Below are 140,662 nucleotides of genomic sequence, written 5' to 3'. Positions count from 1 at the left end.
CAGATGCAAAACCCCTAGACATATCTCCATTGCTACGATGATCCACAGACCATACCACACATCTTTCAGGATTCATGGGGCCTACACATGCCTATCACAAGATGGGGTATATCTCATCCAGTGTACTAAATGCCCCAATAACAACAGTGTGAGTGAAACCACACAATCACTACTCTCTCAAACAGAGGTGCTGTCATAAACAGATAAGAAAAGTTAATAGCACAGAAGTGCTTTATATCTCTTTTGCCTGGAAAGGGTTAACAAGAACAGTGAGCCTGGCTGGCACCTGACCAGAGGACCAATCAGAGGACAGGATACTTTCGAATCTTGAGGGAGGGAAGTTTTTGTGTGTGCTGTTAGTTTTGGTGGTTGTTCTCTCTGGGTTCTGAGAGTGACCAGATGTGCAACCAGGTTTCTCTCCAATCTCCCTGATACAGGCTCTTATAGATTCAAAATAGTGAGTACTAGGTAGATAAAGCGAGTAGGCTTATGTTTGTTTTCTTTATTTGCAAATGTGTATTTGGCTGAAAGGAGTTCAAATTGGTATTTTGCTGAAAAGATTTTAATTTGTACTTGTATACTTAGACTGGGAGGGTATTCCCAGTGTCTATAGCTGAAAGACCCTGTACCTATTCCATTTTTTTTTAAATTTACAAAGATATTTTTTACTGTTTTTTCTTTCTTTAATTAAAAGCTTTTCTTGATTAAGAACCTAATTGTTTTTTCATTCTGGTGAGACCCCAGGGGACTGGGTCTGGATTCACCAGGGAATTGGTGGGGAGAAAGGAGGGAAGAGGAAGAGAGAGGCTGATTTCTCTCTGTGCCAGGATTACTTTCTCTCAGGAAAAGTCTGGGAGGGGGAAAGAGACGGAGGGAGGAAGGTGAATTGTCCTCTCTGTTTTGTGATTCAAGGAGTTTGAATCACACAGTGATCTTCCAGGGTAACCCAGGGAGGGGAAGCCTGGGAGAGGCAACGGTGAGGGAAAGGGTTTACTTTCCTTGTGTTAAGATCCAGAGGGTCTGGGTCTTGAGGGTCCCCGGGCAAGGTTTTGTGGGGACCAGAGTGTACCAGGCACTGGAATTCCTGGTTGGTGGCAGCGCTACAGGTTCTAAGGTGGTAATTGAGCTTAGAGGAATTCATGCTGGTACCCCATCTTTTGGACTCTAAGGTTCAGAGTGGGGAATTGTACCATGACAGGTGCCAACTTCCTGAGTTCCCGGGGGGCGTTCAACCTCCGCCTTAGGCCCCACTCCCATCCATCCATTTTTTTCCTGTGGGTGCTCCACCCCTGGAGCACCCACAGAGTCAGCGTCTATGCTCTCAAATGAACTTGCACAGAAAAATGATAAAAGACAAAAACACCCAGTCACACTTTTCACAGATCAATCACTCAATATCTGATCTCTCTGTCCCTGTCCTCAAAGAAAATCTGCAGAAGACCTTCAAAAAACAAGCCCGGGAGCTTAAATTCATCAAATTTGCTAAACAGGAAAAATCATGGATTTAACAAAGGGTATGTCTACACTACAAAATTAGGTTGATTTTATAGAAGTCGATTTTTAGAAATCGCTTTTATCCAGTCAATTGTGTACGTCCACACTAAGCGCATTAAGTCGGCAGAGTGCATCCTCACTACCGTGGCTAGCATTGACTTACGGAGCAGTGCACTGTGGGTAGCTATCCCACAGTCCCCACAGTCTTCGCCACCCATTGGAATTCTGGGTTAAGCTCCCAATGCCTGATGGGGCAAAAACATTGTGGGTGGTTTAGGGTATGTCGTCAGTCACTCCTCCCTCCATGAAAGCAATGGCAGACAATCGTTTCACGCCTTTTTTCCCGGGTTACCCATGCACACGCCATACCACAGCAAGCATGGAGCCCACTCAGCTCACCCTCACTGCTGCTGTTGTGGGCAAGTCTACTGTGGGGTCTGCTGTGATCCAAGTAGCCAATGCAATCACTGATGTTCTGTTATCAAGAGTAGTGACTCTGGGAAATGTGTGGCCCTTTTTAGATTTTAAGTGCATCATATTCCTGTCCTTTGTTGCTGGTGAAGAAGTCTTGCAGCCATACGTTCCAGTCCAGTCGGCACTGTAATACCCCATAGCACTTCTGTGGTTGACACATGTAACAGCTCCAAGGCTCTTGCTCTTTTGCCTTGGCCGAGGTACCTTGCCCTGCCCGGATCTCCAAGCATTCGACACAGAAGCACCTGGCATTGCTACACAGCAGCAGCCCCTTGGCTTCACAGCAGACAGTGCAGTAGGACTGCTAACCGTCCTCATCAGACATGTAGCTTGGCCGGGGGTTCTGGGAATGTCTTCCCTGCCCAGCTCCTAGCAACCTCCAGGACGTGGTGTTCGGGTCCACTGCTTCCGCTGCAACTCTGCTCCCCTGCTCCCTGGCAACAACTTCGGGGGATCCATTCTGGTCCTCCTGGGTGCTGCTGGCAGCAGACTGTGCAGTAGGACTGCTAACCGTCCTCGTCCAATGCTTCTGCTGCAACTCTGCTCTCCTGCTCAGGGGATCCGTTCATGAATCCTGGATAGTAGTAAGGAGCAGTTCAACTATAGGCTGAGCAAGTGCAGAATGGTGGTAGAATGTGCCTTTGGATGTTTAAAAGCTAGCTGGCACTGTTGATCAGATCTCAGCGCAACAAACATTCCCACTGTTATTGCTGCTTGCTATGTGCTCCATAATATCTGGGAGAGTAAGGGGGAGACATTTATGGCAGAGTGGGAGGTTGAGGCAACTTGCCTGGCATTCGATTTTGAGCAGCCAGACACCTGGTGATTAGAAAAGCACAGCAAGGCGCGCTGTGCATCAGAGAGGCTTTGAAAACCAGTTTCATGACTGGCCAGGCTTTGGTGTGACAGTTGTGTGTGTTTCTCCTTGATGCAAACCTGCCCCCTTTGTTGATTTTAATTCCCTGTAAACCAACCATCCTCCCCTCTTTGAAATAAAGTAACTATTGTTTTGAAACCATGCATTCTTTCTTTATTAATTAAAAAAAAAGAGAGAGCGATAACAGACAAAGTAGCCCGGGTGGGGTGGGGGAGGAGAGAAGGACAAGGCCACATTACTTATTGTAGCCACACTAAAAATCAAACTGTTTGAATGACAATCTTCTGTTGCTTGGGCCATCCTCTGGAGTGGAGTGGCTCGGTGCCCGGAGTCTCTCCCCCCAACCTTTTTGGGTGTCTGAGTGAGAAGGCTATGGAACATGGGGAGGAGGATAGGCGGTTATACAGTGGATGCAACAGGGGTCTGTACTATTGTTGGCTTTCCTGCAGCTCCAACAGACGCTTCATCATGTCTGTTTGCTCCCCCAACAGATGCTTCATTATGTCCATTTGCTCCCCCATTAGCCTCAGCATCAGGTCCTGCCTCTGCTCTTCTCGCTCACTTAATTCTTTCCTGGCCTCTGCCACTGAATGCCTCCATGCATTAAGCTGTGCCCTATCAGTGCAGGAGGACTGCATGAGCTTGGAAAACATGTCATCACGAGTGCATTTCTTTTGCCTTTTAATCTGCAATAACTTCAGGGACAGAGATGATGAGGGAGCGTAGAAACATTCTACACTCTACAATTCTGGGGGGACAGCATGGTCATCTCTGCTTCTGAGTTTGCCACGCTGACCAAACAGGAAATGAAATTCAAAAGTTCTTGGGGCTTTTCCTGTGTAGCTGGCTAGTGCATCAGAGTTCAAAGTGCTGTCCAGAGCAGTCACAATGGAGCACTCTGGGATAGCTCTCAGAGGTCAATAACATGGATTTGCGTCCTCACTACCGCAAACTCAACCCAGCAAAGTCGATTTTAGCGCTACTTCCCTCGCCGTGGAGGAGTACAGAAGTCGATTTTAAGAGCCCTTTAGGTCGATGGAACGGGGTTGGTTGTGTGGATGCATACATTTTTAAATCAACGCGGCTAAATTCGACCTAACCCCGTAGTGTAGACCAGGCCAAAGACACTGGATTTATGGTTTATTACACCAATCTGTAACCCACTAATCCCCTTTTTGTCCTTTGACTGCAGAGGTGTGAACTGGCCACTTCACCTTGAATGGTCCTTTACAATATGAGTAAACTCCTTATGCTAAACATTCTGTTCCACCTTGTATGTTGCTGTGTCCCTGGCAGTACCTTTCCCAGGCTTGAAGAAGAGCTGTGTAGCTGGAAAGCTTGTTTCTTCCACCAGCAAAAGTTGGTCCAGTAAAAGATGTTACATCATCCACTTTGTCTCTATAATAATTGAAGTCAGGGGCAAAGGCCCCTGGCTCTTCTACCCCTCACATGGTTATCCTAACCACCAGGCTACAGAGTTATTCTCACAGTCATACCACAAGCACTAGAAGCTTAGTTCATTAAATGAAAGCTGAGATTTCCATGACAGCACATCACTTCTGGAGCTGAGCCTTTAAGCTAAACACCAAATATCATGAGGGGTGGTTACAGCATATTCCGAAGTACAGAGGGACAGCCAGTTGGTGGAGTCCCTCCCAGCCTTCTCAGTTCCCAGTCTGCACAGACAAGGTGGAGAGGGGAGGTGACTTGGCCAAGCACACAGCAGGTCAGTAGCAGAGCCAGGAATAAAGCCAGGGCTCCTAAGTCCCAGCCCAATGCACAAGTCACCAGACTAGACTGTCTCCTGCTCTGAAATGAGTGAGACTTGCAGGTTAGTTCCATTGCTGCACAAATAGCCCCTCGCCTCCATGCTCACACTATTCCCCCAAACACACACCCCACACTCTCCTCTAACCCTGGACACTGTGTTAGATTCCTGAGGGCAGGAAGTACAGTAGCTTTTACCCTGAGTCCCTAGCCCTCTCCCCTTGGGGCTGGCCCACGACTTCAGTGTATGAACACATGAGACCGTCTGCTCCTCCACCAGCGTCAGCCCCACACCCACCCAGGCCTGGGAGTGCCAGGGAGGGGCTGTGTGTCCCTGTGCCCATCCTACATGGAGACGTGTCCAAGGTTGCAGTCAGGGAAAGGTGGAGCAGTGGGACTCCAGAGCCCTGGGTTCTAACCATGGATCCAGCTTGCTAACCTGCACATATCCTTGGCGTGTGCCCCCCTTGTATCCAAAGCCCCTCAGGGTGAGGACATTCACCCAGGTTAGCACACACCATTTTGAACACTTCTCCTTTACACACTCTGTTACTCTTCCCATGTCCCCGCTTGGGCAGCCCACTCCCCTGTCATGGACCCACAGGGTTGGTGCTATGGCCCCGGCTTTGGAGAAACCCCTCAGTGTGCCAATGACCCACTTTGTCCCACATGGCTCAGCTTCATTTACACCTGTGTCTTAACTGCCAACAGTCCCTTTCCACCCACTGGGTAACAATGCAGCATACTGGGGAAACTGAGGCATACATAGGCTTTATAAAACTACAAAACTCCCACTTTGTCCCATGTCACCTCCACAGCAAGGCTGCTCCCCCTGCAGTAGTCATGGGTAGCTCTGGCTATTGGGACTCAGGACTTAGAGGTGGGCCAGGTGCTGGCTGCAGCAAGGGGCCAGGAGGGACTGGGGGAAGGGAACAGGAGGGGCACTGATTAAAGTCAGTTGCATCCAGCTGGCACGATGGCTCTGCAGTGTTCTGGTTAGGATGACACTGAAATGCTGAGCTGTGCTGCCCCTGCCAGGGCTCAGGGACCCTGAGCTGGCCCTGCATGATGAGCTGGGGGGGCTCAGTTTACGGTGAAGTCAGGCCTGTCCCAAAAAGCACAGGCTGGCCCTGGTCTGTTAGAATACACAGGTCCAGAGCTAGGGGAGCAGCCGCCTAGATCCAGGGCCTGCAATGGCTCTTAGGGTTTGGCTACTCTCAAAACTCCAAAGCGCTGCCATGGGAGCGCTCCCGCGGCAGCGCTTTGAAGTGTGAGTGTGGCCGCAGCGCCAGCACTGGGAGAGAGCTCTCCCAGCTCTGCACGTACTCCACCTCCCCAAGGGGATAGACTTGCAGCGCTGGGAGCCACGCTCCCAGTGCTGGGGCACTGTTTACACTGGCACTTTGCAGCGCTGTAACTTGCTGTGCTCAGGGGGGTGTTTTTTCACACCCCTGAGTGAGAAAGTTGCAGCGCTGTAAAGCGCCAGCGTAGCCAAGGCCTTAGTCTTGCCTGAGAAATCTACTGAATCAAGTGCAGCTGGGCCACCCTCCAAAGCTGCCCACACACCAGAGCCATGAGAGCTCGCGCAGAGGATGTCTGCTGCACAGAGAGTGCTGCGCTGGGCCGGGCCAGGGCAGTGGGAACCCAGGCCCTGGGACTCCGCATGCATGGATTCAGCATACGCCCCAGGCACAGGCCAGTTAACAAACAGGGACGAATGTCACATCCTGGCTACTGTGTTACCCCGCCCCCCGGCACCTGGCAGCAAATCCCAGCTGCACGGACTCTAGCTGAGTAACTAGCTGATGTGGACTGTTGTGAGTGCTGGGCCTCAGGGCCTTGCAGGGTCCCCACTGAGTTGAGAAGCCTGCCCAGCAACTTGTGAAGCCCAGTTCTGTTGAGATCCTGGGATCTCAGGAAATCTGCAAAGCCTGATTATCACCATCATCACTGCATTAAATACCGCCCCACCCTGCCCTGTTCCAGGGTGCTCCCAGCCCCCGCCAATGGCAGGGCACTGTCTGGCTTTGCAAGGGAGTCCATGAGTTATGCATTAGTGATACTGAGCTGCTGAGATAAAAGGCCTGTCCTGCTGGAACACCAAAGCACTTTCATGGATGGTGCCCACACAGTACAGCACAGGGGAGCAGCTGCTCATCTCCACTGCCCTCCCCCAGCTCATGATCCCCAGTCAGTGCCATGGCCCCAGGCAGGCTCTGCTAGGCATGAAGGGGAGAAGGGCTCATGCTCCGAGAGGAGAGTCAGGTGCTGGCCAGAGTGCTATGCTGTGCGCCCAACTCTGAGCTGGTCCCTAGTGCAGCAGAGGGTGCTCTAGTGCAGCATTGGCTGGGACACTGGCCGCACATGAGCATACACACCAACCACGGCATGCTCGGGGGCTGCCAGCGTTCCAAGAGTCACATGGATGCTTGGAGCCCACAGCAGGCTGCCACAGTGAGATCCCCACTGGCAGCATTTCCCTCCTGTGGGACTGGCCTGAGCCCAACCACAGCGAGCCCTGGAAGTGGAACTAGTATGAAGCGCAAGCATTTTAGAGTAGCCGGGAAGGCCCCCGGGGGTTAACTAGCCAGCAAGGGCAGGGTGTTCCCAGAAGCGTGTTTATCCCCAGGGGGAGGGTCATTTGGACTGCTCTGCTCCAGTTGGGGCTGCGCGGATTTTGCAGCCTGCCTTGTGGTCAGCAATGGCTTGTGGGAGAGTCTGGTGACGCTCCCGGGGGCTATTCGGGGTAATAACAGAAAATGCATTGAGTTCTGTAGAAGAGCAGTTGCTCTGCATCTTCTGCAGCCAGGGCAGCAGGAGAGTGGCCCTGCCATTGGTGAGGTCACCAGGTCAGAGCTAGCTCCATGGCACAGCTGCCATGCCATGTCTGTAGCACAGGGACTGTCAAAGGCATCAGAACATCACCTGGGGAGACCGACACAGGAAGTTTCTGATGCCGGGTAGACAGGTACACAGTCAGAAGCAGCAGAAGGGTTGATAGCTGGCACTGTCGGCAGCACAGGTCCCATGGGTGGAGCAGGGGGGATAGCAGTAACATACTAGTGGGTAGGAAAGGAAAGGGAATTTAAAAATTGCTAATTGCCTATTAATGGTACAAACCAAATCCTTCATCTTCCATTTGTTACTCATTCCTCCACACCCCACCCCGCACCAAGTGTCACAACAGGGGGGTACCCTCCCACAGGGGCCCTGTGTATCACAGCATGAGGGTACCCTCCTCACAGGGGTACCTGCCCCACGGGGCCCTGAGTATCCCCACACAGGGGTACTTGCCCCACAGAGGCCCTGGATATCACCACACAGGGGTACCCCCCCCTCAGGACCCCTGGGTATCCCCACACAGGGATACTTGCCCCACAGGGGCCCTGGGTATCACAGCACGGGGCTACCTGCCCCACAGGTGCCTGGGTATTGCCACATGGGGATACCCCCCACAGGGTGCCTGGGTATCTCCGTACAGGGGTATCTGCCCCACAGGGGCCTGAGTATCTCTGCATGGGGGTACCTGCTGTACAGGGGACATTCCTAACTATGCATGCTTTTACCATCTCTCCTGCCTGCTGGGCTAGCTCTCCTGCACTGCTCATGTGTGATGTGCAGCCATCAGGCAGGTTGTCAGAGGGGCAGAAAACAATACACCAGCCATGGGCTCCAGTGGTGTCTGGCCCAGTGCATTATGGGCCAGTGCTAGCTGGGGACATTCATTGAGATTCAATATTGACTTCTTGAGGTACCTCTATATGCACTGATTGCCCAGTCTGTGGTATGTGGGACAGCTGCTCCCACTCCTGAGCCAGGCAGAGTGCACTGTGCCCTCCCCCACTCACGCTCCAGACCTGACCCCCACACACACACTCCCCATTGTGGGGCTAGCCCTGCAGCACAGAGGGAGGAAATTGTTCCTCTGCCACTGAAATGGAGCTGGGGCCACACGGAGCTGAGCTGAAGGTGGCTTAGACCATGTACAGCTTCGCCCCTATCCAGAACATGTACAGGCTGTGTGAACATGGGCAGGTGAAGAGTCTCTTTAGGCAAATGGCCACACAGTGTGTGCCCTCTGGTGGGTGTGTAACTGTGCATGGAAACATGGGGGGGGTGATTGATTCTGTGTGTGGGTGCATGCACAGACATATGCTGGGGATGGCAGAATGACCAAGTGCTTAGGCATCAGCTCGGGCCTTGGAAGACGTGGATTCAGGTCTCTGCCACAGTATCCCTGTGTGACCTTGGGCCAGTCATTCAGCCTGCCTGGGCCTCAGTTTCCCCCCATTAAATGAGGCTGATGGTGCTGCCCGGCCTTTCCGAGGTGGCTATCAATGGGGGGCTCAGAGACTACAAAAATGGGACAGGTACATGGCATAACTATTGCAACTGCTTTAGAAAACTTGCACTGAATGCTCAGCCCATCGTAACTCAGCATCTTGCAGCCACGACCAAGGAGTGAGGCAGTGTGATGCAGTAGGGACTGTCTGTGTGGGGAGTGGGAGAGCAGGGGAGGACTTTAGGGGATGGACGATGCCAGAGCCTGTAACCTGAGCTAGGTAAGGGAGGGGAAAGGTCAACACCTTTGCCCGGGAAGGGGACAAAGGAAGGGAGTGGCAGGAGGGAAGCAGTTTGAGTTTGGGCTTGGGGCTGGAGGGGCGGAATTCAGGGTATCCTAGCTAGGATCCAAGCACCCTGAAAGCCCAGAGGGACTCGGTGGAGGGGTCCTGACTGTGCCTGCAAGCTCTGCTGTAACCTGTGTTCCTGTTGTCCAATAAACCTTCTGTTTTACTGGCTGGCTGAGAGTCACTGTGGGTCCCAGGAAGAGGGGTGCAGGGCTGGACTCCCCCACACTCCGTAACAACTGGTGGCAGCGGCGGGAGATACTGCACCCCGTGAACGGCGCTTCCTGCAGTAAGTGACTGGGGAGCAGTAAAACGAAGGGGTGATTAACCCCTGGGAGTGTGTGCCCAGTGAGAAGGACTTTGCAGTAACAGGGTCCCCCGGGGGATTGCAGCGAGCGGTCCCAGGTGTGAAGGAGTCTGCAGCTTGACCCTGGCAGAGAGGTGGTGACCTCAAGAAGGGCTGGTGCACTAGGGGTCCCCCTGGAAACCGTGGGGAGCGGCGAGCACCCCGGCTTGTGAGTGGCCAGCAGGAAGATGTATGCCAAGCGGCGCAAGTGTGACCTGCTGGAGCTGTGCAAGCAGAGGGGGTTGCGCCCGGGGAGGCTCACCAAGGACCAGCTGATTGCCCAGCTGGAGCAGGGAGACCGCATGAATGAACGGAGCCCTGTCTCTGAGGGAAGCAGCCGGGCAGATGCAGCGCAGGCACCAGTGTCTGTCCCCGCTGGGAGTGGTCAGCCGGCGGACGAGGGCTTCCCGAGACTCCCCCTTCCTAGGCCTAGGGGAAGGGCGGGGAGGAGCCCAGTGTATACCGAGGGCACCGTGACCCCCCCGGCCAGCAGGGGAGCCTCACGGCGAAGCTCACTGCCCAGCAGGGGATCCTCCCGGCAACGCTCGGCATCTGTGGAGTGGAGGCGGCTGGAATATGAAAGGGAGCTGAGATGGGAGGAGCTCGAGTTAAAGAGGCGAGAGCTGGAGGAGAAGGCGAAACAGCGTGAACATGAGGAGAACCAGCGTAAACATGAGGAGAACCAGCGCCAGCGTGAGTGGGAGTAGAAGGAGAAACAGCGTGAACATGAGCGGGAGGAGAAGGAGAAACAGCGTAAACATGAGCTGGACTTGGCCCAGCTGAGGAGCAGTGAGGCTCCGGCTGCGGTGAGTGAGGGGGGGCCCAAGCCTACAAAGAGCTTTGATAAGCACTTGCTGCCCCGGCGTAAGGAGGGGGAGGACATAGATACCTTCCTGACGGCCTTTGAGAATGCCTGCGAGCTGCACAGGGTTGACCCTGCAGACAGGATCGCAGTTCTCACCCCCTTACTGGACTCCACAGCCGTGGAGGTGTACAGCCGACTGAAAGGGGCGGAGGCAGGGGACTACGAACTGTTCAAACAGGCCCTGCTCCGCGAGTTTGGGCTGACTCCTGAGATGTACCGGAAAAAGTTCCGGAGCCAGCGTAAAACCCGTGAGGTCACATACCTACAACTGGTCAACCGGGCGCAGGGGTATGCCCGCAAGTGGACAGCTGGGGCCCAAACTAAAGAGGACCTGCTTGACCTATTCATACTGGAGCACCTGTACGAGCAGTGCCCGTCCGACCTGAGGCTGTGGTTGATGGACCAGAAGCCGGAGAACCCGCAGCATGCAGGCCAGCTGGCCGACCAATTTGTGGACAGTCGGGCAGGGGATGGCAGGGAGCAGTCTCGAAGGAGCAGGCCTGCCTCAACGCAGAGAGAGAGTCATCATGGGACCTCCCAAAGGGGGCCTATGCAGAACCCCCCCAAAAGGGGAACATCCAGCGGCAGGTCCCTCCGACCCACTCAAGGGGACCCACGAGATATGGGCTGCTATCGCTGTGGCCAACGAGGTCACATACGGACGCAGTGCCCCAAGCTCAGGGACAGACCAAGCAGACCCAACCCGCAGAGGGTGGACTGGATAAAAACCCAATCGGAGGAGGGGCTACATTCCCAGGAAAGGGGGGTTGGCAACATACCACCTGTGGATGCTCCAGGTTCCGGGTTTTTGGTTTACCGGGTGGGCGCGGGACTGCCCCTCCGGAAAGAGTGCATTGTTTCCCTGGAAGTGGATGGGAGGAAGGTCACTGGGTACTGGGACACGGGCGCAGAGGTGACGCTGGCCCGGCCCGAGGTGGTGGCCTCAGATCGGATGGTGCCCGACACCTACCTGACCCTGATGGGCGTGGGCGGGACCCCATTCAAGGTACCTGTGGCAAGAGTACACCTGAAATGGGGGGCCAAGAAGGGCCCCAAGGATGTGGGGGTACACCAATATTTGCCCACTGACGTGTTAATGGGAGGGGACCTTGAGGACTGGCCTAGTAACACCCAGAGTGCCCTGGTCGTGACTCGTAGTCAGAGTCGGCAAATGGCACTGCTCCCCGACAACGGGGAAGGTACTCGACCTGAGGTGCAGGACCTTAACCCAGAGAGCGGGGAACGCCCAGGGGCACGGTGCAGAGAGGCTGCGGCCTCAGACCCAGCCAGCAAGAGAGAGCCGGTCCCCATTCCTGTCCCAGCTGCTGAGTTCCAGGCCGAGTTGCAGAAAGATCCCTCCTTGCGGAAGCAGAGGGACCGGGCTGACCTTAGTGCGGTACAGACCATGAGGAGAGGTTGCAAGGAGAGGTTCCTGTGGGAGAAGGGGTTCCTGTACCGAGAATGGGCTCCCCCAGGGGAAGTAGAGTCATGGGGGATCAGGAGGCAGCTGGTGGTTCCCCAGAAGTTCCGTCACAAGCTGTTGTACCTGGCCCATGACATCCCTCTCGCAGGGCACCAGGGAATCCGGCGCACCAGGCAGAGGCTGCTACAGAACTTTTACTGGCCTGGGGTCTTTACTCATGTCCGACAGTACTGCCAATCCTGTGACCCCTGCCAGAGAGTGGGGAAGGCCCAGGACAAGGGGAAAGCGGCTTTGAGGCCTTTACCCATCATAGAAGAACCTTTCCAGAAGGTGGCCATGGACATAGTGGGACCCCTCAGCAAGACGACCCGGTCAGGGAAGAAATACATCCTGGTGGTGGTGGATTTTGCCACTCGCTACCCCGAGGCGGTGGCCTTGTCCTCTATTGAAGCAGACACAGTGGCAGATGCGCTGCTGACAATTTTCAGCCGGGTGGGGTTCCCCAAGGAGGTCTTAACGGACCAGGGGTCCAACTTCATGTCGGCCCTGCTCCGGTCCTTATGGCAGAAATGTGGGGTCCAGCACAACTGGGCCTCAGCGTATCACCCCCAGTCCAATGGGCTGGTAGAAAGGTTCAACGGGACGCTGAAGAGGATGCTAAAAACATTTATGAACCAGCATCTGCAAGATTGGGACAAGTACTTACCTCATCTGCTGTTTGCGTACAGGGAGGTACCCCAGGAATCTACCGGGTTTTCACCTTTCGAACTGTTGTATGGAAGGCGGGTGAGGGGGCCCCTAGACCTGATGAGGGACGAATGGGAGGGGAAGGCCGCTCCCGAGGGAGAGTCAGTGGTGGAGTATGTCCTGACCTTCCGGGAAAGACTGGCCGAGCTCATGGGCCTGGCCGGGAAGAATCTGGCCCGAGCCCAGAGGAGGCAGAAGGTCTGGTATGACCGCACGGCACGGGCCCGTGCCTTCGCCACCGGAGATCAGGTGATGGTTCTCATCCCCGTGAGGAGAAACAAACTCCAGGCCGCCTGGGAAGGGCCCTTCAAGGTTATCAAGCAACTGAATGAGGTAAACTATGTGGTGGAGCTGTCAAACCGGGCACATCACCGTCGGGTGTACCATGTGAACATGATGAAACCATACTATGACAGGGGGAATGTGGTGTTGGCCGTGTGTGGACATTGGGAGGGGCAGGGAGATGACCCCTTAGTAGATCTATTCCCTGGGACCAAAGCGGGTTCCCCGGTGGAGGCGATTCCCCTCTCTGATCAGCTGACCCCGGGCCAGCATGCTGAGATCATGGGGGTGCTGCATCTATACCGACAGCTGTTTTCCAACCAGCCTGGACGCACTAATTTGACTGTCCACCGGGTGGAGACCGGGTCACATCCCCCTATAAGATGCTCCCCTTTTCGAGTCACGGGTAAAACTGCCCAGGACCTAGAAAGAGAGGTCAGGGACATGCTGGCTTTGGGGGTGATCCAGCCGTCTTCCAGCCCTTGGGCCTCGCCAGTGGTGCTGGTCCCCAAGAAGGATGGGTCAATCCGGTTCTGTGTGGACTATCGAAAGCTCAATGCCATCACTGTATCTGATGCCTACCCTATGCCCAGGCCTGACGAGCTCCTAGACAAGCTGGGAGGTGCTCGGTACCTCACCACCATGGATCTTACCAAAGGCTACTGGCAAGTGCCGCTGGACGCAGATGCCAGGCTGAAATCGGCCTTTATCACCCCTCTGGGGCTCTATGAGTTTCTGACCCTGCCCTTCGGCCTCAAGGGAGCGCCGGCCACCTTCCAGCGCCTGGTGGATCAGCTACTGAGGGGGATGGAGAGTTTTGCCGTGGCGTATATTGACGACATCTGCGTCTTCAGCCAGACCTGGGAGGACCACATGTCCCAGGTTAAACAAGTCCTGGACCAACTCCGAAAGGCTGGGTTAACAGTAAAGGCTGAGAAGTGCAAGGTGGGAATGGCTGAAGTATCTTACCTGGGCCATCGGGTGGGGAGTGGCTGCCTGAAGCCGGAACCAGCCAAGGTGGAGGTAATCAGAGACTGGCCTGCCCCCCAAACCAAAAAGCAGGTCCAGGCCTTTATTGGGATGGCGGGGTACTATCGAAGGTTTTTGCCCCACTTTAGTGCCATAGCCGGCCCCATCACTGAACTGTGCAAAAAGGGGAAGCCAGACAAGGTGATCTGGACTGAGCAGTGCCAGGAGGCTTTCCGGGCGCTGAAGGAGGCTCTGGTTAGTGGCCCAGTTCTGGCAAACCCAGATTTTGACAAACCCTTTATGGTGTTCACCGATGCCTCAGACACAGGACTGGGGGCGGTGTTAATGCAAGAGGATGAAAAGGGGGAGAGACACCCCATCGTGTACCTGAGTAAGAAGCTGCTACCCCGGGAACAAAGCTACGCGGCCATCGAGAAGGAATGCCTGGCCATGGTGTGGGCCCTTAAGAAGCTAGAGCCATATCTCTTTGGGCGACACTTCACCGTGTACACCGACCACTCTCCCCTGACCTGGCTGCACCAGATGAAAGGAGCCAACGCCAAGCTCCTGAGGTGGAGCCTGCTCCTGCAGGACTATGACATGGACGTGGTCCATGTGAAGGGAAGTGCCAACCTGACAGCGGATGCGTTGTCCCGGAGAGGGGACCCTGAACTTCCCCAGGTCACTGGGCAGAGTGACCCTGCTCAGTTCAGTCTCGAAGGGGGGAGAGATGTGATGCAGTAGGGACTCTCTGTGTGGGGAGTGGGAGAGCAGGGGAGGACTTTAGGGGATGGACGATGCCAGAGCCTGTAACCTGAGCTAGGTAAGGGAGGGGAAAGGTCAACACCTTTGCCCGGGAAGGGGACAAAGGAAGGGAGTGGCAGGAGGGAAGCAGTTTGAGTTTGGGCTTGGGGCTGGAGGAGCGGAATTCAGGGTATCCTAGCTAGGATCCAAGCACCCTGAAAGCCCAGAGGGACTCGGTGGAGGGGTCCTGACTGTGCCTGCAAGCTCTGCTGTAACCTGTGTTCCTGTTGTCCAATAAACCTTCTGTTTTACTGGCTGGCTGAGAGTCACTGTGGGTCCCAGGAAGAGGGGTGCAGGGCTGGACTCCCCCACACTCCGTAACAGGCAGTCTGGAACTCACATTCTGTTCTGAACCCTCACTCAGATCCACCCAGAAGGCTGGTGACGGGGAGTGAGAGGGCAGACTCTGCAATCAGTCTGGCAGTGCATTATGGTCCATCAGTGCCACTCAGTGCATGCGCCTTGAAGGCAGAACTTGCACTGTTGTCACCAAGGGCCTGGCTTGGCTGCAGAATCACTGTGGCAGGCGATGCACAGGAGGAGGGAGCCCGACCTGCTGCCCAGAGCTCAGGCTGGCAGTCAGAACAAGCCTGTGGAGCAAGCACGTCTGAGCTGAAGTTGCTGGGGGAGCTGCACCCACGGCTTACTGGGCTGTTTACAGAGGCACATTCGGTTCAACAGAACACAGGCGCTCTTAAAACTCCACATGTCTGCAATCCAGCCCCGCTACCCAGGGCTCATAGGGAGTCTGAGGAGCAGCGCAACTTCAGAAACATTCCACAACACGGCTCCCGCTGAAAGTGCCCCAATTCTGGCCATGGGCTTCAGTGTGTCTGTGACTGTGGGACCGCGGTGCTCGCTGGGCTGGGGGGTTGCAATGGAGCCTGTGAGCAGTTTGGGAACAAGGGGGTGCAGGCCAAGTGGGGTTTCCCATTTATGTGGCACAGTCTGGGGTCCCTGGATCGCTGGGGGCTGGGGAAGGACCTGTTTCTGTGGGGCAGGATGGTGTTTTGCAGAAGGGCTGCGTTGCAGAGGGGCTGAGTTGGGGACTTTGGCCTCTGTTGCAATTGCCATGGAGATCCACTGGCTGGGAGCTGGGGTGTTCCAAGTGGGCGGGGAAAGGGGAGCTGATACAGGGGGAAGCTGCAGAGTCGTACGCCCCAATTTCCCAGCTGTGAATCTCTAACCCTGGTGAGCTAGGGATGCTTTAATGCATGGAGTTCTTTAAGCGTCTTTCTGGCTGAGCTCTGCTAAGCTCCTCTCAACACCTCCAGTTAGCTGAGTCAAGCTGCAGAGCTGGGGGCATGGAACCTGTCCTCCCCAACCACACTTTTGCTCAGATACTCTTCAGCATTGTGCAGTTGGCCAAGTGCACTATGGGAGTATCCTCACTGGCCCCTGCACAGGCAGAACAGCAGAAGAAGCACAGCTCTCTGTCCTAGTCACAGCTTCACCATGCACCCAGCTGTGCCCATCAGGGCAGGGGCCAAAGGCTGCAGGCCTAGGAGATGGATGTGTGATGGGGGCAGTCAGCAGGCTGCCAGACATCCCAGTGCCTGCCCACAGAAGGAGAGGAAAGAGACTATAATGTTTCACCAGCGCCGTCACGAGGTATCTGCTTTGCAAACAAACCGGGCCACAAGGTGCCTGTGGGGGACTGCTGAGAGGAGCTGGACGGATAGTCTGAGATTAATGGGGTGTGGGGGAGTGACAATGGCAGCCTATAGAAAGGACTGGCAGCTGCAGAGCACCTCATCAAAAATGCAGGGCCTCTAATGAGGGGTCGCAGACGTCTCCATCAGCCCACCCGCTGCTGCAGCCATACAGCATTGAGGGGCACTCAGGCTGTGTGGTTTCATCAATAATGCACCCACGCTCTTGAGGATTTGATACCGTGCTGCAGCTTGGGTTACCAGTTAATAGCTTTGGTTACCACTGATCTCAAAGGCCCAGCCAGGGGCCGGGGAGAGAAACCCAACCCTGCTTGCTCTGGAGTGTGATTTGGATGGGACAATGCATGAGGATGGTTGGATCAATTTTCAGATGAGAGGGTTTGATTGGGGGGGAGCAGGGGGATATTGGCTGCCAGCAGCGTTCACAGCCCCAAGGCCCAGGAGCAGGGGTGGCTCTAGGTATTTTGCCACCCCAAGCACGGCAGACTTCTTGCTGGCTTTGTGGGGAGCAGTTCCAGAGCATCGCCCAGGGACTCCGTGACAGCCTCGGACCACATAAGGTGCCCTTTAACACTCCTGTATCCCCCCGTTTCCACTCCATTTCCACCCATGCTGGAAGGTAAAACTCTGCAGATAAACTTTTGAACTCTGGGGCTGCACTGACCAGGGATAGAAACATTTGGGTTGTTGGACTTTTGGGTGATTTTTTGGGTTGCTGGACTTAAGACCCTGAGGGAAAAAGGACACTGCCAAACTTATTTAGGGGTGGGTCTTTTGCTCATGATTTGTGTTATGAATCCTGTTTGTGGTATTTCCCCAGCATAATGCTGCATTGTTTCCCTCCTTTATTAAAAGGATTTTGCTACACTTAGACTCTGTGCTTGCAAGAGGGGAAGTATTGCCTCTTAGGGTATGTCTACACTACGGGATTATTCCAATTTTACAGAAATTGATTTTGGGCAACTGATTGTATAAACTCAAGTGCATGCGGCCACACTAAGCACATTAATTCGGTGGTGTGCATCCATGTACCGAGGCTAGTGTCGAATTCCAGAGCATTGCAGTGTGGGTAGCTATCTAATAGCTATCCTATAGTTCCCGCAGTCTCCCCCCGCCCATTGGAATTCTGGGTTGAGATCCCAATGCCTGATGGTACAAAAAACATTGTTGCTGGTGGTTCTGGGTACAGCCCCACCCCTCTCTCCATGAAAGCAATGGCAGACAACCATTTCGTGCCTTTTTTCCTGAGTGAACTGTGTAGACGCCATACCACAGCAAGCATGGAGCCCGCGCAACTCAAGACAGCAGTCACGAACATTGTAAATACCTCGCGTATTATCATGCAGTCTATGCTGAACCAGGACCTGCAAAACCAAGCGAGGAGGTGGCGGCTACGGCAAAGTGGCGACGAGAGTGATGAGGACATGGACACAGAATTCTCTCAAACCGTGGGCCCCGGCTCTTTGGAGATCGTGCTGTTAATGGGGCAGGTTCTAGCCATGGAACGCCGATTTTGGGCCCGGGAAATAAGCACAGACTGGTGGGACTGCATAGTGTTGCAGGTTTGGGACGATTCCCAGTGGCTGCAAAACTTTCGCATGCGTAAGGGCACTTTCATCGAACTTTGTGACTTCCTTTCCCCTGCCCTGAAGCACCAGAATACCAAAATGAGAGCAGCCCTCACAGTTCACAGGAGAGTGGTGATAGCCCTCTGGAAACTTGCAATGCCAGACAGCTAGCGGTCAGTCAGGAATCAATTTGGAGTGGGCAAATCTACTGTGGGGGCTGCTGTGATCCAGGTAGCCAAAGCAATCACTGAGCTGCTGCTACCAACGGTTGTGACTCTGGGAAATGTGCAGGTCATAGTGGATGGCTTTGCTGCAATGGGATTCCCTAACTGTGGTGGGACGATAGATGGAACCCATATCCCTATCTTGGCACCGGAGTATCAGGGCAGCCAGTACATAAACTGCAAGGGGTACTTTTCAATGGTGCTGCAAGCACTGGTGGATCACAAGGGATGTTTCACCAACATCAACATGGGATGGCCGGGAAGTGTTCATGACGCTCGCATCTTCAGAAATACTAGTCTGTTTAAAAATGGCTGCGGCAAGGAATTTACTTTCCAGACCAGAAAATAACAGTTGGGGATGTTGAAATGCCTATAGTTATCCTGGGGGACCCAGCCTACCCCTTAATGCCATGGCTCATGAAGCCATACACAGGCAGCCTGGACAGTAGCTGTTCAACTACAGGCTGAGCAAGTGCAGAATGGCGGTAGAATGTGCATTTGGATGTCTAAAGGGACGCTGGTGCACGTTACTGACTCACTCAGACCTCAGGCAAACCAATGTCCCCATTGTTATTGCTGCTTGCTGTGTGCTCCACAATCTCTGTGAGGGTAAGAGGGAGACCTTTATGGCGGGTTGGGAGGCTGAGTCAAATCACCCGGCTGCTGATTACGCGCAGCCAGACACCAGGGTAATTAGAAGAGCACAACAGGAAGCGCTGCGCATCACAGAAGCTTTGAAAACCAGTTTCATGACTGGCCAGGCTACGGTGTGAAAGTTCTGTTTGTTTCTCCTTAATGAAAAGCCACCCCCATGATTGACTCATTCTCTGTAAGCAACCCACCCTCCCCCTTCGATCACAGCTTGCTTTCTAAGGAAATAAACTCACTATCATTTAAAAATCATGTATTCTTTATTAATTGATTATAAAAAGAGGGAGAGAACTGACAAGGTAGCCCAGGTCGGGTTTGGGAGGAGGATAGGAGGAACGGAAAAGGCCACTTCAAAAGTTCAAAATAATGACAGCCTTTTTGCTTGGGCTGTCCACTGGGGTGGAGTGGGTGGGTGCACGGAGCCTCCCCCTGCATTCTTACACGTCTGGGTGAGGAGGCTATGGAACTTGGGGAGGTGGGAGGGCGGTTATACAGCGGCACTCTGTGATTCTGCTGCCATTCCTGAAGCTCCACCAGATGCTGAAGCATGTCAGTTTGATCATGCAGCAGCCCCAGCGTTGCATCATGCTTCCTCTGATCTTCCTGCTACCACCTCTCATCTTGAGCATCTCTCCGCTCCTCATGTTGGTTCTTTCTGTCCTCATATTGGTCCCTCATGCCCTCACGTTCACTGGCATCTTTCCTGTTCTTTGATACCGCATTCTTCCACTCATTCAGATGAGCGCTTTCATTGTGGGTTGATTCCATGATTTCAGAGAACATTTCGTCTCGCGTCCTTTTTTTCCGCCGCCTTATCTGAGATAGCCTTCAGGATGGAGGATGGAGGCTTGAAAAATTTGCAGCTGCAGGAGGGAGGGAAAAAAGGGAGAGAAGTATTTAAAAAGATACATTTTACAGAACAATGCTTATACTCTTTCTTGGTGAGCAACACTATTTATATTACATAGCACATGTGATTTCAGTACAAGGTCGAATTTTGCATCTTAATATTGAGTGTCTGCGGCTTTGGTGTTAGAGATCACAGACGCAGGTCCGGGCAACAGAATTCGGCTTGCATGCGGCCATGGTAAGCCATTGTCTTTTGACTTCTGCAGCCTTCATAAAAGCAGTGCCCTCCTTTCCCACATACCAAGCAAAGCCTGCTGAGTGCTGCAGTTTTCCTGTTAACGTGCAGCAGCAGAAACCAAACTAAGCCCCCCATCCAATTCTCTGGGATGATTGCTTTATCCCTCCCCACACTGCATGGCTGGTATTAGGGAAGATCCCTGCAGAAATCAAACTAATGCTCCCTCCCCAAGATGTCCCTGGAGGATTTCTGCTCCATCCTCAGACACGTTAACAGACTTTTCCAGTAGCTGTACTGGCCGCGAATGCATCCCAAGTCCTCAGGGAAAATTAATCATTAAAAAAAGCTTGCTTTTAAATCCTGTTTTATATTTACAAAGGTACACTCACCAGAGGTCCCTTTCATTGCTTCATAGTCTGGGATAATGCCTTGGGAGGGCTGGGATGGTACTTCAGTCAGGCTGAGAAAAAGATCCTGGCTGTTGGGGAGAATGGAGTGCTGTGTGCTCTCCACAAGCTCATTGTCCTCCCCATCATCATCATCTTCCCTGTCTTCAGAATCCTCAGCCATGGCTAAGATTACCCCCTCCTCGGAATCCACGATCAGGGGTGAGATAGTGGTGGCGGACCCCCCTAGGATTGCATGCAGCTCAGCATAGAAGCGGCATGTCTGCAGCTCTGCCCCGGACCTTCCATTTGCTTCTTTGGATTTCTGGTAGGCTTGTCTGAGCTCCTTAACTTTCACGCAGCACTGTAGTGAGTCCCTATTGTGGCCTCTCTTCATCATGCCCTTGGAGATTTTTTGGCATTTCGTCTTTTGGAACGTAGTTCTGCTAGCACAGAATCCTCTCCCCATATAGCAATCAGATCCAGTACTTTCCGTACAGTCCATGCTGGTGCTCTTTTTCGATTCCCAGACTGCATGGTTACTTGAGCTGATGAGCTCTGCGTGGTCGCCTGTGCTCCCCATGTTGAGAAAATAGGAAATGAAATTCAAAAGTTTGCAGGGCTTTTCTTGTCTACCTGGCCAGTGCATCCGAGTTCAGATTGCTGTCCAGAGTGGTCACAATGGTGCACTGTGGGATAGCTCTCGGAGGCCAATACCGTCAAATTGTGGCCACACTAACCCTAATTCAAAATGGCAATGTCGATTTCAGTGCTAATCCCCTCATCGGAGAGGGGTACAGAAATGGAATTTAAGAGCCCTTTATGTTGAAGTAAATGGCTTCGTTGTGTGGACGGGTGCAGGTTAATTCGATTTAATGCTGCTAAATTCGAACTAAACTCGTAGTGTAGACCAGGCCTTAGAGGCACCCAGGTCACTGGGTGGGGGCTCAAGCTGGTTTTGCATTGTGTTATTGAAATGGAACCCCTAGATACTGAACCTGGCCTTTGTTGCTGCCAACTCAGATGGGCAGAAGGGTTACATATGAATGAATTTTGGAGTGTGGTGAAGCACTGGAATGGGTTACCTACGGAGGCGGTGAAATCTCCTTCCTTAGAAGTTTTTAAGATCGGGCTTGACAAAGCTTTGGCTGGGATTATTTAATTGGGGATTGGTCCTGCTTTGAGCAGGGGGTTGGACTAGCTGACCTCCTGAGGTCCCTTCCAACTCTGATATTCTATGATTCTATGATTCCCTGAGTGCCCTCTGTGGCTGGGGCTGGGCTCAGTTGTGGCATTTGGCTTGCCTTGGCATTTTTAATATGCATTTAATTCCAGCCTCTGCCAGGTGCCAGAGGCAGCCCCTTGGGATCCCTGGCCCAGGTCATGTGACTGGGGCAAGGGAACAAAGCCAGCATCCCTGGGTGTCACATATTAATTCCCCAGGCCCCTCCCCCTGCTCTCAGGCTCCCATAAGCCCACTGCATTGCCAGCCGGCTGCACACCCAGCGAAATCCACCCCAACCTGGCTCTGTGTATCTGAACAGTGGGCTTGGGAGCTGAGGCAGAGCTAGGCAGGCAGGCAGGCACCCAGACTCAAGGAGATGTTAATGGCAGCGTGGTTACTGGGAGGGTCCCTTCAGCTGTCCTGGAAAGTCGGATGCTTGAAAACCCCGCTTTAGAAATCCATTACCTAGAGGAGGGGCAATTGGTTATTCTCCTTAGCAGTGGCGTAGCCAGGTTTTCAATGTAGAGGGAGCAAACATAAAAAAGGCATCCTCCCTTGGCACCTCCTCTGGCCATGCCCCCCTTGGCTCCTCCTCTGGCAATGCCCCCTGACCGGACTACCCCCCTGCTCACCTTCCCTCCTGCACCGCCGCCTGTCCCCAACCTGCTCCCAGCGCTCGGCATGCTCCACGCGGGGCTCGCCAGCCAGGCAGCCTTAAAGGCACAGAGGCTCTTTCACCAACCCCGGCCCGCCGCATTAGCAAGGGAAGCGGGGGCCAGGGAGCACTTGGCCTCCAAGCTCTGACCTGAGGAGCTGGCCCCCTCGCTCCTCCGGCCGTGTCTGTCGCCCCTGCATGGCACCTCCGGTTGTGCTGCTGGCAGTGCCAGCTGGCAGGCACCACTTCCACGCCTGCCACCCCATGGCTCCTCTGGCTGTGCTGCTGGTAGCGCCGGCTGGCAGGCGCCGCTTCCATACCTGCCGCCCCATGGCTCCTCCGGCTGTGGTGCTGGCAGGCGCCACTTCTGTGCCGGCTTGCCACTGCCGCCCCACGGCTCCTCTGCCATGCTGTTGGTGGTGCCGGCCGGCAGGTGCCGCTTTCGCACCTGCCGCCCTGAGGGGAAGCAGCTGCTTCCACTGAACCCCACTAGCTACACTACTGCTCCTTAGCCCCAGGATAGGATAAGAAGCAATCGGCTTCAATTGCAGCCTGTGTGGTTCAGGTTGGACATTTGGAAACATTCTCTACCAGTCAGGGTAGTTAAGCACTGGAATAAATTGCCCATGGAGGTTGTGGACTCTGCCAATGGGGATTTTAAAGAGCAGGTTAGACAAACACTCACCAGAGATGGTCATAAGAACAGACATACTGGGTCAGACCAAACGTCCACCTAGCCCAGTATCCTGTCTTCCCACAGTGGCCAATGCCAGGTGCCCCAGAGGGAAAGAACAGAAAAGGTAATCATCAAGTCATCCATTCCCTGTAGCCAATTCCCAGCTTCTGGCAAACAGAGGCTAGGGACACCATCCCTGCCCATCCTGGCTAATAGCCATTTATGGACCTATCCTCCATGAACTTATCTAGTTCTTTTTTGAACCCTGTTATATTCTTGGCCTTCACAACATCCTCTGGCAAGGAGTTCCACAAGTTGACTGTGCGTTGTGTGAAGAAATACTTCCTTTTGTTTGTTTTAAACCTGCTGCCTATTAATTTCATTTGGTGACCCCTAGTTCTTGTGTTATGAGAAGCAGGAAATAACACTTCCTTATTTACTTTCTCCGCACCAGTCATGATTTTATAGACCTCTATCATATCCCCCTTAGTTGTCTCTTTTCCAAACTGAAAAGTCCCAGTCTTATAGACTCATAGACTCATAGGTCAGAAGGGACCAATATGATCATCTAGTCTGACCTCCTGCACAAGGCAGGCCACAGAACCCTACCCATCCACTTTTATACAACCCCTAATCCAGGATTGAGTTACTGAAATCTTCAAAACTGGTTTGAAGACCTCAAACTGCAGAGAATCCACCAGCAAGCGACCCATGCCCCAGGCTGCAGAGGAAGGCGAAAAACCTCCAGGGCCCCTGCCAATCTGCCCTGGAGGAAAATTCCTTCCCGACCCCAAATATGGCAATCAGCTAAACCCTGAGCATGTGGGCAAGACCCACCAGCCAGCACCCAAGAAGGAATTCTCTGCAGTAACTCAGTTCCCATCCCATCCAACATCTCCCCGCAGACCATTGAGCAGACTTATCTGGTGATAATCCAAGATCAATTGCCCAAATTAAACTATCCTATCATAACATCCCCTCCATATACTTATCCAGCTTAGTCTTGAAGCCAGATAAGTCTTTTGCCCCCACTACTTCCCTCGGAAGGCTGTTCCAAAACGTCACTCCCCTAATGGTTAGAAACCTTCGTCTAATTTCAAGTCTAAACTTCCTAATATCCAGTTTGTACCCATTCGTCCTCGAGCCTACATTAGAACTAAACTTAAATAATTCCTCTCCCTCCCTAACGTTAACCCCCCTGATATATTTATATAGAGCAAGCATATCCCCCCGCAGCCTTTTTTGGCCAGGCTAAACAAGCCAAGCTCTTTGAGTCTCCTTTCATAAGGCAGTTTTTCCATTCCTCGGATCATCCTAGTAGCCCGTCTCTGGGCCTGTTCCAGTTTGAATTCAACCTTCTTGAACATGGGACACCAGAACTGCACACAATATTCCAGATGGGGTCTCACCAGCGCCTTATATAACGGTACTAACACCTCCTTATCCTTGCTGGAAATACCTTGCCTAATGCATCCTAAAATCGCATTTGCTTTTTTAACAGCCGTATCACATTGGCGGCTCATAGTCATCCCGCTATCGACCAATACCCCAAGGTCCTTCTCCTCCTCCGTCACTTCCAACTGATGCGTCCCCAACGTATATCTAAAATTCTTATTATTAATCCCTAAGTGCATGACCTTGCACTTTTCACTATTGTATTTCATCCTATTACTCTTACTCCAGTTTACAAGGTGGTCCAGATCTCCCTGAATAGTATCCCTGTCCTTCTCCGTGTTAGCAATACCCCCCAACTTTGTGTCATCCGCAAACTTTATTAGCACATTCCCGCTCTTTGTGCCAAGGTCAGTAATAAAAAGGTTAAATAAGATCGGTCCCAAAACCGATCCTTGAGGGACTCCACTAGTAACCTCCTTCCAGCCTGACAGTTCACCCTTCAATACGACCCGCTGGAGTCTCCCCTTTAACCAGTTCCTTATCCACCTTACAACTTTCATATTCATCCCCATCTTTTCCAATTTAACTAACAGTTCCCCATGCGGAACCGTGTCAAACGCCTTACTGAAATCGAGGTAAATTAGATCTACTGCATTTCCTTTATCTAAGTAATCCATCACCTTCTCAAAGAAGGAGATCAGATTGGTTTGGCACGATCTACCTTTAGTAAATCCATGTTGCAATTCATCCCAATTACCATTGACCTCTATGTCCTTGACTACTTTCTCCCTTAAAATTTTTTCCAAGACCTTACATACTACAGACGTCAAGCTAACAGGCCTATAATTACCCAGATCACTTTTATTCCCTTTCTTAAAAATAGGGACTACGTTAGCAATCCTCCAGTCGTACGGCACAACCCCCGAGTTTATCGACTGCTTAAAAATTCTCGCTAACGGGCTCACAATTTCACGCGCCAGTTCCTTTAATATCCTCGGATGGAGATTGTCCGGGCCCTCCGATTTTGTCCCATCAAGCTGTTCAAGTTTGGCCTCTACCTCAGTTGCGGTAATATCCACCTCCATATCCACATTCCCGTTTATCATCCCTCCATCATCGCTAAACTCCTCACTAGTCTTATTAAAAACTGAAGCAAAGTACTTATTTAGATATTGGGCCATGCCTAGGTTGTCCTTAACCTCCATTCCATCCTCAGTGTATAGTGGCCCCATTTCTTCTTTCTTTGTTTTCTTCTTATTTATGTGGCTGTAGAACCTTTTACTATTGGTTTTGATTCCCTTTGCAAGGTCCAGTTCAATGCGGCTTTTAGCCTTCCTCACTTTATCCCTACATGTTCTGACCTCACCAAGGTAGCTTCCCTTGCTAATCCCGCCTTTCTTCCACTCCCAGTAAGCTTTCTGCTTTCTCCTAATCCCCTCTCTGAGTTGCTTGCTCATCCAGCTTGGCCTACAACTCCTGCCCATGGTTTTTTTCCCCTTTCTTGGGATGCAGGCTTCCGACAATTTCCGCAGCTGCGACTTAAACTAATTCCAGGCCTCCTCCGCATTTAAATCCGCAAGTTCCTCTGTCCAATCCACTTCCCTAACTAATTTCCTTAACTCTTTAAAATTAGCCCTCGAGAAATCGAAAACCCTAATCCGAGATCTACATTTGTTTATCCTTCCATCCAGTTTGAACTGAATCAGCTCATGATCACTCGAACCAAGGTTATCCCCTACCACCATTTCTTCTACGAGGTCCTCACTGCTCACGAAAACCAAATCTAAAATGGCATCCCCTCTCGTAGGTACTTCAACTACTTGATGAAGAAATCCATCCGCTATCACATCCAGAAAAATCTGACCCCTATTATTCTTGCAAGCAGTCGTCCTCCAGTCTATATCCGGGAAGTTGAAGTCTCCCATAATCACACATTTCCCCTTTGTGTTTACTTCATTAAAGACATTAAAGAGGTCTCTATCCATATCCAAATCAGATCCCTGTGGTCTATAGCACACCCCAAGCACTATCTCAGGGGAAGCTCTAGTTGCTTTTTTACCCAGTGTGATTTTTGCCCAGACAGACTCTGTCTTATCCATTCCATCACTTCTTATTTCATTACAGTTAATCTCATCGTTGATGTACAAGGCTACTCCACCACCTTTGCCTTTCTTCCTATCTTTTCTAAACAGTACATAGCCTTCAATACCTGTACTCCAGTCATGAGTACTATTCCACCAGGTTTCTGTTATCCCTATAATATCCGGTTTCACTTCCTGCACCAGTAGCTCCAGTTCCTCCATCTTGTTACCTAGGCTCCTCGCATTAGTGTACAGACATTTTAATTTTTGGCATTTAGCGTCAATGACATTCTTTCCCCTGTCGTGCACAGATCTTCTACCACCAGCATCACCCGTTAATCTGGTTTCTACTCCACTATTCCTCCTTGGGTCAATTCTTTGGTCCGCAAGGGTATCCCCTCTCACTTTGTTTACTTCCCTGTCCAGGTTATATTCCGGCGTGGAGATCTCCTGAACATCTCCCAACCATCTCCCCCAACTTCCTAGTTTAAAGCTCTCTTGATGAGGTCGGCGAGCCTCCATCCTAGAATTCTATTTCCCTCCTTACTTAGATGAAGTCCATCCTGAGCGAACAGTTGTCTGTCCGTAAACGCTTCCCAATGACCGTACATCCCAAAGCCCTCCTTGTAACACCAATGCCTGAGCCATCTGTTGATCGCCATAATCTTGTCACTCCTCCGTCGCCCTGCTCTAGGAACCGGCAGAATCCCACTGAAGATCACCTGAGCCTCGATTTCTTTGAGCGTCTTCCCCAGTCTGGCATAATCCTCCTTGATACAGTCCAGCGAGTAACTAGCAGTATCATTCGTTCCCACATGAAGGACAATCAACGGATTCTTTCTCGCTCCCGCTAGGATCCTATTCAGCCTCAGGTCCACATCCTGTATCTTAGCCCCTGGCAGACAGCACACCCTTCTGTTCTCCCGATCAGGTCTAGTTACAGGCCTGTCTATTCTTCTCAGTAAAGAGTCTCCAATCACGTAGACTTGCCTTTTCCTGGCAACAGTGTGATTCTCCGGTCTATCCCCCACACCAGCTTGCTGCAAGTCCTCTCAATTTGTATTCGCCCTTACAATCCTCCTAGGGCTCATACTTGGTGCCGCCTCCATTGACTCCTCCCCTCCTTCTGCAGGACTAGCTGCTCGTCTCTTTTTCCTTGCCCTCTCTCCTTCAGCAGCCTGCTGTGCTCCATCTTCATTTTCCAACTCAGCAAACCTGTTCCTGAGTTCTATGTCTCCATCACTGGCCCGTCTTTTCCTCTGCCTGGTTCTCCTAGTCACATGCTTCCACCGTCCACTTTCCTCACCCAGCAGCCCCTCCTCAGAGTTCTTTGGTCCTGCTTCTATCCGCTCGTCTGAGCTTATCCCCTGCGCCTCATCATGTCTGTGTTCCATCATCTGCTCAAACCCCCTTCTAAACTCAGCCAGAGTTTCCACCTGCATCTCCAGTCCTCTTTTCTTCCAGCAGCTCCATCAGGCGGCACTTCATGCAGACAAAACTCCTTTCAGGTGCCCCCTCCAGGACCATGTACATGCCACAGCTACTGCATCCAGTCATCCTCAGCACGTCTCTACCTGCTGCCTCTGCCTCCATCATGCCGTTCCACCTCTGTGCCTGGCAGTCCACGCCTCACACCGTACCACAGGCCACCAACGAGCACTGGACCCCTGCCCCTTCCCTTGTCTGACTTCCTGGTTTCTCTGCCTTGGTCTCCCCTGTGAACTCCCACTGGAACTCCCCTGTTAGCAGCTCTGTTGGCTGGCTCCTGTGCCGCTGCAGCTGTCTGTGCCACTGCCTGAGTGCCTGGCTCCTTATATAGGACCCCTAATCAGGTAAGCCCCGCCTCCAACTCAGGGCTCAGCCTCGCTCCCAGCACACAGCCCCTAGCAGCCTGCACACACACTCACTCACACACAAACTCCACAATACAATCCACAAACTACAAAAACCTGCTCCTCCGACAGAATTCCCACTGGAACTGTTATTAATCTCTCTTCATACAGAAGCCGTTCCATACCCCTAATCATTTTTGTTGCCCTTTTCTGAACCTTTTCCAATTCTAATATATCTTTTTTGAGTTTGGGTGGCCGCATCTGCATGCAAGATGCAAGATGTGGGCATATCATGGATTTATATAGAAGCAATATGATATTTTCTCTTATTATCAATCCCTTTCTTAATGATTCCCAACATTCTGTTCTCTTTTTTGACTGTTGCTGCACGTTGAGTGGATGTTTTCAAAGAGCTATCCACAATGACTCCAAGATCTCTTTCTTGAGTGGTAACAGCTAATTTAGACCCCATCATTTTATATGTATAGTTAGTCCTGTCTCAGTGCCAGGTGTCTGGAGGGCCCTTCCAACCCTAGGTTGCTGTTATCCTAGCATGCACTCTGCTGGGCCACCCCCCATACATATCCGCACACTAGCCGCGATGAGCCACACTACTCCGTTGTGCCAATAAGCCTGACATGCCCGGGCAGACGGCTGCTGTCACACACGTGCCCCTCTCACACACTTGCCCCTGGCACACCCTGCCCATGCTCCCAGGCCTGTGTGGGCATGCTTGGCTCCTGTCAGTGCCTCGCTGACTGCAAGCCGTCCCTCCATCCTCCCCTTGCAGCTGCGCATCACCTGCAAGGATGTGCCAGCCACGACACTCTATGATGTGCTGCACGACACCCAGTACCGCAAGAAATGGGACTCCAACGTCATCGAGACCTATGACATCGGGCGCCTGACGGCCAACGCCGATGTGGGATACTATGCCTGTGAGTGGGGGCAGTGGGGGGCTTCCCTCCCCTCCCCTGGGCCCCTCACCTGCCACTCTTCACGTCAGGGAGGCCTCGGCCCTTGTGTTGCCAGGCATCTGGTTTTCGAGCACAAAAGGGACCCTGGTGCCTCCGATTGGCATCAGTGACCGGGCCATTGAAAGTCCAGTTGGCAGGGCTAAGGCAGGCTCCCTGCCTGCCCTGGCTCCACGCTGCTCTGGGAAGCAGCCACCAGATTTCTGCGGCTCATAGGCAGCCAGGGAGGCTCCATGTGCTGCCCCCGCCAAAGTGCCAGCTCCCCAGCTCCCATTGGCTGGGAGTCGCGACCAATGGGAGCTGTGGGGGGTGGTGCCTGAGGGTTCGAAGGCAGCGCGCAGAGCTGCCTGGCAGCCCATGCACCTAGAGGCCACAGGGACCTAGCAGCTACTTCCTCGGAGCCACAGTAAGTGCCACTAGGACCCCAAATGCCCTCCCACACCCCAACCCCCTGCCCCAGCCCGGAGCCCCCTCCTGCTCCCCAAACCCCTTATCCCCAGCCCCACCCCAAGTCTGCACCCCAACCCTTTGGCCCAGCCCAGAGTCCCCTCGCACACCCCAAGCCCCTCATTCCCAGCCACACCCCAGAGCCTGCACCCCCAGCCCAGAACCCAAATCCCCTCCTGCTCTCCAGCCCCAGCCCAGTGAAAGTGAGTGAGGGTGGGGAAGAGTAGCAATGGAGGGAGGGGGGATGGAGCGAGTGGGGGGGGCAGGCCTTTGAGAAGGGGCGGGGCAGGATTATTCAGTTTTGTGTGATTAGAAATTTGGGAACCATACTTGGCCCTGCACAAGGGGTGTTCCTGGGAGGCAATCAGGGGATGTGCCGGCAGGTGTTTGGGGGATAACAGACTCTCTCCCTTGCAGGGAAGTGCCCGAGTCCCCTGAAGAACAGGGACTTTGTCACCCTGCGCTCCTGGCTGCCCCTAGGCAATGACTACATGATCATCAACTACAGCGTCAAGCACCCGGTGAGACCCCACTTTGCTGACCTCAGCTCTGCTTCTGCTGCCTGGCACAACGCAGAAGTGCCAGGCCTTTACCGAGCTCCCCAGCGGGGTGGGAAAGGCCAAGCCAGGCCAAGCCTTGGTGCCGGACCTGGCCTCCCAGCCGCAGGTGGCACAACTTGTGGCAGAGAGGGCTGGAGCACAGCTCCTGTGTGGCGTGGCTGCCCGGTGAGCAGGTGCACAGCAGGCACTGATCTGTGTGTGGTGTCTCTACAGAAGTACCCACCACGGAAGGACTTCGTGAGGGCCGTGTCCCTGCAGACGGGCTACCTGGTCAAGGCCAATGGCCCCCTAGCCTGCACCCTCTACTACCTCACCCAGGTGGACCCCCGAGGTGAGCACCCAGCATGGCACATGAGCCGGGGGAATGCTGCAGCTCCTCCTGGCAGGGCAGAGGTGACTTGGGGGGCAGTGGTAGCGCCGTGCAGGAGGAACTATTGCTTGACATGCTGTACCTAGGGGGTGAGACACCCCCCAAAGGGATGGGGCCAATTTCCCAGTACCCCCCCAAATACAAAGCTGGTGATGAACAGTGGGGAAAGAACATGGACCATCCCCAGCGGGACCTGTCCCCAAGGAAGCAGCCAGCCCTTTACTTCCCTTTCCTTCTAAGCTGGGGCAGGGCAGCTCAGGGGACATCAGTAGGAGAGCAGAAGACTATGTGAGAGCCAGACAGATGGACACACCCAGCCCCACCTGTCTGTCTAGTGCACACGGGCTGGTGGGCTTGCTGCCCACTCCCCCTGCCCCCACATCACCTTTCTCCACTGGATTCCCTCGGGGACACTGCTGCACTCCCGTGCCTATATTAGGTGGCCTGGCCCATTGGTTAGTGTTTACCAGCTGCTGTGCCCTGTGCCCGGCTTCACCCAGCTCGCACGCCGGTTATGTATTGTGTCTAGTTTTGGTGCCCCCACTACAGAAGGAATGTGGACAAACTGGAGAGAGTCCAGCGGAGGGCAGCTAAAATGATCAGGGGGCTGGGGCACATGACTTATGAGGAGAGGCTAAGGGCACTGGGGTTATTTAGTCTGCAGAAGAAAAGAGTGAGGAGCGATTTGATAGCAGCCTTCAACTACCTGAAGGGGAGTTCCAAAGAGGTTGGAGCTCGACTGTTCTCAGTGGTAGCAGATGACAGAACAAGGAACAATGGTCTCAAGTTGCAGTGGGGAGGTTTAGGTTGGATATTAGGAAACACTATTTCACTAGGAGGGTGATGAAGCACTGGAATGGATTACCTAGGGAGGTGGTGGAATCTCCTTCCTTAGAGCTTTTTAAGGCCCGGCTTGACAAAGCCCTGGCTGGGATGATTTAGTTCAAGGGTCTCAAACTCAAATGACGAGGGCTACATGAGGACTAGTTCATTGGCCTGAGGGCCGCATCACTGACACACACCCCCTTGCTGCCCCTGGCCCTGCCCCCATTCCACCCCTTCCATGAGGCTCCGCCTCTTCCCACCCCTTCCCTGCCCCTATTCCAACCTCTTTCCTGAAGTCCCCACTCCAACTCCACCCCCTCCGTGCCCCCAGAGGCTGCATGAGGGGTGTGGCGGGTGCTCAGGGCAGGGAGTTGAGATGCAGCAGGGGGCTGGGGTGCAGGCAGGGGGCTCAGAGAAGGAGACTGGGGTGCAGAAGGGGTATGGGATGCAGCAGGGGGCTCAGGGCCCAGGGTTGGGGTGTGGGGTGCAACAGGGGGCATAGGCAGGGGGTTGAGGTGCAGGCAGGGGGCTCAGGGCAGGCAGTTAGGGGGCGGGGTGCAGGAGGGCTTTGGGCTCCAAGGTGGCAGCGGCACACACCGGAGCTTGGGCAGGCTGCCGCCCCTGGCCGCACTCTGTTCTGGGAAGTAGCTGGAACCATGTCCCTGTGGCCCCTGGGGGAGGGGGAGGCAGGGCTCCACACACTGCTTGCTATGCCTCCAGGTACCTCCCCCGAAGCTCCCATTGGCCACAATTCCTTGTTCCCAGCCAATGGGAGCTGCAGGGGGGGGGGCAGAGCCTGGAAGCCAGGGCAAAACATGGAGGGAGCCCTCTGCTTCTCTCCTCCCCCACCCACCTTGGCTGCAGGGATATGATGCCAGCCACTTCAGGAAGCAGCGTGGGGCTCAAGGGGGCAATCCTGCAGCTGTAGTTTGTCCACCCCTGTCCTGGAGGTAGGCCGGAGGGGAGGTGTGGGCCGCTTGGCGGGACACAGGAAATAGCAGCCCGTGGGTCATGTGTTTGAGACCCCTGACTTAGTTGGTGTTGGTCCTGCTTTGAGCAGGGGGTTGGATTAGATGACCTCCTGAAGTCCCTTCCAACCCTGATATTCTATGATTCTATGTGCTGCAGCTTTCTCTTCCCTGCCGTCTCATCAGAACTAGCCCCTGGCTCCCCGCCCCGGGGCTCATCGCCAGGGCACTGCCAGCCCCACAGCCCTGCCCCCCAGGTTCTGTACCCAACCCTAGGGCACTGCCAGCCCCACAGCCCTGCTCCCCAAGCTTTGAACCCATCCCTAGGGCACTGCCAGCTCTACAGCCCGGTCGCCCGAGCTCCAAGCCCATCCCCAGGGCACTGCTGGCCACACAGCTCTGCCCTCCCAAGCTCTGAGCCCACCTCCAGGGCATTGCCAAGCTCCACAGCCCTATCCCCTTGAGCTCCAAGCCCATCCCCAGGACACTACTAGCCACACAGCTCTGCCCACCCAGGCTCTGAGCCCATCTCCAGGGCACTGCCAAGCCCCACAGCCCATCCCCAGGGCTCTGCCAGCCCCACAGCCCTGCCCCCCTGAGCTTTGAGCCCATCACCAAGGTACTGCCAGCCTCACAGCCCTGCCCCCCAAGCACTGGAGGCTGCTGTTGGGATCCAGACAGAGGCCAGGCAGTTTCCATGGGGTGGCACCAGGGAAATTCTCCTGTCGGTTTTATGCATAAGCCAATTTCCTGGTGTTGTCTGCAGCATTACTGACTTTTTGGGGTGGAGGAAGAGACCAAGCCAGCCCACTGTGTGGCAGGCAAGCCTAGGAGCCCCAGGGAGCACAGGCCTTGTCTACACTAGTGCTCCAGCCCTGCTGGTACAGGAGATTTAATAAGAAACTAAGTGCGGACAGGAGCTCAGAACCCTTGTGAGGGGGCATCGGCACCAGGGAGGGACTGGGCCCCATAGACTGTACACTACCTGCTGCCAAGCTGCCTTTCTGGTATTTACGGCATTGGACTGCCATACACAAGGACGGAGAGGGACAAACAGCCCCAGAGGAGCGCTGGGGCTGCCTCACTTGCTGTCTGAGTAACTCGGGTTTGTTCTAGGTTCGTTACCAAAGTGGGTGGTGAACAAAGTGTCCCAGTTTGTGGCGCCAAAGGTAAGCTGGGTGCGGAGGTGGCTGTGTTACTGCATGCTGGCAGGAGCAGCGAGCGCCAGCGGGTTCATTCGGCTAGCAGCACCGCTCCCCTTTAGTAGAGTGACAGCTACGTCTGGAGGCTGTTATCAGAGTAAGGCCTGGTGAATGGAGCAGCCTCCGACCTGGCCTGGCCGTGCCCCAAGGGGCTCCGCTTTCCCCAGGCTGCTCACCCAGGCCTCGGCTACACTAGAAAGAGTTTGCCGGGATAGCCACACCAGCTGCAGGCCCCTAGTGACAACAGCTTGCAATGGCAAAAAGGTCTTTTGTCTTCTCAGCACCAACTTGGCTAGTGTGGCCGTGGGGAGTGCCCTGTTGGGGCGCAGCATGACTGGTGAAAGGTGCTGTTCTGCCAGCATAGTCACACCCTGAGGGGCATGAGCTATCCCAGCAAAGGAGATTACAAAGACTGGAAAAGAGACGACTGACGGAGACTATGATAGAGGGCAATAAAATCATGACTGGTGTGGAGACAGTGGCTAGGGAAGTGCTATTCACCCCTTCGCATAGCACACAAACCAGGGATCGGCAGCAGGTTTAAAACAAACAGAGGGCAGTACTTCTTCACACAACACACAATTAACCTGTGGAACTCATTGCCAGGGGAAGTTGTGAAGACCAAAAGTATAACTGGGTTAAAAAAAGAATTAGGTAAGTTCATGGAGGATAGGCCCAAATCACTAGTAGCCAGATGGGCAGGGATGCAAAACCATGCTCTGGGTGTCCCCAGCCTCTGACTGCCAGAAGCTGGGAGTGGAAGACAGGGGATGGATCACTTGATTGCCTGTTCTGTTCATTCCCTCTGAAGTACCTGGCATTGGCCACTGTCAGAAGACAGGACACTGGGCTAGCTAGACCATTGCTCTGACCTAGTATAGCCGCTCTTATGACTCTTTTGCTGGTATAAGCTGCATTTACACACATAGGCGCCAACTTCTACTGGTACCGGTGGGTGCTTGACACCCCCTCTGCCCCTGGCCCTACCCCAGCTCCACCCCTGCCCTGCTCCCATTCCAACCCCTTCCCCAAAGTCCCCACCCCAACTCCACCCCTTCCCTGCCCCTACTCCGACTCTTTCCCCAAATCCCCACCTTGGCCCCGCCTCCTCCCCTGGGTGCGCCACTTTCCCGCTCCTCCCCCTCTCTCCCGGAGCTTGCTACGGCTATTTGGCAGCGGCAAGCACTGGGAGGTAGGAGGAGAAGCGGGGACACGGCACACTCAGGGGACAAAGCGGAGGAGGAGGTGAGGTAAGGTGGGGTGGGGCAGGGAGAGCTTGGCTGTTGGTAGGTGCAGAGCACCCACTAATTTTGCCCCGTGGGTGCTCCAGCCCCGGAGCACTCATGGAGTCAGCGCCTATATTTACACAGGGAGTTTTGCCAGCAGAGCTATACTAGCCCACAGAGCTAAGCCAGCAAAACTTCACAGTATAGACCTGGCCCCAGTCATTGTCTAGAACTCACACCAGGTTCATATCGGTGTCTCATAAGCAAATAGCCACCAGATGAGGGAATGGTCCCGTTATTGTGGGAACTTTCCTGGCTTATACACTACCCCAGTGAAATGGGCTAGCAGACGGATCTGAGTCCTCGCTCCCACTTCCTTTACCCAGAGACACTTCCACTCTCCTGTCTGGCAGAGTCCTTGTAACCCCAACAAGGCTGGACCCAGGATTCCTGGGATGCTCGACCCCCATTCTTGTTATGGTCACTTAGGGCAGGAGCTAGGGTTTCCCCACTCCGAGATGCTCTTTCTGCACTGGATGCTTCCCTGACCCACTGATCATTACATGCAGTTCAAAGCAAAAACAATTTATTAAGCAGCAAGCAATTTAAAAGATAAGGAAAAAATGGAAAAGGTTAAAGGAAAACACATCACCCCGCTCTGTGGTACAGGGACATCACAACCAGCCATGGCTGGAATGTCAGGGCAGCTCACAGTCTGCTCCTCACAAGTCCCAGGCCTCCTGCGCAGGCCCTGGCTGTGCTGCAGGGATGCTGCAGGTCGGACACTTGCTCTGGTGGTGGCCACACGCCCTCAGGCTCTAGGTGGCAGGACCCTTCTTTCTAGCATTGCCCCTGCCCTGTCAGGATTATGATTCTCTTCCAAGTCTGGCCTGTAGGGTCTCTTGGCTGGGGGCGTCTCCCTGCGCTGGGCCCGCTACCCAGGGTAGGGTCAGCAGACAGCAAGTGTGAAAAATCAGGACAGGGTATGCAGGGTAATAGGACCCTATATAAGAAAAAGACCCCAAAATCATGACTGTCCCTATAGAATCAGGACAGCTGGTCACCCTAACCTGGGTCACCCCTCACTCTCCCTAGCTGCTCACCGCACCCGACTCCAGACTGCTCCAGCTCCAGCTCCAGCTCCAGCTCCACTCTGTCTCAGCACTGCTGCTGCTCTGCTTCCAGCTCCTTGGGCTGCTTCCCTGGCTCCTCTGGCTCTGATTGCTGCAGTTCTCCCAGCACTGACCTGCTCTCTGGGCTGCTTCTCTGGATCTGGCACAGATCTGCTCCCCAGCTCAGCTCGGGCCCCTGCTCTCTCCTTAGCTCAGCCCCACTCTGTCTGACCCAGGCAATTCCTGCTCACAAGGAGGACGGGACCCCCCCCCCCCGGCCTCCTGACTCCCTGATTAGCCTGCCTAACCTGTCAGTCAGGCTGACCTAGAGAATTGGCCTCTCCCCATTGCCCCTGGGGACTGTCAGTCTCAGGGTCCTGATTTCCCATTGACCCTTCCCTTTCCTTTTGGCACTGGGAGCTAGTGCACCAAAAAATCCTCACTGACAGTCCCCTTAAGTTCCCCCTTGCTAAAATATTGCCACAGCCACAATATTCACACCAGTATATCCTGGTCTCATATTAACAACATATACCCACATCATGTCATATAAAAAGCCATTAACAATTAACAAAAGAACATTTAACATATTTAACATTCTACATCTACTTCTTCATACTATACATGATAATATCCTTTGAAACACTACACAGAACCAATAACAATCATCTCCAAGTTTAACAGTTGGTTCTCTGGGATCTTCTTAAGACTGATGGTTCATTATCCATTTTCACGGAGTCCCCGGGCGATGCTCTGGAACTGCTCCCCACAAAGCCAGGCAGGACTTTGGGGAGCCTCCTCTCCCTTGGAGCAGACAGTCTCCAGAGCAAGAAGCTCACACACCTTCACCTCCAGGGTCTCTCCATGAAGCATTCAGCATATGCCCCTCCATGCACTTCTCACAGCAAGTCCGCCCAGGAGGGGTCTTGGGGAAGCCAGAAGGTCCTGCATCCCCACTTCGCAGTCAGATGTAACTCTTAGCCAGCCAGTAAAACAGAGGTTTATTCGATGACAGGAACACAGTCTAAAACAGAGCTTGTAGGTACAGCTAATGGGACCCCTTAGCCGGGTCCATTCTGGGGCCCAGTGAGGCAGACAACCCCATCTGCCCTCACTCCTTGTCCCCAGCCAGCCCCAAACTGAAAACCCCTCCAGCCCCTCCTCTCTGGCCTTTGTCTCTTTCCCAGGCCAGGAGGTCACCTGATCTCTTTGTTCACCTTTAGCTATTTCCTTGCAGGGGGAAGGGCCCTGGCCATTTGTTGCCAGGGAGACAGAGTGCCAGTGATTTATTCACACTGGCCTCTATCCTACCACCTAGAGACTTAAGAAATGCATAGGGGAAACTGAGGCACCCACACAGTATTCAGAGAAAACATTAAGAACAGTCCCACTTGGTCACACTCATTTTTCTATTTCCCCTGTTCTCAGGTAACACCAGGTCAATTTGAGGGATCTAGCCATTTTCGTCAGGGTTTGGGTTTGCCCCATTGGTTTCAGTCTCCAAGGGAGTAGGGACATGCTGCTCTATGCCTCCTACGAGCCCTGGTCAGACTAAAAGTCCAACGTTTTTGCTGGTCCCTATATACCACTCTCTCAGGACCTCCTTGTTCAGGCTGGATAGTGTAAACGGGCAGTTCAGGATTGTTGTGGGTGACCACAGTACAGGGATTTGACTCCCACTTGTCCTGTATTTTATTATGCCTCCGGCATCTATGGCTATGAACTGGTACACAGACACCAGGTCTGATGAGAGCCCCACTGGACTTGAGATCATAAGTCCTTATCCTGCTTTGGGCTGTGTCTTTAGTTGTACTGAGAGCAACTTCTCTGGCTGTCTTTGGCCTGTCATGGACACCTTTGACCCAGTCATCAAAATTAGTCACTTCATCCTTAGAAAAGACTTCTTGATGCTTCTCTGGCAGCGCCCTTAAGTTAGCCACCTGTGCAGGAATCAGCCTTGGTGTGCCGCTTGAACTGGAACTGGCAACCTCTCACCACATCTTTCTTGAGGAAAGAGAACTCGTCCTCCCTTCTCCTTCCTTGTCACCCGCAGCTCATTTCCATTCTCTTCAAATGTTACCTTCACCTGAGGAGCCACTCCCTCAGGCCAGCGTACCTCTGCAGTTCTGTTTTGAGGATGCAACTCCACAACCTTCAAACTTGAGTTTAGAAGACTCACTGGTGCTCTTCCTTTGATGGCGTAGGCAACCTACGGCACGTGTGCTGAAGGCGGCACGTGAACTGATTTTCAGTGGCACTCACACTGCCTGGGTCCTGGCCACCAGTCCGGGGGGCTCTGCATTTTAATTTAATTTTAAATGAAGCTTCTTAAACATTTTAAAAACCTTATTTACTTTACATAAAACAATAGTTTAGATATATATTACAGACTTATAGAAAGAGACCTTCTAAAAATATTAAAATGCATTATTGGCATGTGAAACCTTAAATTAGAGTGACTAAATGATGATTTGGCACACTACTTCTGAAAGGTTGCCAACCCCTGGTACATTGGCTGGCTGGAGCCCATTAGGTAGGCTTGCCCCAGATGTAGGCTCTACAAGAGCTCGACATCTATTGGTATTTCCTGGTACCCAGCAGTGTTCATCAAGGATCTTCCCTTTCCGAGGAGGAATAACAGTCTTCTGTTTTCTGCCCACTTTAACATTTCCAATCTGCCTCGTAGGGCCCAGTGATTGGTTTTGCCTCTCCGCTTGAGTCAGTACTCTACTTAGCTTCTCTGACGCGCAGCACACCCTGCTGTGCTCTTCTAACCATCCTGGTGTCTTGCTGAGCGTAATCAGCAGCCAGGCGGTTTGCCTCGACCCCGCCATAAAAGTCTCCCCCTTACTCTCACAGATATTGTGGAGCACACAGCAAGCAGCAATAACACAACCCAGCCGTGGTTGCAATGTAAGGGCAGCTCACAGTCTGCTCCTCATACATCCCAGGCCAGGCCTCCTGCTCAGGCCCTGGCTGTGCTGCAGAGATGCTGCAGGTCAGATACGCCCTTCTTTCTAGCATCACCCCTGCCCCGTTGGGATTACAATCCCCCTCCAAGTCCGGCCTGCAGGGCCTCTTGGCTGGGGACATCTCCCCGTGCTAAGCCCACTGCCTAGGGTCCCCCATGGCCCTCCCCACCTGCTCACCACAACCGGCTCTGGACTACTCCAGCCCCAGCTCCACTCTGCTTCAGCACTGTTGCTGCTCTGCCTCCAGCTCCCTGGGCTGCTTCTCTGGCCCCTCTGGCTCTGGTTGGTGCAGCTGTCCTCCCAGCACGGTCTGCTCTCTGGGCTGCTTCTGTGGCTCTGCTCCCAGCACTGACCTGCTTCCTGGGCTGCTTTTCTAGCCCCGCTGGATCTGGCACAGCTCTGCTCCCCTGCTCATCTTGGGCCCCTGCTCATCTTGGGCCCCTGCTCTCTCCATACCTTGGCCCCACTCTGTGACCCGGCAGCTCCCGCTCACTCGGAGGACAGGACCCTCCTGGTCCTGATTTCCTATTGACCCTTCCCCTTACTTTTAGTACTGGGAGCTAGCCAACCAGAAAAACCCCACTGAGTTATAAATTGGACATTAGGAAGTTTAGACTTGAAATTAGATGAAGGTTTCTGACCATCAGAGGAGTGAAGTTCTGGAACAGCCTTCCAAGGGGAATAGTGGGGTCAAATTAAATAGCTGGCTTCAAGACTAAGCTTGAGGAGTTTATGGAGGGAATGGTATGATGGGATAGCCTAATTTTGGCAATTAATTGATCTTTGATTATTAGCGGTAAATATACCCAATGACCTGTGATGGGACACTAGACAGGGTGGGATCTTAGTTACTACAGAGAATTCTTTTCCTGGGTGCTGGCTGGTGAGTCTTGCCCACATGCTCAGGGTTTAGCTGATCACCATATTTGGGGTCGGGAAGGAATTTTCCTTCAGGGCAGATTGGCAGAGGCCCTGGTGGTTTTTCGCCTTCCTCTGCAGCATAGGGCACAGGTCACTTGCTGGACTATTCTCTGCACCTTGAAGTCTTTAAACCATGAGTTCAGGACTTCAGTAACTCAGACATAGGTTAGGAGTTAGTTATAGAAGTGGATGGATAGGATTCTGTGGCCTGCATTGTGCAGGAGGTCAGACTAGGTGATCATAATGGTCCCTTCTGACCTTAAAGTCTATGAGTCTGTGAGTTTTACTATGGGGACAACAGTCTCCTTATACACAGGTGCCTGCGGGCCCAGGGAGGAGCAGGGCAGTGTCAGGAAAATACAGCTGGACAAAGCAAGAAGAGACTAGGTTCAGCTAGGGCAGCCCTGTGCAGCCACCATATACCAATGGCATGGGTATGTCCACCAGATCCCCCCAGTGCAGCAGAGAATGGGGAATCACTCTGGGAAGTCCCTCCTCGTTCTGGTGGATCCAGTTACCCCATGCATAGAATGCAGCAACACTGTGCTGCAGCCTTGGAGATTAATTAGACCTCAGAGTGTCCAAGCCACTGCCCTGTGGTGCCTGCCAAGGTGCATTCTATGCAACACATGGTCAGTGGTGAGCAGCTGCCTAGGCCTGGGCCGCGGACCATCTATGTGTGGCTGTGCGTTCACGCAGCTCCCAACACTGTGGGCACAGCACATCTGTGACTCCATCCTGTGCACACGCCCCCACCCCACCCTGCTGGTGCAAGCTCTCTGGCCTCTTGTTGCAGCTAAGAGTCTCCAGAGCTTTGATTCGCTCCAGGACTTGCCCCTCCCTATGGAGCTGAGTTGTCTCTAAGGCCTTGGCTACACTGGTGCTTTACAGCGCTGCAACTTTCTCGCTCAGGGGTGTGAAAAAAACACACCCCTGAGCGCTGCAAGATACAGCGCTGTAAAGTGCCAGTGTAAACAGTGCCGCAGCGCTGGGAGCGCGTCTCCCAGCGCTGCAAGCTAAACCCCATGAGGATGTGGAGTACGTGCAGCGCTGGGAGAGCTGGCACTGCGACCACACTCGCACTTTAAAGCGCTGCTGCAGCAGCGCTGCCACTGCAGCACTTTGAAGTTTCAAGAGTAGCCATACCTTAAGTGGCCGCAGCAGCCCAGGCGGGGTGGGCACAGGGAGAAAGTTCAGAGACTGTGGTGCTGTGTGCACTACATGCCAGGACATTCTCGGAGCATGGGGCTGAGCCAGCCTGACACACCAACAGCAGGAATGCAAGGCAGAATATTTCCCCTGCTAGGGCAGCCCCAGGTCACCCCACACCCAGCCTTGGGGTGCCATGGCAGCAGCCCTCCAGGCCCCTCCCTCCTGGTTTCTGGGAAGGGGGTTGGGAATGCTATGCCTCATGGGTGATGCTGGAAGGGGCATTCCTGTCTCCTTGGCTGCTGCAGGGAGGTTTCCCCTTTCCCCTAGGGCACTCAGGGTCTCCTCTCCTCGCCCTCCAGTGTGTTGGTCCAACTCCTTCCCAGCTGTGTGTGCTGCAGGGGCAGGGGGAATGTTCCCCTGCTCTGGGATGGGGCTGGGTCTCTAATACTACAACAATGCCAGTCTGGCCAGCAGCATGAGAGCAGGGATGAGGCTTCCATGGCAAACTCAGCCTAGGACTCCTATCCTGCCTCTTGTGCGTGGGGCTGGAGCCAAGTCAATACCCTGCACGTGAGCATGGCTGTGAGGCCACAGGCTGGGGAGGGCTCCCACTCCCACCTCCACCCCCCACCCCAAGGCCCCCTTTAGGGGACCCTCAGCATGCCAGGGTAGCCTGAAGAGGGGATCAGGAGGAAAGCACCCAAGGACATTGCCCAGGCCTGGCAAGCTCCGGCCAACGGGAACAGACTGCAGGGCAGGCTCCAGCCCTGGGCCCCGGGGGGATGGGCAGACAGGTGATGGGGCTTGTTGACAGGCTGGGGCTGCTCTGCCCCTCCAGGCCATGAAGAAGATCTACAAGGCGGGGCTGAAGTACCAGGAGTGGAAGCAGAAGCACGAGCCTGGCTTTAAGCCCTGGGTGTACCCAGAGCAGAACACGCTGCCTAGCATCAGCCTGGCCGAGCTGTCCCTGCAGCACGCCGAGTCCCTGGAGAACATCGACGAGAGTGGCCTCGCTGAGGACAGGATGCACATCAGCGATGACGAGGCCTGAACGGGGCCTGCAGCCACCCCGCACCTGCCTGCAGGGCTAGGGAGAGGACGTGCCCCTGCCTCTCCACCGCATGCTCAGGGGCATTCAGTACCCACAGGAGCCTGGCAGTGGGTTGGGGACATAGCTACAAATTTGTCTCCAGTGCTCTTGGTGTGAATGTATCCTTCAGCATCTTTTCATCCTGCTCCCGGTACATGGAGCCCTCTGCTCGGGGGAAAGAGAACTGCCCCGACCCACCCACCTGGCACACAGAGCTCTCTGCTCAGGAGAGAGAGAACTGCCCCAACCCACCCACCTGGCACACAGAGCCCTCTGCTCGGGAGAGAGAGAACTACCCTGACCCACTCACCTGGCACACAGAGCCCTCTGCTCGGGGGAGAGAGAACTGCCCCGACCCACCCACCTGGCACACAGAGCCCTCTGCTCGGGAGAAATGCCCCTAATTTGCCTGACCAAAGGCTCTCTGGGCAGCCACCCAGCCCCCTGGGGATGCCTTGGCCAGAGATACAGAGCTGACTGTGTAAGAAGGAGCTCCAGTTCTGGAGTGTTTCAGGGCCTCTCGGGGGACTGGGATTGGCAGGGGCAGAGCAGGGATTAGGCAACAGCATTCCTACCCCTGGCTATTCCTCGGCTGCTGCAGGATGTAATGGGGCTCTAGGCAGCTGGATATCCCCTGAGGGGGATGGACTGGCCCCAGCAGCTCAGAGCAGGGCAGGCCCAAGCCGCCACCTTCTGTCCCTGCACCAGGCTTTGCAGCAGCACAGGGATGACTTGAGCCTGTATTTCCCCTCTGCTCCCATCCTCCCACTCAGCAGCTCACATAGACAGGATGGCCTCTCCCAGACCTCAGTGCTCCCAGTCCTGTGTCACCTGTTCATCTCAGGGGTGCCTCTCCAGCCCTACCCCCGGCATCTGGCCATCCCCTGGGAACTCAGTGGCGCTACTCCAGCCCAGCTCCATTCTGAGACCCTGAGAGCACATGCGGGGGGAGAGGAGGCTGGTCTGGTCTTTCCTTTGAGACCTGGAGCTGGACCCAGCAGGGTGGCTGCTCTCCAAACCACTGGGCTCCAACCAATGTTTCTCTCAGAGATCCTCCTCCAGTGTTTGCTGCTGCTGCTGTGATTTCTACAAAACCAATAAAGGAATTGGGGTGTGAGCGTGCTTCCTTTGGAGTGACACTCCGGGGTGCACAAGCAGCACCCAGATGTCTGTGGCCGCAGGTCATTGTGTTTAACGGGGGGGGGGGGTGTTTAAATGCATGAGGCACTGGGGGTGCTGTGGGGTAGGGAGAGCCTGTATGGGAGGGAGGGACTCTACCTTAGCCAGAGAGAACCAGGCTCCTGGCACAGAACATGACTGTCGTCTGGGGTTTTGTCACCCAGGAGCTGGAGGAAAGGCAGCTGACACTGAGGAGCACTCACGTCACACCAGCACAGCACACAGAGATGTCACTAATACAAAGGTATCTCTGCATCCAACAAAGGCTGGGACAGAAATCCCCACAGAAGTGGAGCAGGGCCAGGCTGAGATCACAGATCTCCAGTCCAGGAGAGGAAGAGGGTTTTCGGGGCAAGGCATTAGACACAAACAGGCCCATGATGAGAAATTAAAGCTATAAATGACTGTCTGCCATTGTGAGGAGCTGGAACCCCAACTAGTTGACCTGGAATATTTGCACCTGAGGAGGCTCCCAGCCCAGGTAGCCCTGCTGAGCCCTGGGGAAACAAAAAGCAGCAGGGGTTGTAACAGCTGGCTCTGAACTGTACAGGGAGGGAGACACAGTGTAGAAGTCAACGACTTAGATGATGGCATAGAAAGTACGTTTGTTAAGTTTGCAGATGATACCAAACTGGGAGGGATTGCAACTGCTTTGGAGGACAGGGTCATAATTCAAAATGATCTGGACAAATTGGAGAAATGATCTGAGGTAAACCAGATGAAGTTTAATAAAGACAAATGCAAAGTGCTCCACTTAGGAAGGAACAATCAGTTTCACACATACAAAATGGGAAGAGACTGTCTAGGAAGAAGTACGGCAGAAAGGGATCTAGGGGTTATAATGGACCACAAGCTAAATATGAGCCAACAGTATGATGCTGTTGAAAAAAAGCAAACGTGATTCTGGGATGCATTAACAGGTGTGTTGTGAGCAAAACACGAGAAGTCATTCTTCCACTCTACTCTGCGCTGTTTAGACCTTAACTGGAGTATTTTGTGTCCAGTTCTGGGCACCGCATTTCAAGAAAGATGTGGAGAAATTGGAGAGGGTCCAGAGAAGAGCAACAAGAATGATTAAAGGTCTTGAGAATTGGGTTTGTTTAGTTTGGAAAAGAGAAGACTGAGAGGGGAGATGATAGCAGTTTTCAGGTACCTAAAAGCATGTCATCAGAAGGAGGAAGAAAACTTGTTCACCTTAGCCTCTAATGATAGAACAAGAAGCAATGGGCTTAAACTGCAGCAAGGGAGATTTAGGTTGGACATTAGGAAAAAGTTCCTAACTGTCAGGGTAGTTAAACACTGGAATAAATTGCCTAGGGAGGTTGTGGAATCTCCATCTCTGGAGATATTTAAGAGTAGGTTAGATAAATGTCTATCAGGGATGGTCTAGACAGTATTTGGTCCTGCCATGAGGGCAGGGGACTGGACTCGATGACCTTTTGAGGTCCCTTCCAGTCCTAGAGTCTAGGAATCTAGGAATCTATAAGTGAATAGGGGGCCCCAGTGAACCCAGTAAGATCAGAACTCCAAGCAGAGGCAGCTCTCCAGAAGCATTGGTATGCAGGGCCGGCTTTAGGCCGATTCGCCTGATTCCTAGGAATCGCGCCCCGCGCCTAAGAGTGCCCCGCGCCTTAGACACTTTTTTTTTAAACTTACCCCAGGTCCCTGGCTGCGATCTGCTCCGGGGTCTTCCGGGTGGTCCTGCTCCCTTGAGCGAAGCGCAGGCTGGAGCCTGGCAAGCCCCGCGGCCCCGGCTGGAGCCTCGGCTGGAGCGCGGCAAGCCCCGCAGCCCCGCTCTCCTGGCTGGAGCCCCGGCTAGAGCGCAGCAAGCCCCATGGCCCCGCTCTCCCAGCTGGAGCCCCAGCCGGAGCGCAGCAAGCCCCACGGCCCCACTCTCCTGACTGGAGCCCCGGCCGGAGCACTGCAAGCCCCGCGGCCCTGCTCTCCTGGCTGGAGCCCCAGCCAGAGCGCAGCAAGCCCCACGGCCCCACTCTCCTGACTGGAACCCCGGCCGGAGCACGGCAAGGGCATGCACCTCTAGTCGGGGGCAGAGAAATATGCGGGGGGTAAGTGGCGACACAGCTTTGACTGGGGGAGGGGAAACAGGACTCCAGCAAGCAGCGACACCAGCCATGTGGGGGGACAGACAGGATTCAGGCAAGGAGCAACGCCAGCCCCATGCAGGGAGCAGGCTGGGCTCCAACGAGAGCCCTGTGCGGGGCCAGTCTCATGTACGGGGGGAGGGGGGCAGGGCTCAAGAGAGTGGCTCAGGCCAGCCCTGCGCAGTGTCCTGTTTTCCCTTTGAGGAAGATGCTCACCGTACATAGGAGAGGGATTGTTTCAAAAACGATCTCAGTGACAGTGAACTTTGGAAAGGGACATTTCATTCACTTAGGAAGTTTGTCTAAGGGGCCTAGAGTGAAAAGGGAGGCGCTAACATCCATCCAGGCAGCAGGAAGGTCCCAGGAGGCCTGGCTAGTGCTACACAGCAGGAAAGTAAGTGGGTAACTGTAGCTTAGCCAAACCAAATGCCTCCTTCTAGAAATGGAAACTGCCCATGCAAGGGTAACAGAGAGGGCATAGATCATGGCAGGAAACAGCCCAGGTGGAAATTGGGAGGGCAAAGAACCAACAGGGGTGGGGCAGGGGGGGCAACAGTGTTTGGTTTTCTGCAGATAGAAAGTTGGCAACCCTACTGACTGAGCCCCCTTTCCTCCACTCCCCCTTCCAGACCCCTGCCCAAACTGCTCCCCTCCTGACTCCTACCCACCCTACAGCTCTGCCCTGCCTCTTCCAACCAGGGCACAGCAGTCTCTAGCGGCCAAAGGAGGAACTGCAGGTTGCTTTGACAAAATTGCTGGACCACTTCTGGCTGGCCAGAGATCAACAGCCTCTAAACCAGGGGTGGACAAACTACGGCCCGAGGGCTGCATCTGGCCCTCCAGATGTTTTAATCTGGCCCTCGATTTCCCACTGGGGAGTGCGTTCAGGGGCTTGCCTCACTCCATGCGGCTCCTGGAAGCAGTGGCGTGTCCCATCTCTGGCTCCTATGCGTAGGGGCAGCCAGGGGGCTCCATGCACTGCCCCTGTCCCAAGTGCATTCCCCGCAGATCCCATTGGCTGGGAACTGCTGCCAATGGGGGCTGCAGGGGCGGTGCCTGCAGACAGAGAAGTGCACAGAGCTGCCTGGATGTGCATCCATGTAGGAGCTGGAGAGGGGACATGCCGCTGGTTCTGGGAGCTGCTTTAGATATGTGCCACCTAGAGCCTGCATCCCTGACCCCCTCCAGCACCCCAACCCCCTGCCCCAGCCCTGATCCCCCTCCCACGCTCTGAACTCCTCGGTCCCAGCGCAGAGCACTCTCCTGCACCACCAATCCCTCATCCCCAGCCCCACCTCAGTGTCCAAACCCCCAGCCAGAGCCCTCACCCCCTCAGCCCCTCCCACACCCCAACCCCCAATCCTGTGAGCATTCATGGCCTGCCATACAATTTACATAACCAGATGTGGCCCTTGAGCAAAAAAGTTTGCCCAACCCTGCTCTAAACTCTGCCCTGTGGAGTGAGGGGGGGGGCAGCAGCGAGTGGCAGGTGGCTGGGACTCGTCCCCACCTAGCTCAGCTTCCTCCACCCCCAATGGGCTAGGCCTTTCTCAGAATGCCCTTAGGGAGGGAGCAGGTGGCTGAGCAGCTATTCACCCCTAGAGCACCCTGCATGGGCACCCCATGCAACTCGCAGGGTGGGGGCAGGGCAGACCCCTGTTCTCATGCATCCTGGGCAATGACTCCCCTGACCTGGGGTAAGCCTGCACAGACTCTAGGGATTGCTGAATTATTTTGGGGGGTTAGAAAGTCTAGCCTGGCCCAAAGGCTACACTTCTCCCCATGGTCCCCTCCTGTCCCACCTAATCCAGTAAACTGTCCCACTGGACTCCCCCCTTTAATGTGCAAGCTCAACCCCAAACACTCCATGGAAACAAGAACCACGCTCATGCAGTGGGACCTAGATTCCCTGCTGCTCACACTCAGACCTGCCTCTGCTGGTGTGTTTTAGCATAGGGAGTATCAAAGCAGGACCCACAGATTCGGGACCTGAGCTGGCAGGGTGCCTATAGACCCACAAAGTTGGGACCCAGGAGGAGCAGCCAGCCCCAGAGCATGCTGGAGTCTGTCATGGGGCCTACGTGTCAGAGGGACAGTAGCCCTGGCAGGGCAGGGAACTAGGAGCACTTCTGCAAAGGGGCCTTGGGTTGGACTGGATGCAAGCCCCATGTGATCTTAACCCCCGCACTGTCCTTTCTCCGGTACAAAGAACATAAGAACATAAGAACAGCCGTACTGGGTCAGACAAAAGGTCCATCCAGCCCAGTATTCTGTCTACTGACAGTGGCCAATGCCAGGTGCCCCAGAGGGAGTGAACCTAACAGGTAATGATCAAGTGATCTCTCTCCTGTCGTCCATCACCATCCTCTGACAAACAGAGGCTAGGGACACCATTCCTTACCCATCGTGGCTAATAGCCATTAATGGACTTAAACTCCTTGAATTTATCCAGTTCTCTTTTAAACTCTGTTATAGTCCTAGCCTTCACAACCTCCTCAGGCAAGGAGTTCCACAAGTTGACTGTGCACTGTGTGAAGAAGAATTTCCTTTTATTTGTTTTAAACCTGCTGCCCATTAATTTCATTTGGTGGCCCCTGGTTCTTATATTATGGGAACAAGTAAATAACTTTTCCTTATTCACTTTCTCCATATCACTCATCATTTTATATACCTCTATAATATTCCCCCTTAGTCTCCTCTTTTCCAAACTGAAAGGTCCTAGCCTCTTTAATCTCTCTTCATATGGGACCTGTTCCAAAACACTAATCATTTTAGTTGCCCTTCTCTGAACCTTTTCTAACACCAGTACATCTTTTTTGAGACAAGGAGACCACATCTGTATGCAGTATTCAAGATGTGGGTGTACCATTTATTTGTGTAAGGGCAATAAGATATTCTCCATCTTATTCTATATCACTTTTTTAATGATTCCTAACATCCTGTTTGCTTTTTTGACTGCCACTCACACTGCGTTGACATCTTCAGAGAACTATCCACGATGACTCCAAGATCTTTTTCCTGATTCACTGTAGCTAAATTAGCCCTCATCATATTGTATGTATAGTTGGGGTTATTTTTTCCAATATGCATTACTTTACATTTATCCACATTAAATTTCATTTGCCATTTTGCTGCCCAATCACTTAGTTTTGTGAGATCTTTTTGAAGTTCTTCACAGTCTGCTTTGGTCTTAACTATCTTGAGCAGTTTACAGAGTAGCAGCCGTGTTAGTCTATATCCTCAAAAAGAACAGGAGTACTTCTGGCACCTTAGAGACTAACAAATTCATTTCAACATGAGCTTTCGTGAGCTACAGCTCACTTCCGAAGCTAAGGTGCCACAAGTACTCCTGTTCTTTTTGAGCAGTTTAGTACGTCTGCAAACTTTGCCACCTCACTGTTTACCCCTTTCTCCAGATCATTTATGAATAAGTTGAATAGGATTGGTCCTAGGACTGACCCTTGGGGAACACCACTAGTTACCCCTCTCCATTCTGAGAATTTACCATTTATTCCTACCCTTTGTTCCGTGTCTTTTAACAAGTTCTCGGTCCATGAAAGGATCTTCCCTCTTATCCCATGACAACTTAATTCCAAGGAATAGGGCTGTGCTGCTGCTGATGCTGCTGCTGCTAAGTGTGGGCCCAATCTGGCTAGCAAGAAATTCCGCAGGAGTATGACCACTGCCTTCCATAGGTGCAGGGCTGGGCTGGATGTCAGCTCTGTCCCTGCCCCCTCCACAAGCAGGGCTCTGGTCAGGAGCCATGGCCCCAGCTGATCTTTGCACTAGCTTCTCTCGAGGAAAAAGGAGGCAGATGGCACTTGTGTCAGATTCATTCACCCCAGCACCACGTGACTCCAGAGCCAAGGCAGGACTGGCATCCAAAGGAAATGTTCTGTGCTGTCACCAGGTGGCATGCAGAACTGCCAAGGGCACAGCCAGAGGGGTGAGCCTGGTGAGGTTAGCTCCATAGCACATGGGTCAGGCCATCCAGGGCTGCGCAGCAGCCTCGTCAGCCAGCTGCCCCCTGGGGCCTGAGCCACGTCCCATGACAGCCAGTGGCAGGGAACGCCCCGGGCTGGCGGCAATGATGGTTGGGACAGAACTAGCAGCCACAAGGTGGGAGACTCAGTGGGCATGCAGCAGAGAAAGCAGAGCCTCCTCCAGGGCACCTGTCCCCAGAGCACCTGCTGCGGGTGGTTTAGGTTTGAGCTCGCCTCGCACATGGCCTGAGGGAGCCGTGGCCATCTCCACTAGACAGGGGATCTTATTTACAGAGCTCCCACCCACTCCACCCCTGGCCCGGGGTCTCTAGGCGGGTAGGGCACAGTTGTTGCTAGGGTCAGGGCCTGTGCAACCTATTAGGAGACCTAGGGGTCACCTAGGGTGCTAGAATTTGAGGGGTGGCATTTTCTTTGGCAGTGACCGCGGCGGCTGGATCTTAGGCTGCCCCAGTCGCCGCCGGCATTTAGGCAGAGGGAGATGGGGGCTGCGAGAAGCGCCGCCTGCAGCAAGTAAGGGGGGGGTGGCACCCAGGGGAACTCCCCGCCACAGCTCACCCCTGCTCCGCCTCCACCCTGAGCACGCCATGGCTGCTTCACTTCTCCTGCCTCTCAGGCTTGCGGCGCCAATCAGCTTTGGCACCGCAAGCCTGTTAGGTGGGAGAAGTGAAGTAGCGACGGCGTGCTCGGGGTGAAGGCGGAGCAGGGGTGAGCTGGGGTGGGGGGCTGTCTCAGGGCGGGGGGGTGGGAAGATGCCATGGGGGGGGTGCCTCAGGGTGGAGGGGGGGAGCTGCCGTAGGGGAGGAGGTGCAAGGTGGAAGTTTCACCTAGGGTGCGAAACATCCTTGCACTGGCCCTGGCTAGGGGGTTGCCAGTTTCAGTGCGATGTAGTCCTGGAGGTTTCTTCACATGACAATCTTTAATTTAAGATTCAGCTTTAATTTCTGGATACTCCAGGCCAATCCTGGAGCACTGACAAGCCTAGTTGTTGCAGCTGCTCAGAGCTAAGGCTGGGCTGCCCCCCACAGAAGAAGTGCCAGGAGCCAAGTGACTATCTATCCCAAATTGGGCAGGACAGTCCCAAAATACAGAGTTCAAGTCCCGGTTCCAGGCATTTGTCCAGATTCCCTGGAGCGTCACTCCATGCCAGTCCAAGGCTCAGGGGTAGCACCAGCCTCTTCCCAATGGGGCGCCTGAGGTGAGCCTTAACCCCACATCACCATGATACCCCGCCCCCTGCTCCTCCTCTCCCCCCACAAACCCCATCCCATAGCCAGGCTGGAAGCCAGAACCAGGCCATGGAAAGAGCCACCCAGGGAGCCTAGGCCACTGTGGAGTCCCTAGGATCCTCCACCTGTCCTGGGCGGTGCACCTGGGGGAGCGGGACATGGGTTGGGGGCTTCTCTCAGGCACCCTAGTCCCTTGCCCAGGACAGGTGGAGGGTCCAGGGCCCCCCCTTACCATGGCCCAGTTCAGGCTTCCGGCCTAGCCTGGAGGCAGGGCCTCGGGGCAAGAGAAAGAGCAGGGGGGCAGGGCCACAGAGTGGAGTGGGGCTCCTGTGCGTGTCCTATTTTTGCATTCTGAAAAGGTGGTCACCAGAGAGCAAAGCTATGAGCACCACTCCCTGGCAGTGCCAGGCGTCAGCACAGGAGGAGGCAGCACCTCAACCTGCCTCCACGAGGGTCTCACTCACTGCTGGCCTGGGTTTGAGTTTGCTCGGCTGCAAAAATCCAGCTGTAAAGAGCCAAGGAGGGGAAATGGGGTTGTGTCCTTGAGTACTTCCTTAGGCCAGCAATGAAAGCAGGTGGAGCTGGGCTGGGCTAAGGGAGCAGCTACTGGTGTTTACCCTGTTAGATCCTGGGCTGCCATGCCCTGTGCTGCCTGTCTAGGTGTGGGCACCACAAGCTCTGTCGGCTGATGGATCTTTACCAAAAAAACCCTTTTCCCTGTGTTCCTTGGGCAGCTGAAAGACATGGTGGAAAGAGAGCAACCTCAAAACCAAGTGTTCCAAGCCAGCTCGGTCACTCACTTACCTGCTGGTGTCAAACCGCACCAGTGCCCTAATCCACCAGAGAGGTAACCAGGTGAAATGGGGCAAGCATGGCCAGAGATTATAATGTGAATCACTTGCCCTCCTCCCTTCCCCCCAGCTCCATAAAGGAACTCAAATGGCTCCTAGGCCCCCTCCCCCACTGGTTCAGATAAAGGCTGTTCTGCCGGGGGCTCAGGGGAAGAAGCCCAGTGCCCAGCCCCCACACCCCAGCAGCTGAGGGCAGAGCTAAGCTGGTGTTGAGGGTGTCCCTAACAATGCTTGGGGAGCTGCAGAGACTCAAGCAAGCCCTAGCCCCCGGGAGCATGGGGCCGATGGTGGTGGTGGTGTGGGGAAGCAGAAGTGGAGTTGGTGGAGGCAGGCTGCACATTCACTCTGTTATAGGAGGGGACAGTCAGTGCGGTGGATCTGGGATGCTGGCCCCTGCAGAAGGGTGGCAGGAAGGGCTGGTCGCTCCTTAGGGGCTGACCCTGCTCCTGGGCTTCCCAGAATGGTTACTGGACAGGGGAGCTCCGGCCTCAGCCTGGCCCTTTGCTGGGTGCTGTCCCCTTTCCTGCCCAGCTCTCTGCCCCACTGCTTGCAGGCTGGAGCGGGCACATCTGTCCAGGGGTATGTGACATGAAGTGAGATGTGATCTCACTCTGGAGCATGCCTCTATCCCTGGCAGCTCCTCCTTCCCCAGGAGCTGTTCCCGGGCTCTCGGCTTTAGGGGTTCTTTCCATGGGTGTAGTTTGGAGTGGCAAGGGATGTTGACCTGACTGGAGCTGCTCCCCCAAATATAGAAGTCAAACTAGGCCTATAGTTCTTTCTCCTGTGCCCCCTTTAGAGTATTTAGCATATTATATTTCAGGGGTCAGCAACCTTTCAGAAGTGGTGTGCCGAGTCTTCATTTATTCACTTTAATTTAAGGTTTCGCATGCTGGTGTCATGGAGTCCCCAGGCGATGCTCTGGAACTGCTCCCCACAAAGCCAGGCAGGATTTTGGGGAGCCTCCTCTCCCTTGGAGCAGACTGTCTTCAGGGCAAGAAGCTCACACGTCTTCACCTCCTGGGTCTCCCCTAGGAGCATTCAGAATGTGCCCCTCTGTGCACTTCCCACAGCGAGTCCGCCCAGGCAGGGTCCTGGGGAAGCCAGTGGGTCCTACACCCCCACTTCGCAGTCAGATGTGACTCTCAGCCAGCCAGTAAAACAGAGGTTTATTTAGATGACAGGAACAGAGTCCAAAACAGGTCTTGCCGGTACAGACAACAGGACCCCCTTTAGTTAGGTCTATCTGGGGCCCCAGGGAGGCCCCAGCCCCGTTGGGAGGCCCGAGCCTCGTTGGGGCTCCCTTCTGTCATAAACAGATAGCTAAGGGTTAATGTCTCTTTCACCTGGAAAGGGGTAACAAACAACACCTGACCAGAGGACCAATCAGGAAACAAGACTTTTTCAAATCTGGGTGGAGGGAAGTTTTGGGTTTGAGTCCTTTGTTCTTGGTCTGTTCTCTTTCTCAGCTCTGAGAGTGACCACAGGAATCTCCAGGCTTTCTAATCTTCTGTTTCCAAGTTGTAAGTACAAGGATAGTAAGACAATAGGTTTATATTGTTTTTTTTTGTATTTACATGTGTGTAGTTGCTGGAGTGTATTCTTTTTGGATAAGGCTGTTTATTCATTTTTTTTTAAGCAATTAACCCTGTATATTGTCACCTTGAACAGAGACCCTTTTATGTCCTTTTTCATTCTTTTTATATAAAGCTTTCTTTTTAAGACCTGTTTGAGTGTTTTTCACTGGTTAAGGCTAAGAAACGAAGGGAGGGGGGAAAAATCTCTTTGTGTTAGATTTACTAAGCCTGACTTTGCATACCCTCTGGATGAGGGGGGAGAGAGATTAGATCTCTCGGTACTTGTGTTTCAAGGACATGAAGCAGGGAGTATCCTAGGGTTCCCCCGGGTGGGGAAATCTGGGAGGAGGTAAAGAGGGTGGAATCCCTTTGTTTAGATTCACGGAGCTTGAATCTGTATATCTCTCCAGGAACCCAGAGAGGGAACACCTGGAGGGGAAGAGGGAGAAGGGAAGTGGGTTATTTCCCTTTGTGGTGAGACTCAAGGAATCGGGGTCTTGGGGTCCCCTGGGAAGGTTTGGGGGGACCAGAGGGTATCAGGCCCTAAAATTCCTGATTGGTGACAGCGATATCAGATCCAAGCTGGTAATTAGCATGAAACCTCCAAAGCTTAACTTCTCATGTTCTGAACTCTAAGGTTCAGATCTGAGTAGAAGAGTTATAACACCTTCCATTTCCCAGCCAGCTTCCAAGCTGAAAAACTCCCCCCAGCCTCTCACTCAGGGTATGGCTACACTTGAAATTTCAAAGCCCTGCCACGCAGTGTGAAGTGTGAGTGTGGTCGGAGCACACCCCTGAGCGCGAAAGTTGCAGCGCTGTAAAGTGCCAGTGTAGCCAAACCCTCAGCCTTTGTTCAGTTTCCCAGGCAAAGGTGTCACCTGGCCTCTAACCCCTTCTTGGGTCCTCATGTTACATGCTCAGGTATCCTCTCTCAAGGCCAGTCTCCCATCCCCAAAGCAGACCTTCCTCCCAGGCCAACACTCCCCACTCAGCATTCAAAGAGCACATTAAGAACAGTCCCAGTTCGTCACAGCTGGTAATGCATTTTAATGTCTTTTAGGTTTCTCTATATATAATATAGCTAAACTATTGTTGTATGTAAAGTAAATAAGGTTTTCAAAATGTTTAAGAAGCTTCATTTAAAATTAAATTAAAATGCTGATCTTAAGCCACCAGCCTGCTCAGCCCACTCCCGGCCTGGGGTTCCGTTCACCTAGGCCAGCAGCAGGCTGAGCAGGGCCTGCGGCCAGAACCCCAAGTTGGCAGCAGGCTAAGCGGGGCCGGCGGCTGGGACCCCAGCTGCCAAGGGGCCGGCAGCCAGAACCTCAGACTGGCGGTGGGCTGAGGGGGGCCAGCACCCCAGAACAGCAGCAGGCCGAACTGCTGAGCCCACTGCCGGTCTGGGGTTCTGTCCGCTGGCTCCTGCCAGCCAGGATCCCGGCTGCCAGCCCCACTCAGCCCGCTGCCAGTCTGGGGTTCTGGCTGCCGCTCCCTTGCCAGTTGCAGTCCCAGCCGCCAGCTCTATTCAGCCTGCTGCCAGCCTGGGGTCCTGGCCCTGCCCACATAGAGTGGGTACCTACCTTCTCCCTGGTTCTGGCCCTTTTTCTTCCACTCTCTCTCTGCACTGAGCTGAGGGTGGGGGTGCACTGAGCACAGGGCTGGGGGTGAAGGAGCAGGCTGGGGGTTGGGGTGTAGGGTCTGTCCAGGAGCTAGAATGAGGGAGGGAGCTCAGGGTTGGGGCAGGAGGTTTGTATGTGGAGCGCTTACCTGGGCAGCTCCCATTTGGTGCAAGGGGTGCAAAATGAGAATGGGGGGGCACAGGAGCTCCTATTTGGTGCTCAGGGTGGGGGGTGGGGATGTGGGGAGTGCAAGAGTCAGGGCATGGTGTGTGGGGGGTGCTGGGTATGTGTGAGGAGTGCAGGAGTCAGGGCAGGGGGTGTGGGGAGTGCAGAAGACAGGGCAGAGGGATGGGGGCGTGTGAGGGGGTGCACGAGTCAGGGCATGGGGTGTAGGGGGGCTGGATATGAATGGAAGGTGCAGGAGTCAGGGATGGGGTTGTGAGGGGGATGCAGGGAGCTGGGGTGCAAGGGGGCGCAGGGGTCAGGGCAGAGGTCTGGGGGCGTTTGAGGGGGTGCAGGAGACAGGGTATGGGGGTGAGGGGGCTGGGTATGTATGGAAGGTGCAGGAATCAGGGATGGGGTCATGTGGGGGTGCAGGGGGCTGGGGTGCAAGGGGGGTGCAGGGTCAGGGCAGAGGGCTGGTGGGGTGGGCTGGGATCAGGGGATGCTCCCAGACCCCTGCCCTGAATGGCTCATGGCAAAGGGCTGGAGGGATACGCCTCCCTCCTAACCCCCTTCCCCAAGGCCCTACTCCTGCCTCCCTTCCCCACCTCGTTACCGGTCTGAGCAGCGAGGGCCTGGGGCTCCTCTTCTCCACTCCCTCGCAAGGGCCATCGGTGGCAGGGAGGGAGAGGAGGTGAGGCTCAACGCAGCACGCTGGGGGAAGAGGCAGGGGAGGGGGAAGCTTGGCTGCCGGCGGAGCCTGCCCTACAGCAGCAGCCGGCAGGACCAAGCTTACTTCTGCCCTCTCCCCCGTCAGAGAGAGCAGTAGGCGAGGGGGCAGAGAAGAGCTGGCTGGGTCGGGCAGCATTTTTAATGGCACACTGCTGCCTGCTGGGGTCCGGCTCAGCCCACTGCTGGGGTTCAGCAACAGACTGAGCCGGACCCCAGCAGGCAGCAGTGTGCCATTAAAAATAGGCTCGCGTGCCGTCTTTGGCACACATGCCATAGGTTGCCGACCCCTGTTATATATCAACACTATGTCCAGTCTCCGCCTACTCCCCATCCAATAGGGAGACCTCTATTGCAGGTCTAACACCCTATTGGCTTCCCCTCAGCTCCTCTTGCCCGTAGGGCAGGTGCATGGGCTCTGTGGCCCTGGGCTGCCTGATCCCCTTCCATATTCACTTGGGGCATCTCACTCGCCCTCTCCTGGGAACATCCCGGGCAGCTCTGGTCGTTCTGGAGCGTCCTTAGCATTCTGCTGCTCCGCAGTCCTGCGCATGATCACAGCAGCTGCTGGATGGGAGAGGGAATCCAGGCATCCTTCCAGGCACTGCTGACCCAAAGGAAATCTCTGCTGGGGAAGTGGCAGCAGCCCGCCCATTCCAAGCCCCACCTGGGAGTGCTGGGGGAGCCAGTGAGCATCCACCTGGGGGCTTGCTAACAGTGGAGGTTGTAGAGATAGCCAGGGTCTCTGGGAGCCACAGCTCCAGATTCCTGCTGGCCCCACATGGGACATCCTGCAGCTGGGCAAGCAGTGAGGAAGAGTGACAGCTCCAGTAAGTAACTAGCTTTGCCTAAAGGAAATAGTATTGCAGATAAAACTGCTTCTGAATTGCTGCCTGGGGACAGCCCCAATGGCCTTCCCACCTGTCCCCTGCCTCTGTCAGTGCCTGGTGCACCCTGCTCCAGTGTGCGGAAGTCAGGGCCCTGCACCCCCCACTTCCTGTGATTCACCGTGGCTCTCAGCCAGCCAGTAAAATGGAAGGTTTATTAGACAACAGGAACATAGTCCCAAGCAGGGCTTGTAGGTACAACCAGGCCCCTCTGGGGAGCAAGGATCTTAAACCCCAGACTTGGGGTTCCCTGCCAGCCCAGAACTGAAACCAACAAACTCTCTTCCTTTGTCCAGCTTCCCAGGCAAAGGTGTCCAGTCCCTCCACCCTGGCTCAGGTACTGTCCATCACCTAAACTCATCCCCTGCTCTCATAGAATCATAGATCATTAGGGTTGGAAAGGACCCCTCAGGAGATCATCTAATCCAACCCCCTGCTCAAAGCAGGGCTAATCCCCAAATGGCCCTCTCAAGGACTGAACTCACAACCCTGGGTTTAGCAGGCCAATGCTCAAACCACTGAGCTATCCCTCTCCCATCCCCTAGGCAGATAGTCCCCACTGTCACACAGGGCAACCTGTAAAGCACTTCTAAACTACAGCCAACTCCCAGACTGGGCTGTAGGGGGCCTGCCTGACCCTGCCTTGTGAGCAGCCCATACCCTGCAGCATGGTCATTGGGAACCTTCCCCATCCTTATCCCAGCCACTGCACATGCAGATGTTGTGCACCATATAGAGACAGCAAATTCTTTCTTTCTTTCAGCTTGCTGAGCTCTGTTTGACCTGCCCAGCAGCTCCACTAGCTAACTGGCCCTGGCAGCAGGAGCTCTTCCTGGCCCTGGTAACTGGGCTGCCTCACCTTCCCTCCAGGCTCCCTTTGTTCCTGGGGACACTCGGCACCCCTTTTCTCACTTGGCACCTTCCTTTCCACAGCCATGTCCCCTGCCCGCTTCCCCCTTTGGCTGTAAGATCTGTAGTGGCGCCTGCAGGCTGAGGGTCGCCCTGTGCTGTGGTTGCACGCACTGTGGTCACACAGGGCCTGCTCTATGCCTGGTAATGCACTCTGGAGCTGGGATAGTGCCAGCCTCCAGGTCCTTGTTCACACTCTCTCCAAACCTCCCACAGAGCCCGCTGAGGTCACAACTTAGCCAGGGACTGTCCCCACAAGAAATCAAGGGGCCTCCCTGGCTGGCTCTTAGGCCTATCTCCATGAGGTGTCCATGTCAATCAGGACAGCCATGTCATTACAATTGGGCTTGTTACTCTGATCTAGCCCTTGCTCACGTTGGCCAGTGCCAGCTCAGAGGTTACGTCTTCACCATGGGTGACTGGCACCCAGGGATGAGCCCCAGGCTGGCCTGCTTCACAATCCTGGCCCCCTGGTAGGTAAACCAATCACAGGGCGCTTTGCTGCAACTCTTAGATTGTGCTTCACCCTTGGCATCCCGTGTGCCCTCTTCTGAAATGGCCACTATGCTTCTGAGCCCCCAGCCTCCTACCCTGCAAACCGCTTCCCCTGGCCCAGGCAGGCCACTCCCCAGAGCCACCCTGCCCTCTGGTAAGTGAAAGCGAGGGGGTGTTTGGCTGCTGATCCCCTTCAGTTGAGGCAGGGCAACCCCCCTGTGCTCAGTGCACCCCCCTCTTGGGGGACCCTCAGCACTGGGGAGGTGGAGAGCATGAGTCTAGTTCCCTGATTCCCTCCTGCTGCTGACTAAAGGGCACAGGAATCACACAGTGAAATCAGCAGGCAACAGAGGGAAGGGATCAGGAGCCCCTTGGGGCCCAGGACAGGGGGATCTCTGGAGGGTGCAAGGCAGGGGGTATCCCAGGCAGTCTGTCCAGTGCCATGCAGCACACACAACACTTGTGCATTTTGCAGCTGCCACAAGTAGCTGGCAAAATATGTCAGGTGTTTGTCAAGGGAGCAGATCCCTGTCCTATGCCCTGCAGCCAAGAGGAAGGTGCAGCGAGCTCCAAGCCCAGAAGTCCACCAATAGCTTGTCAATGTGGTCCAAAGGCCTATTACACAGCTGCCTCCTCAGCAACCTCAAGAGAGACTACAGTCCTCATAGATTATAGCTCAGGGTAATGGAGCAACTGCACAAAGGGGATGCAGGCAGAGCAGGCAGAGAACCCAGTTCTAGGGTCTGACAGCCATGGCTTATGCACTCTGCTGCCCCAGCGCTCAGGGGCTCTGCGCTGAGTTACGTGCTTTCCACACCCCATTAACCCTGCAGCTCCTTGTCCCGCCCTGTTGGCTAGTTGGGAGATGAAGGCTGATTGCTGCTGCTGCTGCTGAGCTGACAGAGAACACAGATAGTGCCTCCCACTGCCCACTTGAGAGCCTATGTCTGGTTCCTGCTGGCGACCCACCATAGGTGCTGTCCCTGGACAATGCTGTCTCTAGCCCTCCCACAAGGCTCAGTGCCCTAGCGCTAGCTCACTCCTGAGGGGTGCCTGCTGGCTGGAATGGCGCCTCTAGCTGCAACACCAGCATGGCCCAGTGTGTATCTGCAGGAGCAAACCCACCTGTGGGGGGATCTGTATATGCTAGGGTGAGGCTATTCTACTTCACCCCATTCTAGGTGGCAGTGACTGTCCAGGTGGTGATAAGGTTTGGTTATGTTAGGGCTGTAGCATTCGTCTTTGGGCTACAGGAGCTGTCCCTTTAAAAACAAGCTGGTGCTCCCATTTTAGGGCAGGAGGTCTCACAACAAATTCTTGGTGACCTCAGAGTGCAGCCACCAACTCTTGCTGGTGGTTACACTGACTATATTTCCTACAATATGTAATTAACCTTAGGAAAAACAAATTAATAAGCACAGATACAGATCCAAAAGAATGGGATTTATTTGTGTAGGGGTTTTTTTTGCAGACTCAGTCAAAATAACATGAAGTTGTCTCTATTCTTTAATGGACCTACACAGACTAGAAACACAAATAAGGTGCTTTGCACTTTCTTCTCTTTTTCGTTGTTGTTTCTTTTGGTTTTTTGGTTGCTTTTTCTTTGGACTTGTGGGCTAGTAAGTTTGCTGCTGTGAACAATGCTAGTTGTGTATTTGTTAACATCACTTTTCACAGCAGAATTGCTGGCTAGCAGAGAGGCTGGGAAAAGTAACATTAACAAATATACAAGTGTCACGTTTCACAGCAGGCTTGTATGGGATGAGTTTGGGAGTGCCTCAGTGCCAGCTCCCACACAATCTCCTCCTGTACTTTGCACTGATTGACTGACCCAGCAGAGTGGCCAGGAACAGCCTGGGCCAGGGGACTGAACTGCCCCATGGCCCCGAGATGCAGCTCCCAGAGGTGAGGCTGCTGGCAGCCTGTGGAGTAGGGGATGCTGTCTTGTTGCTGTCCAAGGATAATCAGAGGGCTCGTCCCCAGAGCTGCACAATTTGTTAAACCACAATTTACAATGATATGCAAATTACTTGCTAATATTCACATCAGATCGTTATATAATTTGCTTCCAGTCTCACTCATGGAGCTGCACTGACCCTGGCAGTGCTGGGGGGCGGGGGAGAGTAGGGCAGGCAGGCAAGCCCCGTGGGGTGCTCTGGGGGGCTGAGGAAGAAGTCCCATGCAGCTTTCTCTTACTGCCTGATGACTCATGGCTGGGCTTCCTGTTGTATAAACAGGAAGGCATTTGTGCTTCATGTCCCGATCAGAGTCCCATCCAGCTGTGAGCCCTGGGGCTCGGCCCAGGGGAGCCACGGGCAGCATCTAGGCAGAAGAGACGCCGGGGGGTCTGGGGCACTCAGTCCCCTTGGCCTGGGGCAGTCCCAGGGGAGCAGGGGTTGTGGCTGAGTGGGAAGGGTGCTCCTGCAGGGCACAGCTGGCCAGGTTTCCTGTTTGGAGCCCCCTCCCAGGCAGAGATTGGAGCGGAAACGGGAAGCAGTGCTGGGCCTGAGATTAGCCATGCAGCCCGGAAGCAAGGCCAGCAGGGACAGGTGACGTCAGCCTGCCCCGCACCACTGTGTCCTTCCCCAGCCCCCGCTGCCCTGTAGACAACTGCTTCTTGCCCAGCTCCTGCCTGGTGCTGTCTGGCTCCCTGAGGGACAGCCAGGCAGTGTCCTCCTGCTCCCTGGGGGCTTGTACAGAACAAACCAAAGCCCCTGCCCCCCTCCCTTGGGTCTCTAGGGTTCAGCAGCATCTACAAGAAAGGGGCATCTAGACCAGGGCCTCAGCTACCTGGGCTAAAGAACCCTTGTGGGCTGCCTGGGCTGCCAGCCAAGCCAGCTAGTTATCAAGGCCCAGCTGGCAGGCTAACACAGCGCCCCCTGCGGGTTAAACCCCATTCCACAGGCAGGGGCAGTGAAGTTTAGGGCTCACGGGCTGCTGGTACTGAACCGAAAAAGTACAATGCACCCCACCATGGGCAGCCAAGACCTTTCCTCAGTTCCCTATGCACCCCACAGCTGCACAGCCACATGTCCTGGATCCAGAAACTGCAGCTCCATGGCAATGCTGGGCCCACCTGGTGTCAGTGTGAGGTTGGCTGACTAGCCCTGCAAAAGACTCCTCCCCAGAGCTGGGCAGGGAGATAAACCCCAAGGCACAGGGCAAAGGTTTGCTGCGGAGGGAAATACAAGGCACAGAGCCCTTGTGATCGGGGCTGCTCAGCTGCTGAGTGGGAGGGGTCCCTGCAGGGAGCCCCTGGATAGTGCTAGGACCAGCGCTGAGTAGTCCATTCTGGCTGATGAGTCTGTCAGCCCAGACCCCTTTCTAGGCCATTCAGGCTGAAAAGTCTGGCCTGGCCTCAGCTCAAAGGGACATTGTGAGACCAAGTGCCAGTTGGAGAGGGAGGGTGCTAGCCCACCCGCCAGCCCTAGAATCCAGAGCTTACCTCCCAAAGCAGAGATCTTTGAAAATAACCTCTGTCAGATCTGTCTCTGCTGTCATGTCTCTGAGCTGGGGGGAGCCATGCTGTCTAGCTTCTCTCTGCAACAAGGCACTTGCTGTTGAAAATGCAGGTCAGGACTCCCCTAGTCACAGGGCTCTCGGAGCAGGAGCTTCAAGAAACACACCACCGAGCAAGAGAGTTAGCAGCGCTGCCCGAGGGAGGGCAGCTGAGCCCTGACCCCTGGCCCAAGGAGGGGTTGGCAGGTGGGATGCAGGGGAGGGGACGCAAAATGAAAAATTCTAACTGCTCCTCCTGCCATCACCACTAGCCCTGGCATAGCATTTACACCTGGCATTTACACCTAGTACCTATCCTGTGTATATCACACCTTGTATCTGTCCTGTGTAAATCACACCCAGTATCTCTCCGGTGTAAATCACAGATGGCATTTACACCTAGTATCTATCGCATGTATATCACACCTAGTATGTCTCCTGTGTAAATCACACCTGGCATTTACACCTAGTATCTGTCTTGAGTATATCACACCTAGTATCTATCCTGTGTAAATCACAGCTGGTATTTACCCCTCATGTATAGCATAACCTGTATCTCACACCTAGTATTGATTCATTAAATGCAGTTCCCTTTGGGGTGGGTGCACAAGCTCCTGCCCGGCACACATCAGCATGTGATGGGACAGGGAGTGGAGAGAAGCCTTTATCCAGCTGAAATTGGGGCTTCCAGAGCAGCCTTGAGACAAAGTGGAATCAGCCAAGCTGGCTTTAACCCTGCAGCCCATGTGATAAATGGCAGGGGGCTCTTCAATGACCACAGAGCAGTGCTGTGGCGGTACAGTGTCATTGCACATGCTGTGCTATACCAGTCTTTGCCCGGGGGCTGGTAGCAAGTGCTGGGCACCATAGGCAATGTTGCCAGCTCTCCACATGTTATTGTGCCTCATGAAGTTTGGTGTTTATTTTAAAGCCTGAACTCATGGAGTCCTGGGAGTAGGTGAGACTCTCAGCTTGCATTTAATGGTGTCTGATCCTTTGTGGACAAAAACCAGAAACTGTGACTGAGTGTGACCTCAGGGCTCAGAAAGCAGAAGACAAAGAAAAGACCCCAGTGAGGGTCTGGACTGAGCAGTTAACAGGTTTGGGGCCATGCAGGTTGCTTCCATTAGCAGGAGAAATTGGTGATATGAGTCAGGTATATTCTTTGATGCAATCCTGTTATTTACAAAGAGCATATACAGTCTTGTTTCCATGAACACAGCAGGAACAAATGAGAGCAGGCAGTTTCCTTGCTCACAATTTCCAGGTTTGCCTCAAGGAGTGCTGTCTCTGCTCCTTCTCATGCCCAGATGCTTTCTCCTGGCTTTCTAGTTGGTCTCTCACTCGCACACGCACACGCACACACACACACACACAATCAATGTCCCAGCCCCTGCATTTGCAATCAGTCCCAGGGAAATCAGTGGGCCTGTATAGCTTAGCTTCTGATGTGATTGCAGAGCCATTGGCCATTATCTTTGAAAACTCATGGCAATCGGGGGAGGTCCTGGACGATTGGAAAAAGGCAAATATAGTGCCCATCTTTAAAAAAAGGGAAGAAGGAGAACCTGGGGAACTACAGCTTCACCTCAGTCCCTGGAAAAATCATGGAGCAGGTCCTCAAGGAATCCATTTTGAAGCACTTGGAGGAGAGGAAGTTGATCAGGAACAGTCAGCATGGATTCACCAAGGGCAAGTCATGTCTGGCCAACCTGATTGCCTTCTATGATGAGACAACTGGCTCTGTGGATATATGGAAAGCAGTGGACATGCTATATCTTGACTTCAGCAAAGTTTTTGATACGGTCTCCCACAGTATTCTTGCCAGCAAGTTAAAAAAGTATGGATTGGATAGATGGACTATAAGGTGGATAGAAAGCTGGCTAGATTGTGGGGCTCAATGGGTAGTGCTCAACGGCTCGATGTCTAGTTGGCAGCTGGTATCAAAGTGGCGGTCCCCAGGGGTCGGTTCTGGGGCCGATTTTGTTCAACATCTTTATTAATGATCTGGATGATTGGATGGATTGCACCCTCAGCAAGTTTGCAGTTGACACTAAGATGGTGGGAGAGGTAGATATGCTGGAGGGTAGGAATAGGGTCGAGTGACCTAGACAAATTGGAGGATTGGGCCAAAAGAAATCTGATGAGGTTCAACAAAGACAAGTGCAGAGTTCTGCACTTAAGATGGAAAGATCCCATGCACCGCTACAGACTGGGGACCGACTGGCTAAGCAGCAGTTCTGCAGAAAAGGACCTGGGGATTAGTGGATGAGAAACTGGATATGAGTCAGCAGTGTGCCCTTGTTGCCAAGAAGGCTAACGGCATTTTGGGCTGCATTAGTAGGAGCACTGCCAGCAGATCGAGGGAAGTGATTATTCCCCTCTATTCAGCACTGGTGAGGCCACATCTGGAGTATTGCATCCAGTATTGGTCCGCCCACTACAGAAAGGAACTGGACAAATTGGAGAGAGTCCAGCGGAGGGCAACTAAAATGATCAGGGGGCTGGAGCACATGACTTAAGAGGAGAGTCTGAGGGAACTGACCTTGTTTAATCTGCAGAAGAGAATAGTGAGGGGGGATTTGATAGCAGCCTTCAACTACCTGAAGGGAGGTTCCAAAGAGGATGGAGCTCGGCTGTTCTCAGTGGTGACAGATGATAGAACAAGGAGCAATGGTCTCAAGTTGCAGTTGAGGAGGTCTTGGTAGGATATTAGGAAACACTATTTCACTAGGAGGGTAGTGAAGCACTGCAATGGGTTACCTAAGGAGGTGGTGGAATTTCCTTCCTTAGAGGTTTTTAAGGTCAGGCTTGACAAAGCCCTGGCTGGGAAGATTTAGTTGGGAATTGGTCCTGCTTTGAGCAGGAGTTTCGACTAGATGACCTCCTGAGGTCTCTTCCAACCCTAATCTTCTATGGTTCTATGATTCTGCTCAGGCCTTGCTATGCTGGCCAGTGTCTTGGGCAATGGCTTCTATTGCTTCAGCCATCACCACACAAAGGGATATTTAATTGCTCCTCCATTTAGCCTGAATGAAGGATGTTTAGTACATCCATCATCTCCAGGTCGGTGATTGATGGCACCACTAGCAGCTTCCAGCATTAACAGCACTGGTTTTTAAATCTCATGATTTTAGGGAAACTGACTCATAATTTTGAATGCATAGGGGTGGAGACACTGAGGGTACTTCCAGCATAGATCTCTCCAGGCTCCAGTCCTTAGAGAGTCCCAGTGACTCTATCCTGTTCCCAGTAAGGGAAGAAGGATTTCCTACCGGAGCAGGCAGGCATCCAGGCAGCAGGCACATGTCCCAGCCCAGGCACACCTTAAGAACATAAGAATGACCATACTGGGTCAGACCAAAGGTCCATCTAGCCCAGTATTCTGTCTTCTGACAGTGGCCAATGCCTAGTGCCCCAGAGGGAATGAACAGAACAGGTAATCATCAAGTGATCCATCCCTTATCAGCCATTCCCAGCTTCTGGCAAACAGAGGCTAGGGACAACATCCCTGCCCATCCTGGCTAATAGCCATTGATGGACCGATCCTCCATGAATTTATCTAGTTCTTTTTTTAACACTGTTATTTTCTTGGCCTTCACAACATCCCTGGCAAGGAGTTCCACAGGTTGACTGTGCATTGTGTGAAAAAAATATTTCCTTTTTTTTGTTTTAAACCTGCTGCCTATTAATTTCATTTGGTGGCCCTTAGTTCTTGTTTTATGAGAAGTAAATAACTCTTCCTTATTTACTTTCTTCGCACCAGTCATGATTTTATAGACCTTTATCATATCCCCCCTTAGTTGTCTCTTTTGCAAGCTGAAAAGTCCTAGTCTTATTAATCTTTCCTCTTACAGCAGCCATTCCATACCCCTAATCATTTTTGTAATCCTTTTCTGAACCTTTTCCAATTCCAATATATCTTTTTTGAGATAGTGCAACCACATCTGCACGCAGTATTCAATATGTGGGCATACCATGGATTTATATAGAGGCAATATGCTATTTTCTGTCTTACTCTCTATCCCTTTCTTAATGATTCCCAACATTCTGTTTGCTTTTTTGACTGCCGCTGCACCTTGAGTGGATGTTTTCAGAGAACTATCCAAAATGACTCCAAGATCTTTCTTGAGTGGTAAGAGCTAATTTAGACCCCATCATTTTATATGTATTGTTGGGATTATCTTTTCCAATATGCATTACATCTCTGCCCTGATATAACGCGACCCGATATAACATGAATTCGGATATAACGCGGCAAAGCAGCGCTCCGGGCTGGGGGAGGGCTGTGCACTCCGGTGGATCAAAGCAAGTTTGATATAACGCGGTTTCACCTATAATGCGGAAAGATTTTTTGGCTCCCAGGGACAGCGTTATATCGAGGCAGAGGTGTACTTTGCATTTATCAACACTGAATTTCATCTATCATTTTGTTGCCCAGTCACCCAGTTTTGAGAGATCCCTTAGTAGCTCTTCGCAGTCTGCCTGGGACTTAACTATCTTGAGTAGTTTTGTATCATCTGCAAATTTTGTCACCTCATTCTTTACCCCTTTTTCCAGATCAATGAATATATCGAATAGGACTGGCCCCAGTACAGACCCCTGAGGGACATCACTATTTACCTCTCTCCATTCTGAAAATTGACTATTTATTCCTACCCTTTGTTTCCTATCTTTTAACCAGTTACCAATCAATGAGAGGACCTTCCCTCTTATCCCATGACTGAAAAATCCACACTCCTAAGCAATGCAGTGAACCCCCACATAGACAGCGCTACGTCAATGGAAGAGTTTCTTCCATTGACATAGATACCCCCTCCTAGGGAGGTGGATTAACTAGGTAGGTAGCGTAGGTAGCGTGTTCACTGAAGTGCTACACCAGTACAGCTGCACTGCTGCAGCATTTTAAGTGTAGACCTTCAGTAAGAGGGAGGTTTTAAAATATATTTGGAACAAAATGAATCCTGAGAGTGCTTTTGGTACTAGATGGAACTGGTAGAATTATCAGTAGTAATGCAGAAAAGGCAGAAGTGTTTCATGAATACTTCTGTTTTATATTTGAGGGAAAAAACAGATGATGCAGTCCCTTCATATAGTGGTGATAACACTTTTTCCATTCTACTAGTATCTCTGAAGGATATAAAACAGAATTTATTAAGGTTAGACATTTTAAAATCAGCCAGCCCAGATAACTTGCATCTAAGAGTTTTAAAACAGCTGGCTGAGGACTCGCTGGACCGTTAATGTTGGTTTTCAATGAGGCTTGGAGCACTGGGGAAGTTCCAGGAGACTGGAAGAAAGCTAATGTTAAGCCATTTTTTAAAAGCATAAATGAGATGACCTGGGTAATTATAGGCTTGTCACCCTGACATTGATCCTAAGCAAGATAATGGAGCGGCTAATACAGGACTCAGTTACAGGGCTGCCCGGGGATGGGGGACAAGTGGGGCAATTTGCCCCAGGCTCCGGGCCCCACAGGGGCCCCCACAAGAATATAGTATTCTATAGTATTGCAACTTATTTTTATGGAAGGGGCCCCCGGAATTGCTTTGCCCCAGGCCCCCTGAATCCTCTGGGCAGCCCTGCTCAGTTAATAAAGAATGAAATGAGGGTAGTGTAATTAATGAAAAGCAACATGGCATTATGGAAAATAGATCCCGTCATACTAACTTGATATCTTTTTTAATAAGCTTATAACTTCAGTTGATAAAGTTAATAGTGTTGATGTAATATACTTAGACTTCTGTAAGACATTTAACTTGGTGCCACATGACATCTTGATTTAAAAACTAGTGCAATATAAAATTAACAAGGCACACATTAAATGGATTAAAAATTGGCTAATTGATAGGTCTGAAAATGTAACTGTAAATGATGGATCATCATCAAGTGGGTCTGTTTCTAGTAGGGTCCTGCAGGGATCGGTTCTTAGCCCTATGCAATTGAACATCTTTACCCATTATCTAGAAGAAAATATAAAATCATCACTAATAAAGTCTGCAGATGACAGAAATTGGGAGAGTGGATAGGCCACTGATTCAGAGTGATGTGGATCACTTGGAAAGTGGGAGCCTTCAAACAATATGTATTTTAATATGGCTTTTTGTAAATGTGTACATCTAGGAACAAAGAATGTTGGCCACACTTACTGAATGGGGGACTCTCTCCTGGGAAGCAGTGACTCTGAAAACGATTTGGGGGTCGTGGTGGATAAGCAACAGAACATTAGCTCCCAGTGCTACACTGTGGCCAAAAGAGCTAATGTGATCCTAGGATGCATAAATAGGGAAATTTCAAATAGGAAAAGAGACGTTATTTTACCTCTGGATTTGGCACTGGTGTGACCACCGCTGGAATACAGTATCCAGTTCTGGTGCCCACAATTCAAGAAGGATGTTGATAGATTGGAGAAGGGTCAGAAAAGAGCCACAAGAATGATTAAAGGATTAAAAATTCTGCCTTATAATGATACACTCAAGGAGGTCAAACTATTTAGTCTGGCAAAGAGAAGGTTCAGGGGGACTTGATTACAGTTTGTGAGTATCTGCATGGGGAACAAATATTTGATAATGGCATAGGCATGACTCCATGGGTGTTCTGGGGCTGGAGCACCCACAGGAAAAAAATAGTGGGTGCTCAGCACACACTGGTGGGCCCTGCCGATGAGCTCCTTCCCCACCCTCCCAGTGCTTTCCACCCTCCTCAATCAGCTGTTCAGCGGCATGCAGGAGGAGCTGAGGTGGGACAGATGGCATGAGAGTAGGAAGAGGTGGGGCAGGGGCCAGAAGAGGCGGGCTGGGGGTGGGGTCTTGGGGGAAGGGGTTGAGTGGGGGCAGAGCATGGGGTGGAGCAGGGGTGGAGCACCCCCTGGGAAATGACAAAGTCGGTGCCTGTGGATAATAGGCTCTTCAGTCTAGCAGAGAAAGGATAACACGATCCAATGGCTGGAAGTTAAAAAGAGACATTCAGACTGGAAATAAAGTGAAAATGTTTAAAAGTGAGGGTAATTAACCATTGGAACAACTTACCCACAGTCTGGGGGATTCTCTGTCACTGGCCATTTTTAGGTGCAGATTGGCTCTTTTACTCAAAGCTCTGCTCTAGGAATGCTTCTGGGGTAGGTCTCTTGCCTGTGTGATGCAGAGGGTCAGATTGGCCCCTTCTGGCCTGGAATCTGTGACTAGATGCCTGCCCCATCCCTCAGTGAGCTTAGGACCCAAGATACCATCCAGTGTGGCTAGCTCTGACAGGGACCATATTGTGTCCTGATCTCACAGACCTGGCTCGTTCTGCCTCTGTTCTGGACGGAGGCTGGTGGTCCCCTCCTGATTTCCCCTCCACACCTCCCCTCTCGAGCTGCTGATCCCCCAAGCCCCTGTCTCTGCAGCACTCTGCCTGTCCTGTTGGCCTGCAGACATGCTGGAGCTACAGTGCCCCATTACTGTCTGCATTTACCCTGAAACTAGACAGCTGTGTCCAGGCTCCAACGCCCCTTACAGAACTTACAGTTTCGCCAACACCGCCATTACCCCTCTCCCTGATAGCCAATGCCCCCATTACCCTCTCCCCAATAGCCAGTGCCCCGCAGTCCCCACCAGATCCAGGCCTTGCCCTAGAAGTAGCCTCATCCCACCCTCTTCTGCCCGCCTTGCAGGGAGATGAGCCTGGCTGAGCATACTTGGGCTCCAGCTGAGCAATGGCACAAGCATGTCCCAGAGCCGGGTGGCTTCATGGAGGATGCCTGCTGGCAGCTCCCAGGGCCTGCAGCCTGGATACCTCTGCTGGGTGCAGCTGTGCCTGGGGAGAGCACGCTGCTTCCACAGGCAGGGCCCAGCTACTGGTGGAGACTCTAAAGCCACCACCTACCTGACAGCGCTGCCTGCAGAGCACTGGGATTGTCTGCCCCCGAAGTAGCCGGCACCTTCTGGAGGGGCAGCCCCAGGAAGTCGCCTGACTCTCACAGGCGACCAACTGTCCCAAGGCCATTCCAAGGGGAAAGGTCAATCTGAGACTAGCAAGTGTGAGGGAAGCCCTCTCCCTCTGGGGTCAGAGAGGAAGTCAGTCCCTATGGGCAATCAGCCCTGGGCTCCCTACACCACTCTTCTCCAAACAAGTGGGCCCCAGGCATCCCTGAAGGAATCTAGCACCCTATCCCTCCCCCCCTACACACACTATTTCTTCCTTCCATGACAGTCATGCTCTGCTATTTTATCTGCTCCTCTCAGCCAAAGATGACACCCTTCCCGTTCCCAGCCACACTGCACAGAAAGGGGCCACGTGGACGGCAGTCCCACAGGGACAGCAGGAGAAAGCTCTGGGCAGCCTCCCTTGTCTTGAAGAACAGGGATTCCTAGAAGGCATTTTGGGGGTCTCATCCCTAAACTGCTCTTTGCATCTCTGGAGGGATCCAGCCCCCTGCTCTTTCGCCTCACCCCCAATTTCTTCCTTCTGTGACATTCCTGCTCTGCCTGTTCATTATCTGCTCCTCTCAATCACTTCCTAGCCTGGGCTGGGCTGGGGACTGAGACATGAGGGAGGAGCCACCCCTGATATCAGGCTGCAAAGGGGAACTTGGGCTTAAACTGAGACTCAGGTTTGCTAAGGTCGGAGGGCTTGACTCTGAAACCTTGGCTATTGGTCCTCAGCCTGTGCACAACTGGCAGTTCTGCAAAGCGGCTGGGCTATGCACAAACACACCCAGGTCTATGAGTGCACACAGGGCTGGGTCCTCAGTCCAGGCACCAGATACCCCCAATAAGGGGAGCTAGCTCATTACTTCCTAGAACTGACACACCACAATGGGCATTGCAGCCACGCAGCAGCCAGCATGGCTGTATGGTGTTAACAGCGGCTAGCCCAACTGGCAGGTCACACAGCACACTGAGAATAAGAGCACGAAGGGCACTGCAGACAGGGCAGGCTTCTCCGACCTGCTACTGGTCCCCAGTGTTCAGCTTTGGTTCCTTATCAGCACTTTCTGCAGGCCCCTTGCAGAGACCAGGTGTCCAATATCCCCTCTGCTCCCAAATACATGTGCTATTGCCAGCCTCTGTCCTCCAACCAGGATGCACCCATAGAATGTTTGGGGATAGATAGATAAATAGATAAGAAGAGCTGCTCAGAGGATGACAACTCCATTTTGTGAAGCTTCAGAGATTTCACGTTGGAGCAAAACTAAACCCTTTTGTGTGTTATCACAAAAGTACTGTATAAAAACATATGTTTTTGGATCAAAAGGTCGTTTTCCTCTCTCTCTGGAACTGACTCCCCACTTGACCTCAGAGACCTTCCTGTCATCTTGGCCAAAATCCATACATCTCCAGGAAATGTTTCAGCATCAGCAAAACAGAAGATTTCTGTGAAAAGACATTTCATCAAAATTGTCCCACCAGCTCCCGCAGGCAGACAACCAGGCTGTAGGCAGCAGGCCTAACCCAGCACGCCCTCAAGTACATCAACAGGAAACAACAGAGGAAGGGCCCCAGTCACAACAGTCAGAAATAGCTTTGAATGACAGGTTTTCACTCACTCAGATTCCCTTCCCTGGGCTCCAGAACTGCAGAGCAAACCCCATCTGCACCCCCACTCTGTCTGAAGGCCCCATCTGCTCTCCCACCCCTCGCCGTGCCACTCCCCCCCCCCACCCTGTGCCCAGGGCACACCTAGTCGCCCACCATACCGTGGGGACGGGGTGGCTGGGGGGGATTTGGGAGTGTAACAATAAATCACTGGTGAATCTCAGGACACAGCACTAGCAAACATTCTGTGAAGACCAGACAGGAAGTGTGAAAAATCAGGACAGGGGCTGGGAGGTAATAGGAGCCTATTTAAGAAAAAGACCCAAATATCGGGACTGTCCCTATAAAATCGGGACATCTGGTCACCCTAGTCTGGGATCACCCCAATCCCTGTTCAGTCCCTCAGCATGTCTGTCCTGCTGAGAAGGGCGGCTCCTGCCTCTGCAAAGCCAAACTTTCCACCAGCCGGCTGAGCAGTTCCTATTCAGCCAGCAGTTGAACGGATGCAGCCGACAATAGAGACAGAGTGTTAGCTGCTAGCCTTATCTGATGGTATGATTGGCGGTCACCCAACTCAGGCTTTCCAGATGCTGCAGGTGGCCTGCTGCGATCCCTCCCTGGCAATGTTGGCCTGTGCAGGACTGCAGCTCCAGGGGGCTCAGGCTATGCCACAGTGGGCGGGCCAGTGAGGGAGATGGAGAAAGGGAGGGGCAGGGGCTCCGGTTAGACTGAGCTCTGAGCCCTTACAGAGAGTCCCGCTTCTGCTGCGTCCAAAGTGGAAACAAACCAGTGACAAGGAGAAGCTGAACCTCTGCCCCAGTGGCACAATTCAGACTTCCACATGGCAGGCCTCCTTCAGCTTCTCACCCGTAGCTGCAAACCCCACTCCCTGCTTGCTGGGCCTGAGCCCCTGGGCCAGGGAAACCCAGGGCTGCAGTGTGGGGAGCTGGGCACTTGAGCAATCCCGAATGGACGTAGAGTACTCCTCCACCTTGCTAGCAGCCTTAGGAGGGGCTGACGGATATTGTGAGACTGGCCGGAAACTCAGCCTCCATCCCCCCACCAACAGATAGCCTCTCCCTTCAGCACTCACCTCACCCTGTGGCTGGGGTTGGGTAACAGGGCGGCAGTGGTGCAATCCCCAGGCTGCACAGGGCTCTTGCAAGGGGCTGCATTTGAGCAGAGCCAGCTGGACTGTGTGAAAGCAGCTCTGGAGCTGGGCTGGGAGTGCTAGGGGACTCCTGTGCCCTAGGGGTGAAGGAGAAACCAGGCCCAGCCATGCTCCAGCTGCAACCCCTCGTCCGCCATGAGGGGCAGAGGCGGCACTAGCTAGCTCATCCCCTGCTTCCCATGGAGCTCACACAATGCAAGAGCTCCACCAGCAGCATGTACCTATTGGGTTTCTGGGAACTGGGCGGGCGGAAGCCCACCCAATACTAAAGGATCCCCCCCAGCCTAAGGGGAGGATCTACAAGACCTCAGAACCCAACTGATTTAGAGGGACAACTAATAAAAGAACAGGGACAGGAGTGCGGTCAGAGGGTCATAAGAAGGGAGCCTGATGGGGACACCGAGCAGAGAACCCCGGACAGAGTCCACTGCTTCTCGAAGGCGTCAAGGGAGCCAGTGAACACCACCCAGAGGAACTCCACCCGGATACGTAAATGGACTAAGGTTCTGAAACAAGCCCCACAGTCACAGGAGTCTCCACTGGCCAACCTCCTCTCCCTGGTTGCGTAGATGGCCATTTTAGCCAGGGTGAGGAGGAGGTTGACCAGGAGGTCCTGTGACTTTGTGGGGCCACAGATAGAGAGTGCCTAGAGCTGCTCTGTCAGCACCATCATACCCAAAGCTGAAGCCCCAGGGATCTGGCCAGCTCACGGGACCTCATTCCTCAAGCAGCCATAACCACTCAGCATCCAGCGAGAGGGAGGCCAGCACACTGCTCATGTTTGCATGGGGCTCAGCTTGGGGTAGTGTGTCATACACTGCGCAGCAGCAGCAAGTGCCTCAGCCCCAGTCTGAGCTCTCCCATGCCAAGGAGGCAGGAGCCCAGGCTGCACCAAGCTGGCAGGGGCCAGAGCACTGTGCTCAGTAGGACCCCGGCATGAGCTGGAACTGTCCCTGTGGCCTCTCTCTGTGGGGAAACCTGCCACCTGGGCTCCCTGGGCTGGCTGGATGGGCGAGTGAGTCACGCCTGTCAGGAGAGCAAGACTCAAAGCCAGGCCTTCCCAAGCTACAGCCTGGGAGGGACCCACTGATGAGTTTAGGGCTTCAGTGTAAACAATGGTTCCACTTCCATCTGCAACTGGCCCTCCCAGCACTGCATCGGCTCTGGCTCCCTCCTGCTGCCTGGGGGTCCCGGGACCCCCTCCAGCAGACCTCAGACTCCCATGCCCCACCAGCTCAGATCGATGGCCCTTCTAGCCCAGTAACTCTCCCCTCCCCTCACGCACCAGACCATGGTCCTGCTGAGCCCGGTATCCTCACCCCACAGCAGCTTATACTGAAGGCTTCAGAGATCGACTGCCAGAAACAGACTGAGAAGGAGAGAGAAGGGCCAGGGGAAAGTGGCAGGCCATGGACAGAGTGGGAGGCAGGGGCAGATCGGCAGATCCAATGCGGGGACAGGGCAGCGACAGATGAAGGGGCAGAGGCCGGTGGATATGAGAGGAAATGCAGGGGCAGGGATGGTGCCTGGGCAGCGGGGGTGGGGGCTGGAACAATGGCAGGGGATGATGGATGGGAGGGGAAGAGTAGGGGCAGTGCCTAGGGGCGTGGTGTCAAAGTGCAGTGGCAGGGGGCAGTGCCCAGGGAAAGAGGAGTCAGGGGCAATGCGAGGAGGGCAGAGGTGGAGATGGGCTGGTGGATGATAGAGGAAGGGCAGGGGATAGGGCAGCAAAGAGAGTGGAATGGAAGTGCAGGGACAGGCGCAGTGCCAGAGGAAGGAAGGAAAGGAGCAGTACTCAGGAGGGGAGGGGAGTGGGAGGGCAGAGACAATGTGGGAAGGGTGGGGGAAGGGGCAAGGGCAGGAACAGATAAATGTCTATCAGGGATGGTCTAGACAATATTTGCTCCTGCCATGAGGGCAGGGGACTGGACTCGATGACCTCTCGAGGTCCTTTCCAGTCCTAGAGTCTATGAATCTATGAACTGGTGAATGGGAGAGGAAGGACAGAGGCAGGGGGCAGTGCCAGGCAGGGAGGAGGCAGTGCTGCGGGGAGGGAAGGTCAGGGGCAATGCGGGGGGGGGGCAGTGCCCAGGGAGGGAGGGGGTAGGAGCAATGCAGGGGGGGCATGGGTAGTGGTCAGGGAGGGGGGGACAGGGCAGTGCCCGGAGAGGGAGGGGGAGGGACAATGCAGGGGAGGGCAGGGGTAGTGTCCAGGAGGGGGGGCAGGGGCAATGCGGGGGGGCGGGCAGGGGGCAGTGCCGTGGGACGGGGCAGGGGCAGTGCGGGGCGGGGACAAGAGTACAGCGGCCGGTGGATGGCGAGGAAGTGCCTGCGAGGGGAGGGGCCGGACGGCCGGGGGAGGGCGCTGGGTCCAGTCCTGCTGTCGAGCCGCAGCCGCAGTTCCTTTGAGCCCGGCGAGCATCGCAGAGCCCTGTGCCCGAGGGGCGGCCCGGACTGGCGGCTGCGCTGGGTTCCCCGGACGGCGCTGCAGGGCGAGAGGTGAGGGGCTCCGGGCTCCGGAGGGGGCGCAGGGCACCGCCCGCGGCAGCGGCTCTGCCAGGCAGGACTGGCGGCGCGGAGGGGTCGGCGGGGTTGGGCCGGGCCGGGCCGGCTCCTCCTTGGGGCTCGGCTGTGACAGCGCGAAGGGGGCGGCCATCCTCGGACTCGACATCGCTCGGCTCCAGAGTTAACGGCCGGGAGCGGTGACTGGCGCGGTTCGCTCCCCGTCTGGGTGTCTGTGGGCTCCGGCAGCCGGGCCAGGGGCGGGGGGTTCTGTTCTCCTGGTCTGCAGGAAACATTCTCATTCTGTTGGACGGTTGGCAGGGGCAGTCAGCTTCCACGCTCCCTCCGTCCCGCAGCCAATGCCCCCTGGCGCCTGGTACCAGGGATCTGAGAACCCGCCAGCCAATACCCCTTGGCACCTGGTCCGGGGGTGAGAAATCCCCCACCCCCCCAGTCTATGCATCCTGGGCCTGGTATTGGGGAGTTGCGAAACCCCTCCCCCTCAACAGTTAATGCCTCCTGGCATCTCCTACTAGGGAGCTGAGAAATCCCCACGCCAGCCAATACCCCCTGGTTGTGGGGAGCTGAGAAACCCCCACTCCCCTGCCAGCCAGTGCCCTCTGTTGCCTGGTACTGGCAGGGCCTGAGAACCCCCTCCTGCCAATCAATGCCTCCTAGCGCCTGGTACCGGGGGGCCTGAGAACCCCCTCCCGCCAGTCAAAGCCCACTGCTGCCTGGTACCGGGGGCTGAGAATCCCCCCTGCCAGCCAATGCCGCCTGGTGCCTGAGAATCCCCACCACCAGCCAATGCCCCCGGCACCTCGTACCAGGGGGCTGAGAATCCCCCCCCCCCGCTAGCCAATGCCCCCTGGCACCTCGTACCAGGGGGCTGAGAATCCCCCCCCCGCTAGCCAATGCCCCCTGGCACCTTGTACTGGGGGGCTGAGAATCCCCCCCCCACCAGCCAATACACCCTGGTGCCTGTACCAGGGGGCTGAGAATCAGTCCCCACCAGCCAATGCCCCCGGTACTGGGGGGCTGAGAAAGCCCCCAACCTGCCAGCCAATACTCTCTGGCAACTGATATGGCAGGGAGGCGGCTTCCTACAGGTAAATGTTTTTTTCCTGGCCTCCATGGCTGCTTGGCTGGTTCACCATTGCCCTGCACAGTCTCTGCCTAGTTGTTTGGGGCCCTCCTGTGCTGACAGAGGAGAGAGGGCCTGTTTTGGTAAGAAAGTGCGATTTATAAAACCACAGCCACAGGCAGGCTTGGGACCCAGCTTTGCTATTGCCTCCTCTCAGCAGACTAGGTTTCCCTTTCCATACTATAGAAATGGGCCTGCCAGAGAAGGTCCAGACGGTTGAATGCCAACACAGCCTTGGTTCTGGCAAATGTTCCCGCTGATGTAGAGGCCTGCTCTAGCCTGGGCACCTTTCCCTAACTGAATAGCATTAAAAACATTCATGGTATTTAGTGTAGGTCCTACACGTAAACAGCTGTGCTTCCTGCTATGAGGGGGAGAGCTCTCCAGGTTAATTGGCATACCAGGCTTTTTAGCTAATTAGTTCTGGACAAATTAATGTATCCTCTGTTCTCACCACATCTGCACATGCACAAATACATCTGCACAACAGCACCCACACTGAAACAGTGCCATACAGGCACGCATGCATGGCTACATGTTGCTTCAGACACCAACAGACTCTCACAGCCTCACACATCACACGCTCACAGACACACTAGCACACACTTGTGCACAGATGCACACCTACCCATTCCCAGTGCCGCACATTCCCTGTGCAGGGCCGACAGGGCTCCTGCAGGGAGGCGGGAAGGGGCTGCGTGGGAGAATGTGAGCAGCAGGAAGGAAGGAAGTCTGCCCTGAACAATAGGGGGAAATGGAGGAACTGGAAACCCTGCTGGTGGCCGTGGAGTCAGCGCAGCTGGCTTGGTGCAGAGCAGTGTGATTCATGGGAAAATGACCTCACAGCAGCTGCATGGTGCTGCAGACAGGGCTCCTGAGTTCTGTCCTGGGACTTGGGATAGAGGCAGCTTTGCTGGCAGCCCTGAGCTGGGAGCAGATGAGAGCTAGTGTTATTATGGTTTGCGTTACGGAAGCCTCAAGCAGGATCAAGACCCTGTCATGCTGGGTGCTGCACAGACACACAGGGAGAGACAGCCCCTGCCTTGCAGAGTCCCAAGGTATCTGAGAGAGGCCTTATTCGAAGGGACAGGGGCTGCCCCTCCAAGCTGCGTGGGCAATCTCCCCAGGCAGTGTGGGGAGCACAGCTGGGAGCCTGTCTGTCCTGGAATGCATGTGGCTGGGGGCTGTGTCCCAGATGCTGCCTCTCTGGACTTGTCTGTGAGTCATGCTGACCTCTCTCATGCCCTCCCTACAGTCCTGGAGATTCTGATGCTCTTCTTCCCGTAGCAGAGCAGAGCCCTGCTCGAGCTGGCCAGCATCAGAGAACCTTCCCTAGGGAGAGGGCCAGCTGCACTATAGGTATCTGTGTTCCCCAGCACCCCTCCACCAGGGACGGGCTGAGATTCTGGACACAGCAAATGGCAATGTCCTCCCTGCCAACAAAGCACAAATCCCAAACAGAGCTATGTGCTGGCTCCTCTGCCCAACTTACCTGAAGAGGGGCTGGCAGGCATGGAGTCAGTGATGCCCATGGACAGGGCTTGCTTTTGTCTGGCCAGGGACAATCCGTGTCTGATTGAGTCAGCTCTGTCTCGGGAGCCAGAGGCCTGTGTGTGTGTGAGACCCTCACAGGTTGGGGTCATGACCTCTCAGATGAAAGGGGGGTCAAGGTTTGGAGGCTTGGGGCAGAGTTTGGGCAATTGATGCTCTGGCCCTTGCTCAGAGCGCTCACACCCTCTGGCAGTGCATGAACCCACTGACTGCCCGTGGCAGGATCTAACAGAGCTGGGAGCAGAGCAGTCAGAGCTCAGAGGGGAGTCCTAGCAAAGCGCTGGAGTGGGCATGGATCCTACAGGCTTTCCCAAGCACTGGGGCTGCTGGCTATTCTGCGGCACTGCCATCTCTTCCTGTCTCCTCGATGACACTGCAACCTCCCTTCTCTTTCTTCAGATGATGGCCTGACAGTCCCCTGGTGGGAGTCCACAGGCTATGTTCTCCCTGTGTGACGCCGACTCTGACATCGCTGATTGGCTGGCCACCATCCATCTGGAGAGATACCAGGAAACCTTTAAGCGGCATGGGTACCAAGTGGCCAGAGATGCAGTCTCCCTAGGCAATGAGGACCTGCAGCGGATCGGCATCACTGCCACAGGACACCGCAAAAGGATCCTGAATCTGGTGCAGCAGATGCAGCTGTTGGTGCATGACAAAGGCAGGCCCATGGCAGAAGATGCCTGTGCCAAGCCTGGCACATGTACAGAGCCCCTGGATGTGCCCAAAGTGTGCCAAGCAGGCAAGAAGAACAATGGGACAAGTACTGCTAATGGAGCTCCAGTAGCAGCCATTGATGGGCTTGGGAACCACCAGTGCTCAGCTAGCCCCAGCCAAAACCCACCTCTGGAGATGGAGCCTGCTCCACCCATTGCCAAGCCGGTACCCAAGCCCAGGACGTTCTTCCAACGCCCTAGCCCAGCAACAAGGCCAGAGCAGGGCCTGATGCCCACGCCGCTGGCACGGACATCAGTGCCAACACGCAAACCTGGCTGTGAGGGGTCTTCTGCTGCTTTCATTGTACACGAGGGGTTTGTGCCAGGGGAAAGCTCCATGGATCTTGGGCGCTCGGAGTTCACCCTGGAGCAGCAGGCCGGCTCAGGAGAGAGAGGCTCAGTGGGTCCCCAGGCACTCCAGCCTGCGGGGAAGGAGAGTGCTCTGGAGCCTACGCCAGCGTCCCGAGCTGGGTTGGCTGAAGTGGGTTTGGATGATATGAAGATCCAGGCTGGGTGTGAAAAATCCTCTCCTTCCATCCCCGGCGTCTCTCCATGCCTCAGCCATGGGATCCAGCCAGCTGATTGCAGCCCCGCGAGCCCAGGGGTGAGCCGCTCGCCATGCAGCTTCCCACTGTCTGCTCCAACCAGCCCTGCTGCCAGTGCGCAGAGAGAGCCCTCACCAGCCCCAAGCGCCCCCTCCCAGTCAGCCTCTGCATGGGGCAGGATGGAGATGGTTTCCAATATCATTTATGAGGGACTTGAGCCCCCTTCACAACCAGCTGGGTGTTCAGGGGATAAGGAGACTGCAAGGAACCGACCTACCCCACGGTCACTGGATTCAGCCACACAGCAAGGGGCCACACCAGCAGAGAAGCCTGAGTAAGTGTGAGCCAGCTCCTAGCACCACAGTCTGCCTCCTGCCTGGGAGCAGGAGGAAGGGCAGAGCTCAGGCAGGGCAGGGCAGGTCAAACCCCTGCTGTGCCCCTCATGTCTCCTGGAGACATTGCTTAGGTCTCCTCTGAGGTCCAGCAGTGCAGCCATCTGGCCTAAATGACAACCCCAGGCCCCATTTCAGGCCTCTGGAGGGGGCGGGGAGGGCATGCGTAGACCGTAACAAAGCCCCTTTCACAGCACTCCTCTGTGCTGAGGTCAGAAATGAGGAGAGCCCTGCAGCAAGGCGCACAGCATGGATGGGACAGGCCAGGATCTCTCAAGGCTGGGGGCACAGGCCAGTGCTGGGCCCTGAGCATGGGTTACGCCCTGAGGAAGGGATTTGCTGGGCCTTGCGGTCCTCTAGGCAGAAGGGGACCTGCTGAGGTCACTTTGGGGCTGGCTCAGGAGCACTGGAGGTGCCTGTGGCTAGTGGGCAGCATTGCTGTTGTTCCAGGATACAGTTACTACAGTTTAAAAGAAGGAACTGTGCCTGCAGGTCACAGCACAGGGACCCTCCTGGGGTGGGCTCAGGGCCCTGACTGAGTCACAGCACAGGGGGCTGAGCCAGGCTGGGGAGGGCTCAGGGCCCTGTGGCTGGGTCACAGCGCAGGGGGCTGAGCCAGGCTGGGGAGGGCTCAGCGTCTCATGGTCAGGTCACAGTGCAGGGGGCTGGGGAGGGATCAGGGCCCTGGCTGGCTCACAGCACAGGGGGCTGGGGAGGGCTCAGGGCCCCGTGGCCAGGTCACAGCGCAGGGGCTGCGGCAGGATGGGTCATCTCTAGGGCCCTACCAAATTAACAGCCATGAAAAACGCATCACAGCCCATGAAATTTGGTCTTGTGTGTGCTTTTACCCTATACTCTACAGTTTTCACGGGGGAGACCAGCTTTTCTCAAACTGAGGGTCCTGATCCAAAAGGGAGTTGCAGGGGGGTTGCAAGGTTATTTTATGGGGGTTGCAGTATTGCCACCCTTACTTCTGCACTGCTGCCTTCAGAGCTGGTTGGCTGGAGAGTGGTGGCTGCTGACTGAGAGCTCACAGAAGTAAAGGTGACAATACCATACCAGGCCCTTCAGGGGGGAGGGATAGCTCAGTGGTTTGAGCATTGGCCTGCTAAACCCAGGGTTGTGAGCTCAATCCTTGAGGGGGCCATTTAGGGAACTGGGGTTTAAAAAAAACTGTCCAGGGATTTATTCTGCCTTGAGCAGGGGGTTGGGTTAGCTAACATCCTGAGGTCCCTTCTAACCCTGATATTCTACAATCTTCTGCTGGTGGTGGTGGCTCTGCCTTCAGAGCTGGGCTCCCTACTATCAACCACTGCTCTCCAGCTGCACAACTCTGAAGGCTGTGCTGTTGCCAGGCATAGTGCAGAAGTGAGGGTAGCAATACCACCCCCTCTACAATAACCTTGCCAACCCCCACCACAACTCCTTTTTGGGCCAAGAGCCCTACAATTACAGCACTGTGATAGTTCAGATTTAAATAGCTGAAATCATGAAATTAACCATTTTTTAAATCCTATGATTGTGAATTTTACCAAAATGGACCATGAATTTGGTAAGGCTCTAGTCATCTCCCTCAGTCCTTGCTCCCTGCCCAGTCCCCTCCTCACTCACTTGGGGACACAGGCTCTGCTTCCCGCCATAACTGAGATGGAGCTTGCTCCCTGGGAATAGCAGTGTAGCTGCAGTGGAATAGTGGGCCAGCTGCCTGGGTCCAGTCCCACCCAGGACCCTAGGTGCATACTCTGGTGGCTCGCCCATGCTGCCATGGCCACATGACTATTGTCTAGCTAGCTAGTTGGGGGATGCCTTTGCCTACTGTCCTGACGCAGCATGCACATGCCATCCAGCCAGGGGTGGGCCGCTCCCTGGTTCATTCTGCTTGCTGGTTCCTGCCCTAGGCTCTGGCACTGACCTGGCAGAAGCAGGTCCCACAGAGCTGAGTGGTGACAGGTAGGGGAGCCAGCAGCACCCCTGGCAGCAGATACACTGCCTGGGGCTGAGGGGAAGCCCAGGGCTCATCTGCAGGGAGCCTGCCCATGCCTCACTGTGCCATGGAGAGTGGGCAGTGCTGGGCTGGGCAGGGTGGGGCAGGCAGCACCAGGCTGCTGCTCTGGAAGGCCTAGCTGATGATTTAGAGCTGGTAGCCAATAGCCAGGTGGCCAGGGCAGACCCGGCTGGGGCGGGAATCTGAAGTGTCAGTGCCAGGCCTGGGACGTGGACAGCAGTAATGGCCTGAACCTACTGGAGACCTAGGAAAGTAAAGCTGGGGGCGGGAGGGGGGCTGTCTGGACAGGCCGAAGCCCTGTCCTCCAGACACTCCTCGTTGCACTCCAGGATTGATGGGAAATCTGGGGGTAAGAAGCCTTCAAACCCTCGCCCTTGTCACAGGCTCCCCAGTGGTGGCACTGGGGAGGGGAGCAGCTCCCCCTCCCCCAGTCACAGGTTCCCCCATGGCAGCACTGGGGAGGGGAGCACCCCCTCCAGTCACAGGCTCCCCAGTGGTGACACTGGAGAGGGGAGCAGCTCTGCTCCCATGGCAGGTAGCCCCTCCCCCACCAGCCTGGCTGTCACGGAGTGTGGGGGAGTCCGACCCTGCACCCCTCTTCCTGGGACCCACAGTGACTCTCAGCCAGCCAGTAAAACAGAAGGTTTATTGGACAACAGGAACACAGGTTACAGCAGAGCTTGCAGGCACAGTCAGGACCCCTCCACCAAGTCCTTCTGGGCTTTCAGGGTGCTTGGATCCTAGCTAGGATACCCTGAATTCCGCCCACACAGCCCCAAGCCCAAACTCAAACTGCTCCCCTCCTGCCGCTCCCTTCCTTTGTCCCCTTCCCGGGCAAAGGTGTTGACCTTTCCCCTCCCTTACCTAGCTCAGGTTACAGGCTCTGGTATCGTCCATCCCCTAAAGTCCTCCCCTGCTCTCCCACTCCCCACACAGACAGTACCTACTGCATCACATCTCTCCCCCCTTCGAGACTGAACTGAGCGGGGTCACTCTGCCCAGTGACCTGGGGAAGTTCAGGGTCCCCTCTCCGGGACAACGCATCCGCTGTCAGGTTGGCACTTCCCTTCACATGGACCACGTCCATGTCATAGTCCTGCAGGGGCAGGCTCCACCTCAGGAGCTTGGCGTTGGCTCCTTTCATCTGGTGCAGCCAGGTCAGGGGAGAGTGGTCGGTGTACACGGTGAAGTGTCGCCCAAAGAGATATGGCTCTAGCTTCTTGAGGGCCCACACCATGGCCAGGCATTCCTTCTCGATGGCCGCGTAGCTTTGTTCCCGGGGTAGCAGCTTCTTACTCAGGTACACGATGGGATGTCTCTCCCCCTTTTCATCCTCCTGCATTAACACCGCCCCCAGTCCCGTGTCTGAGGCATCGGTGAACACCATAAAGGGTTTGTCAAAATCTGGGTTTGCCAGAACTGGGCCACTAACCAGAGCCTCCTTCAGCGCCCGGAAAGCCTCCTGGCACTGCTCAGTCCAGATCACCTTGTCTGGCTTCCCCTTTTTGCACAGTTCAGTGATGGGGCCGGCTATGGCACTAAAGTGGGGCACGAACCTTCGATAGTACCCCGCCATCCCAATAAAGGCCTGGACCTGCTTTTTGGCTTGCGGGGCAGGCCAGTCTCTGATTACCTCCACCTTGGCTGGTTCCGGCTTCAGGCAGCCGCTCCCCACCCGATGGCCCAGGTAAGATACTTCAGCCATCCCCACCTTGCACTTCTCAGCCTTTATTGTTAACCCAGCCTTTCGGAGTCGGTCCAGGACTTGTTTAACCTGGGACATGTGGTCCTCCCAGGTCTGGCTGAAGACGCAGATGTCGTCAATATACGCCACGGCAAAACTTTCCATCCCCCTCAGTAGCTGATCCACCAGGCGCTGGAAGGTGACCGGTGCTCCCTTGAGGCCGAAGGGCAGGGTCAGAAACTCATAGAGCCCCAGAGGGGTGATAAAGGCCGATTTCAGCCTGGCATCTGCGTCCAGCGGCACTTGCCAGTAGCCTTTGGTAAGATCCATAGTGGTGAGGTACCGAGCACCTCCCAGCTTGTCTAGGAGCTCGTCAGGCCTGGGCATAGGGTAGGCATCAGATACGGTGATGGCATTGAGCTTTCGATAGTCCACACAGAACCGGATTGACCCATCCTTCTTGGGAACCAGCACCACTGGCGAGGCCCAAGGGCTGGAAGACGGCTGGATCACCCCCAAAGCCAGCATGTCCCTGACCTCTCTTTCAAGATCCTGGGCAGTTTTACCAGTGACCCGAAAAGGGGAGCATCTTATAGGGGGATGTGACCCGGTCTCCACGCGGTGGACAGTTAAATTAGCGCGTCCAGGCTGGTTGGAAAAGGTATAGATGCAGCACCCCTCTGATCTCAGCGTGCTGGCCCGGGGTCAGCTGATCAGAGAGGGGAATCGCCTCCACCGGGGAACCCGCTTTGGTCCCAGGGAATAGATCTACTAAGGGGTCATCTCCCTGTCCCTCCCAATGTCCACACACGACCAACACCACATTCCCCCTGTCATAGTATGGTTTCATCATGTTCACGTGGTACACCCGACGGTGATGTGCCCGGTTTGACAGCTCCACCACATAGTTTACCTCATTCAGTTGCTTGATAACCTTGAAGGGCCCTTCCCAGGCGGCCTGGAGTTTGTTTCTCCTCACGGGGATGAGAACCATCACCTGATCTCCGGTGGCGAAGGCACGGGCCCGTGCCATGCAGTCATACCAGACCTTCTGCCTCCTCTGGGCTCGGGCCAGATTCTCCCTGGCCAGGCCCACAAGCTCGGCCAGTCTTTCCCGGAAGGTCAGGACATACTCCACCACTGACTCTCCCTCGGGAGAGGCCTTCCCCTCCCATTCGTCCCTCATCAGGTCTAGGGGCCCCCTTACCCGCCTTCCATACAACAGTTCGAAAGGTGAAAACCCGGTAGATTCCTGGGGCACCTCCCTGTACGCGAACAACAGGTGAGGTAAGTACTTGTCCCAGTCCTGTGGGTGCTGGTTCATAAATGTTTTTAGCATCATCTTCAGCGTCCCGTTGAACCTTTCTACCAGCCCATTGGACTGTGGGTGATACGCTGAGGCCCAGTTGTGCTGGACCCCACATTCTGCCATAAGGACCGGAGCAGGGCCGACATGAAGTTGGACCCCTGGTCTGTTAAGACCTCCTTGGGGAACCCCACCCGGCTGAAAATTGTCAGCAGCGCATCTGCCACTGTGTCGGCTTCGATAGAGGACAAGGCCACCGCCTCGGGGTAGCGAGTGGCAAAATCCACCACCACTAGGATGTATTTCTTCCCTGACCGGGTCATCTTGCTGAGGGGTCCCACTATGTCCATGGCCACCTTCTGGAAAGGTTCTTCTATGATGGGTAAAGGCCTCAAAGCCGCTTTCCCCTTGTCCCGGGCCTTCCCCACCCTCTGGCAGGGGTCGCAGGATTGACTGTACTGTCGGACATGGGTAAAGACCCCAGGCCAGTAAAAGTTCTGTAGCAGCCTCTGCCTGGTGCGTCGGATTCCCTGGTGCCCTGCGAGAGGGATGTCATGGGCCAGGTACAGCAGCTTGTGATGAAACTTCTGGGGAACCACCAGCTGCCTCCTGATCCCCCATGACTCTACTTCCCCTGGGGGAGCCCATTCTCGGTACAGGAACCCCTTCTCCCACAGGAACCTCTCCTTGCAACCTCTCCTCATGGTCTGTACCGCACTAAGGTCAGCCTGGTCCCGGTGCTTCCGCAAGGAGGGATCTTTCTGCAACTCGGCCTGGAACTTAGCAGCTGGGACAGGGATGGGGACTGGCTCTCTCTTGCTGGCTGGGTCTGAGGCCGCAGCCTCTCTGCACCGTGCCTCTGGGCGTTCCCTGCTCCCTGGGTTAGGGTCCTGCACCTCGGGTCGAGTACCTTCCCCGTTGTCGGGGTGCAGTGCCCTTTGCCGACTCTGACTACGAGTCACGACCAGGGCACTCTGGGTGTTACTAGGCCAGTCCTCAAGGTCCCCTCCCATTAACACGTCAGTGGGCAAATATCGGTGTACCCCCACATCCTTGGGGCCCTCCTTGGTCCCCCATTTCAGGTGTACCCTTGCCACGGGCACCTTGGATAGGATCCCGCCCTCGCCCATCAGGGTCAGGTAGGTTTCGGGCACCATCCGATCTGAGGCCACTACCTCGGGCCGGGCCAGCGTCACCTCCTCGCCCGTGTCCCAGTACCCAGTGACCTTCCTCCCATCTACCTCCAGGGAAACAATGCACTCCTTCCGGAGGGGCAGCCCCGCGCCCACCCGGTAAACCAAAAACCTGGAGCATCCACAGGTGGTATGTTGCCAGCCCCCCTTTCCTGGGAATGTAGCCCCTCCTCCGATTGGGTTTTTACCCAGTCCACCCTCTGCGGGTTGGGTCTGCTTGGTCTGTCCCTGAGCTTGGAGCACTGGGCCCGTATGTGACCTCGTTGGCCACAGCGATAGCAGCCCATGTCTCGTGGGTCCCCTTAAGTGGGTCGGAGGGACCTGCCGCTGGATGTTCCCCTTTTGGGGGGGTTCTCCATAGGACCCCGCTGGGAGGTCCCATGATGACTCTCTCTCTGCGTTGAGGCAGGCTTGCTCCTTCAAGATTCCTCCCTGCCATCCCCCGCCTGACTGTCCACAAATTGGTCGGCCAGCTGGCCTGTGTGCTGTGGGTTCTCCGGCTTCTGGTCCATCAACCACAGCCTCAAGTCGGACGGGCACTGCTCGTACAGGTGCTCCAGTATGAATAGGTCAAGCAGGTCCTCTTTAGTTTGGGCCCCAGCTGTCCACTTGCGGGCATACCCCTGCGCCCGGTTGACCAGTTGTAGGTATGTGACCTCATGGGTTTTACGCTGGCTCCGGAAGTTTTTCCGGTACATCTCAGGAGTCAGCCCAAACTCGCGGAACAGGGCCTGTTTGAACAGTTCGTAGTCCCCTGCCTCCGCCCCTTTCAGTCGGCTGTACACCTCCACGGCTGTGGAGTCCAGTAAGGGGGTGAGAACTGCGATCCTGTCTGCAGGGTCAACCCTGTGCAGCTCACAGGCATTCTCAAAGGCCGTCAGGAAGGTATCTATGTCCTCCGCCTCCTTACGCCGGGGCAAGCTCTTTGTAGGCTTGGGTCCCCCCTCACTCACCGCAGCCAGGGCCCCACTGCTCGCCAGCCGGGCCAGCTCCAGCTCATGTTCACGCTGTTTCGCCTTCTCCTCCAGCTTTTGCCTCTTTAACTCGAGCTTCTCCCTTTCATATTCCAGCCGCGTCCGCTCCACGGATGCCGAGCGTTGCCGGGAGGATCCCCTGCTGGGGGTGGGCTTCGCCGGGCGGATCCCCTGCTGGCCGGGGGTGTCACGGTGCCCTCAGTATACACTGGGCTCCTCCCCGCCCTTCCCCTAGGCCTAGGAAGGGGGGGTCTCGGGAAGCCCTTGTCCGCTGGCTGACCACTCCCAGCGGGGACAGACACTGGTGCCTGCGCTGCATCTGCCCGGCTGTTTCCCTCAGAGACAGGGCTCCGTTCATTCATGCAGTCTCCCTGCTCCAGCTGGGCAATCAGCTGGTCCTTGCTGAGCCTCCCTGGGTGCAGCCCCCTCTGCTTGCACAGCTCCACCAGGTCACACTTGCGCCGCTTGGCATACATCTTCCTGCTGACCACTCACAGGCTGGGGTGCTCGCCGCTCCCCACGGTTTCCAGGGGGACCCCTAGTGCACCAGCCCTTCTTGAGGTCACCACCTCTCTGCCAGGGTCGAGCTGCAGACTCGTCCGCCCCTGGGACCGCTCGCTGCAATCCCCCGGGGGACCCTGTTACTGCAAAGTCCTTCTCACTAGGCACACACTCCCAGGGGTTAACCACCCCTTCGTTTTACTGCTCCCCAGTCACTTACTGCAGGAAGCGCCGTCCACGGGGTGCAGTATATCCCACCACTGCCACCAGTTGTCACGGAGTGTGGGGGAGTCCGGCCCTGCACCCCTCTTCCTGGGACCCACAGTGACTCTCAGCCAGCCAGTAAAACAGAAGGTTTATTGGACAACAGGAACACAGGTTACAGCAGAGCTTGCAGGCACAGTCAGGACCCCTCCACCAAGTCCTTCTGGGCTTTCAGGGTGCTTGGAACCTAGCTAGGATACCCTGAATTCCACCCATCCAGCCCCAAGCCCAAACTCAAACTGGTCCCCTCCTGCCGCTCCCTTCCTTTGTTCCCCTTCCCGGGCAAAGGTGTTGACCTTTTCCCTCACTTACCTAGCTCAGGTTACAGGCTCTGGTATCGTCCATCTGCTAAAGTCCTCTCCTGCTCTCCCACTCCCCACACAGACAGTACCTACTGCATCACACTGGCCTGTGCAATCAAAGGCTGAGGGAAGACAGTGGGTGCAAGTGTCAGCCCTTCTTCCAAGAGCCTTGCCTGGCCGTGAGGTCGGAGCCCTCCCCACACCCTGGGAGATTTCCCTGTAGACACTGACTGGGACTCTGCACCAGGCTCGGCAGCTCCCTCCCCCTAGCCTAGTACTGGGCCTTCCTCTGCCCCATGCTGCTTGCTGCCCACTGTCTGGGCAGCGCACCCCGGGCAGGGTTGCCCTGAGCGTAGGCCCCGCTCAGGAGGATGCCAGGTGGTGACCCTACTGCTTGAGGCTCTGACATGTTTCCTCTGCTATCCTAGCTCTCCCAGATGGCCCAGCCTGGACCTGCCCCCCATCCCACAGAGACTTGCCAGCTGTCCAGGTGAGAGCTGGGGACTGCAGCACTCTACGTGCACAGCCTGTCCCCATGAAGGCCCCTGATTCGCTTCTTTTCAGGGATGCGGGTGGTGCAGGGGCTTGAATAGAGCAGGGGGGTGGGTCCTTGGGGGGGGCATTAGTAGAGTAGGAGGGGATTGAGGCCCATACAGGGATGGCGGGGTGGGGCATTGCTGGAGTAGGGGTGGGCAATAGGGGAATGGGGTAGGGAGGGGCTGGGCCCATACAGGAATGGGACTGCATTGCTACAGCAGGGGTTTGGAACTCATATGGGGGCTGGGGCACTGCGAGGGGCGGGTTGGCATTGGGGCCCATGGGAGGGCATGGCTAGAATGGGAGGAGTTGAGGCCTATATTAGATTAGGGGTGGGGCATTGCTAGAGTGGGGGTTTGGTGCCCATACAGGGATGGGAGTGAGGGCACTGCTAGAGCAAGGGGAGGTTAGGGCATCTTTGTCTTTCTATGGCTTTGGAAGCTGCCAGGCCCCAGGAACCCACCCAGTGGTGTCTGCTCCCATGGCGGCTGCTATCCCCTCTGGAGGGTGACTCCTGGATTCTCTGCCTAGCAAGGAGCTTGTCCCCAGACACATGCCTGGACTGCCCCTCAGTGCTGGGCCGTGCTCCTAGCTCGGGTGGGGGCACCTGTTCCAATGGGAGCTGCTGGCGTCAGGGACGTCCCTGGGGGTGAACGGCGCGCCCTGCGTCCCACACCAGACCCTCCTGCCTCCCACAGCAGTGCCCTTGTGCTAAGGGATAGAGTTACCCACCATATCCCCTTTAGGCCCCCAACCCCCCAGCTCCAGCAGAGTGCTGGCTGGTAGCTCACTGCCTTTCCTGCTGTGTCTGTGCCCACAGAGCCTGCCGAGGAACCCATCAGTCCCTACTGTGAGGCCTTGTTTGGACGTGGGCTCCCTGCCCGGGAGCAGAAGGTGAGGGCCCGGTGTGCAGGCTGGAGGGCGGGGATGTTTGGGCCCTGCTCCTGCCTTGAGTCTTGATGAAATAGAAGCAAGGCCATGCCCCGGCTTCTGCTCCCTCTGGCCACACCTTGCAGCGATGTGTGCTGGACCACAGGCCTTGGCTGCTCGGTGGAGTGCAGGCCCTGGCAGAGCCAGGCGAGCAGGTGGTGCTAGGCCCTGGCTCCTGGGCACTGGCTGGTACAGGGGAAGGCAGTCCAAGGAGGCCTGAGGTTGAGGGGTGGGTGGCCTGGGCAGACAGAGCCATGAAGCAGAGCTCTCACCAGGGTCTCCTTGCAGAGCACTGGGACCCCCACTGTGCCAGGCTGTGAAGCAGTGCCAGAGCACTTCCCAGAGCTGGAGAGAGAGAGGCTCAGGTAAGCACCTCTGACCATAGCCCCTGGCCCCAAACCTGCTCCATGGAGTCTCTCTGCTCTCATGGAGCAGGAAAAGCAGATTGGATGATAGTTTCCAGGCTTTGGGGAAAGGTGTCTGCTGCTGGGCAGTAGAGGGCAAGGAAAGCCAGGGTCAGTCTGGTTTGACTGAGGGAGCTGCTCCTTCAATATGTGATGAGAACCTGGCTGCAAGCCCATGAAGGAGCAGATGGGGATGCCAGGGTGGGTGAGGCTGGCACCTTGGTGCTTGTTGTATGTCCCTTGCAGCGGGATGCGCGCCTTCTCTCACCTTTAGCTGGGGTGAGGCAGTCATGCCATGCCACGGACCAGCAGCCCCTGGCATGTAGGGGGCAGATCAGCGCTCTTGGTGAGGCATGGCACAGAGGTTAGCGTCACCACATGCTCGCAGAGGTTCTGCAGGGAAGCTGTTCCCTGACTGGCCAGATGCTCCGGGGTTGCTGTCTTCAGCGCACTCCTCCCCAACTTCATGCTGGCTTGCAGATGGCCTGTTCCAGGGTGACGCTAGCTGCAAGGGGCTAGGGCCGAATATAGAGGTAGAGGCATCAATCGCAACCCCAGAGTAGGGCTGAAATTTGCACTTGAAGTCCTGAGTCAGGCTCTTATGCATAAAATGCAGAGGATTTAATCTTCTCAAAATGACATAACTCTCTCCCTGAGCACAGCATGGGCATGTCACAGATCCACAGGGTCGGGGCTACACCCCCAGCTGTGCAACAGTGTCTAGGAGGAACCTCTTTGTGTACCAGACCCCCAGGGGGTCTCACTATTCCTCCAGGGTCAGCCACGTGGCTTCACTGCCTCCTGAGACTGGACCTCTGAGAGTCCGACTGAGATGACCCCAGTGGAGGCCAGTCTTCTCTGCAGAGATCAGTGCACCTCACCCAGCATTGGCAGTGACACTCACCCAGCACTGTGGACACAGGCGGGTTTTTTCATTAACTGGCACACAGCACAGAAAGGCCTTAGGGTAGCACAGAGAACTGAAGGTTAAAGCAGAGTCTATTCTGGTCAGCCCAGAGCCCAGCCAAGCTGTAGGGGACCCCCTTGGTTAAAGCTTGGTCTGTCCCTTTGTCTGATCTCCTTCCTCAGATGCCAGTTGAGAGCCCTGATTCCTTCCAGCAGCCTGCTCTTATTCCCCATCTCTCCAGTCTTTTGATCCCAACTTGGAGGATTGTTGTGCACATTCCCTAAGGAGAGGCATGGAAATCTCCCGTCAGGTTGCTAGGTGCCAATGTCCTCATGATTGGATTTGCCACTGCCTTCTCAGCTGCTCCCTTCATATGGAGACTAAAGCCCAGACAGTAGGAGACACTCACACATGTATGTGCCAGCCTGCCCTGAGAGCAAACAGTCCCCTTCCACTTATTTGGTAACAGGGGAAACTGAGGCACAAACAAGACTCATAAAAAATCCCCACTTGCTCACAGCACATAAATCTGTTAATTAGTTTAGGAATAACACTTACTCTGCAAACAACCTTGTAGTTAATACTCACTGCAACCTTGGGCATCAGCTATGCTGGAATGCTTTTTATTTATTTTTATTTTTTTTTGGTAAGTTTAATGCTTATTTTCCCTCATTGTTCTTCATAACAGAAAGTTTCTCTTTCAGCAGAAACCATAGCTGCCCTGTAACACCATGCAAAATCCATACCATTATGATTAAAACATTTCAGTCTTTGGGACCCAGATTAGATTAAAATGATTCTTACAGACATTAGATTTTTTTCATTTTTCCCCCTCATGGGTATCACTGTTGCTTGCTACCAGCTCTTATTTCCTGTCAGCTCTTCTGTCGGGAGGATCACACCTTCGTTTGTTAACGAGATCAAGGCAAAGCTGATTTCTGTAGAATTTACTTAGCCAACTGCATCTTTCCATTCAGAAACCCACCTCTTTCCCTCGGCCCATCAGAAAGTCTCAGGAGCTTAAATTAGTCCCCTCCCTCACCAGGTAAATCCAAGCAGAATTTAAAGGGACAGTATCCAATACTTATTTTTAAATTGACTTTCCATTACTTCTGGTATCCCCTTAGTATGACAAAAGAAAATGTCTTTTCCCATTGATTCATCTAGCAAACACCAGTTCGTTGTCCTGCCTTGCTAACAGAGCTGAAGCCAAGTCATTGCAGGTAGTGATCGATATATCTAGTGTAGATGCGATCGCTCTGCCATCGACTCCGGAACTCCACCGTGGCGAGAGGCAGAAGCGGAGTCAATGGGGGAGTGGCAGCGGTCAACTCACTGCCATCCTCATGGCCAGGTAAATCGACCTAAGATATGCCGACTTCAGCTATGCTGTTCGCGTAGCTGAAGTTGTGTATCTTAGGTTGACACCCTCCCGCCCCCTAGTGTAGACCTAGCCCAAATCTCTGCAGCGAGAGACCCAAGACCCTGACACGTAGAACTTCGTATATGTCCATTTCCAGCTTCACAGTTTGTGGCCCAGGCCAGCCTAAGATCTGTGCCCCATTTCGGTTTCATTTACGTCCTCTTTGTGCTGGTCTCTGCACAGGGGTGAATTTCTCCTCTCTGTGCTAGTGCTGTGAGGGAAGCCACCATGAATAGGCTCAGTATTTGGAGCAGAGTTATTTCGATACTCCTTGATGCTGAGTGGCATGGGGAGACTTAGTGCCTAGTATTGACTCTGTCCATGTCCTTGAAGCTGAGTGATTATACTTTAAAATAGAAAGAGAGAGGAATGTGCTTGGTACATGTGGTGTCAAAGAGCCTTGGTGACATAAACAATAAGAAGAGCAAAGCTGAGATGATTTGTCATGGCCTCCAGTCATCAGAGTGGTCTTGTCTTATGTTCTTTACATGGAGGAGATGACTACATACACGGCCACAAATACACCACTACCCCGATATAACGCCACCTGATATAACATGAATTTGAATATAACACGGTAAAGCAGTGCTCCGGGGGGGGGTGGGGGACAGGGCTGCTCACTCCAGTGAATCAAAGCAAGTTCAATATAACACGGTTTCACCTATAACGCGGTAAGATTTTTTGGTTCCCAAGGACAGCGTTATATCGAGGTAGAGGTGTATGTGTGTGGTAATGGACCAGCTGGTACTGAATGGCATCAAAGGCTGCATGTCGTCAGCTCCCTGTAGCCAGCCATTAACTAATGAAGGCTCTCCTACAGCTCAAGAATTAAGGGCCTGTGCCTTTGGAATGGAAGGATCTAAGCTGAAGATCTGCTGCCCTCGTTTAGTGCGAGGTGCACACAGTGTGTAACAGTGAGAATCCCTGAGTCCTAGGGAGTTACTGCTGCATGAGCATGGTTTAGCTGATCAATGGGCACCAGGGTCTCACTAGCAGATTAGCATTTTCATTTCCCCTGGAGGCGCCTTGCTCATGTGCTTGCTGGAATAGAATTTTTGCAGCTAAGAAATGCTTTAAATGCTTCAGAAAAGACTAGGAAGACTCACTCCTTTGGACGTGAGATTGTAGGATGGTACCCAAGAGCCGTGGATGAGGGAGCTGGGCTCTGTCAGATGGCTGAAGTTTCCTTTGAGAGAGTCAATGCACAGCTATCCAGGAAACTCAGGACCACATCTAAGAACATAAGAATGGCCATGGAGAGTTAAACCGATTGTCCATCTAGCCCAGTGTCCTGTCTTCTGACAGTGGCCAATGCCAGGTACCCCAGAGGTAATGAACAGAACAGGCAATCAGCTAGTGATCCATCCCCTGGCTTAGGGACACCCAGAGCATGAGGTTGTGTCCCTGACCATCTTGGCTAATAGCCATTGATGGACCTGTCCTCCATGAACGTATCTAATTATTTTTTAACCCTATTATAGTTGTGGCCTTCACAACATCCCCTGGCAATGAGTTCCACAGGTTGACTGTACATTGTACTGTGCCCAGCCTGTACCTCGCTTTGGTCAGAATGAGGTTAGCACTTCCGGACTGATGTAACTCAAGTCCAGCTGCCTATGGCCCCTGCGGGCCACTCAGGAACTTGGAATCGCAGGGGCGTTGGGACTCTCCAAGACATTCCTCCTGCCCGAGGGTTCAGGGGTGAGGGTGACCCAGGAGCCACTAGTGAAAGTCTGCAGCCCCAGTGATTCCTCTGAACTGCGGTAACTTTTAGGGGCAGAGCTGCCAGCTCCTGGGCTGCTTTATGTTACCAAGACAGTGCTCGACATTTTGTGGTTACCTAGTGTGGCATCGTCTGTGCTTTGTAATAAAAGTCCCACGTCCTCATGGAGCTTGTGTGTCTGGGGAAAAGCTTCTTGACATTCAGCCTAGGTTTTCCCTTAATTTATTATTTAGACATAAAAACTCATTGAAGCCAGTTAATTCTGCTAAGGAACAGTAATGCAAAATTCAAACCTTCTCACAAACCCAAAGAAATGCAATGTAAAGGCATGCATATGGACCCACAGACACACATACGCAAACGCCCTGCCTTCTCACACAAATGCACCCACAGACATTTACAACACTTCTCGAGCAAATCAGCCCTACTCAGCTACATCCAGACAACCTCTGCTCAGTCCAGTGTTCCTGTGCTGTATATTAACTGATTACCACAGTTGTGCAGTACCAACCGTGCATGAGACGCTTTAAAGACAAATAAGGCATCAGGAGAGCTGATAACACTCTAGAGAGCTGTGGGACAGGATGTCACATGAAGCTGGGTGATAGAATGGTCAGATTTAGCAGATGATCTCCCCTCCCCCCCCCGTATCTCCCCCACACTTCATTTGAGGTTGATGGAGGGTGTCATGTTCTTCTCTACCAAATCTGGATTGGCTGCAGAGCTTACTTGTGCACACCAGGTGTGTTCATCATAAGATACTGTAATACTTTCCCAGATCTGAGGAAGGTTAGTTTAAAAATGGTATTTTACACACTGCCACCTACAGGCTGAACAGTATAAGACAGTTTAGCATTCCATCACATCTCCCCCTTTAAATTCTATATTGCACCATTTACAATATTTATGCTGTCTTTGAAGTTCAGTAAGGATTTGTCTGTTAAGTGTCTCTGAATTGTGCTGATTTTCTAATTACAATACCCGAACATGTAACAGCTTGGTCAGCTGGCTGTCCATTAGTTGCAACGGCTAGCTATGCTCAGTTTGGAATCCTTGAGATGCCTTCTTGTTCTGCATTTGTCATTTGTAGAGTTTGCTCTGTTGATTGTTCTTTTTGAAGAAACAAATTGTAGATTTCAATGGTTTCTGCTGAATTCTCCACTATTGGTCTTGGTCTGGTGCTGAATTCTTTTCCTTCACGACAGCAGGAATTGTCCATTCATTTTCTTCATCCAGTTTGACATGAGCATGGTCACCAGGTTCTAGACTTGGCAGTTTGCTAAGTGAACAACATCTGTTGTAATAGTGCTCCTAAGCTCTTTTAGCCTTTTTATCCGATTTGGCTATTCTCTTCATATCTGGCCATTCAGAGATAGAACTGCTGTTCCAACTTTGGAAAAGAATCTGAGTTGTCTTCCCATCAGGAGTTGTGCCAGACCATATCCAGTAATGTTACCCAAAATTGGGCCAGCTAGTAAGGTTTGGGAGGACTAATGACCCACCAGAGTTTGGTAGAAAGCAGCAGTTATTACACTGATAGCTAATCTCAAAAGGGAGGGGGGGTCACACACACACTCGCATACTCACACTCTATTTAATAATAGAAAGGGGAAAGAAAGAGGAGAGTTACAATGGTTAAAGTCCATAGGCCAATTTCACAGCAGAGATGGTGAGGTGAGGCTGCTGATTTGTAAAAGTCTTTCCGGAATCAATTTAAGGGGTATAGTCCAATAGGAAGTCCAGGTGTAGAGTCTGTTCAAATCTTTCCAAGTATTTTCCAGGTTATTCCAAATCATTATTTGGAAGATCTCCATCTTATGACTTATATTTTCCTATTCAAAGTTTAAGCAGACTAGAGTTGGCAGGATAAGGCCAGGGGTGTTCCTTTAAAGCCCTCTAGCAAGCTGGCAAGCCTCTTGTCACAGCAGGACCTGCCCCTGAGGAAGAGGCAGTGCAGATTGTCTATGGAGCATTGCTTTGAAGCTAATCTTCTATTTCCTCTGCAGACACAGATAAACTAGTTGCATTCATTCACATCAGGCAATTAGATAATATTTCATTATAGCACAGTGAGTTCAAGACAATGTAAATAATATTATTAGTTTCCTACAGTATCTTACATCTTTGAGCTTATGATTAATTGAACCAGCCTTGTGCATAATAGAAGGCAATTAAGACATGAAAAGGAATTAGCATCTACAAGCTAATCTGGTTACATGGTTAAACTTCTAACAAGATATCATTGACTATCAGGCTTGGAAGGGACCTCAGGAGGTCATCTAGTCCAGCCCCCAATTTAAAGCAGGACCAATCCCCAGGCAGATTTTTGCCCCAGATCCGTAAATGGCCCCCTTAAGGATTGAGTTTACAATCCTGGGTTTAGCAGGCCAAAGCACAAACCACTGAGCTATCCCTAGGGCAGGAGTAGGCAACCTATGGCACATGTGCCAAAGGCGGCACGCGAGCTGATTTTCAGTGGCACTCACATGCCCAGATCCTGGCCACTGGTCCGGGGAGCTCTGCATTTTAATTTAATTTTAAGTGAAACTTCTTAAACATTTTAAAAACCTTATTTACTTTACATACAACAATAGTTTGGTTATATATTATAGACTTAAAGAAAGAGACTTTCTAAAAACATTAAAATGTATTACTGGCACGTGAAACCTTAAATTAGAGTGAATAAATGAAGACTCGGCACACCACTTCTGAAAGGTTGCCGATCCCTGCCCTAGGGTGACCCAGTGTCCCGATTTTATAGGGACAGTCCCGATTTTGGGGTCTTTTTCTTAAATAGGGTTCTATTATCCCCCACCCCCATCCCGATTTTTCACACTTGCTGTCTGGTCACCCTAGCTGTCCCTCCCCTACAAAGACAGCTAAACACAGACAAATACACTTAGCATCTACCCTTTGATTCACTAACAATATAGGCAAACACATTAAAGAGTCTAGTCTACTAAATGTGGCTTTGCTAACTATCTACAAGGAATGCCCTGTTTACCATTGCAAGACCCTTTTGATATGCCCTTAAGGATTTGCTTATAGGTCCCCTAGCTTGATGATTGTTAATCCTTCACTGGCTCAGCTTTACACAGGTTTTTCAAGTTTCTCTGGGTTTTGCTTTTTCATAGTTTCAGACTATTTTGCTATCTGTATAGCGGTGGCTAGGGTTAAATCTCTCTTCACTTGTAGCTGCTGTGAAAGGTTTTTATCTGTTAACTCGAGACCAGCCTCTCTCTGATATTTTCATGTTTTGCATTCCCAAAATCAGTTTTCAGCCAATTAATTCAGAGTTCTTATAAAACATTCAACATTTCCCCCTGGTTCTTGAATTCTCTGGTGAATACATGCTCTTTCATAAGTTGTTTTTCTCTGCAGTCTAAAGTATGCATCAAACATAGCCAGAACCCTTTCATATTCTTCTTTGTGACTGTCTTCAGTAAAGTCAGAGGATTGAAAGATTCATTCTGCTTGCCTTTCCATAGCATAAATTAAAGAAGATACCTGTATATCTCCAATTTCTTTGTGCAGTTTGGGAGCAACGTGAAATCTTGCAAAATATTGCTCCTGTCCTGGTCTGTCCAATCTGAAGGTTTATGAAAGCTGAAGTTCTCTGGGGCATGTCGATGAGACCCTGCAACCTTTCGTCTGCAACCTTTGTTGCTGTTTTCCTTCGGTTTCTGTTTTTAGTTTACTCCTGACACCATGTCATGTTCTTCTGTACCACATATGGGTTGACTGCGTTTCGTGTTCCATTACAGAGGATTTACAGTCCTTCTAGAAGAAATGAAGGGAGCTGAAGTAAGAGGATTAAAAATGACAGGCCAAGAAAGGAGGGTGCCCCATGGAGGAAGGGCGGGTGCCAAAGCTAGAGAAAGGAAAACAAACAGAGACAAGATCAGAGTAGCAACATCTCCCGGCCCTAGTTGTTATCCTGTGTGCCATGCTACAGTCCCCTCTCCCACACAGTTGGGGTTTGTGGAACGGGAGGGGGTGATGCCAGGGTTTGAGGGACAGAAGTGGGAGTGATGTTGGAGTTTGAGGAGTGGAGGGAAGGTCAGTGCCAGGGCTTGTGGGGTGGAAGGGGAGGGGTCGGTGCTGGGGTTTGAGGGGCGGGGTGGGGAGTGTTGGAGTTTGAGGAGCTGTGGGGGGGGGGTCGGTGCTGGGGTTTGTGGGGCATGGGTGGGTTGGTGCTGGGGTTTCCATGGCAGAAGAGGGGATCGGTGCCAGGGTTTGAGGGGTGGGGGGGAGTGCTGGAGTTTGAGGAGCTGGGGGTGGGGGTTTGGTGCCGGAGTTTGTGGGACATGGGTGGGTTGGTGTTGGGATTTGCGTGGCAGAAGGGGGGGGATCGGTGCCAGGGTTTGAGGGGAAGAAGGGGGGTTAGATCCCGCTGGCAGCCCAAGGATGCTGCTTTCTGTGAGCAATTCCAGAGCATATGTTTAGGGAGTGCTCTGCACCCATGCTGGGGTCCCACATGGCTCCTTGTCGTTTAAGGTTTGTGGGAGCCAGCTGGGGGCTGTGGGGCACTCCGTGTGGCAGTGACACGCAACATCACATCTCCACTCCCGGACCCCACAGGTGCAACGTAAACATCTCAGCTGGTGCCCTGTGGAGGGTGGGCTGGGGCTGAGCACTGGCTCTGTGGGGAGGTTGGGGCAGGGCTAGGTCTAAGGCCGTGTCTGTGCTGCTTGGGGGCTGCTGGATCCTAGCTGCCCCTCATCCAGAAAGCAGCAGGCCATGTTCCACCCGCAGGACCAGCAGTGAGTGCAGCAGCGAGGGAACAGCTGAGGAGCATGAGAGCCGGGCCCAGCGGATCGACTGGATCCTCCAGAATGACACGAAGGACTATGCCATGGTGGAGGCTCCCCAGGCTGAGGGCTCCCAGTTCAGCCTCCCATCTCACCTCTACCCAGACGAGGTCCTGGATGACTTGACCATCTCCCCGTATGCCAGCTACACCTTGTTGTCCGAGCGTCCTCCCACCATGCTCAGCGGCTGGCTGGACAAGCTCTCCCCGCAGGGGTAAGTGCCCAGCACCAGAGAGGTTTTGAGAGTGCCCGTTGGGAGGCCTTGGTGAGTGATGAGCAGGTCCCCACCCTGTGCCTGGATAAGGCCATGTGCAGCTCTGGTTGGAGATGGTTTTGGGACCCACACTGGCTCTTCCAAGGCTCCACTCCTGGAGTCACTGTCTGCCCTCGGGAGGCTGGTTTGCTCCATGGCGGGCACTGGTGCCTCTTGGCATGTGAATACACTGGGTGCTGCCATGCTGGGTGAGGCTACCAGCTGCAACTAGGCCTGCAACTGCTGGGAGCATTGCCATGTATGTCATGCCTGCCTAGATCATCTGGGCCAGTCGGGTCGCTGGGATGGTGCAGCAGGACTTCTGGGTAGGGGAGTCTGATCCATGGAGCCCTGCTCTCACCTCCTGCAGGGGTGCCCTCCCCTTGTTTCTGCAGTGGGCTCTAGCTGGTCTGAGGGTGTCTCTGGGGCCAGGGCTCTGCCAGGGTCTAACTCCAGCAGCCTCCCCTCCTCTGCCCTCCCACCAGGAATTACGTTTTCCAGAGACGCTTTGTCAGATTTGATGGGAAAAACCTCATGTACTTCCACAGCGAGAAGGTAAGTCTGCATGGACCTCAGCCCGGCTGCACAGCTGGCAGTGTGCTACCAGGGCCCAGTCAGGATGGGCTGGCAGGACAGAGAGGGGTGGGGCTGGGGTGGTAGGGAGGGTTAGAAGGGGAGAGGGGCAGGGTTAGGGGCAGTGCTTAATTTGTGCGGGGTCTGAGCCCCAGCACATCTAGACTTGGCAGTTAATAGCTCTGACACCTCCATACCGTTCCACCCTTAATTCTGTCCTGAGCTGGGCGACCAGTCAGCAGCCACCACTCTGTGGCCTCACAGCTGGTGCTTAATTTGTGCAGGGCCTGAGCTCTAGCACCTCTTTCATTATAAATTAGGCCCTGGTTAAGGGATGGGGTGGATTTAGGGGATGAGGTTGATGGGGGAGAGGAAAGAGTTAGAGGATGGGGTGGGATTAGGGTCCGAGGTTGAAGGAGAGGGGGAAGAGTGAGGGATGGGGATGAATTTGATGAGGAGGGGGGAGGGCTTGGGTTGGGGGGTGGGCTGGGATTAGGGGATGAAGTTGAGAAGGAGGGGGAAGGGCTGGGGTAGGGATGGGGTGAGGTTAATGGGGAAAGGGGAAGGCTTAGGGGTGGGAGTGGGGTGTCCCAGTTCCAGTTTGTTTAACAGGAGCTGGGGCACCCCCTTGAGCCCTGGTGCATAGCAGTTTTCATTTTCTTTCTGCCCCTGTATTCCCTGCTGCAGTGCCCCCTGCCCCTCCCCCTTCAGGCTGTGACCAGGCTGGGGGATGAGGGAAACTGGTTCTGCCCTGTGAGTCCGAGGGAAGGTCGGGCAGGGGAATGGTGTATTTCGCCCTTGAACAGCCCCATGTCCCCCAGCTTTGGGAGGGGGTCCCCTTAGCCAGATGCCCAGGGAGCCTTCCCAGGCCAGCAGGGTGGATTGGCCTGAGCTGGGAGTGTTTGTGGCGCAGGGCAGGGTCTGGGCTCATGCTCGGGGAGAGGGGAGCTCAGGCTGAAATAGGGCCCTGCGCACCAGTGACATGCAGCACCCCAGCAGGGTGCCAAGAAGCTGAGCCGGGCTGCTCTCTTGGGCACCGAGGACTCTACTGCTCCCAGGTGCACTGGAATGGTGCAGCTAGTAGCCAGGAGCTGTGCAGCTCCCAGTGTGTATGTGGCCTGATCCCAGGAACAGCCCAGGAGGGGGCCCAAGAGCCTCTCACCTGACCAGGGAGACATTCTTACGGAGGGCTGTATATGTGCCCACCACAGTACTGTGGATGAGGAATATCCCAGGAACAGGCACCTAGAGGAACATGCCAGAGCCAGGGAGTCGTATGTGCTTGGCTCTGAGATGTGGGTGCATAATGCTGGAGGGCTTCTTGTTCATGGCCTCTCAAGGCATGTGCACTGCGTGCGGCTGGGCCCAAGGGCCGAGCTGTTTGCTCACTTTGTCAGCACCAGGAACTTGGTTTGGGCTCTGAGTCAAGGTGGGCCAAGTCCTGTCCATTCACACACCCTGCCATCCCAGAGGCATTACAGGGCAGCATCTATGCATGTGTAATCCTTCTGCCAGGTAGAGCCAACAGCAGCCAGGGCTGGGTTCAATATCTAGGGGTTCTTTTCCATCAATCCAACACAGAACCGGTTTGAGCCCCCTCCAGTTGTCACAGAGTCCCTGGGTGATGCTCTGGAACTGCTCCCCACAAAGCTAGTCAGGACTTTGGAGAGCCTCCTCTCCCTTGGAGTAGTCTGTCTTCAGGTCAAGAAGCTCACACGGCTTCACCTCCTGGGTCTCTCCTTGGAGCATTCAGCATATGCCCCTCCATGCGCTTCTCACAGCAAGTCCGCCCAGGCGGGGTCCTGCACGCATCCCCACTTTGCTTCGCAGTCAGACGTGACTCTTAGCCAGCCAGTAAAACAGAGGTTCATTCGATGACAGGAACACGGTCTAAAATAGAGCTTGTAAGTACAGCGAATGGGACCCCTTAGCCGGATCCATTCTGGGGCCCAGTGAGGCAGACAACCCCGTCTGCCCTCACTTCCCGTCCCCAGCCAGCTCCAAACTGAAAAGCCCCCTCCAGCCCCTCCTTTCTGGCCTTTGTCTCTTTCCCCCAGGAGGTCACCTGATCTCTTTATTCTCCTACACCTTTACATTCCCTTGCAGGGGAGAAGGTCCCGGGACATTAGTTGCCATAGAGACAGAGTGTCGGCCTGGAACTGAGGCACCCACACAGTATTCAGAGGGAACATTAAGAAAGCCCCACTTCCTCACATCAGTAACCTGGGAAATTTACATATCACACCTGGGCACCTCTGAGAGGCAATACTTCCTCTCCACTCACAAGCACAAAGTCTGAGTGTAGAAAATAAACTTTTATAAAAAGGAGGGAAGTAGCTTGGCATTAATGTGGGAAAAAAACACAAAGAGTTCATAAACATAAACTATGAGTAAAAGACCCACCCCAAGTAGGTTGGGCAGTGTCCTTGTCATAGAATCATAGAAGATTAGAGTTGGAAGAGACCACAGGAGGTCAACTAGTCCAATCCCCTACTCAAAGCAGGACCAACACCAACTAAATCATCCCAGTCAGGGCTTTGTCAAGCCAGGCCTTAAAAACCACTAAGGATGGAGATTCCACCACCTCCCTAGGTAACCCATTCCAGTGCTTCACCACCCTCCTAGTGAAATAGTGTTTCCTAATATCCAACCTAGACCTCCCCGGCTGCAACTTGAGACCATTGTTCCTTGTTCAGTCATCTGCCACCACTGAGAACAGTCTAGATCCATCCTCTTTGGAACTCCCCTTCAGGTAGTTGGAGACTGATATCAAATCCCCCCTCACTATTCTCTTCCGCAGACAAAAAGCCCAGTTCCCTCAGCCTATCCTGATAAGTCATGTGCCCCAGCCCCCTGTTCATTTTTGTTGCCTTCTGCTGGACTCTCTCCAATTTTTCCACTTCCTTTCTCCAGTGGGGGGCCCAAAACTGGACGCAGTACTCCAGACGTGGCCTCACCAGTGCTGAACAGAGGGGAATAATCACTTCCCTTGATCTGCTGGCAATGCTCCTTTCCCCCTCAGGATCTTAAGTCCAGCAACCCAAAAGTTCCCTTCACATGCCTGACCCTTCTCTCTACCCCACTCACAGTTGCTGCCATTGGTCAGTGCAGACCCAGAGTTCCCTGGTTGAGAGGTAAGAGGCATCTTATTCACTCATCACACCTCTCCACTGCCAACCTGCTTGCTGTTCCTGCTAGGCAGTCTCTTAGTGATTTTGGCTCTGTGCAGAAATATAGTCCTGCCATGAGTGATTTTAGGTCTAGGCAGAAACAGTCTTACCACAACTGGTTTCAGCGCTCAGTGTGCCATTTAACATACCAAAATCAGCTCCGAGTACAGTCCATTTAGCTTTATTCTTTCAACAGTGAGGAGAAACCTACTAAACCAGTCTTACAGAGGATTCTGGTTGAAGACATACAGCTTCCTGACTGGAAAAATCTAGTCTATCCTTTAACTTTTACAGCACTCAAACATTTGAGCCATTGTTTTATCAAGATTCTTTACACTGAAAGTGACTCCCTCCTTTGGGACAGGTTAAGCACAGTCCTTCTTTTCTGTATTCCCACAATAATTACAAACGTTGGTAACCATATTTCACTACCTCCACATTCAGTACTAACATAATCTGTGACCCAGCATCAGCCAAGTTGATTACAATGAGCAAAACACCGCCCCATCAGCTGATAGCTACCAAATCTAAGCAAAGTGGAAGCAAACTGTATTTACATAAACACACCCAGGGTCTCTTTCCCCCTCCCTCCTAGCTGTCAGGATCATTCAGATCCTGTGTCATGGTATAATTCCCCACTCTGAACCTTAGCGTCCAAAAGATGGGGTACCAGCATGAATTCCTCTAAGCTCAATTACCAGCTTAGTACTTGTAGCGCTGCCACCAGCCAGGAATTCCAGTGCCTGGTACACTCTGGTCTCCCCAAAACCTTGCCCGGGGACCCCCAAGACCCAGACCCTCTGGATCTTAACACAAGGAAAGTAAACCCTTTCCCTCACCATTGCCTCTCCCAGGCTTCCCCTCCCTGAGTTACCCTGGAAGATCACTGTGATTCAAACTCCTTGAATCTTGAAACAGAGAGGAAAATCCACCTTCCCCCCCTCCTTCTCTCTCCCCCTCCCAGACTCTCCCTGAGAGAGAAAGTAATTCTAACACAGAGAGAAAATAACCTCTCTCTCCCCTTTCCCTCCTTTCTCCCCACCAATTCCCTGGTGAATCCAGACCTCATCCCCTGGGGTCTCACCAGAATTAAAAAAACAATCAGGTTCTTAAACAAGAAAAGCCTTTAATTAAAGAAAGAAAAACAGTAAAAATTATCTTTGTAACTTTAAGATGGAATATGTTACAGGGTCTTTCAGCTATAGACACTGGGAATACCCTCCCAGCCTAAGTATACAAGTACAAATTAAAATCCTTTCAGCAAAATACAAATTTGAACTCCTTCCAGCCAAATACACATTTGCAAATAAAGAAAACAAACATAAGCCTAACTCGCTTTAACTACCTAGTATTTACTATTCTGGACATATAAGAGACTGTATCAGAGAGATTGGAGAGAAACCTGGTTGCACTTCTGGTCACTCTCAGAACCCAGAGAGAACAACCACCAAACACTAACAGCACACACAAAAACTTCCCTCCCTCAAGATTTGAAAGTATCCTGTGCCCTGATTGGTCCTCTGGTCAGGTGACAGCCAGGCTCACTGATCTTCTTAACCCTTTACAGGCAAAAGAGATGTGAAGTACTTTGTTCTATTAACTCTTACTTATCTGTTTATGACATCCTGCTTGCACACACTTGGCCAGCAGCTTGCCAGGGCTCACCTGCTGGGAGTGCTGGGAACTCTCGCCTGGTGCTGTTGGAGCAGAATGCAGAACCTCCCCCAGCCACGCTGTTGTGGAAGCCAGGCCCCAACTTGGGTAAGGAGGTGGATGGCAGTAGAGCCACTGTGCAGAACCCAGCTGGGTAGCACGGTGGGCCCTGTTCCCCAGTGTCCTGCACCTCATGTTGTCAGTCACTCTAGTGCAGAGCGATGGTAAAACTGCTCTAGAGCAGAGCTCACTTAGCCCAGTTCCACACGGCGCTGGGCACTGCTGAACAGGCCTGGTGTGAGCACTGTGCCACGCAACCTTTCTCCTTCTTTAACGCTTGGGTGGCAACTCCGCCGCTTCTGGCCTGTACTTGGGGCCAGGAGTCACTGAGATGTATTGGGACACAGCTTGGTCTGAGCATTGGACTGCAAGCCAGCAATTTGGCTCTGATCCTGGCCTTGCGCGGCCTCATCTTCAAGAAGAGCCCTCCTCTCTCTGGGTATGCAGTTACCCCACTTTGCTGCCTTATTAGGGCTGGGAGGGGGCTGGGCTAGGAAAGTACCACCAGCTTTGTCTGTTACTTTGGGGTATGCTCATTTATTATGGTTACTCTTCGGGGGGAGAGGGGGAGTTCTGTACTTCTATCAATGTATAGCTGGTATCACTTGTGTTCTCATACGGAGCCCTGCTGCAAGTTCCTCCAATGGAGCTATCCTGCAGGACCTAGGTTCCCCGGGGCTGGGTTCTTCCAGCCCCAGAATTAGATGGACACACACAAAAGAGGACCTGGTTAATCAGCACTCCCAAGCTGACCCCTTCTATGTCCCTCAACTCAGTAGGCTGGGTCGAGCAGCACTTCCAAGCTGCCACCCTCATATGTCCCAGGTTCAGCACGTCCCTATCCCCACTTTCACCTTACAATTGTTCTGGTAGTAACCCACTTGATGAGCAAACCCCACAGGATTTTTGGGCACTGCAGGGATCTTTTAGTTTAGGTACAAGGAGCGTTGCTGCAGAGCAAATGAAGATGCCAAAAAACACCCACAAGGGGGAAAGAGAGAGAGAGAGAGATAAAGAAAGAGAAAAGCCACCAGCTTTACCATGAAAGTTATGTATTGCCAGGTAATAACCATAGGGTAGCCAAATAAACAAAACAGTTATAATATTAAATCTAACTTAAACTTGATTATAAAAGTCAGGTTTAGAAAACTATAACTGATCACACGTCAGGGTCAGAAGGCTGTACCTAGAGACAGAGAGAGCTGGATTCTCACCACTCTGTGAAGCTTGAATCGATCGGGGGTCCCAGGTGGTGGTGGTGGTAGCTGAGGACAGAGCCCCCAGCATGATCAGTCAGGAGAAGATGAAGTCCCAGTGGAACTGAAGCAGATTTTGTACCCAGACATCAGAGCACTTACTTGAGCATGGGTAAGGTTTTTTGTAGAGAAACATAAATGGTTCAATGGAGAACACTAAATTTGTTTATGTATACACTGATGGCTCAAGGGAATATTCCAAAGTTGTTTTGTTCAGGCTAGATAATGGAAGCTGATCATTCCTGGCTGTGAGCATTGTTCCTTTGAGGGAGCTCACAATGCAATTAGGCAGCTTCACTATTTTGGAAACCAATAAAGGATTTATTACTAGAATTGGTCTGATAACTACTGAGCTGGGTGTGTGCAGGTGTGGGTTCATTAGCATCTGGAGCAAAGATCCCCCATGATGCAGTGCTTCCCAGCTTTTCTGGTCCCAGAGTTCTGTGCAGTTCTTGCTTTGGAATCTCTGTTCTCCATTCTGTATGCTAATGGAGATGCCTCCTTGTCCCATCTTTGATGCAGATGAAGCTAGGGGAGTTTCCTTAATCCTGTTGCCCTTTGTCATGGTATAAACCCCCACTCTGAACCTTAGCGTCCAAAAGATGGGGTACCAGCATGAATTCCTCTAAGCTCAATTAACAGCTTAGAACCTGTAGCGCTGCCACCAACCAGGAATTCCAGTGCCTGGTACACTCTGGTCCCCCCAAAACCTTGCCTTGGGACCCCCAAGACCCAGACCCTCTGGATCTTAACACAAGGAAGTAAACCCTTTCCCTCACCATTGCCTCTCCCAGGCTTCCCCTCCCTGGGTTACCCTGGAAGATCACTGTGATTCAAACTCCTTGAATCTTAAAACAGAGAGGAAAATCCACCTTCCCCCCTCTTTCTCTCTCCCCCTCCCAGATTTTCCCTGAGAGAGAAATTAACCTTTCTCTCCCCCTTCCCTCCTTTCTCCCCAATTCCCTGGTGAATCCAGACCCTGTCCCCTGGGGTCTCACACAAGAATAAAAAAAAATCAGGTTCTTAAACAAGAAAAGCTTTTAATTAAAGAAAGAAAAAAGGTAAAAACTATCTTTATAAATTTAAAATGGAATAGGTACAGGGTCTTTCAGCTATAGACACTGGGAACACCCTCCCAGCCTAAGTATACAAGTACCAAATTAAAATCCTTTCAGCAAAATACAAACTTGAACTCCTCCCAGCCAAATACACATTTGCAAATAAAGAAAACAAGCATAAGCTTAGCTCGCCTTATCTATCCAGTACTCACTATTTTAAACTTATAAAAGCCAGTATTGGAGAGATTGGAGAGAAACCTGGTTGCACATCTGATCCCTCTGAGCCCTCAGAGTGAACAACAACCAAACACTAACAGCACACACACAAACTTCCCTCCCTCAAGATTTGAAAGTATCCTGTCCTCTTGATTGGTCCTCTGGTCAGGTGACAGCCAGGCTCACTGTTTTTGTTAACCCTTTCCAGGCAAAAGAGATATGAAGCACTTTTGTTCTATTAACACTTACTTATCTGTTTATGACACTCTTATCCCAGGGGGTCAGGTGTGTCTCCCACTGCCTTTTCATTGCATTTTGTAAGTCTTTCTTCTGATCGGTTTTGGTTAAAGCAGAGGCTGGGAGGCGGGGAAGGTATGAGTCAGACAGGCTGGGTACTGCACCCTGGTTCCCCAAGAACACAGAGCTTCTAGGTAACAAAAGGGCCATGTAAACACTGTTAGCTCAAAGCAAACTCCCTGGACCCTGCTTGAAGGGGGTGCACTGCCAGCGGGGGCAATGGGATCCTGTCAGAGTGTGGGGTGTAACCCTCATGGGGTCATTCCAGGAGCCATATCCCAAGGGTGTGATCCCACTCTCTGTCATCGAGATGGCACGTGCCACCAAGGAGAACAAGTTCCAGGTCGTCACGAGCCACAGGATCTTTCTCTTCAGAGCTGAGAATGAAGGTAAGAGAGACCCCCAGACAGAGACCCCCCCCTCCAGAAACCAGCCCCAATCCACAGCCCCCAGCCAGAGCACCCCCCAGCCAGAGACAGCCCCTAAGCCACAGCCCCTGGCTAGAGCTTTCCCCTCACCCAGCCAGAGCCCTCTCCGCTGCTGCAGATCCTTCAGCCCAAACTCCCTTAGGTGCCTGCATCCACAACTCTTCCCTCCGCCACAGCTGCTTCCTCCAGCCCAATTTCTGTGCCCCCTGTACGGACCATTCCTCTCCCTGCCTCCCCACCCACAGCCTCCCTCAGTCACTGCTTCCCCGTGGAGTCTCTACTTCCCAGAGACAGCGCCTACTGCTCCCCCAACCCAGCCTGCCACCACGGAGAGCTTCTCCAGATCTGCCACAGCAAGTGCCCCTCTGCTGCTGCTGCTGGGCCAGTTGCTCATCCCTGCTCTGCTTCCTGAGCCTAGAGGGTGGGAGGGGTGTCCAGGGCTGGCTCCTGGCTGGGCTCTGTCCGTGGTGTTCTGGCTACGCCCAGAGCCGGTGGTGCCTGACTGTGTGTGAACACTCACTGCCTGCCTCCACCCTGCCCCTGCTGTGCCCTGCAGCTCAGAGGAATGAGTGGTGCTCCACCTTGCAGAGGAAGGTGGCAGAGCAGCGGTTGGTCAGCCCCCAGCCCCGCTGGGCCAGCAGCACTCACTGCCAGAAGTGTGGCACCCTGGAGCTCAAGGGCCACAAGTCCAAGCTTTTCGCAGTCCTCAGCCTGTCCAACATGTGGCTGTACAAGAACGAGCAGGTGAGCAAGGCGGGGCCTGGCCGTGCTGCAGATGGGGAGCCCCAGGGTCCCCCAGGAGCATGAAGCCAGGTGGAGTCTGAGGCCATCCCCGCGAGCCTGGGCCCAGCACTCAACGGCCCCAGCTTGGGACTCCCAAGGGGGGGACCCACATGCTGCTGAGGCCCCTGTGGCCAGGAGCAGAGACAATCGCCTGGAGCCTGTGTGCCCACACCTGTGGGCAGGACAAGGAGCTTGGGATGCCCACTCAGGTACAGTCTGGGGGTGTTTCCTGCAGTCCCCATGGCTTTATGTGTGCCTAATGCTAGCGCGGGCCAGGCTGCTCTGACTGGGGTCCGGCCTCTTCCCCTGCGGGACCTGGCGGAGGAGAGGGCACTGGGCTGGGATGGGGAGATGCTGGCCCCTGCCTTCAGGGCCAGTTGCTCCCCCCCCCTAACACGGGGTGGCCATTCTCCCTGGCCTGGCCCACCTCCAGCAGCGTGCCTGAGGAGCCAGGGACTGGGGACAGGACAGAGAGGATAGTGTAGCAGACAGGCTTAGGCTGTAAGAGCAGATTCTTAGTCCCTACCTCACCAGAGCCAGATTATTCCTCACATGGGTAGTGTGCGAAGGGGTGTGTGTCCACACCCCTCACCCCACAGGGTATGTGCTTGTGTGGAGTCTTAGTGCATGCTGGTAAAGCGGGCCCACTGGCATGCCAAGGAGGAGAATGTCCCATGCAGACATTGCTGTCTGTGGGGGTACCTGGAGTGTGTGCAGCTGTCCTGCAGGGTTGGAGGTGCTGTGCCCCCTGGGCTTGGGCCATGGCACTGCAGGGCTAAGGCTGCAGCCTCTCACTGCATCCATCTCCATTCGCAGTTCTTTAAAATGGGCATTGCCATCTGCCTGATCGAGCTCCACGGCGCCACCATCCGGGAGGCCAAGAACCGCAGCTTCGAGCTCATCAGCCCGCTCAAGATCTTCAGGTAACTGCGCTGGGGGACGCCAGTCGGGAGTTTGGCTGGAGGCTGGGTAGCATTTTGGGTGCCCCAGCATACCTGGGTGCTGCAGCAGGACTTTGTGTAACTCGAGTGCCCAAGGATGAGCCCAGGACACTTTGAGTTTCCTGGCTGTGCCTTTGCCCAGCTTCGTGGCCGAGTCAGAGCGGGAAAAGCGGGAGTGGATGGAGGCGCTGCAGGATGCCATTGCAGAGATGCTGTATGACTACGAGGTGGCTGAGAAAATCTGGTCCAACAAAGCCAACAAGTTTTGTGCTGACTGCAGAGCCCGGAGCCCCGATTGGGCATCCATCAACCTGTGCGTGGTGATCTGCAAGCAGTGTGCAGGCCAGTGCATTTCCTCCCTCTCTTCCCTGCTGGCAGGGGAGGGGTGGGTAAGAGTTCTTGACGTATCCATGGGAGTGGGGGCTGGGTGGGGCAGTAGATAGTTTGGGAGGGTGGGTATATTGGCCGGGCGGATTGGTGAGTGGGTATACTGGCTGGGCGGGCCAGTATATCTGCTTGGGTGTGTCAGTGTGTAGGCAGATTGGTATATCAGCTGCGCAGGTTGGTGGTTGGGTGTATCGGGCTGGTGGGTGGGTATATGGGGCAGGTGTGTGGTATATCAGCCAGGCGGGTTGTCAGGTGGGTGAGGGAATATATCAGCCAGGTGAGTTTGTGTTTAGGCGGGCAGGTATATCAGTTGGGTAGGTCAATGGGTGAGTATATCAGCCAGGTGGGTTGGCAGGTGGTTGGGTCAGTGGTTGGGTGGGCAAGTATATTGGCCAATTGGGATGGGATGGCGGGAGGGTGAATCAGCATATGGGTCAGACGGGTCAGTGGGATGGTGAGTAGGTGGGTCAGTATATGAGCCAGGCAGGCATGTAGGATGGCAGGTGGGTGGGTCAGCATATGGGCCAGGTGAGTCAAAGGAATGGTGGCTCAGCAGGTCAGTATATAGGCCAGGCAGGTCACTGGGATGATGGGCAGGTGAGTCAGTATATGGGTCAGGCGGGTCAATGGTATAGTGGTGGATCGGTGGGTCAGTATGTGAACCCAGTGAGTGGGTGGGTCTTTTCATGGGCCCGGAGGATCAGTGAGATGGCAGGTGAGTGGTTCACTATATGGGCAGGTGGATGGGTGGGATGGCGAGGGGTGGTCAGTATATGGACCAGGCGGGTCAGTGAGATGGCGGGGGGTGGTCAGCATATGGACCAGGCGGGTCAGTGAGATGGCAGGGGGTGGTCAGTATATGGGCCAGGCGAGTCGGCAGGATGGTGGGTGGGTGGGTCAGTATATGGGCCAGGTGGGTTGGTGGGATCGTGGGTAGGTGGGTCAGTATATGGGCCAGGTGGGTCAGTGGGATGGTGGGTGGGTGGGTCAGTATATGGGCCAGGTGTGTCAGTGGGATGGTGGGTGGGTCAGTATATGGGCCAGGCAGGTGGGTGGTTTGTCGGGTGGTTGGGTCAGTATATGAGGCAGGTGGGTGGGTGGGTCAGTATATGGGCCAGGCAGGTCAGGGGGATGACAGGTGGGTGAGTCCATTTATGGGCCAGACTGGTCAGTGAGGTGGCAGGTGAGTGATTCAGTATATGGGCAGGCGGGTTGGTGGGATGGCAGGTGAGTGGTTCAGTATATGGGCAGGCGGGTTGGTGGGATGGCAGGTGAGTGATTCAGTATATGGGCAGGCGGGTTGGTGGGATGGCAGGTGAGTGGTTCAGTATATGGGCAAGTGGGTTGGTGGGATGGTGGGTGGGTGGGTCGGTCAGTATATGGGCCAGGTGGGTCAGTGGGATGGCAGGTGGGTGGGTCAGTACATGGGCCAGGTGGGTCAGTGGGATGGCGGGTGGGCGGCCGAGTCAGTATATGGGACAGGCGGGGCAGTGTGGGGCTGTGTAGTGGGGTCAGAAGGTGTGAGCAGGTGGGTGGATTGGCTTGCCGGGTTGGTGACGTAGCGATTGTGCAGTTGCTATGCAGCCAGGCTGCTCACAGTCTCTCTGCTGCTCCTGACAGGTCAGCACCGGAGTCTGGGCTCCAGCGTGTCCAAGGTGCAGAGCTTGAAGCTTGACACCAGTGTCTGGAGCAATGAGATTGTCCAGGTACAGAGACTGTCCAGCTTGCCCCCACCCATGCACTGCCATGGTCAGCACTCACAAGGCGGAGCTGACATTACAGAAATGTGTGTCATGGTCTGGGTCTGGCAGGAGTGTGTGTGTGTTGATCTTCCTGGGGATGCCCTGGCATGGGGGAGAGGACCCACAGCATTCCCCCAGGTCATCCCCAGTCCATCTCTGACACCCAGCCCCCTCCAGGGGCTTGCGATGTTCCCCCTCGATGATCCACAGGATCCCCCCGTGCTATCTCGCCCCCTCCCTCAGTGACTCTGCACTTTCATTCAGCTGTTCATCATGCTGGGGAACGAGCGAGCGAACCGATTCTGGGCCGCACGTCTCTCGCCCTCTGAGGCCCTCTACCCAGACTCCAGCGCAGAGCAGAGACAGGTCTTCGTCACTCACAAATACCGCGATGGGCGGTACCGCCGCCCGCACCCCAGCTACACCTCCCAGGATGACGTGCTGCAGGTAACCAGCAGGCTGGGCTTGGCACAGGCTCTGGAGAGCGCAGTGAACTCCTTCACTGACTAACACCCCTTCCTGCACTTGTGGCAGGAGCTCAGAGGCCGTGGGGATGGGCAGGATAGGTCTGACCTTCTGTGTGGGCACACATGCATGCATGGCTCCCCTTCCTTCCCCAGAGCTGGCAGCCAGGTGTCCATGGAGCAGGGGGCATGCAGTGGCTAGGGAGCCCTGGTCCCCTGATTGTGTCTCTTGCCCTAGGCGCTCTGTGCTGCTGTGGCAGGGCCTGGCCTGCTGAAGACGATCTTGCAGTTCTTCTCTGCCACTGAAGCCGGGCTGGCAGCTGACACAGGGGGCTGCGACAGGTCACAGGGAACCGAGCTCTGGCAGACCCCTGAGAACAGCTGGCATGGGAACCATCCAGGTAACTGGAGATCCCAGAGCCCCCTGCCCCATAGCGGTGGAGGGGTGGCTATCTGTCAGTGCCCCCACCCCTGCCCATTCTGGTCCTGCTGCCCTCTGCACTGGCAAATTTGTGCCACCCATTTTCCCGTGGAACATTGGGGCATCAGAAGAGAGCCATGAGGCTGAGGCTCCAGCTAGAGCCAGCCATCCCAAGGGGCCGATCCTACAGTTCTCCAGATCCCGCAGGGGCCAGCTTTGTCATTATCCCACATTGTGCCCATCTTTGAGCCATGGCAGACAGAGAGATGCCTGTGAGCCCCCTGTGTCCTGCACTAGGAGAGGACTCTCTGCTCTGCAGGCAACCCACCATCCCTGGAAACACCCTGCCAACACAGAACTCCACCTCCCCCGGAATCCCACTGCCCCACATGGAATCTCCCAGCCTCACATACAACCCACCGCTTTTGGAACACCCCCCTTTCCCCACACTCTGTTCCATTGACCTGCCCAGGGTCACCACACAACTCCCACAAGGTGACAATGTTTCCATGGGGTCAGAGTACCCAGAGGTTTTGCTCTGCTACCCCCTGCAGTGTGTTGGGGAAGGGTCAACACATCTTTTGTAAAGGTAAATCATGCTTCACCAATCTACTGAAATTCTTTGAGGGCATGAGCAAGCATGTGGACAAAGGGGATCCAATGGATATAGTGTACTTGGACTTTCAGGAAGCCTTTGACAAGGTCCCTCCCCAAAGGCTCTTAAGCAAAGTAGGCAGTCATGGGATAAGAGGGAAGGTCCTCTCATGGATCAGTAACTGGTTAAAAGACAGGAAACAAAGGGTAGGTATAAATGGTCAGTTTTCAGAATGTAGAGAAGTAAATAATGGTGTTTCCCAGGGATCTACACTGTGACTAGTGCTACTCAGTTTAAATGATCTGGGAAAAGGGGCAAACAGTGAGGTGGCAAAATTTGAAGACAATGCAAAACTGCTTGAGATAGTTAAGTCCAAAGCAAGCTGCAAAGAGTTACAAAGGGATGTCACAAAACTGGATGACTGGGCAACAAAATGGCAAATGAAATTTAATGTTGATATCTGCAAAGTAATGCACACGGGAAAACATCATCCCAACTATACATATCAAAATGATGGGATCTAAATTAGCTTTTATCCATCAGGAAAGAGATCTTGAATCATTGTGGATAGTTCACTGAAAATTTCTGCTCATTATGCAGCAGTAATCAAAAAGCTAACAATGTTAGGAACCATTAGGAAACGGATAGAAGATAAGACAGTAAATATCATAATGCCACTATATAAATGCTACTCCTGGGGGAACTCTGCACCACTATGCAAAATTTATGTCCCCCACATATTTCTTTGCTTCCCCGCAGAAAAATGACTTTCTGACAGGGAAATCACAAGAGCGGTCATACGACCCTCACCAGCAGTATGTTTCGGGTGCCCAGGGCAGCCAGCAGAGGTAAATCACTGGGGGGCAGTGAGCTGGACTGAAGAAGACCCAACTGATGGCTCCTATCCTGTCCCATCTAGGCTGGGGAGGATGGCACTTCCTCTTCCCCCGCACGGCATTTGGGACTGTCAGACCCACCCCTAGATTTCTCCCCTGGCAGTAGGAAGCTCTGCAAACTCCCCCTCCCCCTGCGGCATGCTTCCTGCATCCATCACTCCTGAGCTGCAGGGAGAGGTATCGCTGTACTGGGAGCTGCTCCCCCATCTGCCCAATCCCTGTGCATCTAGACTCCCTCATACACAGAACCCCCTTTGATGAGCCCATTCCCACTGCACCTGGACCACCTGACAAGCCACCTGCACCCAAATCCTCAGCCTACCAAATCCCAACCTGCTGCACGTGGATCCCCACCCCACTGAGTCTCACTCACACAGCATCTGGAATCCCCCACTGAGCCCCCCCACCTAGACCCCCCTTTGCTGAGCCTTAACTACCTTCACCTAGACCCCCCTGCAGAATCCCATTATTGTTGCATCCAGAACCCCACCAACAAGCTTCTGTGCATCCAGCTCCCCCCACACCCAGACCCCACTGAGACACCTGCACCCAGATTGCCCCACACAGAGCCCTCTCAACCTACACCTGGATCCCCCCACACTAAGCCCCTCCACACTTAGATCCTGCTTTGCTGAGCCTGCCTGCCCACATCTGGTGCAACTGGCACCGAGGGGCAGGGCCCTGGAATGTGTCTGGTGCAGGCCCAGTCTTTGCGCTGTGTCAGGGTTGGGTGCAGCCTCACCACTGAGTCCATGTTCTGAGGGGGAGCTGCACAGTGATCTCCCACCTCTGTGCAGCCAGTGGCCTGTGCTTCCCAGTGCCATGCTGGAGCCTCCACATTTATTGACAAATAACATATGCAGAATTTTAAATATTGTGTACATAATTTTTAATGTTTTTGTGCAGAATGCCCTCAGGAGTAAAACCCATGGTATGCCCACACCTTGAATACTGCATACAATTCTGGTCACCCATGTCAAAAAGATATATTAGAATTGGAAAAAATTCAAAGGGCAACAAAAATGATTTAGGGGTATGGAACAGCTTCATAGGAGAGATTTAAAAGACTGGGATTGTTCATCTCAGAAAAGAGATGACTAAGGGAGGATATGATAAAGGTCAATAAAATCAGGAATGGTGTGGAAAAAGTGGCTAGGGAAGTGCCATTGACCACTTCACATAACCTAAAAACCAGGGGTACCTAATGAAATTAATAAGCAGCTGGAAAAAAAAAACACAAGGATGTGCTTCTTCAACAACTCACAGTCAACCCATGGAACTCATTGCCAGGGGATGTTGTGAAGGCCAACATGTAATAGGGTTCAAAACAGAACTATATAAATTCCTGGAGGATAGGTCCATTAATGGCTATCAGCCAAGATGGTCAGTGATGCAATCCCAAGCTCTGCATGTCGCTAGCCTCTTACTGACAGAAGCTGGGAGAGGACAACAGGGAATGGATCACTCGATAATTGCCCTGTTCTGTTCATTCCGTCTGAAGCACCTAGCATTGATCACTGTCAGAAGACAGGACACTGGGCTAGAGGAACCACTGCTCTGACCCAGTGTGACAGGTTCAGTCACAGAAATCCCCTTAAGACTGTCACTAGATGTGCTGGGGTACCACTGAGAACAAACCCCCCTGCCAGAGAAGGCTACCATCCACTCTTATGTTGCTGAGTAAGACACTCCAGTCAATTACAGCACAGACCAAGAGGTTGGGCCATGCCACCCTGCAGTTCACTGAAACTGAGATCCACTCAGTTCAGGGGTTTCTTAGTTAACAGAGACTTTCCTAGCACCCAGTATTTCGTCTTTCTGGGAGCCTAAACTCCAAATGAATCCATTTTACTCTGTATAAAGCTTATACAGGGTAAACTCATAAATTGTCCACCCTCTATAACACCAGTAGAGAGATGTGCAAAGCTGTTTGCTCCCCCAGGTATTAGTCACTAACTCTGGGTTCAATAATAAGCAAAAGTGATTTTATTATGTATAAAAAGTAGGATTTAAGTGGCTCCAAGTAATAACAGACAGAACAAAGTAAGTTACCAAGCAAAATGAAGCAAAACAAGCAAGTCTGAGCCTAATATATAAGAAACTGCATACAGGTAAATCTCACCCTTAGAGATGTTCCAATAAGCTTTTTTCACAGACTAGACTCCTTCCTAGTCTGGGTCCAGCAATCACTCACACCCTCATAGTTACTGTCCTTTGTTCCAGTTTCTTTCAGGCATCTCTTGGGGGTGGAGAGGCCATCTCTTAAGCCAACTGAAGACAAAATGGAGAGGCTTCCAGGCCTTTTATATTCTCTCTTTGTGGGTGGAAACCCCTTTGTTCTTCTGTGCAAAATCACAGCAACAAGATGGAGTTTGTAGCCACCTGGGCAAGTCACATGTCCATGAATGATTCAGCTTACACTATTGTTTACATGTTAGTTTGAATGTTCCCAGGAAAGTTCAGATGTGGACTGGCATCTCCCAAAGTTCACTGTCAGTTAAGTGTTTCTTGATTGGGCATTTATTGAGAATAGTTCTTTCTCAAGAAGCTGAACAAATGCTTCACTTGAGGCTACTTAGAATCAAACACATTGAGATACGAGTACATAGCCAATATTCATAACTTCAAGTACAAAAATGATACAGACAGCATAATCATAACCAGCAAACTACATCCTTTCCATAGACACCCCCACTTAACCTCCTCTGTACAAGATCTGGTACCACCATAAGACCCTGGTTGCAACAGTGATCTATATGGTCACAGTTCATGTCAATAACGTCACATCCAGTATGGCCGTTCTTAGGTTATTGTGTTTGGCAGGGAGCCCCAACACACAGGAGCTGAGTTTGGAAGGGGTCTACAATGAGATCACCCAGCCTGTGGTGCACAGTGGCTACCTCTACAAGGTACCAGCCCTCTCCAAGTTCTCCAGCACCAGGAAGAGCAGAGATGGTAGGTATGGGCCAGGCCCCTTGGTGGCTAGGATGGAGAGAGGCTGCTCGGTGTGGCAGGGGCCTGCCTTTGCTGACAGTGTGTTCCCTGCAGAAGTGCACCGTGTCTGGTGCTCCCTGGAGAAGTCTCTCCTCTTCTACGAGACTGACAAGTGTGCTGAGTCAGTGGGGAAGGTTGAGCTGGCTGACATGGTCTCGCTGGGCGTGAGCAGAGCAGATGGACTGGCCAGTCCTGGGCCTCCGGACAGGTATCCTGCCCCAAGGGGACATGCCCCTTCCCCGTCCACACCCCAAGGCATGCCCACCTTCTTCCACCTCAATTGGCATCCTGGCCGGAGCACAGGCAGGTTACTCCCTGAAATCCCCTAGGGCCCAGGCCCTCACCAGGACCCCCATGTGGTGAGTGGATCAGAGGCAGCAAGACCCCCAGGCACTGGGTGTGGGCAGGCGGTTGGCCATGTCACTGCCCTGCAGGGAGAGGCAGGCAGCCACCCTGGGGTCTGACTGAGCAGTTCCAGGGCCATGCACTGGGGAGGCAGGGGGATTAGCAGTGAAGGGGCACTATGCCCTTACGCTGCAGGGGCTGGGTCTGCTGAGTCCCTGCAGCCAGCAACCTGCCCCATGAGGCTATCCATAACCAGGCCCTCCGAGTTCGCCCCACTGGGGCCAAACCTTCACCACTGGGGTCTCCTGCTTGGTGCTGCAGATGTCCCAGTGAAGGTTACCTAGTGACCCTGGGCCCCCTGCTCCTGCTGCCTGGGGGAGTCGCACTCTGGCTCCTGTGTGTGGGGAGGCAGCTAGAGCTGGACCATTTGGAAGGGCTAGCTGCCCTCCAGCCACCTGCTGGCCTTGCGCCCTGGGCCTAGCCAGCCCCATGAGCAGGGCCAGTCCTCAGGACCTTGGCCTCCATGCAGCAGAGCTCAGTACGGCCCAGCCTCAGGCCTCGGGGAGGGTCATTTTCACTGCTGGACCAGAGTGCAAGGGCTGTGGGAGGCAGGGCACTGGGCTGCTGGGGGAGCCCTGCCCCCAAATGCCTTTGCCTTCATCTACAGGTCCCGCTTCACCTTGGAGCTTTTCCTGAGTGGCGACAAAGTGCAGCAGCTGGGAGCTGACAGGCCAGACACCCTGCTGGCCTGGGCCAGCGCCATCAGCAAGGTGTGTGACATGGTCACCCAGGGCACAGGCCCAGTGCGGCACCGTGCCTAGCAGCACCAGCCATGAGCCGGACTGAGAAACTGCTGCTGAGAGCTCCAGCACTAACTTGCCTCGTCTCCCTGGCATGACAGACCCGCCCCCACACTGGCATGCTGCTGGCTGGGGGGTCCAGGATCCAATCAGCATCCCTCCTACCCGCCACATAAGCATAGCCCCCCACCCTAGCACTGCCCCCCTTCACACACACACACAGGGTATAATGCTCTGCCCTGGTTCCATCTCCAATGCAGGGCATAGTCCTTCAGCTTGTTCCTGCCCCCCCTAGCAACCCAAACTGGGGCACAGCCCTCTGTGATGCCCTCACCCTGCACTCAGCCTGGATTTAACCAGTCTCTCCATTCCATGCAGTGGTTCACACCGCTTAGCTGTCACTGCCTGCTGGGCTACGAGTTCCAGAGAGTGGGCCGGTTGCGCTACAGATCCATGCTCAATCCTGAGCAGTGGCTGCAGGGCTTCTTCATCCTGCAGAAAGCACACCTGTTCTTGTGCCCAGGGGAGGAGGGCGCAGCCGAGGACAGCATCAACCTCCGGAGGCTGCAGGAGCTCAGTGAGTACAGCCCTCGCCTGTTCCAACTTTGGGAAACAGCAGCTATGCCCCACTCCCGTGGGGCTGCATTGCAGTGCTGGGTGAGTGAGCCCTGTGCTGTGTGGCTGAGCGCTGTTCACCACCAGCCATGCCCCAGCCCAGAGCGGCTGCATTCTAGTGCTGGGTCAGTGACTGCATGTATACAGTATGTAAAGCATCGGGGATCTTTCTAGCTGACCCTGAGGGGCTCAGTGGGAGCCCGTTACTGCGCGAGGTCTCTCCCTGGCCCATAGGTAGGATTTGTGTCTGAAGTCTCCATTTGCTCCTGTGCAGGCGTGGTCCCCCTCACTGAGACTCCTGAGAAGAAGGAGGTGCTGATCCTGGTGGAGATGGGGAGGTGAGCTCTGCTGGGACATGGCACAGGCTGAACCCCAGCCACCCTCTCGCGGGATGCCCTGGGCAGATGGGCAGTGCCTCCTGCCTGCAAAGAGGCGTTACTGGGCCAGGGTCTGGAGCAGACTAAGCCTGGGGGGGAATAAACACACAGACAGCCTGGTCAGTGGACTCCCAGGGAGTGGAGTCTGGGCACAGCTGGGGGAGAGGAGCCTGCCTGAGCCCGCATGGGGGCAGGGGGATCTAATCCTTGCCCCGGGGCGGGAATAGAGCTGTATTTGCTGGGCCAGTGCAGGCTGAACAGCCCCGCAGTGGGCTCCTCACCACAGTGGGCAACCTGAGGCTCACCCTAGATTTTCCTTTTGTTTAATTCTCCCCATTGCTCTGAGCCCCACTGGAGTTAGCTGATCTGGGGCTGGGAGGGCACGCTCCAATCTGTGCCCCCTCCCCCCGCATCTTCCCTAAATGTCTGCCTACCCCCTGGGGCTTGGGCGGGGGCAGTGCCTGTAGACAGGCCTGTGTCTGGCGGGAGGAGCTAGCCAGCTTGCCTGTGCCTGCACCAGTGGGTTGTCCCAGGGGCAGAAATGGAGCTGGGGTGGGGGTGCAGTGGGAGTCAGGCCCTGCACTGTGTCCCCAGCTGGGTTTCACCGCCTGCTCTCTGCCCTGTCCTCAGGACCTTTTACCTGCAGGGGGTGACGAGGATGGACATCGCAGCGTGGTGCGCGGACATCCAGGCCTCGGCGGGGGGACGGGGCAACGCCCTGCGTGACCAGCAGCTCAGCAGGAGTGATATCCCCATCCTTGTGGACAGCTGCATTGCCTTCATCACCCAATACGGTGAGCCCCTCTGCTTGGGGCTGGCCTGGCGCCTCCTGCTGGGTTCTGGCAGTGCTGCCAAGAGCCTTGTGTAATGATGCTGTCCTTGGTGGGACCCAACTGAGAGTGCCAATTCAAGGCAAATTGCTTAAAAAGGGGCAGTTACAGCCCAAGGCTGGTGTTTTCCACCTCTAAGGCAAACCAAACCAGACAGACAGAGAGGACTTTGGTTTTACCCCAGTGCCTAACCACAAGTCACACAAGCAATTCCCTTAAACACTCCAGTTTCCCAGTATCACCACCAGTGCCACTTGTTACAGGGACAGATAGTTATGAAAACCAACATCCCAGTAAAAGAAAAAAAGGTTCTCTCAATCCCAAAGAATCAAGCCCAAGACCAAAGTTAATATACAAATAAGATCTTACCCACAAATCACGCTGTTGCCGATCGTTTAGAATCTAAAATCTAAAGGTTTATTCATAAAAAGAAAAACATATAGATGAGATCTAGAATTGGTTAAATGGAATCAATTACATACAGTAATGGCAAAGTTTTTGGTTCAGACTTGCAACAGTGATGGAATAAACTGCAAGCTCAAATCAAGTCTCTGGAGTACATCCGCAGCTGGGATGGGTCATTCAGTCCTTTGTTCAGAGCTTCAGTTTGCGGCAAAGTTCCTCCAGAGGTCTGAAGCAGGACTGAAGACAAGACGGAGGCGCTGCAGCAGCCTTTTATAGTCTCTTGTCATGTGGTCTTTCTTTCCTTGTTCCAAAGACAAGCATTCAGGCACATGGCAAGAAAAAACCTTCAGAGTTCTGTCCATGGGCATGTCTCTGCATACCTTGCTGAGTCACAAATTTGTTAGTCTCTAAGGTGCCGGAAGTACGCCTGTTTTTTTTGTGGATACAGACTAATGAGGCTGTTATTCTGAAAGGTGTATCTGCGCTCTCTCAATGGGTCAGTTGCGTAGCTGATGGTCCTTAATGGGCTATCAAGCAGGCTAGGCAAAGCTGACACCAGCTTGTCTTGGGTGTCATCCAGAAGCACAGCATAAGTTTGAAATACAGACAGTATAGAGCCAATATTCATAACTCCAACAACAGAAATGATACACATATAGCATAGTCATAACCAGCAAATCATAACCTTCCGATAGACACCTCACACGACAACCTTTGTACGATATTTGCTGCAAATATATAACAGTGGTTGCAACAGTGATCTATATGGTAACAGATTATGTCAACAACATCACACCCTGTGCCACGTTCTCCTCTGCGGCAGGTGGCACTGCCTCAGGGGAAGTGCAGAGCTGCCTACTTGTCCGTCAGGCATCTCCTGAGATGGCATGGGGCAGCCACTGGGAGCAGGCTGCAAGGGCATGCTCCAGCTACCCCAGCCCCCCCGACACACACTGATCTGGGCCTCAGAGGGCATGATCCGAGCTACTTCCCCCCCACACACACACACACTGACCTGGGCCTCGGAGGGCATGATCCGAGCTAATCCCCCCCGTCCCCCGCAAGACACACCGGTCTGAGCCTCAGAGGGCATGATCCAAGCTACTCCCCTCCCCCCGCCCCCGAGACACACCGATCTGAGCCTCAGAGGGTGCACTATGATCTACCTGCTTATGCCACCACCAACCCCCGCACACACACACACACACACACAGATCTAGAGCTAGGAGGGCACACTCCTCATTAGTGCACTACCTGCCCCACCCCTGCATTGGCAGCGCTGATCTGGACTCCCCCTTTAGCATGCAGTCCCACGACATGGTCTCTCTCACGCGCTCTGCCCACAGGACTGCGACATGAAGGCATTTACCGAAAGAACGGGGCCAAATCCCGGATCAAGGTGCTGATGGAGCAGTTCCGCAGGGATGCTCGCAATGTCAAGCTGCGCATCAGCGACAACTTCATTGAGGACGTGACCGACGTGCTGAAGAGATTCTTTCGAGAGCTTAAGGACCCCGTCTTCACCTCAGAGCTGCACCCCCAGTGGAAGGAGGCTGCGGGTACTCATCTCCCTGCCAGTCCTCCCATCCCGGGCTCACCACGCAGCAGCTGTTCTCTGCCTTGGGTTCCCTCTCACCCTGGCGCTCCTTCTCCTGCCACCAAGGGCCACGTGGCAGGGACAGACCTAGGCCAGCCCAGTGCTGAGCTCCGCTGGTGGGGGGTTCTCTGGGCCCCATTCTCCCCCTGCCCCTTGCTCCATCATTTGCATCAATGCACAGAGGGTGGGAATCATCCCAATCTGACCTGAAGCACTGGTCCCATGAGGGGCTGGGTGATTAGTGTGAGTGTGGGTAAGTTGGGGCACAGCTCCCTGCCAGTCCGTGCATGGTCTGGGACCAGCAGCTCATACCCAGTGATGGTAGTTGTGCCTTTGCGCAGTGTTGTATTTGTGACCGTATGCTTCCTCCAGCAATAGCCCTGAAGCCCCAACGGCTGGAGCGCTACAAGGAGCTGATCAACCGCCTGCCCCGTCTCAACCGCAGGACACTGGCTGCTCTGATTGGTCACCTCTACCGGTCAGTATGTCCCTCCTTGGGCAGAGTGTTTATGTCCCTTCCTCAGGGAACAGCATGGTCTTCTAGGAAATCGGGGGAGCGTCACTGGCTAACATGGTTCAGTCCAGACTTGCTGTGTCCACTGTCTGCCCCCTTCACTTCCTACCTAGCTTCAGGGTCTCTGGGTCCCCCGGGGATATGGAGTGACCAGTGCCAGTGGTGGGTGATCCAGGAATAGAGTTTGACAAATGGCCCTGGGAGGAATAGAGTTTGACAAATGCCCCTGTCTCTGAGCTGTGCGGACAGGCTGGGGGGATCGTGCAGTTAGTCTGGGGCTGGGCCTTCCCTCTGGCAGCAAAAAATGGCAAGCAATTGTGCAACCAAAGGTGGCTTGTCTGCATTTCTCAGAGGTCGGCACAGACCAGCTTGCAGGGTTAGCATTCTGTAATCTTCATGAGTTTTTTTTCCCCTTTCTCCCCAGTTGTTATCTTCTGGTTCCATTTTGCCAGAAAATGTCCCATAGTTGGGGCTTCATACTTTCATCTTCTTTCCATTTTCATTTTATTTGTAACTTTTCAGAATTTTCCCAACACCGGAAGAGTCACGGAGCAGCCAGATGCCAGTCAATTCTGCCCTTTGCTGTATGTGACTTTTCCAAAGGTGGAAATATTACAAAGAACACAGAGGGAAATTGGAAGAAGTGGGGGAAACCCGCTCCAAGGCCATCACACGTTCAAGTGCATTCAGTGGCCAAAAGGGGGAAGAACAAAAGGCCAAAAACTTGACATTCAAAGTGTTGAAATTTAAGTTTTTAATTTTACATTTTGATGAAAAAAGTGGAAAATTTCATAACCCTATGACTGTTTTTTCCCCGTGGAAGTAGATAAAGGTTTAGAACAAGAAGTTCTGCCTGACTCCAGCAGCTGGATGAGTGGTTCTGAACGGCCCAGCCTCGTCCCATGCTGGGGCTGCTGGGCACATGCTGAGAACTCTCTCTGTCTCTTTGCCCCGGCTTGCAGCGTGCAGAAATGTGCTGACTTCAATCAGATGAGCACCAAGAACCTGTCACTGCTCTTTGCTCCCAGCCTTTTCCAGACAGATGGCAAAGGGGAGCATGAAGTCAAGGTGATGGAGGACCTGATTGACAACTACGTCTGCATTTTCAACGTAAGCCCCTCACTTGCCCCACCTCCCCCAGCACTGTCTCCTCTCCCTCCTACACCTCACGTTCCTTCTCTTGCCCGCTAGATTGACGAGGACCAAGTGTCACAGATGGATCTAGAGAACAGCCTCATCACCACCTGGAGGGATGTGCAGGTACTGGCGCCATGCACTCCCATGTCTTGGATCCTTTTGCTGATTTGTCCATTGGCCTCTGCTTGGGCCCATGGACGTGGGTGAGCTTCCATGGTGGAGGCAGATGGCTAGAGAGCAGCCCAGCACAGACCCATGGCTGCAAGTCCTCTGTCCCTGCATAGATCCCACTTCCAGCATGGGCTGCCCTAGCCACACAATGGGCCCTGTGTTTGCTCTGCAATGAGACTATCTCTTACAAGGCCTCCCCAGGAACAGGAAAGGGCCCTGCCTCCCCGTGTCACCCTGCCCCAGGCCTTTGCTCTCCTGGCACCTCTCCTTGGTGGGTGGGGCCCCCAACCTGCTCTGTAACCCCCACCCTTCTCACCCCCGGCACTGGTCACAGCGTGCAGTCACTCTGGATGCTGTTGTCAGATGTGTTCTCAGATGCTACCGGTGTGGTGCTCTGCTCTCTCCTTGTTGGTATCACTCAGCTGCGTGCGTGTGTTCCCTCTTGTGCTGTCCCAGCTTTGCAGATAGCTGACACAGCAGACCCGAAGAGAACCCCCAATGACCACAGAGTCTAGTAAGGTACGAAGGCACGTTGGCCAGGTTTATTGCCGTTTTGGACACAATGATAGTTCCCCTAGATTGTTACTCTAGTAAAAGGCTTACTACTAATATGTGCCCACGGTCAATGGTCTCGGCTCAGTTAGTGGCAGGACTTTCCACTGCCCCCTCGGCCGGACAAAGACATGGCCCCAGAGATGCATTCTTATACACAGGTACAAACAAGTTACACATCACTCCTGACGTATTGAGGTACAACCCTTCTACGTAGCAAGGTACAACCCCTCTACGTAGTAAGGTAGCGCCTCTCACCTTGTACATGTTGATTTGAACAAAACAATTCTATCCATCATATTATCCTTTTGCCCCTGTCATTGGGATGGGTCAGTCTGTTCCTTGTTATCTGTGTGGAATGTGCAAGTATGTGAATGTTCTGATCTCTAGTGTTCAGTACCTTTTAGGTATGCATCTTCCTGCAGCATCAGCCCTTTCCTTGCCAGTTTCTGTGAGCAGGGCCTGCCTCTGGCTCACAGCTTCACTTTGCTTTATGTTAGCAAAGTCTTGGCCATTATTTTAGTTCAGGCCTCAGCCTCATACTGGGCCTTTATCAGGGCCTTCACTTACTACATATGCAAGCCTCCCCTTCCCCAGCTCCCTGCAGGCAGATGCTGAGAGCTGTTGGCTCAGCCCCACCCATGCCAGTCTCCCAGTCCAGCACTTCTCCCAGGCTTTGCCCACCCTCTGCCCTCTCTCCCCACAGCTCTCACAGGCTGGAGATCTCATCATTGAGGTGTACCTGGAGCAGAAGCTGCCAGACTGCTGTGTCACCCTGAAGGTGAGTGAGCATGTCTTGGCTGCAGCCATGGCTTGACCAGAGCAGCTGCATGGCCCACCCTCTGTATTCCAGCCTTGCTGTCAGCTGGCCAGGAGTCTCCAGGGGTCCGGAGCTACCCTGCAGGGTGGGGAGATCTCCCAGCACCTGGTGGGTGAGGGCACCACTCTCTGGCTAATTCCCATCCTGCTGCCAGCAGATTCAGTGGCACCCAGGGAGGGCTCAGGCCTTAGCCGGAGTGGGGACTGGGGATGAGCTGCTCTCTGCACTTCCCACAGGTGTCGCCTACCATGACTGCGGAGGAGTTGACCAATCAGGTACTGGAGATGCGCAACATGCCAGCGAGCCTGGACATCTGGCTGACCTTCGAGGCCCTGGAGAATGGGGAGCTGGGTGAGTGATGGGGGCGCCTCTCCACTGGGCAGGCTGAGGGCTGACTGGGTGATGAGAGCGTTTCTCCACTGAGGGGGCAGGGGCTGGCTGAGTGACAAGGGTGCTTCTCCATTGGGGGTGGGGGCTGATTGAGTGACAGGGTGCTTCTCCATTGGGGGTGCTGGTTGGGTGACAGGAGTGTTGTCTCTATATTGGGATGGGGGGCAAGGGGAGTAGTGGGGGGGCACCTCACCATGGGGGTGGGGCCTGGGTGAGTGGCAGTGGAGACAGGGGGAGGGATGGGGGTGGCCTTTCATAATTGGAGTGGCGGGCTGAATGGGGTCAGCACTTCTCCATGGAAGCAGCAGTAGTTGCTCACCATTGGTTGGGGGTGGGTACTGGGAGGGGGCCCATAGGGCTGTGTGGGGAGGAAGGTTGGACCATTCCGTCCATGCAGCGCTCACACCTTGGATCCCCTCTCCCAGATGCTGCAGAGGCAGGGGGTGCCCATGCCTTCTGACAGCCCCACGCCCTGGCACAGCATGGCAGCACTGGCCCTGTCTGGGCTGTGGCAGGCCTGGCCCTGCTGAAGGAGCTGGACCCTCCCTGGCCTCAGGGCCCACGGCAGTTCCTGTGGTGCCCGGGGTGCAAACGGCTTCCTTTCCTCTCCCTAGAGCGTCCCCTGCACCCCAAGGAGAAGGTCCTGGAGCAGGCTCTGCAGTGGTGCAAACTACCTGAACCCAGTACCGCCTACCTGCTGGTGAGGAAGGTTCCCATTGGAGAAGGCAGCTGTCTCTTCACAGGTAAGCACCACCCACCTTGACTGGGCTGCAAGGCCCTGCTTGAGCCCAGGGCCGTTCCTGCGGAGCAAGGTGCAGCACATGCAGCAAGGCCAGCTCCTGCTGCCTAGGCTCTGGCTCCAGCTCCCTCTGCCCATGGCCCCAGTCCAGCCCCAGCCCTGGCCCCAGCTCCCTCTGCCCATGACCCCAGCCCCAGCTCCCCTACCCATGGCTCCAGTCCAGCCCCAGCCTCAGCTCCCCCTGCCCATGGCCCCAGCCCAGCTTGGCAACAGATCCCCCTGCCCATGGCCTCTGTCAGGCCCTGCCTTGCCCATGGCTCTGGCCCTTGGCCCTGGCCCAGCCCAGCCATGGGACCCAGAGCAGCAGCACTGGCTGGTCCCCATGACCCACCCAGTCTGTGGCCTGTGCTGAGGCAGCCTGCGGGAGGTGGGGGGGAGGAGGGGTAGTCAGTGCCTGTTGTGTGCACAGGCTGCAGGCTGGGAGTGTGCAGGCCACTGAGTGAGCTGTGATGCCACGACCCCAGGCTGGGCCAATCCTCACACCCTGGAGGTGAAAAGAGACTTGTCCTGTTAGTGATGCTCAGAGCCAGCCAGGGCTGTGAACCAGTGACTCCTGCACGAAAACCAGGGGGACAAAGCCAGAGTGAGGGGGACCTTGATCCCTTCTCTGCTCCTATTGTCTGACACTCCCCCAGCTCCTACCATTTGCCCCCCACCATTGTCTGACAGACACACCCTGACCCCTTCCGCTCCTAATCCCCATCCCCAGCCTGCTCCTGCCCTGCCCAGACCCTCTCTCTGGGTGCCCAGGACATTCCTCACCCCCTTGTTCTCCCCTGTCGTGCAGGTGCCAAGCGCGAGAGCCCTAAGTGTGGGGTGCTGAAGTGTCGGGAGGAGCCCCCAAAACTACTGGGCTGCAAGTTTCAGGAGCGATACTTCGTCATCCAGGATCACAAGCTGCTGCTGCTGAAGGAGAAAAGGGTAAAGCAGGACCTAGACCTGGCACTCTGGGGCAGCCCAGACATGTGGGCAGCACTGGGCTAGGAGGGGGCCTGCCACATCCCCTGGGATCAGGAAAGCTCTCCCAGAGATCGGGCAGCCAGGCCAACGCCCTGCTCTGCCTCCAGCCGTGGGAATGGGGAGGAGCTGCCAGACCTGGCTCTGAGGGGCGGCCATACGGCCAGCTTGTGCCAGGGGAAGGTTCTGGATTCTCTCTCTACCCCTCACACACCCGAGTCTTGGAGCCCTTTCCCCCTGTGCAGAGTGGGGGGCCTTGTCCCACCCCGGAGGCTGGTTGAGAGGGGTGCAGGTGGAGATAGGAGGCCTCAGGGAGAGGAAGGAGGGGTGCCAGTGAGGCTGGAAGGGCTGGGCTAATGTGACAGAGAGCAGAGCGAAGTGAAGGGCTGGGGGAGAGGAGGGGAGCTGGCAGAAAGGGGAGAGCAGGCTGGGGCTAGTGAAGGGGAGGTGTGCAGACAGGGAGGGCAGGGCAGGGCTGGGCGAATGGGGAATATCCATGGGCAGGGCTGAATGTCTCGCTCTCTCTTCCCAGAGTGCCCGGCCGGAGCGGGAGTGGCCCCTCAACATGGCCAAGGTTTACATGGGGATTCGGAAGAAGCTGAAGCCACCTTCCCAGTAAGAGTCAGGCTTGGGGTGCAGGACTCTTCCAAGCGGTAACACCTGCCCTGTTGGTAACCTCCCCACACCCTCTGCCCAGAGCCGGCCCCAGCACTGTACCTGGCATCTGTCAGTACCCCAACTTCCTGGCCCCGTTTGCCTGGCACTACCCCTAACCCTACCCCAGACTTGTCCTACAGCCTCGGATGTGACCTTTGCCAGGCGGAGCCCTGATTCGACCTTCTTTGTGCCAGGTGAGCTCTAATCATATCACCCAGCTGCAGTGCCCCAGCTCCAGAGCCAGCCTGATAGGGACCTGCCAGTCTGCCCCAGCTCTGACACTGCAACCCCCAAGTCCAACCCCCCTGCACCCAGAGCTCTGGCTCTAGCACCTGCCCTGGACTGACTGCGCTTGTGTCCCTCTGCTCTAGGTGGGGATTCACTCTGATCCTGGACAAGCAGCATCTGTGAGTACCTTGTGGGGTCCCCTTGCCCCAGGGATGCAGGATGCTGGGGTCCCTGTAGCCATGGCCTGCTGCTCGGGATCCCCAGTTCCAGTCAGGCCATTGGGATTCCCCTTCCCCCAGCCCCGGCAACTAGGGGTCAGGAACCTGTTGCAAGGAGCTGGAACCTGAGAGCAGACAGGTTCTGCCAGAGCCACTAGCTGCCCATCCTGGTGGCACAAACTGCAGAGCATCAGCAGCATGGACACTGCCTGTTCCCTATCGCCTCCTGCCCCACTCTCCCCCACTGGCCCCTGCTCCCTTTGTTGCATACACATGCCTCTGCCCCTGAATTCACTGCTCCCCACATGAGCTTTCCAGACTTGCTCTGGGGCTCCAGACCCACCACGAGCTGCACCTTTAAGAACGCCTAGCACGTGGCCTCCTGCAGCCCCGGTTCCAGTGGAGAGTCTGCTGGCCCCAGCCCATCCCCTGTGATGGGCCAGATGCTTGTACACCCCCATGTCCTTCCTCACAGTCTGAGTCCCCATCCAGTGAGCCTGACAGTGTGTGGTCCTGATGGCATGTTCCCACTGCCCCCATGAGCTCATTGCATCTCACACTGCTCTACACAGTATCCCTGGGACAGCTGTGCACCCCCTACCACCACTGCCAGCCCCCAGAGCGCTGTCCCTGCCCCTGTGCTCTGCTGGAGTAGTGCTGAGCAGCCAGCAGGCCCCGCTCGGGGCTGGTAGCTGGCAGTACTGCTAGGGATACAAGCAGCTGCATGACACCAGCCAAGCCACTTCCCTTTTCTTTCCCCTTCAGTCCCTCTGGCCTGGCATGTGACCCCTGTGGTGGTGCAGCATGAAGGCTGAGAATGGTAACTGCCCCACAGCCAGGGAGTCTGGGGAGCAAGGCTGGGCTGCCAGCTTTCTCCCCTCACATGCCCATGCCATGTAGCTGGAGGTCCAGAACATTGGTGGATTGTGACTGTGGAAAGCTCTCAGCACTACACAGAGGCGCTGCTGGCATTGGCGCTAGTTAGAGTGAGCTCCCCGGGCTGTAGGTGAGCTGATCCCTGCTGGGCTCCCAGCCCCCTGGCCCCTGTTTGGGGAACTTCCCATCTTCAGCCAGCCCCTGGGGAAGCTGAGAGCCAGGCTGGCAGGGCCCTGCAGCTGGCTGATGCCATTACAGAGAGCTGCCCTGGATAGCACCTCCCTCTGTGGGTAGCAGCAGGTGCCAGATCGCCAATATCCAGCCAGTGTCTCCTCCTGGCTCTGCAGGTACCTGGCGTGTACGGGGCAGGCCGAACTGTGGGACTGGACCACCAGCATTCTGAAGGCTCAGGTGGGTGAGAGCCAGTGTACCAGACATGCTACTGGCCTGGAGCAGGGTGGGGGCTGGGAACGCCAAGCAGTGACGTGTTGGCACTCTCATGCAGCATGACGACCTGCGCCCAGTGATCATGAGACGGCGCTCCTCCTCCGACCTCACCAAGCAGAAGTTTGGCACCATGCCCCTGATCCCTCTGCGGGGAGACAATACAGATGCCACCATGCTCTCTGCCAACCAGACACTGGTAAGGCAGTGCCAGCACCCCCAGAGCCTTGCAGCGACAGGCTGCCAGCCCAGTGCGCCACCTCCAAACACCCCCACCCAGCTCCAGACAGGGTCAGGAGAACCAATGAACCACGCAGGGTTGCTGCAGACTGTGTCTGTTGTGCAGGGCTGCCTCTCTGTGCCGTGAGTGTGAGAGCTGGGCCAGGCTGGGCAGGAAGTGATCTGAGTGTGAGTGAGGCTGGGGCTGGGCACGGTGTGGGTGGGGCCATGTTTGTGGGTGGGACTGCATCTGCGGGAGCCTACCTGTGGCACTGTGTCTCTGAAAGGGGGCTGCCTGTGGGACTGTGTTGGCGGGTGGGGCCGTGTCTCTCTGGGGAGGGCAGCTATGATGATCAGGTGTCTGGATTTCAACCAGAACGCCCAGTCTAAAAGGGATCCCAGTGACTGTCCAGTTTGTGGCGCCGCACAGCAGGGCTGGCAGGCTCCCTGCTAGTGGAGCCTGCCAGCCGGCATATCCCGCCTCCAGCTGCTGTGCATAGGGGCAGCCGGCATATCCCGCCTCCAGCTACTGTGCATAGGGGCAGCCATGAGGCTCTGCATGCTGCCCCCACCCCAAGCGCTGCCCCCTCAGCTCCCGTTCACTGGGAACTGTGGCCAATGGGAGTTGTAGGGATGGTGGCTGCAGACGGGGCAGTGCGTAGAGCCATCTGGCCGCACCTCCACGTAGAAACAGGAGGGGGGACATGCTGCTGCTTCTGGGAGCTGCTTGAGGTAAGCGCTGCCCGGAGCCTGCCCTGACCCCCTCCCAGGCCCCAACCTCCTGACCCAGCCGTTATCCCACTCCTGCCCTCCAAATCCCTCATCTCCAGCCCTGCCCCAGTACCTGCACCTCCAGCCAGAGCATTCACTTCCCGCCTTGTGTCCCAACCCGCTGCCCCAGCCCTGATCCCCCTCCTGCCCTCCAAGCCCCTTATCCCCAGTCCCGCCCAGAGTCCACAGCCCCAGATGGAGCCCTCACCCACTCCCCACACTCCAACCCTCTGCCCCAACCCAGAGCATCCTACCACACCCTGAACCCCTCATTTCTGGCCCCACCCCAGAACCCACACTCCCAGCCCAGAGCCTGTACCTCCTCCCACACCCCAACCCCCTGTTTCACTTGGAGCCCCCTCCCATACTCTGAACCCCTTGGCTCCACCCCCCGCCCGGAGCCCCCTCCTGCACTCAGAGCTCCTCATTTCTGGCCCCACCCCAGAGCCTGCACCCCCAGCCGGAGCCCTCATCCCCTCTCGTGTTTCAACCCCCTTAGCCAGCCCAGTGAAAATCAGCTAGTGAGTGAGGGTGGGGAGAGCAAGTGACAGATGGACGGGAGGATGGAGTGAGTGGGGGCCACCTTTGTGGGTGGGGGCTGCCTGCGGGGCCATGTCTGCGGGAGGGATTTCCCCCGGGCTGTGTCGGGGGGGAAGGGGGGCTGTGCCTGTGGGCAGGGCTGTGTCTGTGCAGAAGTCTCAGCCCTGCTGCGCAGTGAGCCGTGCACCCCGTGCGTAGCAGTGTGTCCTGCCTGGCCCCACGTGAGGGGTTTGCTTTCCCCTTTCCTGCAGCCTGACCCCTCTGCACTGGTGGTTGCTTACTCTCCCCGTCTCCCTCTGTTTCTAGCGCCGCCTGCACACGCGAAGAACTTTGTCTATGTTCTTTGTAAGTATCTGCACGTGGGCTGCATGTTTCCGCAGGGTGCCTTGCTGTGTGCCATGCTGTGCCATGCCGTGCACAGGGTAGGCTGGGGATCTCTGGATTAGCTGCAGACACAGCACTTCCACTGCACTCCAGGGCCTCCGCTCACACCCTGCAGGCAATCTGCTTTCCTGGGAGTGCCGACCAGGCATGGCCCGTGCAGTGCTGGGAACCTAGCTCTGAGGAACATGGACTGGAAAGTGGAGACCCTAGCCACGTGCACTCCTTAGAGATCCCATGCCTCTTCTTTCATGCTTTGGTGTCCTGGCCAAATTCAAATCTGGGTCAATCCACTTGGCCTCCCTAGATTCCCCTGCTCCTTCAGTTGGGCATGGGAGTCCCCTTTCTTTGCTGCCCTAAATGGCTGTTACCATGTGCTGTCGAACAGCTGCCGTATCCCAGCCCAGAGATGGGTGATGCAGCCCCATCCAGCAAGCGCCAGGCAGGCATTAGCATCGTTCTTACACTCCCTGCTGTTGCGAAGAGCCCCCCAGGTGCTCTGTGCTGTGATGTCACTGCTCAGGTCAGGTAGCCCTAAGGGCACTTCTGAGGTGTCAGCAGGAAAGGACTGTTTTCATCCCCCTTTCCTCCATGTGTTTGGAGCCACCTGGCCCCATCATGCCAGCCCAGGGCTGCCCACGGGGATCTGAGCGCATGTGGAAGGAGCATGCCAGGTGGCTAGAGCTGGGGGGCAGGCTGGTTCTGCATGGCTTTGTGCTCTGTCTGGATCCCCTGCCAGAGTCTCCTACAAGCAGGGAAAGAGCCAGGGGGTGGAGGCAACGTGGCCAAGCTGGGCTGGGAGAGGCAGGGCCTGGCACTCAGAATGGCTCCGATTGGTGCTGAATAGCATCTGGACCAGGGACAGCATCTATCCATCCAGCTGATCACTCCAGCTTGGACTTGGCCTCAGCCCTGCTCTGGGTGCCTGGACATGGGCCCCTTTCACCCAGGCAAAGTCTGGCTTGGTAGGCGTTGAGGGTGGTGTCAGGCTGGGCAGAGGGTAGGCTGTCTGGGATGGAGCTGGCCAGGGGACACACCCTTTGTCCTAGCTAATGGCTGCTCCCAGCCTTGTCTGGGGCAGGTGCAGAGCTGGTGGCTGAGAAGGCCCCAGAGTGGCAGTGGGGCAGGAGAAGCCCTTCCTGCCTAGGGCCAGCCCAGGCCTGGGGGAGGCTAGACTCCCTGATGTGAGTCAGGCAAAGGAGCCACTTGGACCCAGCAGCTCCCCCTGAAGCAGGGGCAGCAGCCTGGGGCTTGCGCGTGCACACACACACACACACGTTGCTGGCAGTCATCCCAGAAAGGCCCTGCCACCACTCTCTGGCAGCCACCTGCTGCTCCTGTGGCTCCTGTGCTTGGTGCACAGTGAGGGCCCGTAGGTACCTGCTCTCTCTCTCTGCCCCCCAGCCCATGTGGGGAGGGATCAGTCCTGCACAATGTTCTCTGCATCTGGGCCCTTGCAGCAGGGGACTCGCTCAGGAGGCACAGGGCATGATGCCCAGTCCTCTCACCTCTCTCCCCTTGGCCCTCACCCAGCCCATGAAGATGCACCAGGACTCAGTAGAGGAGCAGCAGGAGGAGGCAGTGGAAACAGAGCCTGTCTACGAGGAGGTGGGTGACTTCCCAGTGCTGGCCCCACTGGGGCTGGATGGAGGCCTCCTGGCTGAGCTGTCCCAAGTGCCTGCTGTGGACAGATCCAAGAAGCCGGCCCTGTTCCCAGAGCAGCCTGCACCTCCAGCACTTCACTCTGCAGGGCCCATCATCTCAGAGCAGAGAGCGTCTGGCGCCCACTTCACCAAGTCGCTTTCCCTTGAAAGGGGCCTGACCCTGGAGCCCGAAAAGACCCCGGAGTGGGACAGGTCCCCTGGGCTCAAAGCCACCCAAACAGCCTCGCTCCAGAGAAACGTGGATCTTCCCCACATGCTGCCTGCCCTGGGGAGGGAGCAGAACTGGACCCGGAACCCTCCATGCGCTGCCCTGCTGCCCCTTCCTCTGGAGCTGTCTCCCAGCTCCGAAACCCCACAGGACGGCACCAAGAAGAGGAGTGCTCAGCTGCCCTCGCCCATCAACGAGAAACTCATGCAGGAGCTCAGCAGCATCATCCTCAAGAAGAGCGAGTGCCAGGCGGACGGGCCTGGGCAGCAGGTCACGTGACCTTGCATGGCAGGGCCAGCTGCAGGTAACATCCTGTGATGCCTGAGCCCTCTCTGGACACTCCTGCCTCACTCCCCATCTGGCATTCCCAGGGCTGGCTGCCATATCCTCACCTCTCCCCACCCAGAGGAGCCCAGCAAGCCACCCCAGGACGGGACACACCATTCAAGCCTCCAGCCCTGCCCTCCCAGGGTTCCTCCAGCTCTCCTGCCTAGGCCAGGGGGTGTCAGCTAAAGGCAGCAAGGGGGACATCTCCAGGCGCTTGTTAGTGGGATGCAGAAGTCGGCTCTGCCCCTTAAGGCATTGAGCCAGAGCAGTGTCTGCCCCCAGAGCACTGCACCCACAGCAAGGGGACATGCCAGCTTCGAAAGCTCCACAGGAGGGCATGGGACTGGAACCTGCCCTGGATCATGGGCAGGGCAACTGAGGCAGGAGGAGGAGATTGTTCCTGAGCCCAGCTCTGCAAAGCAAAGGGAAGTCACTGAGAAGGGAAAAGAAGAAACTAAATTACAGGAAGGAGGCAAATTTTTGCAGACGTGCATTGTGCCTGGGTGTCTGCGTGGGAGGGGTGTGTGTGTGTGTGTGTGTGTGTGTGTGTGTGTGTGTGTGTGTGTGTGTGTGTGTGTCTATCTGGGTGGCTGAAGTGTGCATGACATCTGTGTGGGAGGTGTATGCGGTGGCTGTGTGTGGTTCCTGTGTCACAGTGCCTGTGTGGGAGGTGCATGTGATGGCTGTGTGTGGTTCCAGTGTGCACAATGCCTGTGCCAGCTGTGCAGGAGGTGTGTGATGGTTGTGTGTGGTTCGAATGTGCACAATGCCTGTGCCGGCTGTGCAGGAGGTATGTGATGGTTGTGTGTGGTTCGAGTGTGCACAATGCCTGTGCTGGCTGTGAAGGAAGTGTGCAATGGCTGTGTGTGTTTCCCGTGGCACAGTGCCTGTGCCGGCTGTGCAGGAGGTATGTGATGGTTGTGTGTGGTTCCCAAGTGCATGATGCCTATTTGTCATGTAGTTTCCTGCAATGAGGGGTTGCCCTCCTATGGGTGAGGGGTCCAGAACGAAGGGAGATGGAAGAAGACCCTGATTCTTGCTGTGTGGCTAGAGCTCACGTCCTGCTGGTGGCTGGTGGAGGCAGTTCCCATGGGAAGGGCCCAGCAGTGTTGGGTCCTCTCCTGAGAAGAGGGGTTCGAGGATGAATTAGGGGCTGTAGCCAAGGTCAGAGAGCAGCCAGGCAGTGAAGAGTCCTCCCTGCTGACCTGCGCTATGCCATGGCCCAGCACAACTCTGTGTATGTCTATAGTGTCTATATACTGTGTACATGCTGCCCGGGACAGGGCCCTGTTCCTGGATATTTATACCCATTCCCTCCACCTGCAGTGCAAATAAAAGACTCTTTTTGCAGCCAGAGAGTTCAACTAATGGGAGCTGAGCCACACAGGTGTGACCAGGGCATGTGAGCCACAACATGGGCCGAGCTGTGCAACAGGGCCTGGGCCAAGCCATGAGGTGTGACAGGTCCAGGCAGCTGGAAGGCTGTGACTGGTGCATGGGTGTCAGGGTGTGTGGTGAGCTGGGAGGGAGCAGGGGGTGCGGGAGCCAGAAAGGCATCGGGGTCCACATGTGTTGAGCAGAGGAGGGTTGGGGGTGTTTGCCTGGTGTCACTGAGTGTAGGGGAGTCAGGGCCCTGTATCCCCCACTTCCTGCAATTCACTGAGACTCTCAGCCAGCCAGCAAAACAGAAGGTTTATTAGATGACAGGAACACAGTTTAAAACAGAGCTTGTAGGTACAGAAAATGGGACCCCCCCTCAGTCAGGTCCATCTTGGGGAGTGGGTAGCCCAGACCCAGATTCTGGGCCTTGCCCCTCCCCAGCCAGCTCCCAACTGAAATTCCCTACAGCAGTCTTACCCAGCCACACACCCCAGCTAGTCCTCCAGCCTTTGTCCCGTTTCCGGCAGAAGGTGTCACCTGGCCCCAACCCCCTCCAGGGCTCAGATTACAAAGGGCAGCCGCCATCGTTTATGTGCTGGCCATCAAGTATCATCCCTCAGTGAAGTCACACTCTTATTTCCCATCACCATCTAGTATTAATGCAGACAGTAAACTAGTAAAACTCCTGTAACCCTTCTGCCCCTCTGAGTTGGCAGCAACAAGGGTCGGGTTCAGTATCCAGGCGTTCCGTTTCATTAATACAATGCAACCAGCTCAAGCCCCCACCCAGTGACCTGGGACAATTACATACCACCCCCCCCCAGGCGCCTCTAGGAGGCAATACTTCCCCACTCGCAAGCATGGAGTCTGAGTGTAGCAAAATCCTTTTAATAAAGGAGGGAAACAATGCGGCATCACGTTGGAGAAACACCACAAACAGGATTATAACACAAACCATAAGCAAAAAACCCACCTCCAAGTACGTTTGGCAATGTCCTTTCCCCCTTAGGGTCTTAAGTCCAATCACCCCAAAGTCCAACAACCTGAAAGTCTCTGATCAGTGCCACCCCAGAGTTCAAAAGTTCATCTGCAGAGTTTTATCCCCCCAGCCTGGGTGGAAATGGGCAGGGGGGGCACACACAGGGTGTTAAGGGGCACCTTCCATGGCCAGAGCCAACTGCTCTGCCTCTCCGTGGAGTTCTGCTGCAGCCTTCACCACAGCCAGCTCCACTACACCAGCTGTGCCACTCCTCCAGCCATCCCCACAAACCGCTCCACTCCACTCCACTCACTGTTCCATGGGCTGCTCCAACATGCTCCGCTGTGCCAGCTGCTTAGTGATAGATCTTCAGGCTCCCCCACTAGTTAACACAGCACTCAGTGATTTCAGCTCAGTAAGCATAGCTCTTTTAGTGATTTCAGCTCATAGTAGGGGAGCCCCAGTACTGGTGTACCATTGACCCAACATGAATTCAGCTCAGCAGCCTCTAGATGGACTCCTAATGGAATCAAAATTAGTTCTACTCTTCAACAGTGGAGAGAGAAGGATGTGCAATTGGTGTTCCAGGCCCTCAAAAGGGGCCCATACTATCAGGTATATACACACACCAGTCCCCAACCCCTCTCATTTCAATAGATTTTGGCACCCATGTCCCTTGTCTAGCAAGTGCTACTTAATTGATATTGAGACATCTTTGTCATAAAGCAGTCTCATAGTTCCTCATTCACATAATCAGGGTGACAACACTTTATTCCTCCTGCCCCAATAACAAAGAAATTGGGGATCCCAGAGCTGACAAAATAACCATCCCAGGCTGCCATGGGCTATGCTAGGTGGGGTGGGTGTGCCAATGCAAATACCTGAAATTCCTTTCCACACTCCCCATAATTCACCACCAGATGTCAGGGTAGAGCTCATCCTGACTCTGCTTACACTCCCATGCAACGTTACCAGGTTAATACTCCTTACTCCCTATTCTGTCACACCTGGCACCAGTGCTCACCCCAGACTGCGCTGGGGGAGGTCAGAGTTGTGGGCTGCCCAGGCATTGTGTTCCCCAGTGGCCCTGCTGCCAAGGCGTGAGCTGTGGGCGCTCAGCAGCATGTCTGTCTGTGCGGTTAGGAGCCTGACTCGGCCCCAAGTGTGAAGCCGGCTGTGACATGCTGAGTGACGCCACGCAGCTGGAAGGACAGGAGGCAGGGCAATTGCAGGCCCTTGGCTGCTGGGCAAGCTCCCCTCCTGGGGCAATGGTGCAGAGGAAGGAGCTGCTCTGGTGCACAGGGGCTGCAGTGTGTGGTGAGAGTTCCCTAGGTGCCTCCCCAGCCTCTGCCCTCAGTGAAACCTTCTGCCAGAGCCCTGAGGTGTTAAGCCTGACCCAGGCTGAGCAGGAAGGAGAAGCGGGCCCGTTCTGGAAGCAGTGATGCAGCTGCAGCACATAGACACAGGAGCCTAGCACCACAGGATGCCCAGAGTGCTGCTGGAGTTGGGCCTGTAGGCTGTCCCTTCACCCCTGAGCACAGGCCAGGGAGCAGCCATAGCCCCAGAAGGGCCGGGCTGAAACAGGCAGGACCCAAGACACCTGTGCTGTTTTGGCCTTCGGGGGAAGTCATGCTTCTCGCCATGGACTCTGAATGACTGGCCAACTTCCAGGCCTGTCTCCCACAGTGAGAGCTCGGTCTCCTCATAGCACAGAAATGGCTCCAGGCAGTGTCCTTAGACACAGAGTCCCTGCACTGCCCAGCCAGCCTCTGAATTGCTCTGGGGGCTCGCATGCTCAGGCCCTTCCTCTGCCCGTGGCGGAGCATGGGACATTCCTGCCAGGAAAGGCAGTGAAGGGGGGAGGGGGTTCCTGCTGCTTTGGGAGAGATCAGAGCCCACTGGATAGAAGGATGGACGTGAACACAGAGATTCTGCTGGGCCATGGGGGGGAGCCATGTCTGGGAATGCTGCTGCCATGGCAGTGGCTGAGATGATGCAGCTGTCAGCAGGAAAGCAGCCTCTGGCTGCCTGCTGGAGGTCGCGGGGGGAGCTGGGAGCTGCATCATGGGACAGCGCTCACCTGCGGGGAGCCCTGGGGGAGGGAAAGGGGTGGGGGCTGACACTGATGTTGGAAAGGGGCAAAGCGGGGGCCTCAAGGTTGCAACAGAGAGATGGTGGTCATGGCAGGAGCCTCAGTGGATGCACTCCCATCTGGGATCCTGGGCACATCTGGGGGGTTGAGGGTCCAATCAGGAGCCCAGGGCCAGAGCCAAGAGGAGGGTCACAGTGAGGTTTGGGCTCCAGCACTGGGGGTGCTCAGGGCTGCAGTGGGTCACCAAGTTACTGGCATGGAGCTGAGGCCAAGGTGTGGGTGTGGGGTCAGCCCTGGAGGATTCTCAGGGTCACACTGGGGCTGAGCTGAGAGCACCCTGCGGTGAGGGAGGGATGGGCTCCCAGGGAGCAGCTCCCCCACCCACTATCTCAGGCTCACTTGGGGGAGGAAAGGTGCCAGCTGGGGCTGTACATGAGACACACGAGGACACAGAATACAGTGAGGGTAAAATAACTTTGCCTTTAGTTTAATGGACACAGCTGGGAGCGGTGTCCATGCTGCAGATACCTGTTCCAGGATCTCAGCCTCCTGTTTGCAAGGGAGCATTTACCTCAAAACCATGACCCCAGCGTTGCCAATGCAGGGAAGCTGCCTGAGTCTGCAGCCAGCCAGTGGGAGGAACTGCCCTCTCATCTGAATGGGGGTGGATTCTGAAACCTAATGACAGCACAAACACGACCCCACTACTGAGCATCGCACCAGTGAATATTTTACCCCCTTGATCCAAACAGGCTGAACAGGGGCCAGCAGCCCCTCTGGAAAAATGGCCACGTTCCCCTGGCCGCATCTTAGCACTGCTCCACACTGTCAATACAACAACATGGCAGCACATTGACATGTGACAGGGGGCAGCAGCCAATGCAGGAGCTGAGTTCCAGACTCAGTAACCAGGGCCTATGTCCCCATGTGCACCCCTGACCCTGGCCACGTCTGGACGTCCAGGATGCAGCCGGTTTGCAGTGTGTGCCCCCAGAGGCCACGGGGACCCTGCTGCAGCTGGTGAGTCCAGCTCACTGGAATATGCAGAGCCTGAGGATACTGAGGGTTAGGGCAGCACCGCTTAAAAGGGAAGAAACTCAGCCAAGGACCCAGAGGGAGAAAGTGACAGTGCTGCTCCTGGTCCCTGTCTCCCTCTCCTGAGATGGCACCCATGGCATGGCTGGAGCTGCCCTCTGTGCAGCTCGCCCGGAGCTGGGACAGGGTGAGGTGTGGGCCCTGTGCCACAGAGGAAGCGCTAGGGGCAGAGCTGGGGAGCAAGCCATATCCAAACGCTTGGCAGTAGTGGGGGAAACACAAAGCAGCTTCCTAGTCCCCTCCCACTGCCTGAGGGCTCCCCTGGCCTAGGGCTGGCTCTGCTCGCTGGACCTCTGAGGCAGCACTAGCTTCTCGAAGGCCCTGCCTGAGGAGGACTTGTTATCCCCCCTCCAACAGCAGGGCCTGGCCCGGAGCCGGGCCCGGAAGTCATGAGAGACGTAGAAGTAGATGAAGGGGTCAAGGCAGTTGTTGAAGGCGCTGACGGCCAGGGCCAGCACATACCAAGTGTAGGTACGGTTGTGCCACTCGGGTTGGGGCTGCAGGTAGTGGAAGAAAAGCAGCACATTGCTGGGCGTGAAGCACAGGGCAAAGACGAGCAGCACCAGGACCAGGAGGCGTACCACGTGCCCATAGTGCTGCCCCCTGCGGAGCAGCCGCCACAGCACCCCGCCGTAGGAGAAGGTGATGAGCACGAAGGGCATGGCGAAGCCCAACACCACCAGCGTAGGGAAGTAGTAGGCCAGCTCGCGTTCCGTGTCTGGCTCCAGGATGTCATGGCAGGTAGTGATGTTCAGCTCTGGGACGTGCTGGGAATGGTGGTAGCGCAGCAGCGGGCTCAAACCCAGCCCCACAGCCAGCCAGACACCCACACAGACTCCCGCCGCCTGCCAGACATGCCGGGAGCCCCTCCACAGGAAGGGGTGCACCAGTAAGATGTAGCGGTCCAGGCTGATGCAGGTGAGAAAGAGGATGGAGCCATACATGTTCCCATAGAAGAGGGTGACCAGGGCACGGCATGCATAGTCCCCAAAGAGCCAGTTGTTGCCCAGCAGATGGTAGGAGATCTTGAAGGGCAGCAGGAGGGTGAAGAGCAGGTCAGCACCGGCCAGGTTGAGCAGGAAGAGGGTGGAGCTGCATTTCTTGGTCTTGGTGGCCAACACCCAGAAAGCCAGGGCATTGGCTGGCAGTCCAACCAGCAGCACCATGGAGTAGAGTGTGGGGAGGATCAGCCTGGTCAGTGAGCTGCGGAGGTAAGACTCCAGCGAGGAGCCGTAGAACATGGCGTTCCTGCTGGCCTCCTCACCGACTGGGAGATGGATCATGGCTCGGCCTTTGATTTGCCTGGGTGCTGCAGGGCCAAGAGAGAAGGGTTAGGGTGCTCCTACAGTCTGCAGGGCAGGAGCCTGAGCACAGCCTGCTGCCACCCCATGCCAGGTCTGCAGATCACCAATGCTCTGCCCAGCCCCTGCTTGGGGCACTGTGCAGGCAGGGGGAACTCAGACCCATTTGTATCCCCATTCTGCAGAAGGAGACCCAAGACCACAGAAGGCAAGAGGCTCACAAGGCCACGCAGAGACAGAGGCAGGATAAGAACCCAGGAGTCCTGGATCCAGCCATGTGTGTAAGCCACAGACCAGCCTTTCCATGATTGTAAGTAGCCACCAGAGGGCAGCGTTCTAGCACAACGCTGGATCCCAGTAGACAAGGTTGGGGAGGGAAGAGCTGATGGGGAAAGAGACAATCTTTGAGCCATACTCAGCTCTCCTTCAGTGCTGGGAAAGGTACCCGCTGCCATTAACCCCTCCTCCAGGCAGGCGCTGGATGGAGTCTGTCCCCAGAGTGCTGTCCACATGGAGGGAGGTTGGGTTCACACGAGGCTCGGGTGGGAAGGGGGGGTATTTTTCACCCCAAGTGATGGAGCTGGGTTGCTTTACCCTGGCCTGAGGCCCTTTGCCAGCTGAGGACGAGCTCTGTCTAGCCTCCGAGCTCGGCACTCCCACTGACAGATCTGAGCTCCCTGGCACTGGAATACCAGGCTGGGCTCTGCGTGGAGTCCTTTCACCTCTGGGATTACCCCACTGCAGCCCAGCGGGAGCCGCCCTAGACCCATCACCCAGCCCTGGCCAAAGAGACACCAAGTACTGGTAATATACCATACTGATCACACCCCTCCCCCCTCAGCAGCTCCCTGGAGAGGGCAGGGGCAACTTCTTGGGGGGCAGATGTTTGTTGGGGGTAGGGGATGGCTCTTGCTCCAGCTGAGGAGCAGGGTTGCATTACCAGGCCAGGCGCCCGCCCTGAGAAGCTGCCAGTGTTACACTACCATTCCAAAGACAGGACAAGCATTTGGGGGAGGGGCCCTTGGTATGGGGGAACCAGAGGGAGGTGCTGAGGTGGACTTGGAATAGGAGCAAGGACGGGCAGCCAGGGGGAGCTGAGG

At 54.6% G+C, this 140,662-nt stretch overlaps 3 protein-coding genes across 6 annotated transcripts in view; 2 read left to right on the top strand and 1 right to left on the bottom strand.

Annotated features, from left to right (window-relative positions):
• LOC115656193 (START domain-containing protein 10-like) overlaps positions 1-41,909 on the top strand; it is a 54,059-nt gene extending 12,150 nt beyond the window's left edge. Inside the window, exons 2-6 of the mRNA XM_030572599.1 lie at positions 28,920-29,067; positions 29,968-30,071; positions 30,324-30,441; positions 33,390-33,442; positions 41,697-41,909. Coding sequence (XP_030428459.1) covers positions 28,920-29,067; positions 29,968-30,071; positions 30,324-30,441; positions 33,390-33,442; positions 41,697-41,909 — 636 coding nt within the window. The remainder of the gene's footprint in view (positions 1-28,919; positions 29,068-29,967; positions 30,072-30,323; positions 30,442-33,389; positions 33,443-41,696) is intronic.
• Positions 41,910-74,287: 32,378 nt separating this feature from the next.
• ARAP3 (ArfGAP with RhoGAP domain, ankyrin repeat and PH domain 3) lies at positions 74,288-134,055 on the top strand. Of its 4 annotated transcripts, XM_030573100.1 has the most exons (34): positions 74,288-74,371; positions 77,469-78,664; positions 87,380-87,441; positions 88,309-88,382; positions 88,707-88,783; positions 97,631-97,900; positions 98,425-98,494; positions 106,491-106,611; positions 107,207-107,394; positions 108,250-108,356; positions 108,517-108,716; positions 110,382-110,467; positions 110,768-110,950; positions 111,206-111,368; positions 115,703-115,834; positions 115,928-116,081; positions 116,886-116,988; positions 117,397-117,595; positions 117,908-117,971; positions 118,641-118,804; positions 120,592-120,804; positions 121,215-121,320; positions 122,319-122,466; positions 122,548-122,616; positions 123,923-123,997; positions 124,273-124,387; positions 125,041-125,169; positions 126,013-126,146; positions 126,715-126,797; positions 127,211-127,246; positions 128,509-128,572; positions 128,667-128,804; positions 130,442-130,480; positions 132,050-134,055. In XM_030573100.1, the coding sequence occupies exons 2-34, from the start codon at positions 77,508-77,510 to the stop codon at positions 132,665-132,667; spliced, it is 5,541 nt and encodes a 1,846-aa protein (XP_030428960.1). In that variant the 5' UTR covers positions 74,288-74,371; positions 77,469-77,507; the 3' UTR covers positions 132,668-134,055. The 4 variants fall into 4 exon arrangements, with proteins under 4 accessions (XP_030428960.1, XP_030428962.1, XP_030428961.1 ...); XM_030573102.1 differs by lacking the exon at positions 128,667-128,804; XM_030573101.1 differs by lacking the exon at positions 130,442-130,480.
• A 2,654-nt stretch (positions 134,056-136,709) lies between these two features.
• On the bottom strand, positions 136,710-139,740 carry LOC115656192 (proteinase-activated receptor 4-like). The gene is made up of 2 exons (XM_030572598.1): positions 139,725-139,740; positions 136,710-139,570 (listed from the first exon to the last, which is right to left on the bottom strand). The coding sequence occupies exons 1-2, from the start codon at positions 139,738-139,740 to the stop codon at positions 138,528-138,530; spliced, it is 1,059 nt and encodes a 352-aa protein (XP_030428458.1). The 3' UTR covers positions 136,710-138,527.
• Between the last annotated feature and the right edge of the window lie 922 nt (positions 139,741-140,662).

Source organism: Gopherus evgoodei, chromosome 8 (genome assembly GCF_007399415.2).
Source record: "Gopherus evgoodei ecotype Sinaloan lineage chromosome 8, rGopEvg1_v1.p, whole genome shotgun sequence".
NCBI lineage: Eukaryota > Metazoa > Chordata > Testudines > Testudinidae > Gopherus > Gopherus evgoodei.
This window is presented reverse-complemented; position numbering and strand designations above follow the sequence as displayed.

What these genes read in the sequence shown, in the direction of transcription:
- ARAP3 (XM_030573100.1), top strand. Translation starts at nt 77,508, where the DNA reads ATGTTCTCCCTGTGTGACGCCGACTCTGACATCGCTGATTGGCTGGCC. An exon ending in TGCCTTCATCACCCAATACG is followed by an intron (nt 118,805 to 120,591) that starts GTGAGCCCCTCT and finishes CTCTGCCCACAG; the next exon opens with GACTGCGACATGAAGGCATT. An exon ending in ACTGCTGTGTCACCCTGAAG is followed by an intron (nt 123,998 to 124,272) that starts GTGAGTGAGCAT and finishes CACTTCCCACAG; the next exon opens with GTGTCGCCTACCATGACTGC.